Genomic DNA, 144179 nt, shown 5'->3' with positions numbered 1-144179 from the left:
AACCAAATGTGCAGCTTCTGTGACCCTCAGCCAAAGGTGAGAGGGGAGGAAACAGGAAGTGGGCAGGGAGCTGGAGAACTCCACCCATGGGTTACTGTGCTACAGCCCTCAGGTGGTTCCCATGGGTTTCCTGGGCCCAGTAGACACACTGGGAAGGAAGGCTGCAGGGCTGGACCCCATCAGCAGGCCTGTTTTCCACTGCAGCTTGCTAGCGTGCTGCCCCAGGCTGGGAAAGAGCGGGGCACCACCCCGGTGCTGAGTCACCCCGTTCAGTGACCAGGAAACTTACATAACGAGGCGGATTCTGAGTGTTTGGACATCAGGCTCAAGCTCCAGGGGCAGGAAAGAAAGAGACAAGGCGCAGGGCAGTGGAGGGCATGGGAGGTGGTAGTCCTGGGGACCCTGAGTCTATCTGTGCCAGGAAGTCGCTGGGGACCCAGGAGATCGTGAGAGGATACGTGCCACGTCAGGATTCCTAGGGATTACAGACACAGATTAAAGAGAACAAGAACAAGGACCTCTAGCTTTAAAACAGTCCACACGATTTCCTTGAAGCCAGTTCTCCAGGGCTGGGGAATGTTAAGCCAGGCCAAAAAGAACACAGGTGGCAAATGAGAAACTTCATAAAAATGTGAACTCCTGAACTGTCTAAGATACGTCTTCAGGATATTGTTAGCGCCACAGACAGCACTGCAGTGACACAGGACGATGTTTGTTGGGCAGGGAAACAGCCTGTGGGCTAGAAAAATGTGGGTGGGTGGCTGTTTGAACTTCACTGCAAATGCAAAGCTCCTTTCAGTCAGGCCCCTTTATAGATGAAAATAGAAGACTGGCTAGGGTAGGAGACATTCCTGAGAACTGGTAGAAAGGACATATTTTCCTTTGTAAGAATATTTTTTCCACCCCAGCCCTTCAATCACTTTTGCTTATGCCATTCCTATTCTCTTCTTTCTTATTTGTTAATAGTTATATTAAATTTACGGTGTCAGAGCATATAGCTATTACGTACACTATGCCCTACGCCTTTTAACTCTCATTTAATCTAATTCTACAAGTAACTATATATTTAATACTAACCAACCGTCCTTATATTAATTATTCCTAAGTCATTGTGGTTGTCTGAAGCACATTTTTTAGAAAATTCTTTAGGAAGGGCTCATGGGAACAATATTCCTTGAGCTCTTGCATGTTGATAGATTTGTCAGGGCCCTTTCTATTTTAAGGTAAATTTTGCTAGATTTAAAATCCTCAGTTCATATTTACTTTCCTTGAGTACCTTAAAAATGGTACTCCATTTGCTTCTGGCATAAAGCATTACTGTGAAAAAGTCTGATGATAAACGAATTTTCTTTCCCTTATAAGTAACATGCTCATTTCACTTTCTTCACAATCTAAAAATTTTACAAGATATGTTTGTTCTCCAGCACATTATATGTTCTTCCAATATGTAGTTTAAAATCTTTTTTCTTTCTTTTTTTTTTGCAATTTAGGCAAATTTTCTTAAGTTATAGTGTTTAGTATTTAGTTTCCTTGCTTTGGTTTTCTCCTTCAGGACTCCCATTACCTTTATTTTGTATCTTTTTGCCAATCTGAAATATTTGTCACATTCTCTCAAATCCTTATCTTCTTCATTACTTCTTTTTTTTTAATATATAAATTTATTTATTTATTTATTTTTGCCTGCATTGGGTCTTTGTTGCCGCACGCGGGCTTTCTCTAGTTGCGCTGAGTGGGGGCAACTCCTTGTTGCGGTGTGCGGGCTCATTGCAGTGCCTTTTCTTGTTGCAGAGCACAGGCTCTAGGTGCACGGGCTTCAGTTGTTGTGGCTCACGGGCTCAGCAGTTGTGGCTCGTGGGCTCTAGAGTGCAGGCTCAGTAGTTGTGGTGCACGGGTTTAGTTGCTCCAAGGCATGTGGGATCTTCCCAGACCAGGGCACGAACCCATGTCCCCTGCATTGGCAGGCAGATTCTTAACCACTGCGCCACAGGGAAGCCCCATTACTTTTTTTTTTTTTTTTTTTTTTAATAAATTTATTTATTTATTTATATTTATTTTTTGGCTGTGTTGGGTCTTCGTTTCTGTGCGAGGGCTTTCTCTAGTTGCGGCGAGCGGGGGCCACTCTTCATCGCGGTGCGCGGGCCTCTCACTATCGCGGCCTCTCTTGTTGCGGAGCACAGGCTCCAGACGCGCAGGCTCAGTAGCTGTGGCTCACGGGCTTAGTCGCTCCGCGGCATGTGGGATCTTCCCAGCCCAGGGCTCGAACCCGTGTCCCCTGCATTGGCAGGCAGATTCTTAACCACTGCGCCACCAGGGAAGCCCCCATTACTTTTTGATATTTAAAAATGTTCTGCCTTTTTACTTTCTATTTCTGTTAAGGTTTTTTTTTTTTAATTTGCTTTTGTGGTCTTTCTATTATGATTTTATTTCAATTTTTTTCCTTTTTATTTCTAATTAGTTCTTGAGTTTTGTCACATCATTTCTGAGCTTATATAATTTTGATTTCTGTTTCTCTAATTCCAATATAAGACATTTTATTAGCATCTTTTATTTCATTTTGAAATAAAATATACTACTGCTTTGATGTTTTGCTTTTTGAGCATGCCTTTCTGGCATGATTTCATGATCCATATTCTGTTTTTCTTATAACAGTTTTGTATGGACTTAAATTTGATACTTTTCTGTTGCTCATTTTTATGTGAATTGAATTTTCTAGAACTGTTAGAAGGAGCCTTGATTCAGGCAGCTTCTCTAATTTCAAAGAGCCTCCTCCTCTGTTGTTTTGGGTAATATTGAAAACCAAACAAACCAAAACAAAATGAGCCATGGTGGCTTTTTTTCTGAGATTTCCTGGTTCTGTTTTCCTCTACCACTTTGCTTCTCTTTCTGCATCTCTGTTGTCCTATTTTGTTGTATTTTGAATCCACTCCCAGCAGTTTCTCCTCAAATAAGACTGTGTCCAGGAAGGGAGCCTGGAATGGGCAGTTTCAAAAGTTCAAAGGGACTGGTGTACTCCAGCCCTGACCTTAACCCAGGTCCTGAAGTCACCCACCAGCAGAATACTCTTCTCAGACTGGCCTCCTGTGTCTTCCAGTGAATAACTGTTGGCTATTTTGTGATTCTCCTGTCCTCAGGTCCATTAAATCCCTTCCTTTCCTCTGCAGAGAAGCTGATACTATGCAGGTCTTGTGGCTTTTGGTGATTTGTTTCGTCCATTTCTTTTTTGGGGAGTTGTGAAAACACCTTGTCACCTAGTTTTTTGGGTTTTTTTAATTGGAGTATAGTTGCTTTACAATGTTGTGTTAGTTTCTGCTGTGCAACAAAGTGAATCAGCTATATGCATATATATACCCCCTCCCGCTTGGGCCTCCCTCCCACCCCACTTCCACCCCCCAATCCCACCCATCTAGATCATCAGAGAGCACCAAGCTGAGTGTCACCTAGTTTTGAGCTAAATGATGTCCAAGAGTTTTTAGTTTTCATTCTAGTTTCTCTGTCTGTTTTTATGTGGAGATTCAGAAACATCCAAAAAGTATGCCACCACTGCTGCTGCCATCTTACCAGAATGTTCCTTTTGAATCATGTCAGATCATGCCACTTCTCAAAAATCCTGAAATGACTTCCCATTTCACTTAAAGTAAAGGCCAAGGTCTTTACAATGGCTTACAAGACCCTGTAAGGTCAGTGCCTCGCCCCATACTCCTCACTTCTTTGAACCCTTCTTCTATTCTTCCCCTCTTTGCTGTCTCCCCTCCAGCTACACTGGTTTCCTTGCTGTTCATTGAACAGGCCAGACATCTTCCATCTTTGCACCTTTGCTCTAGAAGTTAACTCTACTTTGATCACTCTTCCCTCAGATAGAACCTAAGTTAACCACTTCCTTCAAGTCTTTGAAAGCTCTTTCTCAATGACATCTAATCTGACCACCCTGGCTAATAGTGCAACCTCCCCACCGGCACTCCTGATCTCCTTTGCTCTGCTCTTTCTTTTTTCCATAGCATTTAACATCTTCTAACATTAAACATTTTACTTATTTATGATACTTACTTATTATTTATTATCTATATTCCCCTTGCTAGAATAGAAAATCCATGAAAGCAAGAATGTTAAGCCTGATCTTTTCTCTTATGCCTGTCAGGTTCCCAGAACAATGTCTGACAGGTATAGTTGCTTAATAAATGCACAAATGAATAAATAAATGAAGCAGCCAAGGGTGTGGCTTGCTCTGAGCCAGCCACTAGAGAGCTGCTTTGGTGTGTGCTGGGTCACCACCTCCATCACCCTTCTGCCCTGGCCCCTCTGGATGCCATGGTCCACAAGCTTATTGTCTGAATGAGTATCAGGAACAGCCGGGCAGAGCATCATGAATTCTCAGAAGGCAAGCAGTGTCAGAAACATTCTTTCTAGGACTTATGAGTTCAGCCCAAGCCAGAAATAGCATCCCAGAACCCCATGTGCCTTCCAGCATTTCAGCACTTCTGCTCCTCATCCCACCGGAAGAGCAGAAGAGCCTGGAGGGCTGAAAACAGAGAGACAGCCCCAGGCCTTGAGAAGGAGCTCAAAGGTAGGGAAGATTTGAATTCATGACAATCTCCCAGCCCCCAGGTGCCAGCCCAGGCCTGCTGTGCTTTGTTCGAAGCCCAGTAAGCGGAGTCAGTTGTGTCCTTGTCTCTTTGGATGGAATTCGTGACCATTATTTACGTGGTGTTCTCAGCTTAGTCTCAGGGAACAGATGTCATGTGGCCCATCTTGTAGCTGTTCCAGCAAAACTAATGAAGTCAGGACCGACTAAGCAAGCATGGGACTCAACAGTCTTCCCTTCTAAGCAAACCTAGTAGGTCTCAGGCAAGCAAGGCCTCCCTCTCTCCTCCCCTCAGGACAAGGAAGCCTAAGGTGGAGGCCATTTTAACAGGAAAAGTCTCTCCTAAATTCTAATTAGTCTTGGAAAATGCTCCCTGAGCTTGGATGCCTGAGAGATCATTGTCCAATCAGGAAACTGCAAGCCTATTTGTCAGGGCCAAGAAAACAGGTAAAAGGCCAAAACTGAGGTCGTTTCCAGCCCTAAGCTTAGGATCTCAGCTCTTTCCTTCACTTCCTATTTATTCAGTTCCTATTTGTACGGAAACTGCAAACACAGCAACCAAGATGAACTCTCATACTCTCTCCACGTTGCCATGGGTGGGATCATGTCAGAGTCTCCCCGAACCCTTCTCTGCCCTATGTCCAGGGCAGTACAAAACGCACGTTTTTGAAGCTCTTTTTTCTTTTCTTTTTTTCCTTTCTTATTCCCAGCTGGTGGATGAATATTCTTTAACCAGTAAAAATGAGTGGGCCCCACTTTCATTAACTAAGGGTGAGCCAAGAATCCTCAGATCACAGGAACGTGAAACTCAGACCGTCTCTCAAGGTTTCCAGAGATCCCCTGACCTTGGACCAAATATTCAGCGGTCCCAACCATCACCCCAGAGCCACAAGGGTTCCCAACTCAGCTGAGAAAAGGACTACTATGCAGATAGTACCTATGATATCTTACTTATTCCATGTAAGCCCCCCTGAGATAAATACCATTATGCCCTTATATACATGAGGAAACTGAGTTCAGTGAAGTTGAGTGGCTTATCCAAGGTCATGTAGTTTGGAAAAGGCCCCGTCAATTTTTACTGCCTTATGACATTTCCTATCTAGCCTATACAAATGTGTTCTCTGTGTTCAAGGGTGTCAGGGACATTCACCTCTGAAAGGTTTCTGAAATGTTATGGAAATAGGACTTCAAAAATAGAGAGACCAGGGAATTCTGTGGTGGTCCAGTGGTTAGGATTCAGCACTTTCATTGCTGTGGCCTAGGTTCCATCCCTGGTCAGGGAACTAAGATCCCACATGCCACTCGGTGCAGCCAAAAAAATTTAAAAATCACAAACTAAATAGATAGACCATGCATCCTGGTTTCCCCAGGAGATTCTGATATCCCAGTGTTATTATTAATATTGTCCTCTTCTGAAAATTGTCTTAGTTTGGACAATGTTACATAGTCACCCTATCCAAGATAGACTAGGAGCAAAGGAATAGAAAAAACTACAAAAAGAATTGCTCAAGAGGTCACTGAGCAGTAGGCATGTAAAAGGCCTCATTAGGGCTTTGATGTTCTCAGGGTCTGCCCCACCCCTGCTACTCCCGCCGGCTTTGCCTCAGATGCTCTCTTCCAAAATGCTCATACGCCTCCTTGCACAATGCCAGAGCTATGACCTACAGGACAGGAGGAAATAAGGCTGGAACATGCCAGAGGATTCTTATGACACCAGATGACCCTTCCAGTGGATCCCTGCCTTACTGTGAGCAAACTAATTCTCCAGGCAGGAGACCCACGTCCTTCTAACCCTAACAGATAAAGGACTCTCTCTTGTGGAGGAGAAATCTAAGAGACCACCAAGGTTTTGAATGTCCTATTTGACCAAAGCTTTTACCCCACAGGGGAGCTCCCCCAGAGATTCTCCTCGATCACATAATGAAATGACACATGGAAAGAGCAAATATTTAGAGATCAGACATATGAGTTTGTATTCTAACTTGTCCACTTATGAGTTGGGTGACCTTGGGTACGTTTCTCAACTTTTCTGAGCTTCAGCTTTCTTTTTTTTGTTTTTTTGTTTTTTTTTTGGCTGCGTTGGGTCTTCTTTGCTGAGTGTGAGCTTTCTTTAGTTTAGTTTACATTTCATTGCGGTGAGCGGACTTCTCATTGTGGTGGCTTCTCTTGTTGTGGAACACTGGCTCTAGGCCAGTAGGCTTCAGTAGTTGCAGCACGTGAGCCTTAGAGCGCATGGGCTTCAGTAGTTGTGGCATTCGAGCTTAGTTGCTCCGCGGCATGTGGGATCTTCCCGGACCAGGGCTCGAACCCGTGTCCCTGGCATTGGCAGGCAAATTCTTAACCACTGCGCCACCAGGGAAGTCCCAGCTTCAGCTTTCTAATGCATCTGAAAAATGGGTATAAGAATGCCTACTTTGCAACGTAATTACAAAACATCAGATGAGATTATGTGCAAAATATCTGGCACACAAGAGACTCTTATTAATAGTAATGATGATGATGATGATAATGAATGTCGTCTTTCACTGATAGCAACACAGCAACGCTGATCTCTGGGCGTAGAAGGAATATCCCAAAGGCATAAACTCCAAAAGGAATAAGCAATAAATGCTCCTCAAGCAGTCAGAAGATTTGAGGGGAAAGGGTTCAATTATTTAACTAATTCAAACTAAACTGAGATTTACTTGGCAATTAGTGTGTGCCAAGTAAGATAACAGATACTGGGCATTTCAGGGATACATATAAATGAGTTCACGCCCTTAAGCTGCTCACAAACAAATGGAGGAGGTGACAGGTCAAGAGGGGACATGTGGAGAGTTCCCTGGTGGTCTAGTGGTTAAGATTAGGGGCTTTCACTGCTGTGGCCCGGGTTCAATCCCTGGTCAGGGAACTGAGATCCTGCAAGCTGCGCAGCACGGCCAAAAAATAAATAAGTAAATTAATAAAGTCACACAGTTTCATTAAAAAAAAGACGGGACATGTGTCCACACCTCACCATGATGTCAGGCAGAGTTTTAAAACACTGTCAGAGCAAAGAGGATGAGACTGGCCAGTGTGGCTTAGCAGGTGCAGGAACTCATAGAAAAGTAGGAAAGTGAACTGACCCTGGCTAGCTAGGCAGGATTTCTAGGCATCTGACAGCATGTTTATAGCCTAGGCTGAGAAAATTTGGTTACATTCTTCCCTCTGCAAAGAAGACAAGTTGTTTCTCAGAAAGGAGGATAAAGGAGACTCCATACTCCTCTTCCATTTTCTCATCTGAAGTCAGTATCCAATTCTAAAACTGGATACACATCTTGAGAGACACCTAGACCACAACACAGAACTTTTGATGCAGAAATTAATCAAGACTTATATATAAATTAACATATAAAAAATGGTTCAACTTCATAGAGTTCACTTTGAGACATTCAATGGAAAATACAGCATTAAATCACAAAATAAATACACAAAATATGACTTATCAGAGGTAAAAAGATAAACAGTACTTGAGACATGTCACTGCTAAGAAATATTAACCAAGGTCACTGGCTGGAAAGAGGAATTAGAAAATTCACTGGGGCTTCCCTGGTGGCGCAGTGGTTGAGAATCCGCCTGCCAAGGCAGGGGACACGGGTTCGATCCCTGGTCCGGGAAGATCCCACATGCCGCGGAGCAACTAAGCCCGTGAGCCACAACTACTGAGCCCACATGCCGCAACTACTGAAGCCCGCGTGCCTAGAGCCCGTGCTCCGCAACGAGAGAAGCCACCGCAATGAGAAACCCGCACACTGCAATGAAGAGTAGCCCCCGTTCACCGCAACTAGAGAAAGCCCGCGCGCAGCAACGAAGACCCAACACAGCCAAAAATAAGTAAACAAAATAAATAAATTTAAAAAAAAAAGAAAATTCATTCATTAGCCTTCTGCTTCTACTAATATTCTCAAACGTTGTTTAAACTAGTTAAGTTAGAACTTTTTGATTAAATAAACAAAGAAGTAATTAGCTCGGAATGGAAAATGAAACAGAAGCATAATTCAGCTTACTTGTTTTTGTTTGGATATCAGCTTGTAGAGCATGAAGTGTTTCTATGTCTGCTACTGGCCATCTTGTCCAATTTTCCCCCATTTGCTCTAAGTCTGAAGCAATAGCTCTCAAGGTCGGGAAATTGCTCCCCAGGGGACATTTGGCAGTGTCTGGGACACTTGATTTGGCAGTGTCTGGGACATTTGATTGTTAAAATGGAGGGGGGTGGGAAGTGCTATTGGCATGTAGTGGGTAGAGACCAGGGACGATGCTAGTCATCCTGCAATTCACAGAACAATTGGATAAGCAAAAAAGTCATCCAATATGTCAGTAGTGCTGAGGTTGAGAAACTGGACAAAGTCTGGGTAAGCTGAGAAAGGCCTTGCAAAGAAAAAAGAGAAAATAAAATTCAGGAAATCCATAGCTTTCTTAATCAGGAAATTGCAAGAAGAGTGTTAATATGATTTTAATACTTAAAATCAAAGATCCTACAGCATTTTGAGAAGAGCAGATTAGAAACTCCATAGTTGCTGTTCAGGTTCTGCAGTGATTCTATTTTATGAACTCCAAATTGAAACCATGGTTTGATAAAAATTTTCCTTTTCTGAATAATGAATTTATGTGAACATTTTAAACAGTAAAAAATATACTACATGTGTATGTATGTGTTTATCTATATCTGTATTTATATATATATATACACACACATATATACATATGTAGATATAATCCCATTCATTAAAAAGAATAATACTATGGAAACAAATATCCATCAGTGAAGGACTGCTAAAATAAATTATGGTACATATCTTTATATCAGAGTATTTGTGCATCCATTAAAAATAATAAAGATGAAAATAGAAATATGATATGCTTTAGGATCTTACAACAAAAATTTTAAAAGAAGAGTAGATTTAAAAATTGGCAAATTATTAATAATTGTTGAAGCTGGATGGAGGTTGTATGAAAGGTTATATTTTCTATATACTAAGTTTTAAATTTTCTATTAATAGAAAAAGTCAAAAGTAATCATTGGGAAGCACTCTATGTTTTTATATGGAAATATCTTCAAGATATAAAGTGAATAGAAAGAAGTGAGGAGCAGGATGGGGGGACACAGTGGGGAAACATACATCTGTAAGTACCTAAATAAGGAAATTATGGAATGCTATCCAAAAATGAATTAAAGTGGTTACGTGGGGGGCATGGAGACAGAAGTCAGGAACTAAAAGGATGGGGGATAAGGATGGCAGCAAGACTTTTCAATGTATACCTTTTTGTACTGTTGAATTTTTGAACCCTGTGAATGTATTGCATATTCAAAAACTTAAATGTATGAAATAAGAGTTCAGCAGATAGAAACGAATCTGTCCTCAAAAACTGGGGACATGTTGTTGCCATAGTTACATTCCAGCCTTGAAGAGAACTCAGACTACTTTCACAAAGATTATCTCATTTATCGTCACAAAAACCCTGAAAAATTAAAAACGGGCATGGGGGAGGGGGAAGCAGGAATCTTCAGTCTGATACAGGCTGGGCACGTCACATGAAACAGGAATTAGGTTTGTTCTCCCTGAATCTTAGGGACAGGAAAGAACCAAAGTATAATGGTGAAGAGAGAGAGGGGAATTCCCTGGCGGTCCAGGGGTTAGGACTCCACGCTTTCACTGCCAAGGACCCAGGTTCAATCCCTGGTTGGGGAACTAAGATCCCACAAAAATAAATAAATAAGAGAGAGAGAGAACATAAGACTCAACAGAATGAACTTTTAACAGAGAAAGCAGTCTAAGGCAGCCCTCAGAAGTAGCCAATTGCCTGCGTAATCTCCATATAAAATCTTGGTGGAGCCTGCAATTTAACAGACGTTTATTGAGCTTAGACTGTGCTAGACCCAAAGGTAGAATGAAGTTAAAGATGAACAAACCAAATTCTTAGATATGGCTATCTCTGCGGGGGAGGAGAGGGTTACTTGGCAATATCTGTAAAGATTTATAATACCTGGGACTTCCCTGGTGGTGCAGTGGATAAGACTCCACCCTCCCAATGAAGGGGGTCCTGGTTCCAACCCTGGTTCGATCCCACATGCATGCTGTAACTAAGAGTTTGCATACCTCAACTAACACCCAGCGCAAGCAAATAAATAAATAAATTTTTTTAAAAAAATGCCTGCATCCTAAAGCCCAGAAATTTCATTTTATGGTATCTACATGTACAAAAGAGGCATATGTATAAGGATAATCTTTGCATCATTGTTCTGCAGTATCCTAAGTTGGAAATGACCTATATGTCAATTAATAGGGGATTGACTGGCTAAAGAAACCAGAGTATTATATATTCATAGTAGGAAATACCAGGAAGCAGTTTGGAAAAAGAAAATAAAAGACAGCTTGAGAAAGCTACATGTAATAAAAGAATAGATTGCCAAAATTTATGGTTGAATTGGAAAGAAAAAAAAAAAGTTGAAGGATTATCCATACAATATGATACAAGTAAAATTGTTTTAAAACTTCGTATTTTCCATGTACACATATACATGTATGCAATATGCAGGAAAAGGTCTGAAGGAAAACCAAAAAGTGATAACAATAGTCACTTCCAGGGACTGGGAAAAGGAATGGTGAAGGGATGCCTTTAGCCTTCTCTGTAATCTTCTAAATTTTTACAAGGCCAGTGAATTTATGGATCACTCATTTAGTTAAAATAGTTGCTTTCATACTTAAAAGCAGAGAAAAGGAGAAGGTAGCATCCTTTCTCAATAATGCTGGGAGATGCAAAAGCCATCTTTAGACCATGAGAAGAGCCACCTACTAAGGACGGTGGAGCAAAAACATCTAAGGAGTTTGGTACCTTAATTACATCCTGGCATTGCTGCATAGCCTGGGCAGCTACCTATGACTTCTTGTTCTGTGAGAAAAATAAACCTTTTGGTTAAGCCCACAGTCAGGTTCCATGCTGACAAGTGTTGTCTAACAAACACACGGGACTCTGGAGAGGTTCATTTTGGGGAAAGAATAGAGGTGCCTGAACGGCATTAGCCTAGCTTGGCTTTGAAAATGTAAAAGAATTGCTGCTCCACTCCAAGGTTCCCTGGGACCACCAGGCCCAGAGCATGTGCCAGACACACTGGGCATCAGATAGAGCCACAGCCCTCAAAGCCACGGGGAAACATGGAATGGGGGAGTGGGGGCTGGTGCACGGGCTTCAGATCCCCCTAAGCAAAAACACAGGGCAGAAGGACAAGCTGCTAGAGAGCTGAGTACCTGCAATTTGACTCCAGCGTTTAGGGCCATAGATCCCACTCTACATATAGCAGCAGCAAGTGTGGGGGAAGAGCTGGCGCTTAGGCAGCTGTTTGTTTTGAACCTGCCTGGGCAGCTCCCTGAACATTTATTTCAAAAGCAGGCAAGGGAAGGGGACATTTCAGGGGTGGAGAGAAAGAGCTTAGGAGAAGGGAAAAGAATGGCACACACCCTTGAAATGGATTATATTCCCCAAGGCAATCTTGATCTTTTCAGATGGGCCAAATCTCCCCTGATGGGATTCCTGGAGGCTGACCACACCCTAGACCTGGCCTCAGCCAAGGGTCAGCCAGACTAGAGCTAGACTAGACTGGAGGCTGTTTGAATGTCCAAAGGAGACCAAAGTGTCAGTCACTGACATGAAAGGGGAGGAGCCTTTTGAGAAGGAGTCAACTGGGTGGAGCTACTCAGAGAGGCCTGGGAAGATGGTGGTGTGGCCAGTTGGCCAGGCCGTGTAGGCAGGTGGGGTTGGCCATTGTTTCCTAAAGTCTGGCAGTGAGGAAAGAAACAAATATGGTAGCAGCTTTAACAACACGGTGGAGCTGAGGAAAGAAGGGAGGTCCAGGCAAGAGAGGTAGCCAGTAGGACTGAAAGGGCACACAGAGTGAGAATTTTAGATCGTGGCAGGCCGCAGCCATGTCTGCTCTGCGACCCCATCTCCTAGGGTGCCTCCTATCCTTTTGTTTGCTCTTAGGGTCCTTTAATCTTTTTTGCTTTTACGATCTCCCAGAGAATTTGAACTTCAGCTAGACAAGCTTAAAAATGAACCTTTTTTTTTTTTAAATAAATTTATTTATTTTATTTATTTATTTTTGGCTGCATTGGGTCTTCGTTGCTGCGCGCGGGCTTTCTCTAGTTGCAGCGAGCAGGGGCTACTCTTCGTTGTCATGTGTGGGCTTCTCACTGCAGTGGCTTCTCTTGCTGCGGAGCATGGGCTCTAGGCGCGGGGGCTTCAGTAGTTGTGGCACGCGGGCTCAGTAGTTGTGGCTCGCGGGCTGTAGAGTGCAGGCTCAGTAGTTGTGGCGCACGGGCTTAGTTGTTCCACGGCATGTGGGATCTTCCTGGACCAGGGCTCGAACCCGTGTCCCCTGCAATGGCAGGCGGATTCTTAACCACTGCGCCACCAGAGAAGTCCCAAAAATGAAACATTTTTGATGTCCAAAGACATGTTATAATGGTAAATGCCAAGTGACAAGGGTAGTGTGATCATTTAAAGGATGAGACACAGAAGACAGCTCTCAATAGAAACTTGAGAATATTTCCTAATGACTAAAGAGAAGTCAGCAGCCTAAAACTTGAAAGTGAGAAAGGAATTTGGACCACCTAATCCAACCCCTTTGCTTTATAAATGAGAAAACTGAAGGTCAGAGAGAGGAAGTGAGTAGCCCAAGTCACACAGCTAGTTTGGGTATTATAAAAGCAAACACAGAGCACATATACCAGGAACTTTACACTTTCCACCCACTAATTCATTTAATTTTTACATCAGCCCTATCAAGTGGATATTCTGAGGCAAAGTAATTCGTCTGAGGTCACACAGAGACAGTAAGCTGCAGAGCTGGGATTTGAGCCCACATAATCTGGCTCCAGAGAGTCTGTGCTCTTAACCACTTTTTATTCCCTTGCTTCCTCAGTAGCTTTTTCTCCACTCTCCCAAGCTACCTCCACCACCCCCCATCCCTCTACTTCCTCACCACTACTATCCGCTCCGCCTGCCATCTCCTTTCAATGTCAATAGGATGTCCTTGCCTTTCTCCTGTGTTCGTGTTCGGATAGAGGCAGGAGAGAAGGCTGGTTTCCTGTGGTGTGAAGAAAATGGCAGAGGAAGAGTAAAGGGCAGATGGCCACCATGGGGGCCAGGCAGGGGCTGAGGCATGAGCCAACGAGGATCAGGGCCTAAGCCTCTGCTGAGCTCCCGGGGTGAACTGGCCTCGTCTCCCTCTCTTGTTTGGAACAGGAAGTTGGGATGTGGGGTTCGTAGAGACTTGGTGAGGTGGGGATGATGAGCCCCAGGAAATGGTGTGCAAAACTTTGATCATATGCATTTTTTCACATTGCACCTCCTCCAGTACATAAGCTGCTGTAGAATGAACCAGACTCTGCGTATTGCCCTCTCCCACATCTCCTGGGATCCCAGGAAAGACAGCCATGATAGAGGCAAGAGCACTGGGGCTGGAGTTAGGAAATTAGGGTTCAGATCCTGGCTCTGCCACTTAACTAACTGTGTGGCCTTAAGGAAATCACATCATTTCTTGGAACCTCAGTTTCTTTTTTTTTTTTTCTTTTTGGCTGCGTTGAGTCCAGTTGCTGAGCAGACTCTCTAGTTGCGGCGAGCGGGGGCTACTCTTCGTTGCAGTGCGCGGGCTTCTCATTGAGGTGGCTTCTCTTGTGATGGAGCATGGGCTCTAGGCTAGCAGGCTTCAGGAGTTGCAGCACGTGGGCTCAGTAGTTGTGGCTCACGGGCTTAGTTGCTCCACGGCATGTGGGACCTTCCCGGACCAGGGCTCGAACACGTGTCCCCTGCATTGGCAGGCGGGTTCTTAACCACTGTGCCACCAGGGAAGTCCTGGAACCTCAGTTTCTTCATCTGTTGAGAATAACTTACCTCTCACCTAGAGGAGTTGTGATAATCAGATGAACACTTGCTGCGAGCAAGTGCACCCAGCTCAAGCTTGGCATGTAATTGGCCTTCATAGACTGTTGGTCACATCTGAATCTTGGGAGACGGGCAGCCCCAGCTCTCAGGGAAAACCTGAGCAAGATTCCTAGCTACAGGGTCTTAGTGGCAGCATGGTTGAAAGAGAGCTCTGGGTTATTTGCTTTGAAGCTCTATTTGCTTAGCAAGCACACCCTTTTTTGTTTTGTTTTACTTAAAAATTCTATCTTGTCATAACATAAACCTCCCTATTAAGAAATTAATTTTAAACATTTTCATTATAAAGTCCTACATTCTCATTACTAAACATTTTAAAATGTAGGAAAATCAGCCATAGTTCTACCATTTAATTTTAACATTTGACATATTTTTTCCAGTTTTTTTTCAATGTGTGCTTTTTTTTTGATTTTGACTTTGGTAAGATGCTGATAAAAACTAATTAGGTTTTATTTTCTTCTAGGACAAAATTGTAAATACAAATATATATATGTATACCTATAATAAATATAATATAAATATATAATATATAAATATATAAAATATATATATGAGAGTGAGAGACAGAGAGAGAGACAGAGACAGGGAGAGAGAGGGAGGGAGAGAGAGAGGTTTATTTTCAGGAACTGGCTCACAGGATCACGGAGGCTTGGCAAATCCAAAGCGGGTGGAGATTGAGGGAAGAGTTGCAGTTTGAGTCACAGCAGAGTCCCTTCTTGCTCTGGGGAAGTTACTCTTTGTCCCACTTCAACAGATTAGAGGAGGCCCACCCACATTATTAAGGGTAAACTGCTTTACTCAAAGTCTACCAATTTAAATGTTAATCTCATCCAAAAACACCTTCACAGAAACCAGGGGCAGGCACCATGGCCCAGGCTAGTTGATATATAAAGCTAACACTTTGGTACTTCCATGGCCGTCCAGTGGTTTAAGACTCTGCGCTTCCACTGCAGGGGGTGCGGATTCGATCCCTGGTCAGGGAACTGAGATCCCACATGCCACATAATGTGACCAAAAATTAAAAAAAAAAAAAAATTAACACTTTGTAAAAGTTTTTTATAAATAAAATTTCTGAGGGTTGAATGGAGCTCTGTGTAAGCTGCTTCTCATACCATAACGGTATTTGTGGAAATCATGCCAGGTGCTGAACCCTGGGCAAGTTTACTTAATTCTAGGAAGAGTTTTCTAGTAGGTGTGGTAGTATGCGTGGAGTGCTTTACTCTCTGGAATGAGCAAGCTCACTGCTTTTGTTTAGATTGTAAGATGAGGATAGGAGTTCGCAGTAGAGCTGATGGAAACTGTGGATGGAGGTGATTAAATCACATGACTTTCCTTAGTGAGGTCACTTGGCTTGAAGGAACCAGGTGGGACAATGACATCCTGACAGCACCTCTTAAGGAGACAATGAAATGTTCTCGGGTGTTTCTCTAGATCGTGTCCTCTGGAAAGCATGCAAGTTTTGACAAAGCTCCATCACCCTCAGGAGAGGGCTTGGGGCGGCCAAGGCAATAAAGGGAATTAAAACTCTGACAAAGGTGAAAAAAGACTTCAGGCCAAAGTCCCCTTCCCAAAGAATGGGAGGTGGAGCCATGAGCCCTGCTATTTCTATCTTCCCAGAGATTACCAGGATGGCTGGCAGGCATCTCTGTCAAGAGAAATTTGCAGAGCATGAGAGCCAGTAGGTCAGAAGGATCTGAGGAAGGAATGGCCCCACCCCTGCCCCACCTCCCAACACACCCACCACCAGCAGCCTCCATCATCAGCAACTTTAGTCATCCCCTTAGCAGGAAAGGTCAGTTGATTTAAATAGCTGTGGCATCCGCAGCAACTTTCCTGGCCTAAGAAAGGAAACCCAAGCCACAAGAGATGATGTGCCCACGGCTCTACCTATGGTGGCAAGGACAGAAACGGAGGTTAACGAGCATTTGTTAGACATCGGCTGTGTTCCCTACTAGTGTGCTTTGGCGCATCCACAGAGTGACCTTACTTAATCCCGAGGGCTGTATATCATTACAAACATGTTGTAGGTGATGAAAAATCTCAGCAAGATTAAATGACTTGCCCAAAGGTAAGAGGATCAGACATCGCTCCTTCGCTGACTCGGTGCTGTAGACTTAACGGCCATGGGGCTGAAAAGTGTAGACTTTTTCTTCTGAAAAGATGATAAATGCATGATTTTTTTAAAACTCCAAACTGTAGAGAAAAGCAATCACAAACAATTCGCTCTTATCCTTGTCTCAAGGAAGTCACCATCAGTACTTGAAAATTTTACCAGGAATAATTTATGAATATAAGCATATAATTGTGCCTGGGAGTGTGTGTGTCTGCTTTTGGTGTGCGCCCACCTTTGCTTTTTCACTTAACAATATAGGTCCAATTTCCCTATCAGTACACATAGACCTCCTTCATTCTTGTTAACAGCTGCGTAATACCTATGAATGGGCCTTACTTATCTAACCACTTGGTTTCAATAGTTTGCTAATATAAACAATAGGGCAATGATCTTTCCTTACAAGTATTTATGCATATATGCAACCATATATATTTCTAGAAGGATATTTGCTGTGTCAAAAGGATATGTGCATTGGAAAGAGTAATTTTTTTTTTTAGTTTTTTTTAATATCTTTATTGAAGTATAATTACTTTACAATGTTGTGTTAGTTTCTATTGTACAACAAAGTGAATCAGCTATACATATACATATATCCCCATATCTCCTCCCTCTTGCGTCTCCCTCCCACCCTCCCTATCCCACCCCTCTAGGTGGTCACAAAGCACCGAGCTGATCTCCCTGTTCTATGCAGCTGCTTCCCACTAGCTCTCTATTTTACATTTGGTAGTGTATATATGTCCGTGCTACACTCTCACTTCGCCCCAGCTTACCTTCCCCCTCCCTGTGTCTTCATGTCCATTCTCTACGTCTGTGTCTTTGTTCCTGCTCTGCCACTAGGTTCATCAGTACTGTTTTTTTAGATTCCATATATGTGTGTTAGCATACGGTATTTGTTTTTCTCTTTCTGACTTACTTCACTCTGTATGACAGACTCTAGGTCCATCCACCTCACTACAAATAACCCAATTTCATTCCTTTTTATGGCTGAGTAATATTCCATTGTATATATGTGCCACATCTTTATCCAGTCATCTGTTGATGGACATTTAGGTTGCTTCCATGTCCTGGCTATTATAAATAGTGCTACAATGAACACTGTGGTACATGTATGGGAAATAGTAATTTAAATTGCCAGATTGCCCTCCCAAAAGGATGTCCCAACTTCCACCTCCACTAACAATGTCTGAGAGACTGCTGGCGATCCCAACCTGCCATAAGACCCAGAACCTTTCTACATTGTATCTGACAGAACCAGTGCCCAGACCCAGGACTTCTGTTTTTAATTCTAGTATTTGTTTATTTTTCCTTTTATGCAAAATTACCTTCCACATAGACATGGTCTAAAGGAGATGGGAGAAAGTCAGAATTTAAATGAAACAGAAGGGATAGTGTCTCTACCTTTGGAGCTTAGCTCCTAGGAGTAAAGAAAGCAATACAAACTTTTGAACAAATCACTAAACAACCCAAGGTCCAATGGCCAGCCCTCTTTCTGAGCCTCAGAAGTCCAGCGCTTGCATGGATCTACTTTATGGTACTACCTTGTCTCCACTGAATCTCTCCAAGGCCTTCCCTGGGCCTCACTGGGCTTGTTTGGCTCTGAAGTTTTTACTGTGTGGTTCCATAAAGCTTTGCCTTCTTTCCCTAGTGTCTGTTCTCCAAGAGTGAGGGCCCTTGTGTCCATTCTACTGGTTTGCAAGATACAGGTGCCCAGAGCATTCCCTGATTCATACCATAAAAATGGGAGGTGAACTACAGAAAAAAACTTTAAAGACTTCTTAAGTAATTCTTAAAATGATTTTTCTTGGGATGTAATTTTGTGAAAGTGAACGTCTTTAAAAATGCCACGTCCAGTGCATAGTAGCAGGAAAAACTTTGCTTAGCACTTCATGGATGTTAGCTCATTAATTGTAATGACTTTATATTGCTATGTTAATCTCATTCTACTAATGAGAAAAATAAGACAGAAAGTAAATTGCCAAGATCATATAGTAGGTAAGTAATGAGACCTAAAATTAACCTAGGCCTTCCATTGAATTCCATATCCCAAACTCTTTCTAGTATCTCATATTGAAAATAATAATTAGCATTATAAGGAATACAGATAATCAACACACAAATTAATAGATTAGCATGATAATGTTATGCTAATTATGATACTTGTGATGAAAGAAATGTTAAGATGGATGTGCTAGAATAAAGCAGAGGACAGAGTAGAGGGTTTAGAGAGTATGGTTAGGGAAGGCTTTTCTGAGAAGGTGGCAGTTGAGCTGAGACACGAAAACAGACAGCTCTGCTTGGAATTTGAGGAAGAACCTCTTCTGACTGAAGAAACAGCACAGCCAGAGGTCACCATCTTGGTGTGTTCACAGAACAGAAAGCAGAACGGAGGGACTGAGAAGAGGGAGTGAGGGTGGGCTGGTCTAAGATGAAGTTGGAGAAGCAGGAAGGGTCCAGATCAAAGCAAGACCTAAGAGACAACAGAATGGAGCTTGAATTCCATAACAACAAGGGGAAACCATTAAAAAGTGTTAGAAGAGATGAGACATAATCCAGTTTAGGTTTTTGAAAGATTTCCCTGGTTGCTGTTGGGAAATACATTCATCAGAGCTTAGAGTTGAAGGAGAAAGACCATTTGCAAGGCTTAAGTGGAAGGACAAGTGAGAGATGATGGTGACTTGGACTAGGAATGTAATGGTGGAGATAGATAAAAATGGGAGGATTCACAATACATTTGTAAATAAAACATAGAGGATTTGCTGATAGACAAGATGGGGAAAGAGCATGCTGTAAATGAAAAGGAAGAAGCAAGATCAATTGCTAGGTTTGGGGCGACAATGACTGGTACCAGAGAGAAGAGGAGGAAGAGTCCTAGAAATGGTGCTCTGAAATAAAGAGCTCTTTATTGGACATATTTGAGTTTTAGATTCTTATTGATAACCAAGTGAGGTTCTCAATTATGTAGTTGGATATAGAAGTCAAGAGCTCAAGGGAAAGATCTAGGCTGGAGGTAAAAGTTGGGACATGTAGTCTGAGGGTTACCAGGGGAGGGATATACATTAAAAAAAGAGTCTAGGATAGAGCCCTAGAAACTCTCCAAAATGTAGAGATTGGAGCCAGTCAAGGGAGGAGGAGGAACCAGTGAAAGAGATTGAAAAGGAAAGGCCAGGTGAGATGTAGAGGATGAGAAAGGGCTAAGAACTCACAGAAACATCTGGGAATCCAAGAGCTCCGGACTCATATCCAACTGGCCCTGAAGGGGAGCCTTGGTCAAGGCAATGAGATGGAAGGAATAAGTTAGGACTATATGTATAGAAAGTCTGTTGATCACAAGCCAGGCGTTCTAGCGAGCACAGTGGAGGGGTCAGATGTGGGGAAGGAAGGAATAAATTGGTCCACATTAGGTAATGTGTGGAACAGCATGGATATGAGAGACCCTGCGATAAAGGCTGAGGTTTGGAGCTCTGGCTGGAATGGGAAAAATAGGGATGGGGGCTTGATGGAATTCGTATTGGGTAATCAGTTCAAAGTACAGTCCAGAATATTCCTAATGTCTGAGTGAGGAGATTAGGCTTTGTAGCAACAAGCTCCCTTGTGCAGCTTGGGGTATTATGAGTCCTGCTTTACAAGTATAGAAAATTACACTTGATGAGTTTGAGAAAATTGATGCCAGATGGAGCGTGAAATAGGTCCTTTGAGTCCAAAATCTGGGCTTGGCCCGGCACTCCGAAGCTCAGAGGTATTTCCTAAACTTGACTGAGAAGAGTCATCTGGAATGGTTCTTAAAAATATGTACTCCCTCTCTCCCTCCTCTGGAGATTATTATGTAGTTAGGTCTACGGTGGGGTCCCTGATTCTGAAAGTTTATAATTTGCCCCATTACTGCAGTTGTGGAAAGAAGATGGTGCTGGGAACACAGAACTCTTTGGTTAGTGTGGAATTTTACAGGACCATCTTTTATATGATTGTGATGTTTGAGGAAAAGGTAAAGGGGAAGTGAAAGGTTGGCTCTAGTTTAGTCTAATGTATCCCCACCAATTAAAAAGAAACAGCATACTAATAAGTCCTTTGCCTTTTGAAAGCAAGAATTATATGGTCAAGGAATACACTAGCTGTATAGCAATTGTAGATCTATTAATCATTTCTCTGAGGGACCTCAGGGACATCACACTTAGTTTCCTTGCCCCTTTCTTTACTTGAATCTCCTGCCCCCCTGCCTTTTAGGGATGTCCTGAAGGTTGCCCATTAGCTCCTAGTATGTCCTTAGGTGTGAAGAGCTCAGGAAACTATGAGAATCATAGTGGAAAATTCAAGCTGTTTGTTTTCCTTCTTCATCCATCTGGTCATTTTAACCCTTGTTGCAGTTCTTTAAGAATAAAATAGAGGGACTTCCCTGGCGGTCCAGTGGTTAAGACTCCCCTTTCAATGCAGGGGGCGCCGGTTCAATCCCTAACCTGGGAGCTAAGATCCCGCATGCTGTGAGGCACAGCCAAAAAAGAAAAAACAAAAAACAAAAAACTATAGAGTTATTATCATAACACTTGGTCTTTTCATATCACAAAGGAAAAGTTAAATGGATTTGACATACAGGTATCCCCCACTTTTCAAAAGTTCACTTTAGGGACTTCCCTGGTGGCAGAGTGGTTAAGAATCCGCCTGCTAATGCAGGGGCCACGGGTTCGATCCCTGGTCCGGGAAGATCTCACATGCCATGGAGCAACTAAGCCCGTGTGCCACAAATACCAAGCCTGCGCTCTAGAGCCCGTGAGCCACAACTACTGAGCCCGCGTGCTGCAACTACTGAAGCCCGTGCGCCTAGAGCCCGTGCTCCGCAACAAGAGAAACCACAACAATAAGAAGCCCACGAACCGCAGCGAAGAGTAGCCCCTCTCGCCGCAACTAGAGAAAGCCCACGCACAGCAACGAAGACCCAATGCAGCCAAAAATCAATCAATCAATAAATAAAATTTCTAAAAAAAGTTCACTTTATTCCAGGTTCCTTTACACCTCTCCGATTTTAGGAAAGACCTACGGTAGTACTTGTTTTTGCTAACTGAAAGAAATCCAAAGAGGATTTTTGCTTTTACAAAAAAAGTCGAAAAGTGAAAGTAGGGTTCAGTGTTTGTTTTGCCGGAGCCTCCTTTGTAGAACAGCACACACCCCACCCAAGCAGTGAGAGTGGCCCCGCCAAGCTCCTTCCTGGGACCCACACTCAGCATCTCAGCAGCAAACCGCCATAACTTTGAACTGTGTCTGTGAGCGCCTGTGCCTGATCTCAATTTACTTTGTGCTTCCATTAGCAAGATGTGTCCTAAGGTGATTGCTTCTTTGAGTTACACCATCTCAACTTCTTAGGAAAGGTTTCAGAGGAACACACCGAGGCAACCAAGAAGTAAAACTTAACCTGAGTTAGAAATGTTCCCTTTCTGAGACACGAAGGCAATGGAGCAGGAGCCAAGAACACAGGCTCTAAAATAAAACTGTGACCACGGGCTTCTCTGGCGGCGCAGTGGTTGAGAGTCTGCCTGCCAGTTCAGGGGACACAGATACGAGCCCTGGTCTGGGAGGATCCCACATGCCGTGGAGCAACTAAGCCCGTGAGCCACAACTACTGAGCCTGCGTGTCTGGAGCCTGTGCTCCGCAACAAGAGAGGCCGCGATAGTGAGAGGCCCGCGCACCGCGATGAAGAGTGGCCCCCGCCTGCCGCAACTAGAGAAAGCCCTCGCACAGAAACGAAGACCCAACACAGCCAAAATATATTAATTAATTAATTAATTAATTAAAAAAAAAAAAAACTGTGACCACATCACGAAAAGTTAAAACAAGAGAAAGGGCTCGCTTACTCTTGTAGCTAAAATTAATGTACGCCAGTGCCACATAGTGCAATTTACAAAGCACTTTCACATTCACTATGTCCGCGCAGCAGTAGTGGTGGGCACGTGACAGCTATCACTGCCATTTTAAGGATGACAGACCAGAGTCCCAGGAAGCTGTGCAACTAGACTGTCTGGGATCAGATCCTAACTATGCCTCTTACTTGTGTGTGGCCTTTAGCAAGTGAGTTAATCTTTATGTGCCTCAACTTTCTTATCTGCAAAATAGGAATAATAATAGCAACAGCAGCTCATAGGATTGTTGTGCAGTTAATTGAGTCAACGGCACCTAGCATGCAGTGATTACCAATAGGGAAAAAATCCTTACCGATAGTCTTTTATTATAGAGATTTTTGTAAAGTTTATATTTTTTAAAATTTATTTTTATTTATTTGTTTATTTATTTATTTTTGGCTGTGTTGGGTCTTCGCTGCTGCGCACGGGCTTTCTCTAGTTGCGGTGAGTGGGGGCTACTCTTCGTTGCGGTGCGCAGGCTTCTCATTGCAGTGGCTTCTCTTGTGGCGGAGCACGGGCTCTAGGCGTGTGGGCTTCAGTAGTTGTGGCTTGCAGGCTTTAGAGCGCAGGCTCAGTATTTGCGGCGCACGGGCTTAGTTGCTCCGCGGCATGTGGGATCTTCCCAGACCAGGGCTCGAACCCGTGTCCTCTGCATTGGCAGGCAGATTCTTAACCACTGCACCACCAGGGAAGTCCTGAGTTTATACATTTTTTAAAGCACACGCTCAAAAGATAAAGGAATATAAATGAGTAGCTCAGCTCCATTAAGAATTCATCCACATGGAAATTCCCTGGCTGTCCAATGGTTAAGATTCCGAGCTTCCACTGCAGGGGGCACGGTTTGATCCCTGGTCAGGGAACTAAGATCCCAAACAAGCTGAGTGGCAGGGCCAAAAAAAACAAAAAAAACAAACAAAAAACCCTGAATATATCCATGCATTCAACACTTATTGAGTATCTACTAGGAACTTGGATAGATATCAGAAAGAATGCCAAAGATAAGGTAGAAGGTTCTGAATTTACACCCATAAAATGTTATTTTACTTCATCTGAAGCCAGTAGTAGTGATATTGAGGTGGCTTCAGCAATCTCATAATCTCCATCAGAATCTCTACTCAGCCATTCCAAATAGATTTACAAGCTAAGTAAAAAGTGTCCCTGTTTTCTAAACGCAGGGACAAGTCTCCAGGATAAGTCTTCTGGCTGCCCTGATGACCCAAGAGCTGCCCTGTGCCCCTCCTTTCAATGGAGCCCTTGCCGCACTCCGAGCCTGCATTGCTGGGTCCCTGGCCCTGCCCAGAGCTGGAAATAAATTCAGGAGAATTACCTGGTGCCCAGAACACAAGGAAAAGGTGGCAAGTGGCTGCTGCTGGCGATGTCACTGCCCATGGTCCCCTGGAAGCAGGTGGCCTCCTCGCCACTCTGGCCCAGCCTCTTCAGGTGAACCCTGCCCCCTTCCTGTCACCTTCCTGGACCCCCAAAACAATATCAATGTCCCTTGTGTCTTGGGGAGTATTTCCTTTAAGTCTTCTCAGAGGCTCCCTTTCTTGGGGAGCCCTCTGTGCCCTCCCCCAGTAAGATTTAAAGTGTTTGAGCTTTCACTTAAAGACTACTGGGGAAGTAGTCTCCCATTAGCTTCAGATTTCCACCCAGCTTCGGTTTCCACCCAGCAACCCAACCTTCCCCTGAGGCAAAGAAACAAAAATCCCAGCTAACCGATGGCCACGCTGTGGGGTCAGCTGGGGTGGGGGAGGGGAGGACTACCTGCTAAAGTGCTCTTGGGAACCACCCTCAGTAACCTTAGCACAAGGGTAGACAGGATACTATACACTGGGTGAACGCTGCCCTGATTTTTTAAAATACAAATTTTGGTAGTGAAACTGGCAAGCTTTTTATTTTATTTTTATTTTTTAAATTTTTTAATTTAAATTTATTTATTTATTTATTTATTTATTTATTTTTGGTTGTGTTGGGTCCTCGTTGCTGTGCGCGGGCTTTCTCTAGTTGTGGTGAGCGGGGGCTACTCTTCCTTGCGGTGCGCGGGCTTCTCATTGAGGTGGCTTCTCTTGTTGCAGAGCACGGGCTCTAGGCGTGCGGGCTTCAGTAGTTGTGGCATGCAGGCTCAGTAGTTGTGGCGCATGGGCTTAGTTGCTCCACGGCATGTGAGATCTTCCCGGACCAGGGCTCGAACCTGTGTCCCCTGCATTGGCAGGCAGATTATTAACCACTGCATCACCAGGGAAGTCCCTGGCAAGCTTTTTAATACCGACAAAATTTTAGAAAAATCATGAAAGCAAATTATCAAGTGGTAATCAGAAACAAAAGGCCTGATCATGACAAATAGGCTAACTAAGAAAAAGTCATGACAACCTGGCCAGATATTTTTTATTCTTTTCTTTTCTTTTTCTTTCTTTTTCTTTTTTTTTTTTTATAGTGTCACTAAAGTAATAGATAAGTACAAATCTTTTCTGACAAAATTTGTCTTGATTTCGTAAGACATTTGAAAAAAATCTCTTATGAGTAAACTAAACAAGCTGAAAAAAATGTAAACTGGATTTAAGTTAAAGTTAGATGGATTGGTATCTGGTTGAACAACGAATATTCATAGAGCATTGATTGATGAATTGATTCCAACCTGAAAGGAAGTCTTCCAGAGTTTTGCAGCAGAATATTCCACTTAGCTCTGCCTCCATTCTGTTTTTTGTCATTTACTTGATTGAAGAATTTATAGTAATCCAGTTACATAATTTACCAGTGACTCAAAGGGAGAAACAAGATAAATTCAAAAAGATCACAATGGCTTGAAAAAGTTGTACCAAAGTCAGCAAGATGATTTGTAACAAGGATAAACTTTTGGTTTCTTAATATTTGTTTTATACTGGACTATAGTTGATTTACAATGTTGTGGTAGTTTCAGGTGTACAGCAAAGTGATTCAGTTATACATATACATATATCTATTCTTTTTCAAATTCTTTTGCCATTTAGGTTATTACAGAATATTAAGCAACGTACCCTGTGCTATACAGTAGGTCCTTGTTGATTATCTATTTTAAATACAGTAGTGTGTTTGGACTTCCCTGGTGGTCCAATGGTTAAGACTCTGAGCTCCCAATGCTTATGAAGGCCTGAAATTCAAGAGCACAAGTGTATGTTGGTTTAAGAGCAATGTATTCCTTTCCCCAAGGATTTTAATAGACTGCAATGCAACCGGTATAAGACTTTCAAAAAGTCAACAAAATTTTTCTTATGTTAATTAGAAATTTGGTGTCTAGAAGAAGGAAGAAGCAGGCACCTGTTTTTTTTTCTTTAATAAATGTATTTATTTATTTATTTATTTATTTTGGCTCCGTTGGATCTTCGTTGCTGCGCGGGCTTTCTCTAGTTGCAGTGAGCGGGGGCTATTGTTCATTGCGGTGTGCGGGCTTCTCATTGCGGTGGCTTCTCTTTGTTGCAGAGTATGGGCTCTAGGCACGGGCTTCAGTACTTGTGGCACGCCGGCTCAGTAGTTGTGGCTTGTGGGCTCTAGAGCGCAGGCTCAGTAGTTGTGGCACATGGGCTTAGCTGCTCTGTGGCAGATGGGATCTTCCCGGACCAGGGATCGAACCCGTGTCCCCTGCTTTGGCAGGCAGATTCTTAACCACTGTGCCACCAGGGAGGTCCAAGACACCTGTTTTAAAATCATACCCATTAGAATTGTCCTAGAGAATCAGCCTTTTAGAACTGGATCACTGACCAGAGAATATCTAGAGGAATGAGAACAGGCTGGGGAAGGATCTAGAAGTCATTGCAGGACAAAAGTAACTGGGAATGTTCAATGTGAAAAAGAAATGACTCAATGGAGACATGAGTCCTGTCTTCAACTCTCTCAAGAATTTTCATCTGAGAAAGATTAGCCTCCTGTGTCTGTGTAATTTTAGAGGGCAGAATGAGGATAAAGATGAAAAGAAAAGAAAAAAGAAAGGAAAAAACAAACAACAACTACAGAGAAGCAACTTTTACCTCATCATAAAGAAAAGCATAAAGCATTGCATAAACGGAAAGGGCTTCCTTATGATATAGGGATCTCCCTGCCCTAGAGAGTTTGAGCCTAAAGTGCATGACAGCCTATAATGAATGCTGTAAAAACAGTTTCTGAACCTGGAAGGCTGCACAAAATCAGCCATTGAGCAGGAGTTTTTAACCTGAATCCCTGGGTAGGCTTCAGGCAGACTCTGAACACATTGAAATTATAAGTAAAGCTTATTTTATGGGGGAATCTGTATCTATCCATAACTGCTTCTATTTGTACGTTTTAACCAGAGTGTCCAAGAAAGGAATAACCCAAAATAAAGTTTAGAGTGACTGTCCTAGGCTGACTTCCACTTCTGATTCTAGGATTCAAATTCCTGCACCAACATCTTTGCATGCCAAAGGTCAGTGAAACTTCCAATGAGCATGCATTGACAAGAAAAGAGGATTCTTTGGATGCCTGGGACATAGATGTGGGCCATCCCTACCTCAGCATCACGACTTTTGGCTTCAGATTTTTTTCTTTTTTTTTTTTTTTGGTCATGCCGTACCATGGCTTGCGGGATCTTATTTCCCTAACCAGGGATCGAACCCAGGCCCCCCGCATTGGAAACTTGGAGTCCTAACCACTGAACCACCAGGGAATTCCCTTGGCTTCAGATCTAATCTGGAGTCAATGAAACAAAGTGACATTTTGTGGGTACAAATTCAAAACCCTTTAGCCTTCTTTGGCACCTGCTCCTGATGTCTACCCAAGCTCCTGGAAGCAGGTGAGAGTAGGCTCTAATCTTCTGAAATATGGCAGAAGAAAAACGCCTCAGGTCTCCAGGATCCTCTGGGGCTTTCCCACTCACCAGCCCCTGACTCACGCAGTCAGCATGGAATTGTCTTGGAGGCTGCATGAATGGAGACAGTGTCATGCCTGTTTGTCTTCCACCTAGAACACTCTGTGCTACACCATGCCAGGCAGCTGCAGCCTCCAATAGGGCACCAGTGGGCCCCGGGTGATGCCTGCAGACAGCTGGCACTCAGCGAGCTTTTCCACAGATTGTGACCTGAAGGAGACCTCCAGCCCAGCTCAAATGAGGGGCGGAGAACTTTTCAGGTAGCATATCCTGTCACTGGAGACCAAGAACATATGAACAGGCAGGAGAAATAAATAGTCTCCTTATCCCCACTCTCCCTTCCAGTTTTTCTCTCTTTTCTGCTCCTCCATTCTTGCTCTCTTTCCGTATTCTCTCTCCACTGGTTTTTTTTTTTTTTTTTTTTGGTAATCTTTTAAATTTATTTATTTATTTATTTATTCATCTATGGCTGTGTTGGGTCTTCGCTTCTGTGCGAGGGCTTTCTCCACTTGGGGCAAGCGGGGGCCACTCTTCATCGCGGTGTGCGGGACTCTCACTGTCGCGGCCTCTCTTGTTGCGGAGCACAGGCTCCAGACACGCAGGCTCAGTAGTTGTGGCTCACGGGCCCAGTTGCTCCGCGGCATGTGGGATCTTCCCAGACCAGGGCTCGAACCCGTGTGCCCTGCATTGGCAGGCGGATTCTCAACCAGTGCGCCACCAGGGAAGCCCCCTCCGCTTCTTTTATTGCTCTTCCCCTTCCCTTCTGTGTGACATCTCAGTTGGCTCAGTGTCACTATTCAAAATTTTAGTTACATAATATGGCTTATGAAAGCAAAATAACCCTGCCGCCTGCCATGCCAGGCTGGGTGAAACCCAGATGAAAAAAAAAACACCTGGTGCTCGGTGCTTCTGGGTTTTCTTGGATTCTCTGCAAGGAGGATCAGCAGAAAAGGGCTTGCATGTTCTGAGGGCACCAGACATCTGAGTCTCCCTTGAGATGAACTCAGTCAGGTCTTGGAGCTTTGCAGCCTGTTAAAAGGCAGAGGAAGAACAGGTCAGAGACAAGGGAAGGTGGGGCCGGAGTGAGCGGTGGCAAAGACAGACTCAATGATTAAATAAACGTGAGAACTAGGACAGGAACCTTCCATTCTTTCCATACTCTGTCACCACCTCTGGAATTCTAAGTTGGCATCTCTGCTGAAAACTTTGCACAATACACACTAGTTTAGTAGCCCCTAGACGTATTTCTTGGTTTCTCAATAGATGTGAAGACAAAGGGCAGGTCCATATCAATAGTTTCAAGCTCCCAGAAGTGACTTAGGTTAACCTCGTCCCCTGGGAGATGTCCCTGGCTCCCAGACCTTGATTATTCAGGCAGAAATATTAATGCAACCCCCCCCCCCAGGGGTTTCTCCTGGGAATGCTGTGGTAAGAACATAGTTTTTTGGGGTTTCTGGGTTTGTATTCGTTCTGCTGAGGACTCGCCTTTTTTTCCTAAGTATGGATCAGGAAAAGGGCTCATCCATAACGTCATTTTTTAGGATTAGAGAAAGTTTAGCCTAGGCTAAAGGGGAATCCATCACACTGTGTATATATCTTCTCCAAACATTTTAATCCAGGTGAAATGTGGATTACAATGACCATCAAGGGCATCTTTGATAGGAAGGAGATATCTCACAGAGGAGCATGCAGGTTTGGGCTTGTAGTGGAGCTAATATGAATGGAGAGGTTGCACCTGGCTTTGGAAGGCCTATAGGAGTCCAGTCTGGGAATTTACTTTATATTCTCACACACTTGGGGGCATTTTTGGTCCCTGGAAACATTGTCTCTATTTTCTTGCCTGCTCCGTGTTCCCTGTATGGCTCCCAGAGGACCTTCCTGCTGTTTGGGATGGAGAAAGGGAAAAAAGTATCCAAATTATTCCTCACTCCCAATTAAGTGCAGGCATTGAACTGGAAATCCTTAATTCCACTCTCTGACAGACAAGAGAGAATCATTAAAAACAGGAATCAAAGAAATGAAACCAGAAACTGTAAACAAAAGACTTTCTCCCAGGATAATACTTCAATCTTTACTATTGTCTCAGGGCCAAAGCTGCCCATTGTGATACGTTTAAAGATTGGCCCAAGCTCAAGAGGTGGAGCTTTTCCTTCCTCTAAGCGTGGACTGAATTTCGTGACTCAGTTCCAGCATATAGAGCATGGCAAAAGTGATGGGATATCACTTCTAAGATTGGGTTATCTCTCTCTCTCGCTTTCATTTTCTTTCTTGCTTCACTCACTCTGAAGAAAGATGTGTCATGAGTGGCACTGTGGAGAGGCCTGTGTGGCAAGGAACTGTAGTCTCCTGACCAGTCATGTGACTGAGCTTGGGAACAGATCCTGTAGTGCAGTCACATCTTCATAAACTGCAGCTCCGACAGTTTGACTCAACCTCCAAAGAAACTCTGAGGCAGAACCACCCAGCTACGTCACTCCCAGATTCCTGACTCCAGGAAACCGTATCAGATAATAAATATTTGCTGTTTTCAGCTGCTATATTTTTGGAGTAATTTGTTATGCAATGATGGGTAACACACTTCAATGCTTTCAAATTGTATCTATCCCTCAGGGATGGAGAGTACTGGGTTAATTTCCCTGGGAAAGATTGTCATCCAGCTTTAAGATTCCTGTACATGAAGCAGGAGTCTTCAAACAGAGAGAAACTGTTCTCTCTAACCTAGAAGAAATGAGTTTTAAATAGATTAAATATTCCTATTATTACTCATACTAAAATGTTGCCTCATATTTTTTCCCCCCAAAGAAACACTGTGTCAAGGTGTGACTTGTTCATTTCTTTCAGACTTCTCCAACATCCCTGACTTTCTGAATTTAGCTGTGAACCTTGATCACAAATAAATAACTGTAAGTTGAAAGCAGTCATCCCCCAAGAAAGCAAATTTAACCCTTAACTGCTTCATTTCACGGTAGAACATGGTTCACTGCACGGAACTCTAAATCCAGAAGGAATTTCAGGGATGTCCATAGCTTATCTCAGGCTGATTCTATTAGGATGGTGTCAATTTCTGTACAAATGAATCATTTAATGCCAGATAATCTAGGTATCAATGTGTTCCCAACTGTCCCCTCCTTAGGGAAGAGAGGAACCTGCAAGACTCAGCTGTTTCCAGGATAGAGCAGTTGGGGTGATCATCCTTGAAGGCCCTGCATTTGGGACCAGGGAGAGGAGACTATTTCTGGACCAGGTAATTTGGGACGAATGGCAGGAGTAAGGAAGCTCATACACAAATCATTAACATCTAAGATTCATGCTTGTGATAAACTGCCCTCCCACTCCCATCCTCCACCCTCTATTCACTTCTTTTAGCCACTGACACTGATAATGACCTTTCCAGTTAATTCGACAAACATTTATCAAAGGCTGACATGGCTACAGTGCCTTAAGTAGGTTAGGCCATAATGTATTTATGTAAAGATGTTAATAGGGTGGCAGTTTCTGGTTCCTAAGCCCACCTAGGAATGAGTCTGGAGGTAGGTTATTTGGGGAGGAGAAACCCAGTACATTCATTTCATGATCCTCTCTTGTAAAGAAAGCCCTGGGGAAGTGGATTCTCCTACTATACCGTCTCTCTTAATATATCACAAATTCCTTGCCAGAGACGGGACAAGTCACTTCTCCTGCCCTCCCCCAATCCTCTTTCCTCCCTTCTACCAGTATGATACTGTACTTCATTATATAGCATTATTTGAGTAGTTATCAAAACAGCTCAAAAAATCATTTGAGGATAAGCTAGTATACATAGCAATATTCCCAGAAGTCTCATACTGTTTCATGATGCCAATGACACTCTTTTAGCTGTCAGAGGGAGGGGCATGAAGAAGAGGAAGAATTTCTATTCACTTGACACCCTCATTCCTATGTCTGCACCAAAACACCAAAAAGTAGTGCCTATTTGGTCTGCATTATATCTATTAAATTTTGGAGGTATCTTGAATGCGTCTCCCATTTAACGTCAGTAGAGCAGAATAATAGTCACAAAGGAGGAGTTATTCTGAATCTTTACTGAAAGGCAGGTGCAGAAAGGCTGTCATGCAGAGTTTAGATTTGATGAGTGTGCACCCACTGGAGTTAAGCCTATATAGATCTGCTGACTATGCCATAAGGTGGAGGGGTAGAGGAAGCTGAGACAGTCACAACCTCGAGACAATGCAAGTAACTTCATCTGAAATCCATGAGAAAGAGGACAACTTGCTGAGGTCCAAGGCCCTGCAAAAGCAAGTCATCAAATGACAACAGGAACCGCATAGACACTTCCTCTGTAACATGGGACTAGGACACCACCCCCTTTATATCAGAGGGGCTCCAGGCAGTGAATCATAGATAAACAATTAGTTGACAGTGCCCCAAAACTTCTTGTCCATTACGCCCAGGAGAGGGTAGAATTAGAAAGGGTTGGCGGTAGAACCATGCTTTGAGAATGATTATAGCATCTATGTCCTGCCTCCCCACTCCTAGGGACAGCTTTTCAGACCAGTAAATCTGCTTGAATATGCACTGCTTCTGGAAGAGATATTCTTAAATTCCTGTCTCCTTTATAAGGTGCTATAGCTTTTGCAGAAGGTTCATGTAGGGTACCTGGATTGTGTTCTAATGTGTACATATATGCATATGTCCCAACATGGTATGTGTCTGTATTTTATATATGTGCATATATCTGCATATTATAAAATCAAGTTGACTTTTTTTTTTAATGAGTAGCTGGTGATTGAGCTAAAGCCTATAAACTGATAGGGCTCTAATCAAGTCAAACTGTTTACAGTAGCAATCTACCTGAAGCCTTTGGAATGACATGGTAACTTGCCACTACTCACAAAGCAACACGAGGCTCTTGGCAACCTGACTCCAGCCAGACCCAACCACGCCAGCAGTCATTAAAAATTCAGTAAAACAGAACTTCACCTTAGTGCCATGACCAGAGTTAAAACACAGCCAAACCACCAAGACCTCACGGGTTTAACACCACCCAATAGAGTTGTGGGCTTAAAGCTTGCAAAACTCGTACTTAAAAATAATTCATGAAACAAGTCCTGCAGGCACCATGACAGGTCGGGATACAGCCCTGAGAAAGAAAAACAGGATCCCTGCCTTCATGAAGTTTACAATCAAAAAGTCTAGTGAGTGAAGGGCTTTCTTTGCGATAGCAAGTTACTTTTCAAACTTTGTACTTTTATTGGTGTAAGGGCCAAGGAGTAGCTGGAATTACCTAAGTGCAGCCTTTGGTGAGATATTTGGAGCCCCGGCACCAAGTATTTGTTTAGGAAGTTCTTTTATCCACTAGGGTAACATTCTACCCAGCAGCGCAGATCTGGCTTCTTAAATGATCCCAGTAGTAACCATCCAAGGAACTCCTTGGAATCCTTTATCAGCTCCTTGACGTTCTCCTACTAGCTTGTGTTGTCATTTAGCTCTTATCCAATAACTGGCAGGATGGAATTAAGGGCACTCGTGTTTAAAATGGAGAAAATCCTTTTGTGAATACTGGCCTGTCTCTTTAAGGCTGAAGGTTTGGCCGTCATTCTGTTTAATCTATCACTGATAAAGTTATCACGTAGCCTAATGTCTGCTAAATGAGCTATAAAAAACACCTTAGAAATACAAGGGGATTGCACTGTGACTTGTAGGTCAAAGCTAACTCTATGTAAGAGGGTGGAGAAGGAAATATACTAGTTATTTCCACCTAAATCCTGATCACATTGAGAATTCCTTTCTACATAATCTGTCAGAGAATTGCTAACAATGAGCACACAAGCAAAGTGCTCAGGTTATTTCCTTAATGTAGTGCTTGCGCTGTGCAGAGTACCCCTCACCAAGAACTGTGTGGGTGACCCAGGGAAGGGAAGCCAACTTCGGCTGGAGAGAGGGAAATAGAGCTTCCGTTGAAATAAATAATTTATCAGCAAAACCTGGAAAACGCTGAGAGCAAGAGGGCACTCTTAATAATCATGCCAAAACATGGTGCAAACTGGGACCACTCCCAGCAAACCAATAGATAAGATAATCCTACTTTGAAAATGGGACATAGCTTAGAAAAAAAAAAAAAGCAAATATCTAGGATTACCTAAGACTAGAGCAATAAGCACTTGCCCAAAGAAAACTCATCTCTATAAATTTGCTGTAACAGGCACCAGTTACCTCCAAACTGATAGAGGACACTACTTTTTAAAAAGGTAATTACGATTGCCCACGATACCTGGTACCTTACAAGGTCGAAGGATGAATAAGTGTTTTTGCTAGAGGTACGTGCACAGCACCGCAGAGCAGGAGGGAGCTCCTACCCAGCCTGATGTGGAAATGAACTAAGGTAGGAAGAAGCCAGGACGGGGTGGAAGAATTTCCAGGTAAAGGGACAGGGAGCAAAGGCACCAAGGTGTCAACATAGTGCTTTTGGGGGTATCACAAGCAGCTCACTGGTCTAGTGCAAGGAAAGCGTATCCAAGGCATGTCTGGGGCTGGCTTGCCCTCGGCACAGCCAGCCTCGGAAGGCTTTAACCAGCGTAGCAACGTGGTCAATATTTGCTATTTAGATGAATCACTGGCAGCTGGGCACAGGATGAAATGGAGACCAGTAGGGATAGTGAGACCAGTTGAAAGCACACTAAACACTTTAGGCTGCTATAACATTAAGCCAGAGGGGTATTCACAACAATGTGATAGCATGATAGGTCAAAGCCAAGCTCTGGAGCACATGCGAGGGGACAGTTGGTGTTTGTACCCTACTGCAAAATTCTAAGGCTGGGATACGCCTTAACCCAGATATCCAAATTCCCAAAGCACGGGAAAGATCTGGTTGGCAACGAGACTCAGGAAAGATGTTTTTCTAAATTCCAAGAACAGGTAAACGTGAACTTACTTTGCCTCTTTTAAAAAACTCCCCTTTTTTGGTAGTAAAAGGGAATGAAGTGGCACATAGGGATTTAAAAGAATCACAAAGAATCAAGTCAGAAGAGATCTTATAAATGTTAGGTTGATTTATAAGAGCTGCTCTGGGCGGTTAACACAGTTTGTTTACAATGAGTAGTTATCTAACTCTGAACATACTGTATGTACATGGCAATTAGAAGTTGTCATGGGAAGAAAAAACCATAGCCCGCCTGCTGCAGCCAACACAAAAACAGCCAGAAACACTAGGGGAAACGTAGGGACAAAGGTGGGGTTTGTTTTTATTATAAAAGAAAAAAAAAAAACTCTTCAGGAATCTTAACAAAGGAAGGGAATATTTCACACTCAGAGAATAGACACCAGGACACAAAATTACAAGTGTTTTGACTCCAGACCTGTCCTCATCTCCTCCAACAGCAGACATGGGAAGGAGACAGCTGAAGCAAACAAGCAATTCTGCAAAACAAAGACTTAGAAACCCTACAAATATGATTAAAATCTAAACTTCTGTTTTGCTTTAAAAAAAAATTTTTTTTTTAATATATCAAAAGGCCTGCTTTAGTGACATGCTAGTCCCACCAGAAAATAACCCCCAAAGCCCCTTGTCAGTAACATGCTCAAGTTGACCAGCCAACTCATATTTCCAAACCCCTGTGTGTACAAGTACGTGTGTGTCTTTTGAACCGAAGCCCCAGGGCTCAGGTGACTGCTGCTGCTTCCGAGGGCTGCCACAGCCAACCTGTGTCAGCCTCCCCAGGAGGGTGAGCAGGGCAGAGAAGCCCTGAAGCGGTAGTGAGAGGATAAGAGCCCAGCAGCCAACTTGTCAAGCACCCCCCCCCCCACCCCACCACCCCCGCAAAAGGAGACCCTTATTCTTAACCAGACTACTCAACTCAAATTTGGCTCCCCGTGACCAGAATGGTTTGTACTCCCTAAGGAGAAAACACACATTTATCTGCACACCCATATATATAATTTTTTTGTTTTTACATTTAAATATAAAAATACTACTCTGCTTTGTGTTATAAATGGAGGAGCAAACAACACGGAACTTTCTTTTAAGGTAGGGCTATCCATCCATTTATGCTGAGCTTGTCAGGGCATTTAGCCCCAGGCAAGGGAAGCACCACACCAGGAGATCTAGGGCGTTTTCCTACCTGATTTCCCACCCTTCCTTCTCCCCTAATTCTCACTTTTAATAGAAAGTTGGTTATAACCTTTATAAGTCATGGAATTTCTCACCAAGAAAGGGAAATCCTAACGTTACCACAGAATCAAGCCCCCTGCCCCCGACTCAGCTACCACGCAGAGAAAGTCCTCCCCCTCCCTTCACAAATACTATGCTCTCTGTCTGGATAGCTATGCTTATTGGACAAACACACCTGATTAAATGGAAGCAGTGGTTATGTTTCCCCAACCCCGCCCTGACTAACGCACTAGAAAGCTTCAGTGATAGGAAAAAAAAATGGGGGGGGGGTAGGTGGGTGTGAAGAGATTAAGAACTTGACCCCTCTATCCTGGCCAAAGAAAGCAAGAGTGAGGAATAAAAAAAGACCATGATATCCCACCCTTTGAGTTAACAGCTATTATGACAGGTGAGAGGGGCGAGAGTGGGAGCAGGATGTAGGATTAGGAGGGGTTTTGACGGCTGCAAGTCTAGTCCACTTAGTTTTTGTACTGGAAGGGCTCGTCGCCAGTTTCGTTGAGAAGACACGTGCGGATGAGGGCTTCCGTCACCGCAAAGGGGTCACAGTTGGCAGAGGGGCGACGGTCTTCAAAGTAACCCTTCTTCTCCTGGCCGACAGTCCGGGGAATGCGGATGCTAGCGCCGCGGTTGGCCACACCGGCAGAGAAGTCGTTGATGTTGGAGGTTTCGTGGAATCCAGTTAGGCGCCGGGCGTTGTCCAGGCCCCCCTTGGGATCGTAGGCTCGGATGTGGTACTGGTGTCGCTTGCTTAGTTTCTCGATGGCCTCCTCGATGTACCTGGAGGAGACAGTTAAGATGAGGGTCCAACCTGCCACCAGGAAACCCGCCCTTCAAGGGCAGAGGAGCAGGTGTGGATCCAAGAATGGAGTGACTCATCTACCAGAGACTGTTTTCCGGGGTCTAATTCACCAAAACATGGCCCCAGGAGAACAAATTCTCCACAAGGGCAGCACTTTGCCTTGTAACCTGTGTCTCTTAGTGCTCAGAAGAGTGCTAGACATGCAGTAGATGGCATTTGTTGAATGAAAAGACCCCAATCAAGGACTTTCTTTCTCCCACCCGCAGGCATTAAATTCATTCATAAGCCTGTACTGTTAACTAATTTAGTTCTTACTAAAGACTTTCAAATGCATTCATCTGTGTCAACTTTCCCCTATCACCATCCTTGAATCCTACTCCTAGAGTATTTTTTGGGTACTTTTCAAATAGAAACAAAATGACAGGATCAGAAGACAATTTTTGAAGCCAAGGGCTAAGGTACGAACTGAGAAGGCGGCTTACTCATCCCCAATACATCCAAACCCTTGGCAAGTATTCTTGCAAAGAGAGTGAAACAGCCCCAGGAGGAGGCGGCACTCACTTCAGACCATTCTCCTCTCGCATGGCCTTGGTGCTGAAGTTGGTGTGGCAGCCGGCACCGTTCCAGTTCCCAGGAATGGGCTTAGGATCAAAGGTGGCAATCACTCCGAAGTCTTCACACACACGATGCAAGATGAAGCGGGCCACCCAGAGATGATCTCCCATGTCGATTCCTTCACAGGGCCCTATCTGGAATTCCCACTAGACAGAACGAGAAGACTGGCCTTTAGAGCAAAACCCACTGCTCACCCCAACCCAGAAGCTCTGACAGGTGCACCCTTCTCACCTCTACTCCAAGCCACCTTGAGGACTTCGGGTTAAGGAGCGGGGCCCCAGAGCAGCCCTTGCTAGCAAAAGCCCCCACTCGCCTCTAGGCGGGGAAGGTGATGGACTAGAGCCATTTACCTGGGCAGGCATGACCTCGGCATTTGTGCCCCCGATCTTGATGCCGGCATACAAGCAGGCCCGGTAGTGCGCCTCCACGATGTCCCTGCCATAGGCTTTGTCTGCTCCCACACCACAGTAGTAGGGACCTGCAGAGGCGTCAAGATGGAAGGTCAAGAGGCAGGACATCAAGAACATTCCTATCTATGTGAGATGCACGGTCCAAAGTCAGAAGTCAGAAAGCTCTCAACACTTGCTCTCTCTGGAATCACCATCCCTGCCTTCACCTGGAGGTGCAGGAGTGGAGTGCAGGGGGCCCTCCTGGCCACATTCTCAGTAGGGCCAAAGGTTTTCCCGCAAGGTTGTTGTCTCAACATCCACGTCTGGATTTGGGTATAGCACGAGGGCTCTCTCTCTTTACAGTATTATTTCAGCCAATCTCAGGAATACTCCCCTAGCGTTTTGATCCACAAGGATTCACTCCCATCTCTGGAGAAAGAGACTTTCCTTGCTAATTAAGCACTTGGGGAGGAGCAAGATTCACCCCTCACCAAGGGGACTTACCTTGGGGCCCAGGGAAGCCGTTGGAAGGCCAACCAAAGGGATGCCCATCTGTGCCCATGAGAGTATATTCTTGCTCCATTCCAAACCAGGGGCGCTGGTTGCTCACCATGTCCATTATCCGTTTACAGGTGTGCCTTAAATTGGTCTCTAGGAAAAAGAAAGAGTCAACACACTATTAGAGACATATGGACAAACGTACCGAATCCCTGCGTTGACGGGAAATAGTCCTTGGGCTCCAGGTACTTGAGATGTTGATTATAAGCTGAATTGACCCAGTGTTAACCTTTCTGTGCCCCGGTCGGTGTAAAAGGGGACGATAAGGGAAGCTATGATTATATATCTGCAGAGAGACTCTCAAAAGGCTTTATTTATAACTAAACTGGGTTACAACAAAGTCACGTGGGAGTGGATCCAGAACAGAGCAAGTTTTCACCTTATCTGCAAGCTGGCTCCTTCCCAAATACCAAATGTCAGGCACGTAAACCCTCTATTCACAAAAGAACTGTTTCTAGCTGTCAGACTTAGTCCTAGTTTCTCAAACATTTAGAGCCAAATCTACAATTTTTATTGAGAGAATCATTTGCCTATAAAGAGCCTTACATTCCAGGTGAGCAGATAAAGTGCTAAGTTCTATAGTATTGGTTAGTACAAAAAAATAAAAATAAAATAAAATGCGACAAGCTCAACTGGGAACAATAATTTCTAACCCAGAACAGAACTTTATAGACTCATGGCTGTTTCACTATGTCCCAGGAACCATTTTAAGACCTCTACGTTACATCAAAGAAAACCCCCAACTTCGTATTCCTAACAGCCCTGAGGTGGGTATTACGAGTCTCCGTTTTTACAAATGAGAAAATGAGGCTCAGAGATGGTAGGTAGCCTGCCCAGGGTACAGCACAAGCAGCAAAGTCAGGAAACCCTGCTTGTCGACTTCAGAGCTCAGGCCCTTTACCACAATTTGATAATACCTCTCAAAACAAAGACAAGTAAGGTCCAGAGTCACTAAGTGACTTGCCAAAAAGTCTCACTGGCTGAGTGTGGCAAGAGACTTCATGGAAGTGAGACTCCAGCTGAGCTTAAAAAGGTGAATGGTGGAGAACTGGGAGCAATGGGTATGCCAGACAAAAACCAAAGGTGCAGTTACAGCAAACCTCAAGGCAAACGTATGTTATCAGTGAACCAAGGTGCTCTTATTTTAGTCAGTGGACAGAGAAAGAAAACAAGCTCTCTGGAATGAAAAGGCAACTGATATTTAACATACAATTCTTCTCAATCATTTGCACATATTAACTCAATTAATCCTCTAAACAACTTTATGAGATGGATTTCATTATTTTCCCCATTTTAAAATCGGGGAAGTGAAAAGTATAGGGGAAAAATAACTTGTCGAAGTTCATACCAAGTAAGTGACAGATCTAGAACTCAAACCCAACATTCTAACTTCAGAATCCGTGTTCTTAAAATCTACAGGCAGGAGAACTGTGACATGCGGCACTCCCTCGGCAAACAGATTTAGAAGAATCCAATGTCGTTTTATGGAACCAACAATGGGAGGATGGACCATACAACCTCTCTGAACAAGGAAGTTCAGGACGGAGAGGTCCATGTCCAATCCTTCAGACTTCTAAGACAGTTCTGAGATAAGCTCATTGTTTTTCCAATACCGATTTTGGAATATCCTCTCCCGCCCGCCTTTACAATTCATGGATTGGAGTGGGGTATCCATACCTATCCTATACACACCTGCAGGCTTTCGGTTGTACTTGAAGACTTCACAGAACACCAGCTTGTTGGGGTCCTTGCGGAAAGGGTCCCGAAACATGGCAGCAGGGACGAGATACATGTCACTGTTGGAGCCTTCGGATTGAAAAGTACTAGAGCCATCAAAATTCCACTCCGGCAACTCTGGGGTAAAAAGAGAGGGGAAAATTATAGTTAAAATGCACAGGAACTTTTCAGGTCTTCACAAGATCTATACTCTCTTGTCCAGAAAGCCAGTGAGGCACGCATGACTGCCACTATTAACATGCAAACCCTGAGGTTCGCAGGTAGCCCTAGAGTCCTTCCTATCTGAGTTCCTAGTAAGACCATTGCATCACTTTCTTAAAAGAAGTAACAGTCACAAGAACAACCTAAGAATGATGTTTCCTCCGTAAATAAGTCTACTGGACACCAAGGAGACAAACTGGATATCACCAGTCAGTCAGTCAGTCCTCATTTAAAGTATTGAAATAGGAGAAATAAAGATTCTCTGACAGCCAACTGTGTTGCTTCTTTCTCTAATTCCTCCCCCCACTGTGTGACGGACTGTTCTAGTTCAAGTGGTGTCCTTATTTTAACAGATGAGGAAACAGACACTAGCCAGATGACTTATTCAACGGTGCTCCCATGTCACTTATCCACACTGTTTTAAAGGCCAGTTCCTTCATCACTCCAGTTGACTATGAGTTCTCCGAAGGCAGAGACCAGACTCTCATCTTGTATTCCCAGGGCCTATCCAATACCTGCCACATAGCAGGTGCACAGTATATGCTTTATATTACAGTCATTCATTCATTTGCTCAAATGTGAACATTATCAGAAGAGTAACCTAACCTAAAAGCAGGTAAAAGATGATGGACCACGGTCCCTTTCCAGAAGGAGAGTGGCTATGGTTTGTTCTAAACCAAAAGAATGAAGTTGTCACAACTCATATAATAGCTCCTGTAGGATAAGCAATCAGCCAGTTTAAGAATTTCCAAAAGTGGCATCAACTAAAAACTAATGAGGGCTGGTCCTAGAGACCACTTTAGGGTGTTTGTTTTGCATGTAGAACCTCAGTGACTCATGAGTCTGAAACAGCATTCAAAGAGTTTGTAAAGTAGATGGCATAGTCAGGTTAGAGTGGTGGTTTTCAAACTGGGTTCCTGGCGGTACATTAGGGCCAATTAAGTAGGACTGCCCAAGTCAACAAAGCTTCCAACCCCTCTCTCCCCCCAGACTTAGTCTCTTTTCCTGCAATATACTAGCTTCCACGCAAGATGTCATTTAAATGAAGGGGTCCATTGCTATTATGCTTGGAGGCAGTGTAGGAGCTTAATGTTGGTTGAATGAAGTCTGAAAAGTCCCGCCTTCGAAAAGCTTTACAAACAGAGGCCAAATCTAGTGGCTTGGTCTCAGGCTGCCGCCCACCCTCACGCTGCTCCCACCCAGCTCAGCCTCTCACCTTCTATACACTTGGGCTCACAGTCGAGGGTCCGGGTCTTGCAGCGCAGTCCTTCTCCAGTACCGTCAATCCAGATATACATAGCTTGGACTTTCTCACCCTGAGGCAGGGACATGTACACCTGCTTGATGCCTTTGTTCAAGTGGGAGCTCGCCGAGGTGGCCATGGTGGAAGGTGTTCTGGAGAGAGACAAAATAAAATAAAATAAAATAAGAACACCAACTCCAAACAGATCCTCTTACGCAATAAGGACAATTAAATCAAGAAGCAGCGGGAGTGGCGGCCCCTCCCTTTGTAAGTCACACACTCAAAAGTACAGTACGTTTATTTAACTTGCTTTCAGGGAGATTAAACTTTTATACTAGACAAAAGTCTCCTTATAAGCTTCCTCAAGCCAGAATCTAAACTTGTGAGCACTAAGCTCTACTTTTTGCAGTTTATCAGAGGTAGAGGAATTGTTTCATTTTTCACACTAAGATACTAGAGGGAGAAAAAAAACCCCCAAACACAATGAAGATACAAAAGTTCTGAAACAGAAAGTCTGCAGAACAGACATTGTCTCCAAGTAAAACCCAGCCACAGAAAGGCTTGGCTGCTATGATCTCTGGGTTAAGTCTTCCCTTTTCCTCACACCCCAGAGGATATCTTAGTAAAAAGGCCTTTTGAAGATTCCTCCACCCTTCCAAAAAACAAACACCTCCCCCCCACCCATTTAGTTGGTAGGATGAAACAAGTGGGCTAGCTAGAAGATTTAAGAGGCTGGTGGCTTCCTAAAAGAACAGCAGTTATTACAATTACCAAGATGTAAAAATAGCCAATCCAAGTTGGATCCTAAGATACACGCTGGCATAATTTGCATCAGTCTGAGGCAAAGTTCTCACTTCAGAGAGGAGATTTAAGTTTGACCAGATTCTTCCACCAGAGAACTTTTCAAGTAATTAAGAAATCCCCACTTCTAAATCAAAAAGCTCTGGGGTTTCAAAAGCTGAGGCATGCTAAAAACTGCGAGCCTCCACCGCAAAACCCCTGAAAGAAGAGACGCTGAAGCCACAAAACCAAACCTCAACATTAAGAGGAAACGTCCTACCCCTCCCTCCGCTGTCGACAGCCCAGGGTGGCTGGAAAGGGAACACACTGTTCTCCTCCAATGACTTGGGTAACTTTCTGAAGTACAGTGGCAGAGTTTCTATGGGCAACCGTCCATGTTTGCCCAGCTGAAAACATAACTGCTTCTCCCTCCAACAGCCTCCCCCCCCACAAAAGAGGAGAAGCTGTCTGTCAAGCAGTGTTAGCAGACAACCACTAACTTTGCCTACTTCCTCTAGAAGACTTGGTCAGTCAAATCCCACCCCCGACGCCCATCCTGCCTTTAAAAGCCAGAGGGAGCAATCCCTGACCCTTTCAGCTCCCACTAAAAGCTATAACTCGGTCTCTGGCTTTCGTCCCCAACCTGTTACACCTCCAATTTCAAACCACGCTGTCTCTCTTTAAGCCTCGGATCCTGCTCTTTTTGGTGACGAGTTGCATGCCAACAGCCCGGTCTACTATATCAACTGGTGCCGCCGAGGTGCCAAGATTACGTGGTGGGTGCTGGGAGGGATGGGATTCTGCAGTTTTTAGCTGTTTCTGCAGCTGCAGTGGGAGCCGGGGTCCTCATCCCTGCTCCTCACTCACCCCAGCCACATAAGGTCAACGGTATCGATGCCCTCCTTAGCCTTTCTCCTTTTGGAGTAGCGTTCGCGCCTCTCGTGGGTCTCCGGCTCTCGCTGGTCCAGGCACCGGAGCTTTCTGGGCGAGGGAGACGGAGAGGAAGAGGGAGAGGGAGTCGGAGAGCGGTCGGGATCGGACCGGGACGAGCAGGAATGCGAAGGCTGGTGGATCAACGTCTCGATCTTGACTCGCGGTTTCTCTCTGGCGTTCACTGAGTAGGCGACGAAGCCCAAGCAGTTGGAGAGGGACCCCGAGGACCGAGACTCTAGGTCGTCATCTTCGTTCGTGGTCTTCTTCACGGATTTGCGGCCAGGGGAGGATCCCCGCTTCCCGCCCCCGGGGTGGTTGGGATAATCCACTTTGAGAGCAGCCCTTTCCCACAGAAAGGTCCCGAAAGTCGGCGCCCCGCCCCTTGGGCCCCCGTCTGGATCTCAGGGCCTAGCCGAGGGGGGCCATCCCTCTCCAAGGCCAGGGCTAGAAGGAGCGGGGGATGGGGACATCCGCCGGAGGGACAGCGTGCCGCTGCTGCCCCTGTCCGGCCGGCCAGGCCTCTCCACCCGCCGCGCCCGCAGGCCATGCCGCATCCCGGGCTCCCCATTGTTCAGTCACAGGGGTAGGCCCCCGGGAGCCCGCGGCGGGAGCGGGCCGCACCACAGACGCTCACAGCCCCTCGCCTCCGCGCAGGCGGCTAACCGCGACGACCGCCCCACGGCCCGCCTCCGCGGAGGAAGAGAGCGAGGCTCCAGCAGGGGACCACTCCATCCACCACGCACACCACACGGCCGAGCCGGGGGCGCCGGGCCCGGGCAGTGGCTCCACAGCTCGCCCTGCCGAGCGACCTCCAGGGGCGGCGCTTAGGACCGCAAGCAGCTGAAGGAAGATCAAAACAACTCCCCGCCCTTCTCGAAGCCCTGGCGACTCGCGCGCCCCGCCATCGCCGACTCAGACCCGCCGGGAGGCACGGGCGGCGGAAGCAAGCGGGAGGGCCCGCAGGCCGGGCGCAGAGTAGAGGCAGGAGGTGGGAAGGGGCCGAGCCGAGCTCAGCCGATCGGTCAGAGCGCGGCGGCTCGGGAGGCGGCGGGGGCGGCGCGCGACACTTCCGAGCCCCCCGGGCCGGCCAGGCGCTTACCTGGGCGGTGAGCAGGCGGCAGGGTGGGCAGGCCGCGAGAGCGAGGTGCGGAGAGGAGAGGCGAGGAGGCCGGAAGAGCTCCTTATACAGCCGGCTCTTCTCCCATTCTCGGCTCTGCAAGGCCGTCTGCGGCCCCGCACGCTTTATCGGCAGCCGGGGCCGCCCCCGGAGCCCTGATTGGCTCCCAGAGGCCCAGAGCCCGGGCGGATCAGCTGATGCGCGTCCCGGCACCGCGGCCATTGGGCGAGCCGTCGAGCGGGCGCCGCCGGGGTGGGGGCGAGCCGGCCCGGGAAAGAAAGAAAGGGAAAGGGCGGTGGGGGAAGGGGGTGTGGGGGAGGGGAGCGAGGAAGGGCGGGGCGGGGCGGGGCGGGGCGGGGCGGGGCGGGGCGGCGGCGGCGGCGGGCCCAGTGCCTGCCGGGAAGGACCCCGCCGGCCCGGGCTGCCGCGCAGCGCTGCGGCGCCCCCGCCTGCCTGGCCTGGGGCCGGCCTCGCAGCCCACTGCTGCCTTCAGGTCGGATATTTTGCGGGAGAGTTCTCTCTTTTACTAGATCACACTGCACGCCCCAGAGCTCCCAGAGGAAATTCTGACCCACGGGCACCCACTTTTGCCTTTTGTTGTTAGAGAACCCCCGGCCCCCTTTCCCGGCCCTCGGGTCAAGTTTGTGAGGGAGCTCGCGGGGCGGGGGAAGCCCTGGGCTCGCCGCAGCCGTGGCCAGGCGTCGGAGGGGGCGGCGCAGAGTGGGAGCTGCCGGAGGTAGGCCTGGAAGAGCCCCCTCCCCGGCTCTCTCGGCGGGTTTGGGGATGTGAACAGAAGTCTAGGATCTCACATTGGTAGTGAAAGTGCTGTGTTTTGTCTCATTCCACAGAAGGGATCCTGGCGGGCGGAGACACAAAAGTCGGGAGACCTGATTCTGCCTCTGCCACACCTGAGGCAACTCTCGCAGCCTCTCTGGGCCCAAGTTCCCTCATCTATAAATAATGCGGGACTTCCCTTGGTGCAGTGGTTAAGAATCCGCCTGCCAATGCAGCGGACACGGGTTCAAGCCCTGGTCCGGGAAGATACCACATGCCGCGGAGCAACTAAGCCCGTGCGCCACAACTACTGAGCCTGCGCTCTAGAGCCCATGAGCCACAGCTACTGAGCCCGTGAGCCACAACTACTGAAGACCACGCGCCTAGAGCCCGTACTCTGCAATAAGAGAAGCCACCGCAATGAGAAGCCTGCTCACTGCACCTAAGAGTAGCCCCCGCTCCCTGCAACTAGAGAAAGCCCGTGCACAGCAACGAAGACCCAACACAACCAAAAATAAATAAAATAAAATAAATTAATTTAAAAAAATAAAATAAATAGAGCGGTTCAAGAAAGGACCTTAAGAGTCGCCCATCAGATTTGAAGTTCTGTTCAATAAAGCGGTTCAAGAAAGGAACTTAAGAGTCGCCCATCAGATTTGAAATTCTGTGTGCAAACTGTTTCCCGAGGGCAGCTGAAAGGAAGGTGAAGTCTTGGCGTCTCCCCTTTGAAGCTCAGGGTATGTCAAAAATTGAGAATTCCTGAAACGAATTCTGTCTGTTTTTGTTTGTCAAGTAATTTATTGCACGTTTTTGTAATATGGAAAATGAGAATCAGTACACCTTCCTCCTCTCTCCTCATAGCCTTGCTATGATAGTTGAGAAAACGTGTATGTGAACACAATCTTGAAGTGGATGCTTGTCAACAGATACACAATAATTATATATATGTATATATATATACATATATATGTATATATATATGCTGTGTATACACATCATACACAACACACACGTGAATATAATGTTTTCATTGCTACCAGTGCTATTACTTGATCATACTATTTTTATTGCCTGAATCCATCTGATGGTGTCTAGCCTTTATTTCTTCTTTCAAGAGCCCCAGTATTTGAGACTTTGAGGTTTTCTGTTTGAAGACTAAGAAGTCATGTTTCCAGGGCCTTTGGAAGAGGAAGGGAAGAAGTTTGCTCTTCTGGTTATTTTTTGTACCACAAATATGGAAAAGAAATGTTGCCTGTGACCACACACACATAACTTGGCTTCTTTGGTCAACATCCCTTCCCTGTGAGAGTGTGTCTAACACTGTAGTGATTTAAAATGAGAGATGCAAGATTCATCTCAAACAGGGGCTTTTGGTATGTTTCAGACAGGTAACATTGTGGACCAGGTAAGTCGCCTTGCAAGTGTAAGGGATTCCATCCTTTGTGTGATCCTTCGATATGATGGTTAAAAGCTGGGCTTCAGTTCAGGCAATGCAGGTTCAGATCTGGGCTTTACTTCTTACCAGCTTTGTGTTGGGGTAGATACTTAGCCCTAAAGTCTCAGATTCCTTGCCTCCAAAATAAGAATAACAGCTACCTTATATATTGTAAGGATTAATTGTGATGGCACATGCATATAGTAAATTTTTAGAAAAGAGCAATAATAATTATTATAGGCCAAGATAATCTGACGGGATTGGATTATTTCTTTCCCCACCAAAACCTGTGAAGTACAACTTTCTAACTTCATGTAATGCTCCACCATTGGTTTTATGAGAGTGGGCTTAGACCTGGTAACAAAGTGAGCTGTCTTCATTCCATTTCTTTCTGTGAGGTCTTGAGTTTAAATTGTTGAGGAGGGGGCATGAGGGAGGGGAAAGGTCATGTTCTTGTTTTTAAAAATGTTAATTTCCAGTTGCCAAACTGCCAGAAGTGAGCCAGAGCTTTTTCCTGTACTCGTCACCACCAGCACCCGAGGTGGGGATGGCACACAGAATAGAAAATGGAAAAGTAAGAAGCATGTGCAGTTCTTAAAGCTTCTAGTCTGTGAGTGCCTGCTGCCCTTGCTGATGTCTTAACCTCCCTGAGCAGCTTATTCATCTTAGTGTCCCCCAGTAGTGTCCAGGGTGAGTGGTCAATAACCAATGTTTGTTGACCACACAGAAATGACAGCGGCACCATCAAGAGAACATGTGCTTTGAGCTGCTTTTCCAAGAATGGAAATGGATTTGCTTTGATCCATTCATGTGACGGGGGCGTACTTTGTGAGGGTTAGGAAGGTAATACATGACTACTGAGTTTTTCAGGCAGAACAAGAGGCCTTGTCCCCCTTAGTCAGCCCCATACTTACTTAACCCAACCGAATTAGGGCCCAAATGAGTCCAGTGATTGTTCAGGGAACTTTAAAAGAGTATGAGGGAAGAAAAAGCAGAAGAAAGTCCTTAAACTAACTGGTTCGCCCCCAGAAACCCAGACTGTACTTTTAGAGAAGTTAGAAGTAGAATGGACTGTTTGATCCTGTTTGACTTTGCTGTGTCTGCTGCCCTTTGTTCTCTTTCTCCTTCTTCCCTAAATTGCTACCCGCCCCCATTCTCCACTCGCTCCCTAAAAAGCATTAGAGCACTTGAACGGATGAACTCTTCTGCCTCCTGGTACACCCAGTATCAAAGCACACAGGGAATTCTGTTACATGTGCTTTGAAGTCAGGTTTTTCTCTCTTAGAATAGAGCAGCTGTGTCCAAGGGGTGGGTGGAGTGGGAGAGAAATATCACAGGTGAAAATTTGGTTCCAAATCTGCAGAAATGACTGGGGACTAAAAAAAAGCATTTCTTCAGTGTTGTTCTGCTGCTTGAAATAAAGGCCTTGTCTTGTGTGGGCTTTACCTGTGAGTTCTCTCAATTTCTTTCTCTCTCTTTCAAAGGACCCATTCTCACTCTGCAGGTTGTTAAGCCCTTAATCTAGTGATCTGAGCATGCCTTCCCAGGGCCTGTACCGTTGGTTGCCTTGCACTCATTAGAGACAAGATTTGGGGTAAGGCTCAAACGTACTCAAACCTTCAACCAGAACATGTAGTTTGGGAAATGGAATTTTTCCAACATTTGAATGATTTCAGTAGGCATTGAACAAAACCCTTAACTTAGGCTAAAGAGACGTAGCTGAGACTCAGGCTCGAGGAACACCCTGGAAACCCAACCCAGAATTATAATTTTTTTTTTTTAATAAACCAACGCCAATTCTTTCCAAAAGAATAGACCATTGTATATCTTAAAGCAAAACAAAAGAAAAAGAAACAGCCTTGGAAGCTGATGTCATTACTCTTAAAGCACATTTTGGGGAAAAGCTGCAATTGACCAAGCTTTCAAATTTCACAGTACACAATTAAAGAAGGAAAGACCAGGTTTTACATCAATTTGGTATCTAACACTGAACCCAGAGGAATTGTTCTTTATATCTTTTCTGATTGTTTGATATTCTTAAGCTCAGGTTAGGAAATTAGAAATTCAAGTCTCAGCAATTTTTTTTTTTTTTTTTTTTTTGTCTGATTTGAGTTTTGTTGAAGGCCCCTGGAAACCATTCAAATATAGAGAACACTTCGTTTCCCAGCCTACACCTTATGATTGAAGGTTTGGGTCTGAGCCCTACCCCAAATCTTGTCTCTAATAGGAAACTGCTTGGAGAGTTGGGAGGAATTAAGTTCATCTTAGCTAACGACATGGTAAAATAAGTGCTACTGAGAAAATTACAGCTGTACAATTCTAGAATTAACCTTCAAATCATTCTAGCTGACCAGTGAGGAAGCTGAGGACTTGCTCACTTGCAGTAGCTAGCTGGACTCAACCTTAGTGCAGTATTTCCCAGGCTAATATGCTTCCAAGGTGCAATTCCCTTGAGAGCCTTTTTCTGTTTCCCTTCCTTCAGCCTTCTCAGGCTGTGGATGATGCATTCCTGGGCCACCACCTCTAAACTCTGAAATCCCTACTGTACCCACTAAGGAAAGTACCCAGTCCAGAAACCAACTTGTTTACCTCTGAATCCTGCATTGTGGCTTACCCAGTGCCTTACATACAGTGGCCATTCAATATATTCTTTGTGAATAACTAGATTACCAGGGGAAAAATTGCTGTATGACAGGTTCTTTTTAAAGGAATCTTTGGAGATCATTTTGTGTATTTAATAATCTGTTTCGTTGTTTTGTGAATCTGGGATCTTCATAGATAAATTTTCTTCCTATTCTCAAGGTATGTATGGATTTATCTTTGTTCTCTAGATTGATTGGAACATTATTGAAGCTTATTTAGAAGTTTAGGAAATTTAGTATTGTGGTCAAAAACTGACTCGGACCAGAGTGTGTCCTTTAGTTGGTACTTTTCCCAAAGATATCCTCAGCTGGATCCACAGCCCATCCTCCCTCACTCCTATCCCATTAGTTGATTTGAATCATTGTTTATTTCACATTTCCACGCCAAATTTTAGCGGGAAGCAAATAGCGCTTGGGTACATTTTCTGGATACTTGGACAACACGTAAACTTGGCTCTATATTTTTCCTGACCTCCTTTCCCCTCCCCCCATTTCTTTTGAACCGGTTCTTAGGAGACTTTTTACTGGGTTGGAGAGTGAGAGGCTTGGCTGGGGTGATGTGAATGTAGTGCCCTCTGGTGGAATTTTGTGAGAATTGCAAATTTCTCCCCCCAACCTTAAGAGTGTTTGGGAAGTCTTTTCTTGGCTGGCCTTCAAGGGGAGGGCTTCTCTGTTACATCTCAAATACTATAGTAAATTAATAGCATGCAAGTTTATTACCTATACTGGATATTTTAGAGATATTGTGTTGGGGATATCAATTGATTACTTGAGGTTTGTTTATCATTATAAGATTAGGCCTCAAATGACTAGAAATGGGCAGCTGGCAGCACCTGTGCTTTTTCATCATCTGCCACCAATGTGTATGAGGGGTAGAGAAAAAAGGAGTTCCCCCAACAAAGGTAATTGGAAAGAGTCTAGGAACCAAGAATTCAGGGAAAATAGCAAGGATCAGAAAACTTGGTCACAAACAGTTGTTATCCTCAGCCCTCACTAGGATCTGAGCCCAGACATTTAAGACCCAGCTAGAAGTTGAGAGTCTGCCAGACTCTGCCTGCTCCACTTCCTGCAGCAATTTGTAGAGGGGTCCCGCGGTGCTCGTGTAACATGGAGCTTCTCTGGACCCCGTCAGCTTCCAGCTGGGACGGTAACAACAATGCCAAAAGTAAGAGACGCCGTAGATTCCCAACAGGCACAAAGCATTGATCATCACATGCCAGCAGAAGAAGGTGGTGACAAACATGATGTCATTGATGACATCGTCCTGCCACGGGTAGCCAGTGACTGGTTTGTACAGAATGAAGCCAGCCTGTACCAGCCAGGAGCCCATGATCTGAAACAGAAGGGTCTCGATCACTGAGAGTTGAAATGTGTCAGGAGCCCACAGCTGTACGGTCAACACCAGCATCAGCAGCAACACCACCAAGATGAGCAGAGAGTGAACCTGCAGCTCCACCCCTGCTGAGTCCTGAACATGTGACACCAACAACAGCAGGAGCACATAGAAAGTCAGCACCAGGGTCCCTTTTTCTAGGGGCACACAGCGCTGAGGCAGCAAGTTTTTGCCCACGACCTCTACACAGCCATTGAGGGTGAGAAGGATGAACATGGTGACGTGCTGCCACTCTTTTGCCGTACATAAATCTTGGTGGCAGCTCCTTGTTCATCAGTATCACCCCGCATTAACGCAGCTGATCTCCTATGCTGTCAAGCCAGAGCCAGCCAGTGTCTTCAGCAAACCTCCGTAGGATATTTTCCACAGCCTGGCCCATCTCCCCTTATTCCTGGGAGGGGATGAAGGATACAGGAAAGAGTCACTGAATAGCACAGCTTTGGAGACCACTACTGCTTGATACAGTCCATATGAGAGTAGAAACAGCCCTGGGTACACGTGACCAATAAAGAATCCCATTGAACTACAAATCATCTAATGAAGGTGAGAAGAGTAAAACCAAGGCACGTCCACACCTTCTGGGGCCACTTGAAGATCTGGACTTTGGAAAGAATTGCATTCCACCAACTTTTATCATTTCGCCCCACCCACTGCTCCCCCACAGAGAGGAAGTGCTTCTTGAAACAAGCCTACGACTTTGGTGGTGTAAAGCCTCATTGTTCCATTCCATTCTGAGACATTGGGAACTAACTGGCTTCTGCCAAAGAAGAAAGCTGGTGAATGTGCCTTTAAGGGCACCCCTCTAGGGCCCTTGGGGTGCTGTGGTCATACTTGTCCCTTTCTCCTATGGCTTCCTTCCCCTGGTACTGCCCATCACTCAGAGAAGGCTACAGAAGCATGGGATGGGGTTAGGGCTTGCCATGGTCTCCAGAGGAAGCCTGAGCACTCACAAATCCTCGCGTTTCCTTTGGTATCTCTCAGACATAACTTTGGCCTGATTGCAAAGTTTTCTTTCTGGACACATATATTTAAAAACATTTGGATATATGAGCATGTTTCGTACCTATCTGGCTTTTCTTCTTTCATAGACACGTTCTGAGGATCACCAAGAAAGCTCCCTTCCTCTCCTCCCCTTATCTTTTCACCTCCCCACCTTGGTCTCCCCACTTCAGCATTTCTACTGGCCACTAAATGGATCTGAAAAGCTAACTTTTGATACTGATTTTAGGAACAGTGGGTATTTTGTACTGTGTCAGCCTAACTAAGCTTGAGCCATGTTTCCTAGAGTTACCTTCCCTATATGATTCCAGATTGAGTTGGCTGCAAGAGAAGTTTACAAGAGAATCTAAAGGTGGAAATGAAGCAACCTAAGACACTCTGAAGGTGTAGGGTACCAGGCGCCACTGCAGTTCACGCATTCAGTTACAGATCTGCTGGCTCAACTCCTTGGCATGGACAGCCAGGCCTACAGCTCCCTCAGCTTCTCTTTCTGCAAAGGGCACCAGCTGCTTCTGCAGGCCACCTGCCACTGAAGTATGAGGTGATGAGAGGAAGACAGAGGCTTCAGCCTATCTTCATAAGCTGCAGTTTTTCCTTGCTCTTCCCCAACTTCGTGTAATATACTTCTTCCTGACTGCTGCCAATTTGAGCTGAAATGGCCTCCACCCCATCACACAGAGAGGCAAGAGCCTTCCACAGACTTCCTCACTACAAATGTGTAAGGTCTAATATCCATAAGAAATCCATATTCCCATGATCTATCCCTAACTGATACAAGGGATTAAGGTGTAATCCCTAAAATGTAGATACCATTGAGAGGAGTGACTCCAGTGAGCTAGTGTTGGCCATTTGGATTTTAATGTAAATTAGCCCATCAGCTTCATTTATCTATGACTCCACTAGTGTCTAATGCACCTCAGAAGACAGAGTCCTAGGTATTGGGTAACAGCCAGCTGAGTATAAAGCAGAGAGGATGATGAAGAACAAAGTACAGATAATGTGAAGCTCACAAACGTCCTGGGTTTACTGTGGGAGGTACATGGAATAGGAATTTCTCTGGGGGTGATAATAATGCTGAGGGGAGAAGTTCACTGCTCACCGTGAATGGTACTGACATCACAGTCTTCTGTGTAATCATCTGTCCTTACAGTACAAGTAATGCTGTGGAGCAGAGAGGCAGCACCTGTAGGCTGACAGTGCCCCTAGTGAAGAGGAGGAGAACTTACACACAGGTCACAGCACTGCCTCTGAGACCTCACTCCTACCCAACTACCTACACTTCCATAAGTCTGCTTAATTCCAGAAAAAGTTAAATCTCTTTCTGCCCTTGAGGATGACAGTAATTCAGATTTCTTCTTGCTATTTAGAGGTTTGGTGGGGCTAGGGATTTGAGTGTGAAGGGAAATTAGGAAAGCAAAGCTTAATTCAGCTTTCTGGGGGAATTTTTTAACTTTAAATTTTAAAGTTAGGTATTTTTATTCAATTAATATACAGTCATTATAGAAAAGTCATATAAAATGCATCAGCAAAAAGAAGAACATCACAAATCATCTAATTTCATAATCTAGAGGTGACCATTGTTACCACTGAGGTGTAGAAACACAGTTCTAAGAAAGCAGCATGAAAAAGTGGAAAATGCATCGACTGGAAGTCAGAAATCTGCCTTCTCACTCCAGTTCCCCTTGATTTGCTGCATGTCATACCCCTCATCTAAAAAAAACTGAGTGTTGAACTTAACTTTCTATTAAAGTGAAAATAAAAGGGCATGAATATGGTTGTACAGAAGTGAACATGTTTATCTTCTGTCTCCTTCTCCCTTTTGGTGAATTATCAAAACACTGGGAGAGCTCTGTAGTGCTCAATGCTCAGAGGTAGGAGATTCAAAGGGAAAATCTGAGTGACGCTTCTGAAGTAAGTCAGGAGGAGAGACTCCGAGGGATTCTCTTAGGTTCTTGGATTTGCTCTGGGAGAGGCACAGGGTCCATCGCTCCTCTATGTATCAGCAGGGCCGGGACAGGAAGCATGTGGTTACAGGCCTCAAGAGGAGCCACATTTGGTTGCTTTTAATGTTGCTTCTAGTACTTCGAGGCTGTGGTCCTAGTAAGGTGGGGGCAGCAGAGCTTTCTCCAGCTCCTATCCTCCTCTCCCCAGTTGTTCCTGCAGCTGTGAGTCAGTGGTCAGAAGAGGAGAGAGAACAGCAGCACTGACCCAATAGCAATGTGAGGTTGAAAGTGGAACATATGAGGACAAGGAGCCCCACTTAAGGTCCCGTCTGGGTTGCTCAGGCCCCCACCTTGGCCAGGCACCAGGGCTGCATGTTGTTCATTAAAACGTGAACATCCTGACCAAGACTTTGAAGATAGGAATCGCCCATCCCAAACCAGACACTCACTGCCCACAAGTAGCCAAGAAGGAAGCGAAGGGTGGTGAATGATTAGCAGAGCTGGCAGACAGCTCCAGAGTCTGTGGACACCAAGTACCTGGAAAGAGTTTCATGAGGCAAACTCAGCTTGACCACAGGAGCCCACGGAGGTCCTTCATGGCCTGGCTGCTCCACGGCGAGACTCCCCCTCAGACCTGTCTTCCACCCCCCGCCCCCCATGTTCTTGAGGGGCCCCAGGCACAGCCACTGCCACTTGTCTGGCATGAAATGCCAGGATGAGCCAGAATGCCTTCAGGAATTCGGTAAATATGAATTTACTAACTGCTGTGGATTCTGCTGAGTACAGCAGGCATATAAAAAAGTATATGATGTACTTCTTATCCACAAAGGGCTTACAATTTGAAGGCATACATCTCTACACACACTCAAACACACATACACAAACACACAACATATAGAGAACTATTTAGACTACCTTGGTTCCATAGAAATCAAATGTCATGTATGTAATTTTAAATTTTCTAAAGCATTTGATAAAATTCAACATCCATTCATGATAAAAGCTCTTACCAAAGTGGGTATAGAGGGAACATATCTCAACGTAATAAAATATGTTTATGACAAACCCATGGCCAGCATAATACTCAATGGTGAAAAGCTGAAAGCCTTCCCACTAAAATCTGGAAGGAGATAAAGATGCCCACTCTCACCACTTCTATTCAACATAGTATTGGTAGTCCTAGTCACAGTAATCAGACAAGAAAAAGAAATAAAACGTATCCAAATTGGAAGAGAAAAGGTAAAATTGTCACTATATGCAGATGACATGATAGTATATATAGAAAACCCTAAAGACTCCACACAAAAACTACTGGAACTAATAAATGAATTCAGCAAGATAACAGGATACAAGATTAACATGCAGAAATCTGTTGCATTTCTTTACACTAATAATGAAATATCAGAAAGAGAAAGTAAAAAAAAAAAAAAATCCCTTTTAAAATCACATCAAAAAAAAAAACTTAGAAATAAACCTGACCAAGGAGGTGAAAGACCTATGTGCCGAGAACTATAAAACAATGATAAAGGAAACTGAAGATGACATAAATAAATGGAAGGATATCCTATGCTCTTGGACTGGAAGATTTTATATTGTTAAAATGGCCATACTACCCAAAGCAATCTACAGGTTTAATGTGATCCTTATCAAATTACCCATGACATTTTTCACAGAATTAGAACGAGTAATCCTAAAATTTTTATGGAAGCATAAAAGACCCAGAATTGCCAAGGAAATCCTGAGGAAAAAGAACAAAGCTGAAAAAGAACAAAACTACAGAGCTACAGCAATCAAAACACTGTGGTATTGGCACAGAAAACAGACATATGGATCAATGGATGAGACAGAGAGCCCAACACACCTATGATCAATTAATCTTCAACAAACAAGGCAAGAATATGCAATGGAGAAAAGACAGTTTCTTCAGCAAGTTGGGAAAAGCTGGACAACCACATGTAAATCAATGAAGTTAGAACACTCCCTCTCAACATACAAAAAAATAAACTAAAATGGCTTAAAGACTTAGATATAAGACATGATACTGTAAAACTCCTAGAAGAGAACATAGGCAAAACATTCTCTGACATAAATCATACTAAAGTTTTCTTAGGTCAGTCTCCCGTGGCAATAGAAGTGAAAGCAAAAATAAACAAATGGGACCTAATCGAACTTATAAACCTTTGCACAGCAAAGGAAACCATAAACAAAACAGAAAGGCAACCTATGGACTGGGAGAAAATATTTGCAAATGTATCGACCAACAAGGGCTTAATTTCCAAAATATAAAAACAGTTCATATAATTCAATAACAAAAGAACAAACAACCCAATCAAAAAATGGACATTTCACCAAAAGAAGACATACAGATGGCCAATAGGTATATGAAAAGATGCTCAACATTGCTAATTATTAGAGAAATACAAATTGAAACTACAGTGAGATATCACCTCACACCCATCAGAATGGCCATCATTAAAAAGTCTACAAATAACAAATGCTGGAGAGGGTGTAGAGAAAAGGGAACCCTCCTACGCTGTTGGTGAGAATGTAAGTTGGTGCACCTACTATGAAAAACAGTATGGAGGTTCCTTAAAAAGCTAAAAGTAGAGCTGCCATATGATCCAGCAACCCCACTCCTGGGCATATAGAAAACTATAATTTCAAAAGATACATGCACCCCAACATTCATAGCAGCACTATTTACAATAGCCAAGACATTGAAGCAACTTAAATGTCCATTGACAGATGAATGGATAAAGAAGATGTGGTGTGTGTGTGTGTGTGTGTGTGTGTATGTGTGTATATATACACACATACACACACACACAATGGAATATTACTCAGCCACAAAAAAGAATGAAATAATGCCATTTGCAGCAACATGGATGAACCTAGAGGTTATCATGTTAAATGAAGTTAAGTCAGAAAGAGAAAGACAAATACCATACAATATCACTTATATGTGGAATCTAAAATGTGATAAAAAATGAACTTATTTACAAAGCAGAAACAGACTCAGAGACATGGAAAACAACGTTATGTTTACCAAAGGGGAAAGGAGGTGGAGGAGGGATAAATTAGGAGTTTGGGTTTAGCAGATACAAACTATATAAAATAGATAAACAACAAACTGCTACTGTATAGCTCAGGGAACTATATTCAATATCCTTTAATAAACTGTAATGGAAAAGAATATGAAAAAGAACATATATATAATGTGTTAGTTTCTGGTGTACAGCAGATCAATTCAGTTATATATATATATTATATGTATGTTAGTTTCTGTTGTACACCAGAAACTAACACAACATTATAAATCAACTATACTTCGATAAAGAATTAAAAAGCAAAAAAAAATTTTCTAACAGCAACATTAAAAACATAAAAAGATGAAATTAATTTTAATGAGATATTTAACTCAATATGCCCACATATCATTTCAACATGTAATTAATATAAAAGTTATAAATGAAGTATTCTTTTTATAAATGAAGTATTTTAGATTCCATATTTCATACTACGTCTACAAACTACAAAGTTTTTTTTTTTTTTGGCCGTGCCTCAGGACTTGTGGGGTCTTAGTTCCCCGACCAGAGATTGAACCCGGGCCCACCGCAGTGAAAGCACCGAGTCTTAACCACTGTACCTCCAGGGAAGTCCCACCAGCATTATGTTTAACATGTACAGTGCATCTCATTTAAGAAGAGCCATATTACATGCTCAATAGTTACATGTGGTTAGTGGCTGCTATATTGACATACACAGATTTAGACAGTATAGAATGACATGTTGAGTGAATTTTAGTTTTAGTGAAAGGAACAGTTCATGGTGGAGGTAGAGGTTTCTTCAGAAATGGCATCTAGACAGCTATACTATAAACTTAATGGTTGTAGGATTTTAGTATGGTGCTTTCCAAAAGCATCTTTTAATTTACTTCCTTTCTGTTTGGGAGGGGCACCATTATCATCATCATCATCATCAAAAAATGATTACAACTCACCTTGCTGCTAGGCAGAAATACACCACAGGAAGAGAGAAAGCCAGAGGTAGGGGCTTGAGCAGAACTACACAGGGAGTGGGTCCATGGAATCACAACAAGGTCAGAGCCCATTTGTTTATGTGCCAAACTTTCATCTTATTTCAAGTAGGGGTTACTAAGTCTTGGGGTTTGTCACTAACTTACCAAAACAAAGCTCACAAGAGATGGAAAACAACATTCTCATTTCTTAGTTTGAAAGGACACATTTGCTTTATTTCTCCTGGCACACCAGCTCATAATTTTCCTCTTTGAAATTTCCCATAATGGGAGTTTTATACCTCATTGCATAACCATGACTTAGGGTTTACAGTTCGTATAATAGATTTCAGTTACTTTTGGTGATCACATTTCAACAGCTGCAAATTTCTTTTTCTTCTGGAAACTTTTGGCAAGGTGGAAGCACATACTCACCTTACCTCTGTTATACCTATTTCTTCCCTTATGACTATGGTATTAACTCACACCCGTGGCTGAGGACAGAACTCAAAGACCCAGAGTCTGTTTCTCCATAGATCAATCCTATTCCAAACCAGAATCTGCATCCCCAAATCAGGAGTTAACCTTTGTGCCCTCTTGTGCAGGATTCTTAACTCTGCAATTTGGGAACCCCACTGTAAATTTCAAAATTCCCTGTGGGAGATACATCTATCTCACCACTGAATATTCTTGCTCCCCTCCTACAATGTAGGGTGTTGTTGGGAAGTTGCCACTTAGCCAGGGACCATGTTACCTGCGTGTTCAGTGACTGAGTCTGGGCCAGTGGAATGTGTGTGGAAGTGATGTACACCACTTCAAGACACGGCTCATAGAAACCTCTCTCCTATTCTTCACCCTTTCTTTCTCCATATCTGCTGGCTGAATACAAAAGATTATGAGGCACTAGAGAAGGACAAAGTCACAAGATGGGAAGAGTCTGGCTTCTGAAAGACCAGGTGAAAGGCTGCCTACTAACTAGAAATGCTGGCATTTAATTTTATGAATGTGGGAGAAATAATCTGTTGTATTAAGCCAATCTGACTTAAGGTTTTATCTGTTTTAAATCAGTTAATTAATCCACATTGTCTACCAGGCCTCTAACAGGCCCATTGAGAGCTCATGTAAATGCAACTCTTGGCCATCACCTTTGATGTGCAAACTACCTGAAGGGTTAAGTTGATTACTCCCACCCAACTCCCTCCTCTGCCTTCAGTATCCCAAAGTCTAGAATTCTCACGTACCTTGGCCAAGCCACTGCTTCTGGGGCCCAGGAAAGTGAATTCACGAAGGTGCCTTATGATTTTGGGTACGGAGCACAATATCTTGGTGGTCCTGAAGCTTCTCATTCTCATTAGGACCTCTGCTTCATTTTGGATACAATCTTCCAATAACAGGGCCACACATCTTAATGAGATACAGTGTTTCTCATCACTGACCAGTGCTTCACCCCAAACTAATACCACCTGTAATTGTTTTCCTATTGCTATGCCACAAATTAACATAAAATTCGGAGCTTAAACAACACAAATTTATTATCTCACGGGTTCCATGGGTCAGGAATCCAATATGGGTTAGTTGAGTCCTCTGCTCAAACTCTCACCAAGCTGATATCAAGGTGTTGTCTGGCTCAGGATCCTCTTGCAAGCTCACTGGCTGTTGGCAAAATTCAGCTCCTTGCTGTTCTAGGACTGAAGCTCCCATTTCTTGCTGGCTGTTAGCAACTAGTGGTTGCCCACAGTTCCTTGCCATGTGGCCCTCAGTGGAAGTTCATAGCATGGCTGTTTGCTTTCTTCCAGGCCAGCTGGAGTGCATCTCCTTGATGATTCACCTGACTAGGTCAGACCCATTCAGGACAATCTTCTTTTTCACTAATTCATAACTCAGCTGATTAGTAACTAATCATGGGAGTGATATTCCATTATATTCTCTGGTCCCACTCACACTCAAGGGGAGGGTACGGAGCATGTATACCAGGGGCAGGAATCTTGGGGGCCATCTAGAATTCTGCTTACCAGACCATCCAATCCTCCGTTTTGTTCATTACTCTAAGTTGCAATAAATTGTGCACGTCTTTGTATTTTCTCATTATTATATTGCTAATACCTTCACAGTACCTGGAAAATAGTAGCTATTTTAGGATTTTTTTAATGAATTAATTAATCCTTTGGTCATCTTGATTGAATTTGGAAGACTTCCTTAATGTGTTACCTGCAAATTTACAAATTAGTCTCCTTCGTTGTATGTGCACTTTTGTGAAATTCAGTTGTAAATTTTTTTCTCTTGTCATTGTTCCAAATATCTGGGAGTAAATTCTGTTTAAGGCTTATGGCCTCCTGTGCAAGTACTCCACTGGTGTTTCAGATAGGGTCCCAACAGAAAATTGATGGCAACCCAAATTGGGATAGTTCAAGGAAGGTTTGTTAAAGGTACTTCTTACATAGACCTGGGTAGGGTGTAGGGACACCACGAGGAATAGTTGAGTAACCGTTGGAGCTATTACTACCTCTAGGCCCCAAGGGACATGGGATGAGCAAAGTTCCTGGGTATGTGCAAGTACAGTGTTGTGGGTTGCATGATGGCCCCTAAGAATATACTTCCAAGTCCTAATCCCAGAACCTGTGAACGTGACCTTATTTGGCAAAGGGGTCTTTGCAGATATAATTAAGGATCTTGAGGTGAGATCATCCTGGATTTAGGGTGGGCTCTAAACCAATGACAGATGAGCCTATAAGAGAAAGGCAGAGGGATTTTTGAGACACAGAGGCACACAGAGGAGCAATGTGAAGGTGGAGGCAGAGATTGGAGTGATGCATCTACAAGCCAAGGAACACTGAGGATTTCCAGCAGCCATCAGAAACTAGGAGAGAAGCATGGCACAGAGCCCCCTAGAGCCTCCGGAAGGAACCAGTACTGCCTACACCTTGATGTTGGACTTCGACATCCATAACTGTGAGAGCATAAATTCCTGTTGTTTTAAGCCACCACGTTTGTGGTCATTTGTTGTGGCAGCCTGGGAAACTAATACTGATGGTGTTGTGGTGGCAGGGTACAGCCAGCCTGAGGTGACCCCAGAGATAGCAGCTAAGAGAATAATACCCTAATCTCACTATTCTTTCCATCCTCTGCTGGGGCTAGTCATTGGCCAAGTGCTGCCCGAAGCCAGAGGATAAGGGAGCTCAATGATGTGTTACAGACCAGGGCAGTCTTCTGGGAGAGGGAGAAGGGTGGAGGTGAAAGATGGATTTGGAGGGGCAAGTTGAAAATATATGGCACATCTGTTTTTAGGTTATGGTAGGGTAACCATAGATCCTGATTTGCCTGGAGTAGTTTGGTGTTTACCTGTTGTTTCAATGGAAGAATTAATTTTGCATATTTTCTCTCTCAAGTGTCCAAGTTTAAATAATAAATTATATAGTCACATTAAGTATAGGTTAAAATCCGATTGGATCATTATTCAAATGGAGATAAAATCTGCTGTAGGGTATGTTAAGTAAAGCAAGTCACACCCATCAAGATGTCCTCTCTCTTGATTGCCGTATGGTTGTAGCCATTCTTGACAGGTGTAAGAAGAAAATTTAAGACTTTCTGAAGTTAACAAGAACGCACCTGTCTCCAAAACCTGGATCATATGCCCCATATTTTCTGCTTTTAACTTTTTTCACTTCATCTTGGAGATCTTTTCACGTCAGGACACAGATATCCCCTATTCCTTTTCACTTCTTCATAGTACCCCATAATTTATTTACCCATTCCCCCATTGGTGAACATTTATTACTTAAGGTTACCTATAGGGACTTCCCTGGTGGCACAGTGGTTAAGAATCCGCCTGCCAATGCAGGGGACACAGGTTCTATCCCTGGTCCGGGAAGATCCCACATGCCACGGAGCAACTAAGCCTGTGCACCACAACTACTGAGCCTGCGCTCTAGAGCCCACGAGCCACAACTACTGAGCCTGCGTGCCACAACTACAGAATCCCGCACGCCTAGAGGCCGTGCTCAGCAACAAGAGAAGCCACCGCAATGAGAAGCCCATGCACCGCAACAAAGAGTAGCCCCTGCTTGCTGCAACTAGAGAAAGCCAGCGCAGCAATGCAGACCCAACGCAGCCAAAAATAAATAAATAAAAACAAATAAATTTATAAAAAATAAAAAATAAATAAAGTTACCTATGGACACAGTGATTCAGTGACTCTTCTTGTACATGTTTTTTGTGTAGATATGTGAGTATTTCTAGAATAGACACTGTGAAAGAGTTCTTAGCTACAGACAAGAATCCATTCTGGCTAGTTTAAGGGAAAGAAATTTATTAAAATAGATGTTAGTTCACAGAATCATTAGGAAGGCTGGAGAAAGGCTCCAGCTTAAGTTTGAAGGACCAATGCCCAGGACTTCACTGTCAGATGGGCTTAGGTTTTTGCTTCTGGCACTGACCTCAGAACTACAGGGCAAACCAGCTTGGTGATGAACAGAGGCTGCCATCTTTGCCACTACTCTTGTTGCAGAATAGAGACCCCATGCAGATTCAGTTTTCTTACATTGCTCAATTCTCAGTTGAAATCTTAAGTGGGTGTGTCTAACTGGTCACATGCCTGTACCCTAGCTGGCTACAAGGGAGGTCAGCGTTAAAAACAGAAATCTATCAGGAAGGCAGGCCTGACAATGTGGAAACTGATCAAAGTGTTGGGAGGCTATTTCAAAGATGTTGTTAGGCTCACATGACAAATGTCCACTGCAGGTAGCAGGAAGTGGAATTGTTTGCTTGAAGGATATATGCACTTTAAATTCTGACACACCAAAAGTCTGCCAAGCTGACTTCAAGGAAATGTAGACCAATTCATATTTCCACCTACAGTGTACGATAATTCCTTTTTCCCTAATCTTCTCCGACAGTGGATAATATTGTTTCTTCAAAACTTGTGACAATTTTTGACAACCTGATGGTGAAAATAAATCCTACTTTATTTGAATCTGTTTTTCTCAAAATTGTTTACATTAACATTTTTAAAAATAATTTTTTGATGACTAATAAGAACCTGCTGTATAAAAAATTAAATAAAATAAAATTCAATAAAAGTAATTTTTATGTGTTTTGAACAGCTCTATTTCAGTCTATTTATTTATTTATTTATTTATTTATTTATTTATTTATTTATTTATTTCTGGCTGTGTTGGTTCTTTGTTGCTACGCGCGGGCTTTCTCTAGCTGCAGCGAGCGGGGGCTACTCTTCATTGCAGTGCACAGTCTTCTCATTGTGGTGGCTTCTCTTGTTGCAGAGCATGGCCTCTAGGCACGCGGGCTTCAGTAGTGGTGTCACTAGGGCTCAGTAGTTGTGGCTTGTGGACTCTAGAGCGCAGGCTCAGTAGTTGTGGTGCACGGGCTTAGTTGCTCCACGGCATGTGGGATCTTCCCAGACCAAGGATCAAACCCATGTCCCTTGCATTGGCAGGTGGATTCTTAACCAATGCGCCACCAGGGAAGTCCCTAGGTTAACAATTTTTCTCTTTATTAATCATTTGTTCTTCTTCTGAGTCATAGTTACTTATATCTCCTACTATTTTTTTGTATTAAGTTGTCTTTTTGTTTGCCTATTAATGTTTTCTCTATATATTCTGGGTATTGATTTTGAGTGTACATTACATATATTGAGCTATACAGTAGGAGTTTGTTGTTTATCTATTTTATATATAGTATTGAATAGTTTGTATGTGCTAAACCCAAACTCCTAATTTATCCCTCCTCCACCTCCTTTCCCCTTTGGTAAACATAACGTTGTTTTCCATGTCTCTGAGTCTGTTTCTGCTTTGTAAATAAGTTCATTTTTTATCACATTTTAGATTCCACATATAAGTGATATTGTATGGTATTTGTCTTTCTCTTTCTGACTTAACTTCATTTAACATGATAACCTCTAGGTTCATCCATGTTGCTGCAAATGGCATTATTTCATTCTTTTTTGTGGCTGAGTAATATTCCATCGTATATATATACCACATCTTCTATACCCATTCATCTGTCAGTGGATGTTTAAGTTTCTTCCATGTCTTAACTGTTGTAAATAGTGCTACTATGAACGTTGGGGTGCATGTATCTTTTCAAATTATAGTTTTCTCCAGATATATGCCCAGGGGTGGAGTTGCTGGGTCATATGGCAACTGTATTTTTAGCTTTTTAAGGAACCTACACACCGTTTTCCCTAGTGGCTGCACCAACTTACATTCCCACCAACAGTGTAGGAGGGTTCCCTTTTCTCTACACCCTGTCCAGCATTTGTTATTTGTAAACATTTTAATGATGGCCATTCTGACCAGCGTGTGGTGATATCTCATTGTACCTTTGATTTGCATTTCTCTAATAATTAGTAATGTTGAGCATCTTTTCATATACCTATTGGCCATCTGTATGTCTACTTTTGGAGACATGCCCATTTTTTGATTGGGTTGTTTGTTCTTTTGTTATTGAATTGTATGAGCTGTTTGTATATTTTGGAAATTAATTCCGTGTTGGTCGCATCATTTGCAAATATTTTCTCCCAGTCCCTAGGTTGTCTTTTCATTTTGTTTATGGTTTCCTTTGCTGTGCAAAAGCTTATAAGTTTGAGAGTCAAAAGAGGATCTTCTCCAGACTCCCACTGTCCACGGCTCCTCCTCCTGTTCCTGTGGGTGTGATTCCTGGGACTCAGGCTAGAGGTGAATCTGCAGCCAGTGGCCAATGATTTAATCAATCATGAAAAAGGACCTGGTTCAAAGAGCTTCCAGGTTGGGGAACCAGAATGCTTCCGCATGCCATTATCCATTATGCAGGTCCCCAAACTCTATGAGGACAGGAGCTCCTTTGTTCAGGACCCCAGTTTATGTGTCTCTTCATCTGGCTATTGATCCGGCTGAGTGTTGAGCTTCACAGAGAAGAGCACCCACTTTTCCTGCCAAAGACCCACTGTATCAAGATTGGAGGCAAGGAGAACTAGCACAACCTGTCTATCTTTGTGGGTTCCTGCCCAACCTCGTGGACTGCTGCTCACCTTTGAAAACTGCTGTCAGGCAGGGAGTCTCCTCCATTCTGCCTTATTGTAATTGACCAAAAATCTGTTTCATGCAAGCCATCTAAAGACCAGAATCAAATGGTTCCTGGACCAGTATTTGTATCCAGAGTTCAATTCGAATGGCACTGCTTTAGTTCTTAATTTCCATCACAGCTCTGCATAATAGGCTTTCTCAGATTTCATGATTCCTGGGAGAGCTGTGAAAAAAAGAGAACCTGCTCCTCTTGGCTGTGATGATTTCTCATACTTTCCTCATTTTTGATGACATTGACAATGCTGAGGAGTACTGCCCTCTTCTAAAGCCCCAGAGCCTTCTGCTTCAGTTGGCAGAAAGGGAAAGAGACAGTGGATGAGCCACTTCAGATTCATAAAAACCCCAGCTTAGAGGAGCTGTCATCCTTTTTTATTTCTGGTATGGAGTGATGGAGATCTCCTCTACCATGCAGTGCTAAGGCAACATTTCCAATTTGAATATTCCATTGATCAGGCTGCTGCAGGTGGCCTGGCTTTAGGAAGACCAGCTGGGTGGCTGACAGAGTCTTGGTGCTCCAGCCGGGTGTCAGGCCTGAAACTCTGAGGTGGGAGCGCTGAGTTCAGGACATTGGTCCACCAGAGACCTCCAGGCCTCATGTTATATCAAATGGCAAAAGCTCTCTCAGAGATCTCCATCTCAATGCTAAGACCCAGCTCCACTCAACAACCAGCAAGCTACAGTGCTGGAAACCCTATGCCAAACAACTAGCAAGACAAGAACACAAACCCACTGATTAGCAGAGAGGCTGCCTAAAATCATAATAAGTTCACAGAGACCCCAAACCACATCACCAGATGCAGTCCTGCCCACCAGAAAGACAAGATCCAGTCTCATCCACCAGAACACAGGCACCAGTCCCCTCCACCAGGAAGCCTACACAACCTACTGAACCAACCTTACCCACTGGGGGCAGACACCAAAAACAATGGGAACTATGAACCAGCAGCCTGCAGAAAGGAGACCCCAAACACAGTAAGTTAAGCAAAATGAGAAGACAGAGAAATACACAGCAGATGAAGGAGCAAGGTAAAAACCCACCAGACCAAACAAATGAAGAGGAAATAGGCAGTCTACCTGAAAAAGAATTCAGAGTAATGATAGTAAAGATGATCCAAAATCTGGGAAATAGAATGGGGAAAATACAAGAAATATTTCACAAGGACCTAGAAGAACTAAAGAGTAAACAAACAATGATGAACAACATAATAAATGAAATTAAAAATACTCTAGAAGGAATCAATAGCAGAATAACTGAGACAGAAGAACGGATAAGTGACCTGGAAGATAAAATAGTGGAAATAACTACTGCCAAGCAGAATAAAGAAAAAAGATGAAAAGAATTGAGGACAGTCTCAGAGACTTCTGGGTTAAATTTAAATTCACCAACATTTGAATTACAGGGGTCCCAGAAGAAGAAGTGAAAAAGAAAGGGACTGAGAAAATATTTGAAGAGATTATAGTTGAAAACTTCCCTAATATGGGAAAAGAGATAGTCAATCAAGCCCAGGAAGCACAGAGAGTCCCATACAGGATAAATCCAAGGAGAAACACGCCAAGCCACATATTAAACAAACTATCAAAAATGAAAAACAATGAAAAAATATTAAAAGCAACAAGAGAAAAGCAACAAATAACATAAAGGGAATCCCCATAAGGTTAACAGCTGATGTTTCAGCAGAAACTGCAACCCAGAAGGGAGTGGCAGGACATATGTAAAGTGATAAAAGAGAAAAACCTACAACCAAGATTACTCTACCCAGCGAGGATCCCATTCAGATTCGACGGAGAAATCAAAACCTTTACAGACAATCAAAAGCTAAGAGAATTCAGCACCACCAAACCAGCTTTACAACAAAACCTAAAGGAACTTCTCTAGGTAGGAGACAAGAAAAGGAAAAGACCTACAATAACAAACCCAAAACAATTAAGAAAATGGTAATAAGAACACACATATCGATAACTACCTTAAATATAAATGGATTAAATGCTCCAACCAAAAGACATAGACTGGCTGAATGGATACAAAAACAAGACTTGTATATATGCTGTCTACAAGAGACCCACTACAGACCTAGGGACACATAAAGGCTGAAAGTGAGGGGATGGAAAAAGTTATTCCATGCAAATGGAAATCAAAAGAAAGCTGGTGTAGCAATTCTCATATCAGACAAGATAGACTTTAAAATAAAGACTATTAAAAGAGATGAAGGAAGACACTACATAATGATCAAGGGATCAATCCAAGAAGAAGATATAACATTTTAAATATTTATGTACCCTACATAGGAGCACCTCAATACTTAAGGCAAATGCTAACAGCCATAAAAAGGGAAATCGATAGTAACACAGTCATGGTAAGGGACTTTTAACACCCCACTTTCACCAATGGGCCAATCATCCAAAATGAAAATAAATAAGGAAACACAAGCTTTAAATGATACATTAAACAAGATGGACTTAATTGATATTTATAGGACATTCCATCCAAAAACAACAGAATACACTTTCTTCCCAAGTGCTCATGGAACATTCTCCAGGATAGATCGTATCTTGGGTCACAAATCAAGCCTTGGTAAATTTAAGAAAATTGAAATTGTATCAAGTATCTTTTCAGACCACAATGCTATGAGAATAGATATCAATTACAGGAAAAAATCTGTAAAAAATACAAACACATGGAGACTAAACCATACACTACTAAATAACCAAGAGATCACTGAAGAAATCAAAGAGGAAATCACAAAATACCTAGAAAAAAATGACAATGAAAGCACAACGACCCAAAACCTATGGGATGCAGCAAAAGCAGTTCTAAGAGGGAAGTTTAGAGCAATACAATCCTACCTCAAGAAAAAATAAACATCTAAAATAAACCACCTAAACTTACACCTAAAGCAATTAGGAAGAAGAACAAAAAACCCCCAAAGTTAGCAGAAAGAAAGAAAGAAATAAAGATCAGATCAACAATAAATGAAAAAGAAATGAAGGAAACCATAGTTAAGATCAATAAAACTAAAAGCTGGTTCTTTAAGAAGATAAACAACATTGATAAACCTTTAGCCAGACTCATCAAAAAAAAAGGGAGAAGCCTGAAATGAATAGAATTAGAAATGAAAAAGGAGAAGTAACAACAGACAATGCAGAAATTCTAGGGATCATAAGCGATTACTACAAGCAACTATATACCAAAAAAATGGACAACCTGGAAGAAATGGACAAATTCTTAGAAAAGCGCAACCTCCTGAGACTGAACCAGGATGAAATAGAAAATATAAACAGACCAATCACAAGCACTGAAATTGAAACTGTGATTAAAAGTCTTCCAACAAACAAAAACCCAGGACCAGATGGCTTCACAGGTGAATTCTATCACACATATAGAGAAGAGCTAACACCTATCCTTCTCAAACTCTTCCAAAATATAGCAGAGGGAGGAACACTACCAAACTCATTCTATGAGGCCACCATCACCCTGATACCAAAACAAGACAAACATGTCACAAATAAAGAAAACTACAGACCAATGTTACTGATCGACATAGATGCAAAAATCCTCAACAAAGTACTAGCAAACAGAATCCAACAGTACATTAAAAGGGTCATACACCATGATCAAGTGGGTTTTATCCCAGGAATGCAAGGATTCTTCAATATATGCAAATCAATCAATGTGATACACCATATTAACAAACTGAAGGAGAAAAACCATATGATCATCTCAATAGATGCAGAAAAAGCTTTCAACAAAATTCAACACCCATTTATGATAAAAACTCTCCAGAAAGTAGGCATAGAAAGAACTTACCTCAACATAATAAAGGCCGTATATGACAAACCCACAGCCAACATCGTTCTCAATGGTGAAAAACTGAAAACATTTCCACTCAGATCATGAACAAGACAAGGTTGCACACTCTCACCACTATTATTAACATGGTTTTGGAAGTTTTAGCCACAGCAATCAGAGAAGAAAAAGAAATAAAAGGAATCCAAATTGGAAAAGAAGCAGTAAAACTGTCCATGTCTGCAGATGACATGACACTATACACAGTGAATCCCAAAGATGCTACCAGAAAAGTACTAGAGCTAATCATTGAATTTGGTAAAGTAGCAGGATATAAAATTAATGCAAAGAAATCTCTTGCATTCCTATACACCATTGATGAAAAATCTGAAACAGAAATTAAGGAAACACTCCCATTTACCAGTGCAGCAAAAAGAATAAAATACCTAGGAATAAACCTACCTAAGGAGACAAAAGACCTGTATACAGAAAACTGTAAGACACTGATGAAAGAAATTAAAGATGATACAAACAGATGGAGAGATATACCATGTTCTTGGATTGGAAGAATCAACATTGTGAAAATGACTGTACTACCCAAAGCAATCTACAGATTCAATGCAATCCCTATCAAACTACCAATGGCATTTTTCACAGAACTAGAACAAAAAATTTCACAATTTGTATGGAAACACAAAAGACCCCGAATAACCAAAGTAATCTTGAGAAAGAAAAACAGAGCTGGAGGAATCAGGTTCCCTGACTTCAGACTATACTACAAAGCTACAGTAATCAAGACAGTATGGTACTGGCACAGAAACAGAAATATAGATCAATGGAAGAGGATAGAAAGCCCAGAGATAAACCCGCAAACATATGGTCACCTTATCTTTGATAAAGGAAGCAAGAATATACAGTGGAGAAAAGAAAGCCTCTTCAATAAATGGTGATGGGAAAACTGGACAGCTACATGTAAAAGAATGAAATTAGAACACTTCCTAACACCATACAAAAAAATAAACTCAAAATGGATTAAAGACCTAAATGTAAGGCCAGACACTGTAAAACTCTTAAGAGGAAAACATAGGCAGAACACTCTATGACATACATCACAGCAAGATCCTTTTGACTCACCTCCTAGAGAAATGGAAATAAAACCAAAAATAAACAAATGGGACCGAATGAAACTTAAAAGCTTTTGCACAGCAAAGGAAATCATAAACAAGACGAAAAGACAACCCTCAGAATGGGAGAAAATATTTACAAATGAAGCAACTGACAAAGGATTAATCTCCAAAATATACAGGCAGCTCATGCAGCTCAATATCAAAAAGCAAACAACCCAATCCAAAAATGGGTAGAAGATCTAAATAGACAGGACTCCAAAGAAGATATACAGATTGACAACAAACACATGAAAGGATTCTCAACATCACTAATCATTAGAGAAGTGCAAATCAAAACTACAATGAGGTATCCCCTCACATGAGTCAGAATGGCCATCATCAAAAAATCTACAGGGCTTCCCTGGTGGTGCAGTGGTTGAGAATCTGCCTGCCAATGCAGGGGACACGAGTTCGAGCCCTGGTCTGGGAAGATCCCACATGCCGCAGAGCTACTAGGCCCATGAGCCACAACTACTGAGCCTGCACGTCTGGAGCCTGTGCTCCACAACAAGAGAGGCCGCGATAGTGAGAGGCCCGCGCACCATGATGAAGAGTGGCCCCCGATTGCCGCAACTAGAGAAAGCCCTCACACAGAAACGAAGACCCAACACAGCCAAAAAAATAAAAATAAATAAATAAATTTTTTAAAAAATAGTTGCTAAAAAACCAAAAAACTATGAAAACTAAATGCTGGAGAGGGTGTGGAGAAAAGGGAACCCTCTTGCACTGTTGCTGGGAATGTAAATTGATACAGCCACTATGGAGAACAGTATGTAGGTTCCTTAAAAAACTAAAAATAGAACTACCATACGACCCAGTAATCCCACTACTGGGTATATACCCTGAGAAAACCATAATTCAAAAAGAGTCATGTACCACAACGTTCATTGCAGCTCTATTTACAATAGCCAGGACATGGAAGTAACCTAGGTGTCCATCGAAAGAGGAATGGATAAAGATGTGGCACATATATACAATGGAATATTACTCAGCCATAAAAAGAAAGAAATTGAGTTATTTGTACTGAGGTGGATGGACCTAGAGAGTGTTATACAGAGTGAAGTAAGTCAGAAAGAGAAAAACAAATACCATATGCTAACACATATATATGGAATCTAAAAAAAGAGAAAAAAATGGTTCTAGAGTACCTAGGGGCAGTACAGGAATAAAGATGCAGACATAGAGAATGGACTTGAGGACATGGAGGGGGGAAGGGTAAGCTGGGATAAAGTGAGAGAGTGGCATGGACATATATACACTACCAAATGTAAAATAGATAGGTAGTGGGAAGCAGCCACATAGCACAGGGAGATCAGCTCAGTGCTTTGTGACCACCTAGAGGGGTCGGATAGGGTGGGTGGGAGGAGACACAATAGGGAGGAGATATGGGGATATATGTATATGTATAGCTGATTCACTTTGTTATACAGCAGAAACTAACACACCATTGTAAAGCAATTATACTCCAATAAAGATGTTAAAAAAAAAGCTTATAAGTTTGATTAGGTCCCATTTGTTTATTTTTGCTTTTATTTCTATTGCTGTGGGAGACTGACTTAAGAAAACATTACTACAGTTTATGTCAGAGAATATTTTCCTATGTTTTCTTCTAGGAGTTTTATGATGTCATGTCTTATATTTAAGTCTTTTAGTCATTTTGACTTTATTTTGTGTATATTTTGAGGGAGTGTTCAAACATCATTGATTTATATGCAGCTGTCCAGCTTTTCCCAGCTTGCTGAAGAGACTCTTCTCCATTGTACATTCTTGCCTCCTTTGTTGAAGTTTAATTAATCATAGGTGTGTTGGGCTCTCTCTCTGGTCCATTGATCCATATGTCTGTTTTTTGTGCTAATTCCATGGAGTTTTGATTTCTGTAGCTTTGTAGTATTGTCTGAAGTCTAGAAGGGTTATGCCTCCAGGTTTGTTCTTTTCCTCAGGATTTCTTTGGCAATTCTGGGTCTTTTATGCTTCCATATATATAGGATTACTTGTTCTAATTCTGTGGAAAATGTCATGGGTAATTTGATAGGGATCGCATTAAATCTGTAGATTGCTTTGGGTAGCATGGCCATTTTAACAATATGAATTCTTCCAGTCCAAGAGCATGTGATATCTTTCCATTTCTTTGTGTCATTTTCAGTTTCCTTTATCAATGTTTTATAATTCTCAGAAAATAGGTCTTTCACTTCCTTGGTCAGGTTTATTCCTAAATTTTTTTTTTGATGCAATTTTAAAAGGGATTTCTTTTTTTACTTTCCCTTTCTGATATCTCATTGTTAGTGTAAAGAAATACAACGAGTTTCTGCATGTTAATCTTGTATCCTGTTATCTTGCTGAATTCGTTTATTAGTTCTAGTTGTTTCTGTGTGGAGTCTAGGATTTTCTATATATAGTGTCATGTCATCCACATATAGTGACAATTTTACCTTCTCTCTTCCAATTTGGACACATTTTATTTCTTTTTCTTGTCTGATTACTGTGATTAGGACTACCAATACTATGTTGAATAGAAATGGTGAGAGTGGGCATCTTTATCTTGTTCCAGATTTTAGCAGGAAGGCTTTCAGCTTTTCACCATTGAGTATTATGTTGGCTGTGGGTTTGTCATAAATAAGCTTTTATTAGGTTGAGATATGTTCTCTCTATACCCACTTTGGTAAGAGTTTTTATCATGAATGGATGCTGAATTTTATCAAATGCTTTAGAAAATTTAAAATTACATATGTGATATTTGATTGTTATGGAACCAAGGTAGTCTAAATAATTCTCTAATATTGTGTATGTTTGTGTGTGTGTGTGTGTGTGTGTGTGTGTGTGTGTGTGTGTGTGGAGAGAGATTTGTGCCTTCAAATTGTAAGCCCTTTGAGGATAAGAACTACATCATATAAAGAAGTTTTTATATGCCTGCTGTACTCAGTAGAATCCACAGCAGTTAGTAAATTCATATTTACCGAATTACTGAAGGGATTCTGGCTCATCCTGGCATTTCATGCCAGACAAGTGGCAGTGGCTGTGCCTGGGGCCCCTCAAGAACATGGGGGGGGGGAGGAACAGGTCTGAGGGGGAGTCTCGCCGTGGAGCAGCCAGGCCATGAAGGACCTCCGTGGGCTCCTGTGGTCAAGCTGAGTTTGCCTCATGAAACTCTTTCCAGGTACTTGGTGTCCACAGACTCTGGAGCTGTCTGCCAGCTCTGCTAATCATTCACCACCTTTCGCTTCCTTCTTGGCTACTTGTGGGCAGTGAGTGTCTGGTTTGGGATGGGCGATTCCTAACTTCAAAGTCTTGGTCAGGATGTTCACGTTTCAATGAACAACATGCAGCCCTGGTGCCTGGCCAAGGTGGGGCCTGAGCAACCCAGACGGGACCTTAAGTTGGGCTCCTTGTCCTCATACATGCCACTTTCAACCTCACATTGCTATTGGGTCAGTGCTGCTGTTCTCTCTCCTCTTCTGACCACTGACTCACAGCTGCCAGGAACAACTGGGCAGAGGAGGGTTGGAGCTAGAGGAAGCTCTGTTGCCCCCACCTCACCAGGACCACAGCCTCAAAGTACTAGAAGGAACATTAAGAGTACCAAATGCAGCTCCTCTTGAGGCTTGTAGACCACATGCTTCCTGTCCCTGCCCTGCTGATATGTAGAGGAACGATGGACCCTGTGCTTCTCCTGCAGCAAAACCAAGAATCCAAGAGAATCCCTCGCGTTGTCTCCTCCTGACTTACTTCAGAAGTGTCACTCGGATTCTCCCTTTGAATCTCCTCCCTCTGAGCATTGAGCCCTACAAAGCTCTCCCAGTATTTTGATAATTCACCAAAAGGGAGAAGGAGACAGAAGATAAACATGCTTATTTCTGTGCAACCATATCATGCCCTTTTACTTTCACTTTAATAGGAAATTAAGTTCAACACACTGTTTTTTCAGATGGGGTGTATGACATGCAGCAAATCAAGAGAGAGCAGGAGTAAGAACCCAGATTTCTGACTTCTAGTTGATGCATTTTTCACTTCTTCATGCTGTCTTCTTAGAACTGTGTTTCTATATCTCAGTGGTAACTGTGGTCACCTCCAGATTATGGAATTACAGATGATTTGTAATGTTCTTCTTTTTGCTAGTGTATTTTATCTGATTTTTCCACAGTGACTATACATTAATTGAATAAAAAATACCTAACGTAAACATTTTAAATTAGAAAATTCCCTCAGAAAGCTGAATTAAGCTTTGTTTTTCTAATTTCCCTTCACACTCAAATCCCTTGCCCCACCAAACCTCTCAACAGCAAGAAGAAATCTGAATTACTGTCATCCTCAAGGGCAGAAAGAGATTTAACTTTCTCTGGAATTAAGCAGACTTGCGGAAGTGTAGGTAGTTGGGTAGGAGTGAGGTCTCAGAGGCAGTGCTGTGACCTGTGTGTAAGTTCTCCTCCTCTTCACTAGGGGCACTGTCAGCCTACAGGTGCTGCCTCTCTGCTCCACAGCATTACTTGTACTGTAAGGACAGATGATTACACAGAAGACTGTGATGTCAGTACCATTCACGGTGAGCAGTGAACTTCTCCCCTCAGCATTATTATCACCCCCAGAGAAATTCCTATTCCATGTACCTCCCACAGTAAACCCAGGACGTTTGTGAGCTTCACATTATCTGTACTTTGTTCTTCATCATCCTCTCTGCCTTATACTCAGCTGGCTATTACCCAATACGTAGGACTCTGTCTTCTGAGGTGCATTAGACACTAGTGGAGTCATAGATAAATGAAGCTGATGGGCTAATTCATGTTAAAATCCAAATGGCCAACACTAGCTCACTGGAGTCACTCCTCTCAACAGTATGTACATTTTAGGGATTACACCTTAATCCCTTGTATCAGGGATAGATCAGGGGAATATGGATTTCTCAAGGATATTAGACCTTATACATTTGTAGTGAAGAAGTCTTTGGAGGACTCTTGCCTCTCTGTATGATAGGGTGGAGGTCATTTCAGCTCAATGTGGCAGCAGTCAGGAAGAAGTATATTACACGAAGTTGGGGAAGAGCAAGGACAAACTGCAGCTTATGAAGATAGGCTGAAGCCTCTGTCTTCCTCTCATCACCTCATACTTCAGTGGCAGGTGGCCTGCAGAAGCAGCTGGTGCCCTTTGCACAAAGAGAAGCCGAGGAAGCTTGTAGGCCTGGCTGCCCATGCCAAGTAGGTGAGCCAGCAGATCAGTAACTGAATGCGTGAACTGCAGTGGTGCCCGGTACCCTACGTCTTCAGAGTGTCTTACGTTGATGCTTCACTTCTATCTTCAGATTCTCATGTAAACTTCTCTTACAGCCAACTCAATCTGGAACCATATAGCGAAGGTAACTCTAGGAAACATGGCTCAAGCTTAGTTAGGTTGACACAGTATAAAACACCCACTGTCCCTAAAATCAGTTTCAAAAAGTAGCTTTTCCGATCCATTTACTGGCCAGTAGGGATGTTGAAGTAGGGAGCCAAAGGTGGGGAGGTAAAGCGATAAGGGGAGGGGAGGAAGGGAGCTTTCTTGGTGATCCTCAAAACGTGTCTATAAAAGAAGAGTAGAAAAGCCAGACGTGTGAAACATGCTCATATATACAAATGTTTTTAAATATTTGTGTCCAGGAGGAAAGCATTGCAATTGGTTCAAAGTTATATCTGAGAGATACCAAAGGAAACGCGAGGATTTGTGAGTGCCCAGGCTTCCTCTGGAGACCATGGCAACACCTAACCCCATCCCATGCTTCTGTATCCTTCTCTGAGTGATGGGCAGTACCAGGGGAAGGAAGCCATAGGAGAAAGGGACAAATATGACCAGAAGTGCCCCAAGGGCCCTAGACGGGAGCCGCTAAAGGCACATTCACCAGCTTTCTTCTTTGGCAGAAGCCAGTTAGTTCCCAATGTCCCAGAATGGAATGGAACAATGAGGCTTTACACCACCAAGGTCGTAGGCTTGTTTCAAGAAGCACTTCCTCTCTGTGGGGGAGCAGTGGGTGGGGCGAAATGATAAAAGTTGGTGGAATGCAATTCTTTCCAAAGTCCAGATCTTCAAGTGGCCCCAGAAGGTGTGGACGTGCTTTGGTTTTACTCTTCTCACCTTCCTTAGAGGGATTTCTAGTTCAATGGGAACCTTTATCGGTCACGTGTACCCAGGGCTGTTTCTACTCTCATATGGACTGTATCAAGCGGTAGTGGTCTCCAAAGCTGTGATATTCAGTGACTCTTTCCTGTATCCTTCATCCCCTCCCAGGAATAAGGGGAGATGGGCCAGGCTGTGGAAAATGTCCTACGGTGGTTTGCTGAAGACGCTGGCTGGCTCTGGCTTGATAGTGTACGAGATCAGCTGCGTGAAGAGAGGGCTGATACTGATGAACAGGGAGCTGCCACCGAGATTTATGTACGGCAAAGAGTGGCAGCACCTCACCATGTTCATCCTTCTCACCCTCAATGGCTGTGTAGAGGTCATGAGCAAGAACTTGCTGCCTCAGCGCTGTGTGTCCCTAGAAAAAGGGACCCTGGTGCTGACTTTCTATGTGCTCCTGCTGTTGTTGGTGTCACATGTTCAGGACTCAGCAGGAGTGGAGCTACAGGTTCACTCTCTGCTCATCTTGGTGGTGTTGCTGCTGATGCTGGTGTTGACCGTACAGCTGTGGGCTCCTGACACATTTCAACTCTCGGTGATTGAGACCTTTCTGTTTCAGATCATGGGCTCCTGGCTGGTACAGGCTGGCTTCATTCTGTACAAACCAGTCACTGGCTACCCGTGGCAGGACGATGACATCAATGACATCATGTTTGTCACCACCTTCTTCTGCTGGCATGTGATGATCAATGCTTTGTGCCTGTTGGGAATCTACGGCGTCTCTTACTTTTGGCATTGTTGTTACCGTCCCAGCTGGAAGCTGACGGGGTCCAGAGAAGCTCCATGTTACACGAGCACCGCGGGACCCCTCTACAAATTGCTGCAGGAAGTGGAGCAGGCAGAGAAAGATGACCAGGCTCTCCTTTCAAAGAGCTCACCCTGAGACAGGGCGTGGAATGCCTGGTTCCCTGTCCACCCCATCTGTGTCCTTGTGGGTTCTCTCAGACATGTGCATTGTGCCCTCCTTGGTCCCCAGTAAAGTTAACGGCTGTGAAGGCGAGCAGCTGGTCTCCCTCTGCTGGCACATCTCCTGTCCCCGAACCTCTGACCGCTGAGGAGACAAGAAGGGGATGCTAATGGGATTGCTGGGGTCGGGGGAGGGGGTTAAGAGGATCAGGGGGATAGGCAAGTGTGCAAGGAGCGCTATGGTGGGGGAGAGAATGCAATAGAAGGGGGGCCTCTGAAGGGGAGAGTGGAGAGTCCAGCAGGCATTTCGTCACCAGATGCTTCTCCAGGAACAAGTGATTGCCTTTTATCTGACAGAATACTGATTTCTCACAACTCCAAACTGGAATCATTCAAGTCTCATCCTGACAAAGAATAGTGGGTATTTCTGTTTGCTCAGCAAAGTGGCACCACCATGTGGAAGTAGCATCAACAGAACTTATAATTAATTTAAACTGGTTGAAATTACACTCTTTTGCCAACCCTCCTCCCCACCTGCTCCTCCCCAACAGTTTTTAAGGATTGGCTTCATTTCAGATTCAGATTAATAAAGTGAAACTTTATTAATGCTTTACTATTGTAACATTTCAAGTTTTCAGATTTTAAATTTTTATAGAATTTAAATTCTCTATATCTCTCCAACTTCCTATTTTATTGCTCCTATTCCTGTCAGAGCTTACCTATTTCACCACCACTACCACTGCACATATAATTTATTAGATCCTCTCCTTGGGTCTTTGCAAATTTTACTGCCTTGCATCTCACAGAAAGCCATCCCACAATCACATTTTTGCCATGTTTTTGGGTACCCAGCATAAAACCCACCTTCATCCTGACCCCATTGAGCACCTCCAAGGAGGCCTTCTTCAAGAACTCTTACTGACTCCCTTGTTCTGGAACTCCTAGGCACTTATACTATACCTGCCGTGTTAATCTGCTCATATAGCTCAACCCTATGTGATAGGCACGTAGACATATTTTGCTTTGTTCTATTTCTGAAATCATTTTCTCTGGGGAGGTTTTTCCTTACCACCTCAAGTGTAGTCTTCTAAGGGGTAAGGACTTTGTCATATTCAAGTTACATAATTTCCTGTGTATGCACCAAATATGTAGCATAGGTGATGCTGAATAAAGGCTTATTTTTTTAATTTAATTTTTAAAAGAAGGATATTTATTTATTTATTTATTTTTGGCTGCATTGGGTTTTCGTTGCTGTGAGCAGCCTTTCTCTAGTTGCGGCGAGCGAGGGTTACTCTTTGTTGCAGTGAGTGGGCTTCTCAAAGCGGTGGCTTCTCTTGTTGTGGAGCATGGGCTCTAGGTGCGCAGGCTTCAGTAGTTGTGGCTCATGGGCTTTAGAGCGCAGGCTCAGTAGTTGTGGTGCATGGGCTTATTAGCTGCTCTGCGGCATGTGGGATCCTCCCGGACCAGGGCTTGAAACCGTGTCCCCTGCATTGGCAGGCTGATTCTCAACCACTGCGCCACAAAGGAAGTCCCCAATAAAGACTTATTTGTTTCCAGAATCTTCGCTTACCTGTTCTTTCGAAATGTGTTGCTGGATAGGCCCCAGGTTCTGGGAACCTCTGGAAGACACCAACAGTCCTAAAGCATGAGTCACCTCCTTAGCAATGGGCCCACTCTCTTCCTCATTCTTAAAGGAACAAGGTATGATGTTATAAGAAAAGGAATGAACCTATTTAAAAATAGGTTATAATTAAAGGAATGGAAAGAGTATTTATGCTAACACTAACAAAAACAGAGCTGGAGTGACTATTTCAATATCAGACAAAGTACATTTCAGATAAAAGAATACTACGCAAGGACAAAGAAGATCCTTTCATGATGATAAATGGGTCAATTAATTGAAGGACATGACAATCCTGGGAAAAGCTAAATTATAGTAATAGAAAGAAGACCACTGGTCAAGTAGACCTCCCATTGAGCTGCAGTAGTACCTTTGTTGTTGGCTCTCATGCAATGCTGGGGATGTGGGAAGTCAAAGGAGGGTAAAATTGGACTTCCCACCATTCTGGAGCATAAAGGTTTGAACTGATTTTATTTAAAAGAAGAAACAAAAGAACTCTTATTAAATCCTAAATGTTTGGTTGTGAAGCAATTCATAAAAATTACATACAAAAAATTTTGTTTGTTAAAGTGAGAGTTGGAACAACTCAAAAGTCATCAAGGGAGAGGAGATTTGTTACTATCAATCCCTCCAGGCTTATCTCAGGCATTTTCCCCATCTTATTAACCTCTAGTCCAACTTGCCTGATTGCAGTTCCTAAACTGCACCATCCTCTTTCTTATTTTAGGATTCTATACAGACCTAGAAGTTGTTCCCCTCCTATTTTGCCTAACTAACTTTCTCATTTCTGAAAACTCAACTTGATGTCATTTTCTGGAAGAAGTCTTTCCTTATCCTATTCCTTAACTAATTAGGGTTTCTCTGCAGTTATCACTGGGATCACTCATCACAATTCTATAAAAATAGCAAGAATACTGGCTAACCCTTTTATAACACTTATTATTGCCAAGAACAGTTCTAAGATGCTTTACTTGTATTAACACACTTAATTCTCACAATAACCCTATGTGATAGGCACAATTATTATTTCCATTCTACAGATGAGGCACAAAGTCACTTATGCAGGATCCTCCAGTTAGAAACTGACAGATTCACATCCAGGCAATTTGGTTCTAACATCTGTGACTCCATTTTCTGTCTTGCCCTCAAAAATGTAGGTGCCATGAGGGCAGATCATATGCTGCATATTCATTACTGTATCTCCAGCACCTGGCAAAGTGCCTGGCACACAGTGGATTCTCAAAAAGTACGTTGAATGAACAAATGAATGAATTAATTAAGTAGTTGAATAAATCTATACTATGGACAAACAACATAAGGAAGTAGTTTTGTAAAATGTGAGATCTCAAAGTGCTTGAGACTAGTCATTACCTACCTTTTCTGGCTCCTTGAACAGAATGCACTGTGCTCACATCCTCTCTAGGTGGGACTGGGCGTGGCTTTGCTCCCAGGACCTGGAGTTCTTGTTAGCCTAGACCCCAGGCTAACACAAACATTGAAACCAAACAGAACCCTGCGAGGCCTTCCTAGGGACAGAAGCTTTAGGCTCCTAGGCCTTCCCTGAGTTCCAAAGAAAAAATTTAATCAGAGAAGTGAGAAAATGCAGAAACAAAGGAAAAGAGTCAAGCAAGAAAAAATAATAGTAGTTTATCCATACAACAAAGTCAAGGACCTTCAGTTCCTCTTCAAGGGCTATAGATAATACTCTGAGCCATATCCTTGAGTTGTTTTACAGATGCTAAAACCCCCACCAGGTGAAAGAAGTTAACTGCATGCTGCCCACCAGCACGTAGACCCCAGACCAATTGGAACCAGAAGGTTGATGATGTTGACTCCAATTACCTCATCACCAACCAATCAGAATATCCCCTAGCTGATCAGGTAGCCTGCGACCCTCTCCCTCACCTTGTCTTTAAAAATCCTTCCCTGAAAGCCAATGGGAGTTCAGGTCTTTTGAGCATGAGCTGCCCATTCTCCTTGCTTGCTCTGTGTTGGATGCCTTGCAATAAAGGCTGTACTTTCCTTCACCACAACCCAGTGTCAGTAGACTGGCTGTACTGCAGGTAGGTGAGAGGGCCCAGGTTTGGTTCCTTAACAGCATGACACAAAGCAGTAAGCTCTGCAGCTTCTTACCTGGGTTAACCCCTGTAGCTAAAATATCAACAGGGAAGAGGAGTAAATAGAGAAGTGACTTACTTTCCTTGTTATTGTGTGCTTCATGGTAAAGATAGTCTTCAAATTCTCGGCACTTATGGGGATTAGACATAAATCTGCGATACTTACAAAAGCTCTTGATAAAGCTGATCATCTTTAGCCAGGCTCTCTTTTGGGGAAAGAGAAAGGAGTATCACATATTCATTAACATAGCTTGCTGTTCACTGAGAGTCTATTATGTGCCAGAAACTTGACATTCATTACATTTAATCCTCACCACATCTCCTTTAAAAGAATGTTTTAGCTCCAATTTAAAGGTGAGGAAACTCAGGTCAAAGAACTTGTATAATCTTCCCCAGAATAAGGGGCTGGTAAGTGGAAGATTCTGGCTTCACCCAGGCATGGCTCAGGCCATTAGCAATGCTCTTTCTGCCATCGTCTTTCTACAGTGAAGTTTTGAGATGCCATGATTGGGAGAGGGAGTGTGAGAGCTAAAAACAGAAAGAAACAGAGGGCAGAGATAAGCATGACTCACAGGAAGGGAATAATGGCTCAGGCAGATTTTGAAATGTTGAAGAAATAAGGATATGAGTAAACCATTTCTAAGCATTATAAAAGAAAAATATAATTACATGCACACACTCATACACCCCCCCCCGCCACACACACAGGGACACACAAATATGCATGTTATGTTTCTTCATCTGTTTCTTAATAGATACCCAATGATCATTCCCCAGTTTATTTACCCCTTGATAAACTGAAACTTAGAACCAGAAAGATCTAGTTGATCAACTAGTTCAATTGTCTCATTCTATAGAGAGGGAACATCAGTGTAAGCATGGCTTTAGACAGCCAGTGGTAAAGCACAAAAACACTGGATTTAGTATCAGAAGCTTTGAGTCTGGAGCCTAGCTTCACCTTAACTGGGTAATTTGGATCAACTTCCTTAACCTATGTCTCAATGTCTCTATGAGGAAATAGAAACAACAGCTTTCAGGATTGTGGTGAAGGTTAGTGACAATATATGTAAATCACTATGTGCACAAAGTGCACAAGTACCTGCTGAATCCTTTTTATACTTTCTTAACTAAGAGCAACTGGAAGACCTGAAATTAAAACAAAGCATCCTTGTGCTGGTGCAATATTCTTTTTACTGTCCCACATGATCATTCATGGTACCCTGACATAGAGCTGATCCATATACGGAGGAAATAAAAAGGAGAAATGAGGGAACAGCACGTTTTCATAGCTGGGGTATTGCTTCAATGGGCATAGGCATTATTTTTTTCACTATTCTAATATAATTGTTTTTATTTCACCCAGTGTGTATATAATTTTAGATAGTTGTGATTATAATACATATACAATTTGGGGATCTGTTGGGTTTAAAATTTTTTTTCTCACTCTTTTTTTAATTGAATGAAAGATTCTTTAAACTCTACAATGCTTTACAATTTTCAAATGTCTCACACACATGATTTCATATAATCGTATAACCCTTTTCCCCCCACCCTTATATTGCCCCTCCCTGATTCCCTCTTCTCACTGGTAACCATTAGTTTGTTCTCTGTATCTGTGAGTGGCATAGGCATTATTTTAGAGATACTTTAGCATTATCTTTAGAGTCAGATAGAGCTGGGCTCAAATCTTTCTGATGACCAATTCTACAACACATTGAGCAAGTGATTATTTAAGAGGAGCATGTATTTTTTTTCTCAAATCATATGAAGAGGCTTCCCTGAATAACATTCCTGTCTCCCCTTTCTTTCCTTTTTCTCTCCTCCCATGGGAGAAAGAATGAGTTAGATAATTGATGAGCTTGGAAGAAGGAAATGGGCATGCTTTTCTTTTTAGCCTTTTGCATTCTCTCTGGGAGCTGCTTGACTGCAGACACCTATGTTCAAGTCTGCCCTTTGTCATATAGTAAGGGGTTCACCCAGGTAGGTGGAGGCCTAATTGTTCCTCTATGTCAGTGACTGGACATGTAAGTAAGTAAGGGTGCAAAGAGGATTATCAAACCTACCTGGCTTCACAGCCAATCCATGTCCTCCAAACTAGTTTTCAGCAGTAAAAAAACCCTGACATTTTGATCTCCATGTGACCAGCCCCTGTGCCTATCACTCAATTAGTTCTAATCACAGATAGTGAAGACAGGGATTTCCTTAAATTCTCACTGTAACAATTTCTCTGAGCCTCAGATTCCTCCTTTGTAAATGGGGATTTGAAAACCTATCCCAAAGAGTAGTTGTTTTAGTGAATAAATAAGCTAACGGTGAAACTCTTGTGTAGTCGACAATGCCTAGGCAGTGGTTTCCTTTTCTCCAAAGTCTTGTCTTCACCAACTTTCTCACTGACCTGCAGGTAAGTTGCTGTCTTTGAGGGCTTCCTGGGTAAAGCTAGTGGTATTTCAGTTTCCTTCTCTGGAGGATGAGGTGGAAAGAGATCTTGGTAATCTTTAAACCTGCCAGCAGAAGAGCAAGACTATCAAAGAAGGCAAAAACCTGGCACATAAAAGGTAACAGTCCAGGCAAACGTATCGCAGCTTTTAGAGGAAGGGGGATTTGGGGAATAGTGCAATACTCAAGAATACACTTCTTACCATTCCAAACCTTTGCTCATGTCAACCTGTTCTTCCTGATCAATACTGTAGTGTTCCTTGCTCAGGCAGGTGAACAGAAATACGTGTGTTTGTGTGTGTGTGTGTGTGTGTGTGTGTGTGTGTGTGTGTATGTGCAGGTAGGCAGGTAGGTAAGAGGGTTCAGGATAAGTTTGGCTTTTCTTTTGCGGGGAAGCTCTGGCAATGAACCGTGAGTGTGGATTAGAGACCAACGTGGCTTTCAGAAGCCAATGAGCAGCTCCAGGGAAAAACTGCCTTCACCCAGCAACACTCACCACTTTTCTTCCAGAGATTTCATGACACAGCCCTGGAGTATTAACAATGTTGTTGTGCTGACATCATGCATGCGAGAGACTTCTTTGATAATAGGAGCATCACACTGCAGCATTCCTTCTAAAAAATGCAAGAGAGAGAAGAAAAGCCATCATTTTCTTCTGTACCATTTCTGAGGTAGCTGGGGGTGTTTTTCATCTTAGGGCCTTACAGTTCCTTATTCTCAATCTGCCTAGACTCAGCTCTCCAAAATTTGTTTGAAAATCTCAAAAACACATTTGGAATGTTATGTGCAAGCATACTTGTAGAGCAAATACTTTCCTGGTTTAGTTCCATTCGAATTTCAAAGATAAGTGCTTAAAGGGAGAGAAATGTTTAAAGGACTTCATTTCTGCAGCTAGTTTGAAGTTTTCAGTTTAGGAAGAGAGCAGAAGAATAAAGGATTCAAGTTAAATGGCCGAGGCAGATGGGAAATCCAAGATTACCAATAGGTCTTCTGAGGGCAATATGATCCTTCAGGTGTTCAAAGACTACAGTGTTCATTAATGAGACTTAAAAACTTACCGAGGACAGGATCTGCATACTCTTCTTTCACTTCTAGCTCATTCAAAATAATGCACAGAACTTGATATCCTGAGACTCAACAAATAAATATTACTTACAAGTAAAGACTTGTTAATTTTACCTCTTTTTCTACTTTCATAAAATTTATAACCTTATCTTGGTTTACTACAAGCAAAACAAACACACACACAACCTATCTGTTCATCTGTGCCAAAATAGGGGGCTTTATCTTCATTGCTTTGCAATAAGATTTGTTTACCTCCAGGTTGGGATCATGCTCGCCCTCTTTTGTTTTCCTCTAGAATTACAGATCAGTATTTTACTTGCAACTTCTGCTTCTGGACAAGATGAATTTACATGAGTCAGATTTACCCTCCTGCCTTAGGCAAGAAAGTAAGACAAAACCTATGAAACAAAGATTTTCAGGGAGACAGTTCTCCTTTTTGGTACTTTTCAGTACTCTTTACAACCCATGGATGGTGGATACTCCAGGTTTGCATGCTGCTAACTCTTGCTTTTGTATTTAACTACAGTCTACTTGATTTGAGCATCAAACGACTTGAGTTTGAATTCAGGTTCCACCAACCGGACAAGTTAGTTAACTTCTCTGTTTTACCTTCCTCATTAGTAAAATGGAGTTTTTTATCCCTATCTTTTAAGGATTAAATAAAATCCTATGTTCAGGGTTGAATAAAGTTAAATGAGAGGATATAATTCACATATTAAGTACAAGTGTCTTTTTTTTTAACTTCTTTATTGGAGTATAATTGTTTTACAATGGTGTGTTAGTTTCTGCTCTATAACAAAGTGAATCAGCTATACATATACATATATCCGCATATCACCTCCCTCTTGCGTCTCCCTCCCACCCTCCCTATCCCACACCTGTAGGTGGTCACAAAGCACTGCGCTGATCTCTCTGTGCCATGCAGCTGCTTCCCACTAGCTATCTATTTTAAATTTGATAGTATATATATGTCAATGCTACTCTCTCACATCGTCCCTGCTTACCCTTCCCCCTCCCCATGTCCTGAAGTCCATTCTGTACGCCTGTGTCTTTATCCCTGTCCTGACCCTAGGTTCATCAGAACCTCTTTTTTTGAGATTCCATATATATTTGTTAGCATACGGTATTTGTTTTTCTCTTTCCTACTTCACTCTGTATGACCGTCTCTAGGCCCATCTACCTCACTACAAATAACTCAATTTCGTTTCTTTTTATGGTTGAGTAATATTCCATCGTATATATGTGCCACATCTTCTTTATCCATTCATCTTTCGATGGACACTTAGGTTGCTTCCATGTCCTGGCTATTGTAAATAGTGCTGCAATGAACATTGTGGTACATGACTCTTTTTGAATTATGGTTTTCTCAGAGTGTATCAGCCCAGTAGTCGGATTGTTGGGTCATGTGGTAGTTCTATTTTTAGTTTTCTAAGGAAGCTCCATACTGTTCTCCATAGTGGCTGTATCAATTTACATTCCCACCAACAGTGCAAGAGTATACTCTTTTCTCCACACCCTTTCCAGCGTTTATTGTTTATAGATTTTTTGATGATGTCCATTCTGACCGGTGTGAGGTGATACCTCATTGTAGTTTTGATTTGCATTTTTCTAATGATTAGTGATATTGAGCATCCTTTCACGTATTTGTTGGCAATTTGTATATCTTCTTTGGAGAATTGTCTATTTAAATTTTTGGCCCATTTTTGGATTGGGTTGTTTGCTTTTTTAATATTGAGCTGCTTGTATATTTTGGAGGTTAATCTTTTGTCAGTTGCTTCGTTTGCAAATATTTTCTCCCATTCTGAGTGTTGCCATTTTGCCTTGTTTATGGTTTCCTTTGCTGTGCAAAAGCTTTTAAGCTGAATTAGGTCCCATTTGTTTATTTTTGGTTTTGATTCCATTTCTCTAGGAGGTCGGTAAAAAGGGATCTTGCTGTGAGTTATGTGAAAGAGTGTTCTTCCCATGTTTTCCTCTAAGAGTTTTATAGTGTCTGGCCTTACATTTAGGTCTTTAATTCATTTTGAGTTTATTTTTGTGTATGGTGTTAGGGAGTGTTCTAATTTCATTCTTTTTCATATAGCGGTCCAGTTTTCCCAGCACCAATTATTGAAGGGGCTGTCTTTTCTCCATGGTATATTCTTGCCTCCTTTATCAAAGATAAGGTAACCATATGAGCATGGATTTATCTCTGGGCTTTCTATCCTGTTCTGTTGATCTATATTTCTGTTTTTGTGCCAGTACCATACAGTATTGATTACTGCAGCTTTGTAGTACAGTCTGAATTAAGGGAGCCTGATTCCTCCAGCTCTGTTTTTTTCATATAAGAAGAAATAGATACTCTGAATATATATGTATTTGAAGTATGAAGATCTTGTATTGTATTGTAAAGCCCATCAATAAACAACCACTATCAAGGAGGCACCAAACAGCCAAGAAGACAGAGTGACTTAGCCAGTTGATATCATCAAGTCTCTGTCATAATCCACCCTAGCACTGGCACAATGAGCTCATGAACAGAGCATGTAGGTTGCAGGGTTGGAGGCTGCGTATGGACCCAGTAGCACGAGCCCCACATTCACCAAGGCTGACTTAGCTACCAATGCAGCCAAATGTTCAACTTGCCAGCAACAAAGACAAATGCTGAACTCACATATTTCAACATCCCTTGTAGAAATCCAACTACCCACTTGGTAACAAGTTGATGACACTGGACATTTTTATGCCAGAGGGGGCAACTCTTCATCTGGACTGGAACTGACATGTATTTCTAACTTCAAGGCTTCAGTCAGCATTGATGTTTGGGGGCTTACAAGTGTTTGATCTCCTGAATAGGATCCCACATAACATTGCCTTTGATCAAGGGATACACTTACAGTAAAGGGAGTTGGCAATGGGCATATGGTAATGGGGTCCACTAGTTTTGTCACCTGTGAGAGCTGCTAGCCTGGTAGAGTAACAACCTTTTTTTTGAAGGTCTTGCTGTGAAACCAGCTTGGAGATGATACCTTGGGACACGTCCTCCAGGATAAAATAAAGAACATTATATGGTGCTGTGGCCCCAGTAAGTTGAATATTGAATATGAGAATCAAGGGATGAAAGTAGAAGAGATCCATTTACCATCAGAATCAGTGATTTACTGAGGGAAAATTTTAATCCTTACAACTTTAGGTTCTGTGGGTCTAGACCAGCACTGTCCAATAGAAATATAATGTGCACCATGTATACAAGTTAAAAATTTCTAGTAGTCAAATTAAAAAGTTAAAAGGAAAAGAGTGAAATTAATTTTAGTCATATATTTTATTTAACTTATTGGTACCAGCTACACACGAAGAGCTCAATGGCCACATGGGGCTAGTGGCTCCTATGTAGGACAGAACCAGCCTAGAGGTCCTGGTTCCCAGAGTGGGAATGCTTCTACTAGGGACACAGTAGGAGCTCAATCACTTCAAGTTTCTTATGCCAAGAGGCTAGCAGACAAGCAAAGGAGTCACCACACTGACAGGGCAATTGACTATAATCATTAGGGTCATCAGTTATGCAGCAGTGGCAGGGGAACTTTCATTTGGCACTCTTAGTATTCCCTTGTCCAATTTTAATGATAAATTAACAAGTGAGCAGTCACAGCCTGAGAAGTCATGATAACCAGGGGCTCATGTTCTCAGGGATGAAAGTCTATGTTATCTTGCCAAGTTAGCCCCTCAAGACCAGCAGAGCCACTAGCTGAGCATAAAAGGAATCTATCATGGGTAGCAAAGCAGGGAGAAGTATTTGTTGTGATCTCCAGACAAGCTGTAGTAAAGTTTGTCAGCCTTTCTTGTATAAGTTGCCTAGGAAAAGAAACCAATCAGACTCCTGGAAGAACTGTTCCAAGATGGGTAAAATTTCCTTACAAACCAAGTGGACAGTACTGAGTTCTGCAGGCATGGCTTAGCTCCTTTCTTTAGGAGCAAAGCACTCATTCCCCCAGCTGCCTGGAGTCATTGGCTGCTGACACTCACAGCTCAGGTCCCCTCTGGAAGTGGTCTTGGCCAAAGGGCACTGCCCAGCCTGAGGTTATGTCCTCCCAAAGGCAGCCACATTTGAGTCAATGAGAAGATACAAAAGTTTCTTGCCTCAGTGAGGGACAACTCTGAAGGCCCATCCCAGCTTTACAGCTTCCTATAGGATCTGCTGACATTTATCATAACTACCTCACAGTTCAGCATCTACAACTGCCCAGTTCTGCTTTCCTCACTCCCTATGGCTGTTATTTCTAAGACACGCCCCAACAAACCTCCTTCCACAAATCTCTGACTCCAGGAATCTTGGCAGAAGACAAATCTGCATTATTTAAAACCCCAGAGTGATGAGTAGGTAAGAAGGTAGGAATTAACGATTTCATCCTCATCCTCCTTCATTTATAATTGCATCTGATTTTCATGATGCCCTTCTTTGGCTTTGTAGGAGAAAATATAAACAAGATCATTCTCTGCTGACCATTCTTCTTTTGGCTTATGCCTCTTGAGTTTGGAGATTCTCTCTTACCTGGTTGTCTCAAATCTATCCCTGAGTTTAAACACTTACCTATTTGAGGTGATTTTTCACAATATATTTTGTAGTCATCACTGATCTTCTCTATGGCCACCTTTGGATACTTACAGCAGAGTTCCTCAAAGGACATTTTCTCTATGTCTATCAAGTAGGGAAAAACAGGAATGGAATCTAGTTGCCCACTCTGGTTTCAAAGATTCATGTACTTTTTTTGAAGGTATTGCCTTTAAAATGTTATTTTAGTAGGACAATAGTGTTTTAATGAAATGTTTACACAGGGACACAAGTTTCCTAGGCCAAATTAGAAGCAAGATTACACAGCCTCCCCTGTCCTCCAGAATGGGGGCTTCTGCCCTTCTTGGGGACACCTGACCCATGGAGATTTTCTGCCTAAGGTATACTCGGGTAACTGATATGACTTGAAAGAGGCACTTATTGTTAACACATACACAAGAAGTAATTCATCCAAATGAATACTGACCCCTTCAAACCCCGTCTATTATAGGGAGGAGCTGCGAATGCATTTCACATATTCTGCTACTGTGTCAAAGAATTTGATGCACATATGGATAGTAGATGGCAAATAACATGCTAGGACCTTTTTCTCTTTCTTGGCTCTGTCTTTGGGAATTACTTTCAAAATTAGACAATTCATATATCTGAATATCATAAATAGTTGTGAATCATTGTCCCTTGAGAGTGAATTACTTTTTCTAGGGGTAGCTATACATCGTTTCTAGGCATGCCTGGTGAATTGAGAGGGAAAGCCTTTTTGTATCCAAAATGAGATGGGACAGTAAGACTGAGGCAGCAAGAGAAGTTTTAATGACGTATTAGGCAATGGCAGAATAGCAGCGCCTTGCCTACCAAGGTCAAAACACTCATTTGTGTTGTGAGTTCTGGGGTTTAGAGTAAGTCTAATCACACACAGCTCCCCTGGAACTCTCCAGGGCAGTCCAGTACTTTTTGAGGTTATACTGATGGAGTCTAGAAGGAATACGGGGTGTGGCCCTGTGAATGTCATTTGTCCCTATGCCAGCATTGTCATTGCCATCATTACCATCTCTCACCAGGGGAATCTGTAGTGGTAAGAGCAGTGGATTATTGCTGTAAAGAATCCAGGTTTCTAGTCCTGCCTCAATCCCTCCCTTGTGGAGAAACCTTGAGCAAGTCTTCTTACCACTCTGAGGCTCAGTTTCTCCACAGGAAAGATGAGAGTATTCTAGCTCTGATGCTCAGTGAGTTTATGGGATTGTCTGAGTGGAGGCATCAGCCTACCTGGGAGTCAGGGCCCCAGCTTGGACAAATGCACAGGAGGCCTTTTATCGGGTTAGACTTGCATTTCAAAAAAGCACTGGTGGAGAAAGTAATGGGGTGTGCTGAGGGGAGGGAGGGGGCATCTCCATGGAGGTGATTCCCACTCTTCCTGACCACCCCTGGCATTCCATGGCTACCAAGGGAATGTCCCTTGCCCAGTATGTATGTGGTCAAATTTACCCGCCATCCATTCTTTCACTGTACTCTTGATCCCTAGGAGAGGATTTGGAATGTTTGGGATTTAGAGAAAAGGTGAAATCCTGAGGTAAAACAGAGGGCCTGTTCATGCTAGATTTAAATAACTCATGCCCAAACGTGCTCTGAGGAACAAGCATCCGAAGCATCCTGTTTTGTATACAGAGTGCACATCAAAGTTTTAAGAGTTGAGGGTTACATTTTTTAGTGTAATCTAACAAATACTACTTATTGAGGACCTGCTTGCTGTGCAAATGGATTACCTTCAATGCTTTCAATGGTGCCATCATCCCCATTCTATAGATGAGGAAAGGAGGCTCAGGGAGATAAAGTGACTTGCCAAGTAAGCTCACAGAGCAAGGAAGTGGTGGAAATGAATATTCAAAGCTTTTGCTTACTAATATGTATCCATATTTTTCAAAGTGAAGGTCATGACTCAATTGTATGCCAAAAAATAGAGTCATCACCAGCTTTTACAAAATAAAATGGAATAAAATAGAGAGTATGAGAGTGTATCATCTTATGTAATAAGGGCAGGTATTGCTTTGTGAAATTTTTTTTTTATATATACGCTCACATCTATACACAGGTATATGTTCTCTGGATCATGAAGTCAAATGTATTTATTGTGCATTGAAGTTTGAGAAATATTGCAGTACTCTGACTGCCTCAGCATTGATAATTAAAGCTGTTTGTTCAATCTGAATAATAATGGCTACTCTTACTGTTGCCAAATGTTGTGCTAATGACTTTCATAGATGATCTTAGGTCATCTTCACAACAAGCCTATTATTCCCATCTTACAGATGAGAGAACTGGGGCTTCAAGAGAGGTTAGATACATTGCTCAGGTTCACACAGCTGCTAGTAGAGCTAGGATGTAACCCAGATCTCTGGGACAGGAGAGCCTGTGCTCCTAACCACTTCTTTCCACTGCCTGGGTGACTGGTGTGTTATGTTGGGAGGAAGTTGAAATATATAAAGGAAAAATATATTCGTTAAAATATATTAAAAATATATTCAAGGAAATGTTTTGGACCTGATTCTGGGGGAGATGTGCTGAGGTGGAACGTGCTTTTCAGATGCATGAAATGAAGTAGTCAGTGTAACTGTGGTTTTGCTTGGTGGGCAGGAGTCTGGCCAAACTTGAGAGCTCTGGCTCCCTTCAGATCCAGTGGGGGCCTCGGCAGTCAGTCAGACCGGATTCAGATCCTGGCTCTGCCACTTCCTGTGTGACCTTGGGAATGTGCTTTATCCTCTCTGTGCCTCAGTTACTCTGTACTTACCTCATACATTATTTTGAAGATCAAATGAGGTCATCTTTGCATTGCACAGTGCCGACACATAGTAAATACTCACTAAATGTTAACTACTAATATTTCCCAGTGGCTTATGTGTAAGATAAAAAATTATGATGACTGACCTTACTTGCCAGAGACACTGGAGACTTCCTTTCTAGCCAGAGAGACCTGCCTTTCTTCAAATCCTCAGTAGCTATCTTTTGCCACTGCATAGATTCCATTTCTTCCATGTTAGCCAAACCCTGGCTTAACTCCAGAGATTCCTCAAATCTCTTATAAGGAAGAATGGTCGCTTCTTTGCTTATAGATTCTCTTTGATGCCACCTGGTTCTGGTGAGCCTGCTCTGAGTCTAAGAGAAGGGGATGGAGGCAGACAGCATTTGCTACAGGAACTAGACCAGAGGCAAGATTTTTACACCAGTCCTTCTGTGCCTCCCTCTCACATGGAGTCTGATTATTTTCAATTTGTTAAGAACTATTGTTCCTTTACACACACACACACACACACACACGCATACACATGCACACATGCACACACACACACCCATCCCTCTTCAAATCAAACTCATTTTCTATGAGGGAGAAATTCTATATGAATGTGGCTTCTTCAAATTCAGCTTATGCGCTTGAATCTTTTTCCTTGAGAGGATTACCTTTAGAATATCAGGGACCATGTCAACCCCCAGTTGTCAAAAGGAAAAAACAAAATTTATTTTACTTTAACTTACAGCACTCCTAAAAGAGCAGTTACTCCCTTTTCTTTCCTCAACCTCATGATTCCTCCCCAACTCAAAGTCCCTCCTACTGTAAAAATGAGAAACCAGTAGTCCTCTTCATCCAGTAATTCAGCATACCAGCGGCTAAGCATCTGAAATCTAAACACAACATAAGCGTTTTGAGGAGATGCTTGCTGTATCTCTCCTGCTAGTATTCATGTGGGAGAAGAGTAGGCTGCAGATTCTGGATTCTCTAATTTGGAGACATAATGGAACAACCAACATTAGCCATGACCAACCAGGAGGTTCCCTTGCCTCTGTGAGTATGACAACTCCCACCTCAGCCTCTCTCTGAATCTCAGAGAACAGTAATCAATATTTACTTAAGAAGAGAGATCACAAATCACTTACTGAAGGACAATTATTTGACATCTGCATACTTCTCTGTTCCTTTGCAAAGTACTATCTCATTTGATTTTTAAAATAATCCTGGAAACCATGCATCTCCTTTTGGTATGTCTACTCTTAATATCTCCCACTTGAAGAACTTACCCATATGAATATTTCATTTGTTTAAAACAAACAAGCAAACAACCAAAAAAATTCTCCTACAAGTCAGTGCTTAGCCAAGTTTATCTGTACTCACTTTTATTCTTCTTCTTCTTTTTTTTTTTTTAATCTTCCTGGACCAGGGCTCAAACCTGTGTCCCATGCCTTGGCAGGCGGATTCTTTTTTGTTTCTAATTTATTTATTCTTTATTTATTTTATTTTTGGCTGCATTGGGTCTTCGTTGCTGCGCGTGGGCTTTTCTCTAGTTGCAGCGAGCGGGGGTTATTCTTTGTTGCGGTGCATGGGCTTCTCATTGCAGTGGCTTCTCTTGTTGCGGAGCACAGGTTCTAGGCATGCGGGCTTCAGTAGTTGTGGCGCACGGGCTTAGTTTCTCCGCGGCATGTGGGATCTTCCCCGACCTGTGCTCGGACCCATGTCTCCTGCATTGGCAGGGAGATTCTTAACCACTGCACCACGAGGGAAGCCCTATTCATTTATTTATCTGACAAATATTTCCTGAGTGCCTCCCATGTGCCTGGCACTGTGCACATGACTGGAAATATACAGATCAATATGCTACAAGACTGGTTCTCAAGGAGCTCACCTTCTAGCAGGATGAACAGCGGTATGACTTATGCTATGATAGAGGTGAGAACAAAGTTCTTTGGGAACATAGTGGAGGAAAAATTATCTATGTTTTGAGTTCAGGAAATCCAGGAAAAATTCATAAAGGCAAGGAGATTTAAACCAGAATTTATGCTTTGCAGGATAAGTAGGCGCTCACCATGTGGACGTGGAGTAAAGGGCATTCCAGGCAGTGGGAAGAATTTAAGAAAAGACACAGAGAAGGGATGTATGTATGAGTATGATGAGTACTCCAGCATGGCTGAGGCGTAGCATTCCTGCAAAGAGCTCAGGGATGGGGCAGTGGCAAGGGATGAGGCAGGGGAGGTTGGTTGGGACCATATATAAGGGACTTGAATGCTTCGGTAAATAGTCTGGACATTATTTTGCAGGCAATAAGCTGCCAATAATTTTTTTTTTTTAATTTATGGCTGTGTTGGGTCTTCGTTTCTCTGCGAGGGCTTTCTCTAGTTGTGGCAAGCGGGGCCCTCTCTTCATCGCGGTGCGCGGGCCTCTCACTATCGTGGCCTCTCTTGTTGTGGAGTACAGGCTCCAGACGCGCAGGCTCAGTAATTGTGGCTCACGGGCCCAGTTGCTCCGCGGCATGTGGGATTTTCCCAGACCAGGGCTCGAACCCGTGTCCCCTGCATTGGCAGGCAGATTCTCAACCACTGCGCCACCAGGGAAGCACTGCCAATAATAATTTTAAAGGTATGTCAAATTGTCTCCACAAACTGCCCAAGTCATGCTGCCAGAAGTGAGTTTAAGAGTATGAATCCGTAACTTTCTCAGATCTCCTAGACTCCTAGGGGAACCAGAGTGAAGTATATTCCTGAAAGAATTCAACTCAGTGATTGAATAATAGCAATACATAATGTAATATAGTGTTATTGACTAATGGATAAGCTCTAAATATCTATATTAAATATGAAAAATAGACTTGTGAAATGACTATTCTATTAATGTCTATTCTGTTTTCAAAGATTTATGAATGGTGATGACAACATCATGGCATCATGAGATGCTCTCTTTGCCTCTCTCCTTCAATTTACAACCAGTAAAACATCCATAATTAAATAAATATTCCTCTGCCCAACACATCAGGATGCTGAGGGGTTCCACACATCTATCTGTACATCTAAAGATCAGTGGACTGGCAGAGGCACCTTCACCCCCAGCTCTTACCCCATTTTCTCCCCTCCTTCCCAGTCGCTAAGCCCATGATCCAGGTTCTTCCAGACACAGTGGAGGCGCCCAACATCCCAGTGCCTCAGGTGGTGATGCCCGTGACAGCAATGGCACTGGCAGCAGCAAGGCATCAGCAACCTCAGAGTCACAAGCAGCAACCGTGAGGGCACCAGTGACAACTCTAGCAGAGGTGGTGGAGGATGAAAAGTGCCAATTCTCAAATACAGCCAGAGGCTGCTCAGGTAAAAGAAGACAAAAACTTGTGCTATAGCACCACCTACTAAAAAACAAAAGAGGGCTTCCCTGGTGGCGCAGTGGCTGGGAGTCCGTCTGCCAGTGCAGGGGACACGGGTTCGAGCCCTGGTCTGGGAAGATCCCACATGCCACGGAGCAACTAAGCCCGTGTGCCGCAACTACCCAGCCCACACGCCTAGAGCCTGTGCTCCGCAATGAGAAGCCACCGCAATGAATAGCCCCCGCTCAGCAATGAACACCCAACGCAGCCAAAAATAAATAAATAAATTTATAAAAAAAAAAACAAAAAAAACAAATCAAACAAAAAAAACAAAAGAAAAGCCTCTAATTACTAACTTTTTGAATGGTTAGAATCAAGTTAAAAAGCTTTACCTAAAGAAGAAAGATGCTTGGTACTTCAAATGCACTGGCAGAGGAACAACTCATCAAGCACGATGAAAAACACAATGACGCGGTATCACAAAAAGAAAACGACAATTCTCCAGAAACCAAACTTAAAGTCATGAAATATTGCCATTTAACTGATAGAGAATTCAAAATAGCTGTCATGGAGAAACTCAGTGAGCTACAACAAGACTTAGAAGAGCAGTTCAGTGAGTTCGGGAATAAAATTAATAAAGAGAAGGAATACTTTACCAAAGAGGTTGAAACTTTAAAAAAGAACCAATCAAAAATTCAGGACCTGAAGAACTCAATAAATGAGGTGAAGAATACATTAGGAGGCACTGGAAATAGAGCCAACCATATGGAAAAGAGAATTAACAAGGTCGAAGACAGAAATCTAGAAATGATACAGGGAGAAAGGGAGAACTAAGATCTAGAAGAAGAAAAAGAAGGGGAAGAAGCAGAAGAAGAAGAAGGAGAAGAAAAAGAAGAAGGGGAAGAAAAAGAAGAGGAGGAAGGAGAAGGAGAAGAGGAAGAAGAAAGTCTACAAGAATTATCTGATACATTAGAAAGGGCAGCATAAGGATAATGGGTATCCCAGAAGGAGAAAAGAGGGAGAAGGGAGCAGAGAGTTTATTTAAAGAAATAATACAAACCTGGGAAAAGAGCTGGATATACAAGTCCATGAAGTTAAGAGAACACCTAATTACCTCAACACAAAAAGACTTTCTCCAAGACACACTAGAGGGAAGAAATATGTGGATATATGTATATGCATAGCTGATTTACTGTGTAATAAAGCAGAAACTAACACACCATTGTAAAGCAATTATACTCCAATAAAAATGTTTAAAAAACCCCCCAAAACAGAAAACAACCTCAATGACAAAGAATTTTAAAGGCAGCCAGGGGAAAAATGGATGGTAACCTACAGAGGAACCCCCATCATGTGACCAGCAGATTTCTCAGTAGAAACTCTACAGGCCAGGAGAAAGTGTAATGACATATTCAAAATATTGAAAGCTTAGAAGCTGCCAGCCAAAAATACTCTTTACAGCAGAGTTATCCTTCAGATATAAAGGAAAATAAGGGATTTCCCAGACAAACAAACACTGATTTCATCACCACGAGAGCTGCCTTACAAGAAATGTTGAAAGGAGCTCTTCTACCTGAAATGAAAAGGTAAAAGTACAAAAAACTTTGAGTGAGGTGATAAATAGACAGAATCAGAAAATTACAACTCTGTATCATAATATGTTGTTAAACACAATTATAGCATAAAGGTCAAAGGGAAAGATCAGTAAAAATAACTATAGCTACTTCAGTTTGGTAATAAACTCAACATAAAAAGGGATTATTTGAGACAACAAAAACGTAAAAAGGGAAGAGGAAAAGGACAGAACCCTTATAAGCAAGTAAAGATAGGATGCTATCAGCAGAAAAAAGACTATATCATCTATGAGACGTTTTATACAAACCTCATGTTAACCACAAAATATTAGTTTAGAGCAGAGACATGAAACAAAAAAAAAAGAGAGAGAAAACTGAGAAAAACATCATAGAAAACCACCAAACTAAAAGGGCAGACAGAAAAACACAGATAAAGAAACAATGGAGATACAGAGCAACAAGCAAAAAAAAGATAAAAGACAGTACTAAGTCTTTATTTATCAATAATCACCCTAAATGTAAATGGATTGAATTCATTAGTCAAAAGACCCAGTGGCTGAACAGATTAAAAAACAAGACCCAACTATATGCTGCTTCCAGGAGACTCATCTCAGCCCTAAAGACAAACACAGGCTCAAAGTGAAGGGATGGAAGATGATACTCCAAGCAAATGGCAGCCAAAAGAAAGCAGATGTAGTTGTACTCATATCAGACAAAATAGACTTCAAGCCAAAAGGGGTAACAAGAGACAAACATGGACACTGTATAATGATAAAGGGGACAATTCATCAAGAGGACATAACAATGATTATATATGCACCTAAAATAGAAGCATTAAGATATATAAAGCGATCATTAATAGACCCAAAGGGAGAAATTGACAGCAAGACAGTAATAGTAGGGGACTTTAATACCCCACTTACATCAGTACATAGATCACCCAGACAGAAACTCAACTAGGAAATAATGGCCTTAAATGAAACATTGAACCAGATGGATTTGATAGATTTGTACAGAATATTCCATTCAAATGAGTAGAGTACACATTCTTCTCAAGGGCACATGGAACATTCTCAATCATAGACCATATGTTGAAACACAAAACAAGTCTCCATGAATTTAAGAAGATTGAAATTATATCAAGTATCTTTTCCAACACAACAGTATAAAACTAGAAATCAACTACAAGAAGAAAGTTGGAAAAATCACAAATGTGTGGAGGCTAAACAACAGGCTACTGAACAACTATTGAGTCAATGAAGAAATCAAAGGAGAAATTTTAAAAACCTGAAGACAAGTGAAAATGAAAATATGACATACCAAAATCTATAGGTTGTAGCGAAAGTGGTACAAAGAGGGTAGTTTATAGCAATATAGGCCCACCTCAAGAAACAACTCAAATAAACAATATAATTTTGTACATAAAGAAACTAGAAAAAGAAGAACAAACAGAACCCGAAGTCAGTTGAAGGAAGGAAATAAAAGATTTATGATTCTATCTAATAACTAGTGAATAAACGATCAAATTGATTTCTTAAGAAACAATGCTTAATAGAGCATTTTCCATTAGAAGAAATAATCAGACATGAAGCAAAATGATAGGAATAAATAATAAATAAAACAGTATCTAAAATCCCATGATTGCTTTTTAAAATTTGACCTATTTTTCTTTTTTCTCTTTTTCTTAATAAATTTATTTATTTATTTATTTATTTATTTATGGCTGCATTGGGTCTTCATTGCTGGGTGTGGGCTTTCCCTAGTTGTGGCGAGCGGGGGCTACTCTTCGTTGTGGTGCACAGGCTTCTCATTGCAGTGGCTTCTCTTGTTGTGGAGCATGGGCTCTAAGGCACGCAGGCTTCAGTAGTTGTGGCACACAGTCTCAGTAGTCGTCGCCCGTGGGCTCTAGACCTCAGGCTCAGTAGTTGTGGCACACAGGCTTAGTTGGTCCATGGTAGGTGAGATCTTCCTGGACCAGGGATCAAACCCATGTCCCCTGCATTGGCAGGCAGATTCTTAACCACTGTGCCACCAGGGAAGTCCCTATATTTTATTTTTCTCCAATTCTTTTTTGTTAGAATGTATTAGAGTTTCCTTCAGAATTGTGTTTGTCCATCACTTGGTAAACCTTCTTGGCCTCTCCTCAGAACAGTGTGTAAAGAGCTAGATAGTAAATATTTTAGTCTGTGTGGGCCACAGACCAAACGGTCTCTGTTGCAATGATTCAACTGTGTAGTTAGAGCACATGATGACATGTAAACAAACAGGCATAGCTGTGTTGCAATAAAACTTTATTTATGGACACTGAAATTTGAATTTCATATAATACCCATGTGGCATGATGCATTCTTCTTTTGATATTTTTCTACCATTTAAAAAATGTAAAACCACTCTTAGCTCACTGGTTATTCAAATACAGGAGGTAAGCTGGATTTGGCTCCCAGACTGAAGTTTGCTGACTCTGCAGTAGACTGGGGGAATCTGGACACTGGCTCCACACTTGTCAGGAAACAGCAGTGGGACCTTAGACCCTGCTCTATCATCTGTACAATGAGAGAGGAGGCTGAGGTAACCTCGAGGGCTTCGTCCTATTCTAAGGTTCTATGGTTCTGATTAAGGGTCATAAGAGGTGAACATTTGTGTACTACCACTTGCCAGACACCATACACACAGTGTCTTTCTTTGAGGGAGCCATTATGATCTCCATTGTACTGATGAGGAGACAAGGATCAAAGGGGCCTGGCAGCCTTCTGCCTAAGATCAAAGGATTTGAAAGTGGAGAAGCTAGAATTCAAATTCACTGTTGTCTGCTCTCCTCACTAAAACTCAATATCCTTTGTATCTTTTACTTTCTTTCAAAAGGAAACTTTTTATTGTTGTAAAATATATATAGCATGAATTTGCCATTTTAACCATTTTTAAGTGTACAATTCAATGGTGTTAATTACATGCGTCATTATGCAACAATCACCACCGTCTATTTCCAAAACTTTTTATCACCCCAAATGGAAACTCTGTACTAATTAAGAAACAACTCCCCATTTTCCTTTCCCCCAGCCTCTGGTAACTATGAATCTATTTTCCATTAGATTTTATTTAATTAAGGACATTTTAGTTTACTTTCTTCTCATCCTACTTGGTCTCCTGCTAGTGTCTATGAAACTGCATACCCCAGACATCTTCAGCACCATCTCTCAATCTTCCCCTCTTTGGTTAGAAGCAAGAGCAGACTTTAAGGCTGATGCTCTGTCTTCCAGGTTCAAACCCTTTTCTCTCTACTTATTTACCTTTTACAGTATAGTATCCTCAACATAAGTATAAACTTATTGAATTCACAAATATAATAACAAAATATGATTTTGTCCCAATTCTCTAAAATTAGGACAAATTCTAGAGGAATTTCCTCTATTCCATGTGGACTCTGTTTCCACATCAGTGAGTCAGAAGTCAGGATGTAGACATATTAGCTGGCATGCTATCAGCATTCAACAAAAGCTGATTGTATAATTGGAGGATGGTTGAACAGGTGGATGAAAATCAGAGTTCTCACCGAAACAGGTGTCTCAGACCAGAAAAGATTGTGGCAAAGCCCAAAGAAGGGTCATCTCCAACTAGGACTAATTGATTCAACAAATGTCTGTTGACATTTGACTGTCTATCAGCCCTATTGAGAACTAAACACTACACTGCCAGTAGTTTTCTAGATGCTGTGGAGACAGTAGTGACGAATCAGACAAAAACTTCTGCCCTCATAAGGAGAAGGAAAATAAGCAAATTAAGTTAAATATATATGTATTTATATATACATATATATAACACAATATATATAACATACATAACATATATATAGTGTATTTATTTGAAATATAGTACAAGTATATTATATGTGTATGTGATAGATGTACATTGTATACACAAATGCACACATGTGCATTGTAAGGATTATACATGTATTATACATGCATGCACACAAAGTGTGTGTATCTATGTATGTACGTATGGAAGGATGGATGCATTGATCCAGATCGTGATAAGTGCTCAGGAGAAAAGTAAAATGGAGATAGGGTTGAAGTTTTATATAAAGTGGGCAGGGAAGGCCTCACTGAGATGACTTGAGTAAAGACCTGAGGGAGTGGGGGACTCAGCCGTGCAGGCATCTGCACGTTACATACAGCAGGAGCAGCACAACCGAGCTAGGGGTGTGTCTGGCTTAGCCAATGTGATGAGCACAGAGGCAGAGGAAGATGAAGCCAGAGAGGAGAGGCAGAGGACAGATAGTGTAGACCTTGTTAGTTTTAGCAAAGGCTTTGGCTTTTACTGGAGACAGCCATCTCTTTTCAAGGTCCTCACTGACTTTCTTTTACTTACTTTCAGTTAAATTACACAGTTTATGTTCTGGCAGAATCACTGTGGCCACACTGGAAATGAACCTGCTGAGGGCCAAAAGCAGACCCAGAGGCATCAGGTAGGAGGCCACTGTAGTGATCCAGGCGAGTTTGGACAGGGCTTGGATGAGAGTGGTTGTAACAGGTGAGGGGAAGAATACCAGACTCTGGATATATTTTTAAGGTTGAACCAACTGGATTCACTGGTAGACTAGCCGTGAGTGTGAGACAAAGAGGAGAGTCATAGACGATATCAAGATTTTTAATCTTAGAAACTGTGATAGTCCAGCATTATCGATAACACAAATACCTTCAATATCTTTGCTGAAGACCAAAGGCCTAGAGAGAGAGCTTTGCTGTGTGGATTTGCTGATCCAGAAAGCACAGTCTATCTAAGCCTTTAGCCCCAAATGCCTCTACAAAGGGTGGGGAGGGGAGGAGAGGGGAGGGAGGACTGCTCTGGAGCTTCTACTACTCAAGAACTGTGCAAACAGCTTTGGCTGTGGACACACTGGACTAATCTCATCCCTACACTGCCCAGATGTGCAACCCTGGATAATTAAGGTGCATTAGAAATTGCGCTGGATTTAGAGCCAAGGACTCCTGGATTCTAACCCTGATTCCTCCTCTAGCCTGCTGCATGCCTTTGGGCTAATCCACACACCCTCTCTAAGTCTCATTTTCCTCATTTGTACAGTAGTGTCAATAATACTACCCTGTCTGCTGCTTGGAGGTGCTAAGAAGCCCAAAGGAGGTAATGAGTGTGCTTATCAGGTAAATATGTTATAATGCACCAAATAGCTTTTTGTTTATAGCCATTGCCCTCCAGATCCACTCTCTACCCTTCTTCACCCTGCTTGTGCCTGGGGAAATTAACCTGTATGGACACATCAACACACTCCCTTGATCTCTCATTGGATATATCCGGAGCTGGTAGGAAAAGGGAAACAAAATGTCGAGAGTGAGCTTGGAATACCTATTCCCCCTGATCCTTCCAGACGTCCCTCTACTGACAATCACAGCTCCTGCCAAGTGCTCCACTCTACAAAGCTCTTTATCTCCTGGTTCTGGTAACTGCTCCCTCTCTTCCACTCTTCAGGCCTAAGAGTGATGAAGGTGGCCCACCCTTACTGGCCCTGGGGTATTGCACGGGGTATCCACTGTGGTTTCCCTACCCTCCTTTGTAAGTAGTGCCTTTTTATTAAGCTCTCATCTGTTACCCAATTTGGCTCCACCATTTGTTTTCTGCCAAGATCTTGACTTACAATCATCAAACTATTACTTCCTGTGAGTCTCCAGGATAGTCCCGTGCTTTTATCTAATGTTTGGGGATAAGAATAAACCCTCCCACTTGGCCATTTCCATGATGGCTAGTCTAGGAAAGGGAGACCCTGTATTTCAGTACATGAGGTTTAGAAAAGAGTTCTTAAAATTTCCCTCAATAGAACAGTCCGAGGTTCACAGTTTTGGGAGACTCAGTATAAGGGGGAATTGAAGACCACTCCTCCGCCTCCATCCTACTTTGGAGTTTTGGCTGCTTCTTGGGAATTTATATAACTTGTTCCTAAGTGATCAACCAACTCTTCAATATGGAAAGGGTTGTGTGGGTACTTATATCATTAAGTTAGTCAGGATAGATAACCAGATAGGATTTTTGGTGAGTCTTGACCTAATCTTCCAGATACCAACCCATTTCTGTGAGGCATGGCCTACATTGCAGATCTCCTTCTGGGATCTGGGAATCCAGAGGTTCACATCCCCAGATGGCAGCAGCTCCTTCAGGCCTTTGATGGTTTGGGATTTTAGTGGTAGGCGTAGACCAATCTGCTCATTCAGGTAGAGCTTACAGATCCAGTTTCCCAGAATGTGACGAAAATGGCTTTCCCAGTCTTCCTGTTACTCATCAGGACACTGAGGAAATGGTGCAGGTCCTGCCAGAGGTCCAGGAGTTGGACCTCCACTTTCAAATTTTGCTTCTTCAGGTGGTCCCAGAAGGGAGTCCCTGCACAGGCATCAGCACACAAGGCCCAGTGGGTGTACCCCAAGGAGAGGTTTTGCTTCACGGACTTCTTGATTATCATGTGGGGGGAGTAATTGATGATGGGGGTGACAGTCCTCAGGTGGGTAGAGAATGATGTCTCAATAAGGCCCTCCATGTGGAGGTGGCTCTTGGCTTTGTTCTGCACGTTGGACTTCTTGGCACAAAGAATATCCTTTTCCTGGGAACCAATGATTCTCTCCTTTGAAGAGGTCTCTTTAAGGGAAGGCATTTGTATAACCAACTTGCCTTGAGGAAACAGCTCCTGGGGGAGCAAAGTGTTGGTATCTGGATTGGTATTCATTTCCAGAGACCAAGAGCCATGGTCTATCAAGTGCCACATCTTCCTCTTGGCCCTCCTGCTCGAGTACCGCTTCTGGGGGTGGTGGCCCTTCTTGATGCTCATACTCAGAGGGAGCCCTCCTACGTGGGTATAGCAGATACTGTACAGGCGAGTCTCGTATTCCTGCATCAGAGCCTGGCACGATTCCTGCTTGGTCATGATCGTCTTAGCGTGGGTGTAAAAGTTAGGGAGCCAATAGCTCTGGAGTTTGAACAGAGCCACTTTTTGCATGTGGCTCAGGATTTCCCTCCTGGTGGTTGACTGGTTGGGATGCCAGATAGAAAGGTTCAGAAGGGCCTCTGGAAAGAAAGATACAGGATGAAAATGATGTGGGATGGTGAGGTTTTTGAATTTTTCCAAATGTTTTTGTGTATAGCCTTTCATTCATTCCTCACGCAATCCTGGGGTGTAGAAAGGTCAGATATATAGTGAACATGTTTTTAGGGTTTGTTCAGCACACAGTGACCCCTTACTCTGATTACCTTCCTTCTTCCCCAGAGAAATAACCATTTTGTGGGATTCCTCAAGTTACTTTTTAGACTACTGAAAGTTATTGTAAAGAAAAGCAAGAGGTACACGAAAACATGTTCGAGAACAGGAAACATGTACCTCTGAATGGGATTTCTCAAAATTAGATCTGACTGAAGGAAAGAGTTTGGACTGGACAAATTGAAAAAATCCCAACTAGCCCTGATTTTAGTGTCATCAATTCTCAGTTATCTATATGAATAAAGAGGAGTGTGACTAAGCCCAAACAGTGAATCTTCTGGAACACATTTGTATTTGGGTTAGGAACGCCTTCTCAGTTAATAAATAAATACATTGGAATGAATCTGATGTTCTAGAGAAGGGGTTGGCAAACTTTTTTCTGTAAAGAGCCAGTAGTAAGTATTTTATGCTTTGTAAGCCATATATAGTCTCTGTTGCACAGTCTTCTTCTTCTTTAAGCCTTTAAAAATACAAAAACACTCTTAGCTCATAGGCCACATGTACTGCATTTGGCCTGTGGACTGTAGTTTGTTCTCAAGAATCCCAATTGAAAAATAAAACAGGGGCTTCCCTGGTGGCGCAGTGGTTGAGAATCTGCCTGCTAATGCAGGCGACACGGGTTCGAGCCCTGGTCTGGGAAGATCCCACATGCCGCGGAGCAACTAGGCCCGTGAGCCACAATTGCTGAGCCTGCGCGTCTGGAGCCTGTGCTCCGCAACAAGAGAGGCCGCGATAGTGAGAGGCCCGCGCACCGCGATGAAGAGTGGCCCCCACTTGCCACAGCTGGAGAAAGCCCTCGCACAGAAACGAAGACCCAACACAGCCATAAATAAATAAATTAATTTAAAAAAAAAAAAAAAGAGCTAAAGCAAGCAGTTTAAAAAAAAAAAAAAAAAAAAAAAAAAAGAAAAATAAAACAAAACAACAACAAAAAACAAAACAAAACATGCCATGCAGGCTTAGAATTGCAGGAGCTATTCTATTACCCTGTCCCAGTTCCCCTTCATTCTTGCCAGCCATTCTTCACTGACAAGTACTATCTCAGGAACAGGCACATACCAGCTTCAGACAGCTGGTCTCTCTCAAGCCCTTCCCTGTTTAGGGTTGGGGTTCCCACTGATATCACTGATGGAGAGGGAAGCAGTCTGCAAGGCAAGAGACTGAGGACTATCAGACACTGGATTCATTTTTTCTTATATCTCCCAGGGATTTCACTTCAGATATGCTTTATAATTCTTACCGATGTTCATATAGCAGAGAGTCACCACCCATGAGCTTTCCTGCAGATGGGTGGCCTTCAGCATGAAGAGGAGGGACAGGTAGTGGTCTCTCATTTCCAGGTCCATCTCATTTATGCTCAGAATCTTCTCAGCAAGAATCCAGAAATCCACCAGCTCTTCACCTACAGGTCGGACAGGATAGGATAGGCACCGAGCTGCACCCCAGTCTTGCCCCTCAGAGGCTGCATCTGCATGTGACTTCTGATCCCCCGACCCCCACCCACCAGCTTGCTCTAGTGCCTCCAACATCACCTTCAGCCACTCCTTTGGCTTAAGGCATCATCTCCAGAAACGTCCTAATGCAGGAGCTGATGGGAGGCACGGAAAAAAGGGACTTAACGGATAGGAGTCTTTCATGAGTTTTTTTTGGTTGTTAGAAAAACTGTCAGTTTAGGGAAAACCACGAGACTCTGGGAATAAATCATTAGACATTTAGGTTTTGTCCAAAAAATAAAGATCAGGGGTAAAAGAACATTTCCTAGATCATGGCCCAGAGCAGCCTGCAGGAGGACACTGGAGCCAAAAGGTGCCAAAGACTACATTTCCTGCTTCACAACTTTGCCAGGCTGAAGTCTGAGTGACAAACTGTAAGACAGTCGGTCTAGTTCTTCCCTGCCTGATCCCTGGAGATCCAGAATTTCACCTTTAAACTAGGATTTGTTCCTCCATGAAATTTAATGATGCTGAACTGGAATGTCAGCCAGTGCTCACTGCCAGCCTCCTAGACTCACCAACTACTGGACCCAATAGAACAGAAAGCAGGACACCCCAACCTTTTGCTACAGGGATTTACTTATGGACTTGTTCCTTGTCTGTCTCCCCACTGTCATGGCAGCTTTGGGAAGCAGGGACTTTATGGCTCTTGTTCACCTTTCTATCCCCACCCGCAAGCACAGTGGCTGCCGTACAGTGGTGCTCAGTAAACATTGTTAAATGAATGAATGAATGGAAGGGACTCTGATTGCTTTTGCCATAACCTGCACGATGGACCCCAGATTTAAGACTTTTACCCAAACTGCATTATAATATATTTTTTATATTCACCACAGACATACAGAACTGTTAGCAGTGCTCCGGAGGATCCTGGAAGCTGTTAAAAACTTGCAAAGGCCCAAGGAACAACCCCAAGAACCCACCTGCACTGCCCTTGAGGTAGGTACAGAAGCGCCACATCCCTCTGACCCCGCCAAGGCATTTCTGGAGTAGCCACTGGTCTGCCTTTTTCCATCTCATCATCTTGGCTATCAGGAAAAGTCCATGGTGAGAAACTGAGAATGAGCTCTTCCCCCGGTCCCTCTCTCAGCCTTGCACATGGCCAGACCCCCATTAGCTCAGTGTGAGTGAGGAAAAATGGTGACCGGTGAGATGAGTTGGGCCCTGATTATGCGGTGCTTTTGAAGGTAGGCACCAGACCCTGTAGTGACATTCATCACGTGACATGGGATGGACATAGAAGTATGTGTACAATCCACAGATCAATGTTACCCTCCAACGAAGGCCCCTTGCCTTCTATGGTCCCCCCCTGACAGCAATGTTCCCAATACATATCAATATATTGAAGGAGGTAGGTGAGTGTAATGGGCGATCTGTTACAACATTTTACTCAGTGGGATCTCCCGAATCTTAACGTTCCCTGGGTTCCTTTTTCATTTGGCTACTTGAGCTGAGAATCAAGTTGTCAAATCAACCCTAGATGGAAATCTTATTCATTCATTCTTTCTACAAATATTTATTATATGCCTACTAAGTGCCAAGTACCATTCTAGGTGTTCAGGATACATCCATAAAGAGAACAAAAATCCCCGCCCTCAAGGAGCTTATACTCTAGCAGAAGAGACAGACAATAAACAATAAGCATAATAAATACATTCTCTAGTGAGAATGAAAGTTATAAGTATTACAGGAAAAAATGAAACAGGAAAGGAGGATGTAGAGAGAGCTAGGGCAGGGGTTGGATGAGTGGGCAGTGGGCTGTCAGGGTAGCCTTCAATGAGGAGGTGAGAGCTGCCCAGAGACTTGAGGTGAAGGGAGGTGCATGTGAATACATGGAGGAGGAGCGTTCCAGGCAGAGTGAACAGCCAGTGCAGAGCCTCGAAATGGGAATATGTACCTATGTCTGAGGAACTGCAGGGAGGCCAATCTGGCTGGAATGGAGTGAGCAAGAGAGAAGCAGAAGATGAGGTCGGAAAGGCAATGGAGCCAGGTCTCCAGGACCTGGGAAGGCATTTTAGGGGCTGGATTCCACACTGAGATGGGAGCCATTGGTGGTGGTGGTGGGGAGGGTCAGCGAGCAGAGGAGTGACATGAACTAACGGAAGTTTTAAAAAGCTCACCCTGGCTGCTGGGAGCAGGCGAACAAGAGCAGCAGTGAGGAGACTGATTCAGAGATGATTTCAATAGCCAGGTGAGAAATGATGGTGGCTTAGGCCAGGTGACAACAATGAAGGTGGTGCTACCTTTGATTCTGAACATATTGTAGGCAATTTGGCCATCATTAACTCTCTCATTTCTGGCTGCAGTGAGACAAACAGCCCAGCCCATCAGACTCCTGCTTGTTGCTCTTGGTTCTGATTTTTCAGCCTATGATTTCGCCACAACACAGCCTGAGCCAACCGTACGTCTAAGGCTGTGAAGGCAGCCCGTATTTGTACCTTACTGTAGGGCTGACAGGCACAGGATGTGTGCAACCTAGCTGCCCAGGTTTCTCCCCACACACACCCGCGTGCTTACCTCCTTCTGGGGACTTAACGAAAGTGAGGAACTCCTGACAGAGAATGTAATGGAAACACAAGTCGGTTTTACAGAAGAAAGGTAACCGGTATTTTTCCAACCAGGTCACTAATCCATTGTACTTTGCAATCTAGAGTCCAAACAAATAAGGAACAGAAAAGAGAAATGGAACTGAATTGCTAAGAAATGCAGCTTAGCAAGGGGCAATAAATAACCTCATGCTTGTAGTATTTGGCCCAGAGGAGAGGTGTGTTGATGAAAAATAGTATCTAAGGGAAGCAGAGACTGGGGTTGAGGTTCTCAAAGGACTGATTGGTAGGAAAGGAAAGGCTTGTTTTTTCATCAGAAAAATCTTTCTTATTCCTGGGTGAGGTTGTTTAAGAAAAGGTCAAAGTAAAAAAAAAAAATCTAAGTTTTGCTTGAGAGAAGAGAAGCAGGAGAGATGTTAGTCTGTTGTGTCAAGTCATAACTCTACTCAACTTGCTTCTTTGTAAGCACACTTACAATTTCTCACAAGCTCCCAACCCATATCACCAGCACAACGTGTACAAAAACACACAAACACTCACACATAACATCATTTAGAATACGGGATGGATTCCTGAAGGATCTACCTACCAGAGAAAGGAAAAGAAAATAAAAATTTTAAGTCTCGGGGTTCTCCTAAGAAAGCCAAATATAAGAATCGAGTGGAGTGTCTTTCTCAGCTCTCCAGATCCCAGAGCAAAATAAAACCTTGTTGTGAGCATGGCTGAGTGATCTTTCTAATGCCACATGTCACAGGTAGGGCACGAGGAAGCCATTGATGAGTCCAAGGTCTACAGAGTGGAAAAGGAGAACAGGAAGGGGGGAAAAGGAGAAGAGAAAGACAGTGGACAAGGACAAGGAAAAAACATATAAAGAGAAAAAAAGATTGGGAGAAAGATATGCCTCATGGTCAAGTAGTAACTAGGAACTGTCGAGTGTCATCTTGATTTGAGCTACACCTTACTATGCAAATAATTGCTATGTGGCCCATGGGATGCACTGCCTATCCCACACCCATGGCAAGCATCGCCAATCAAGTCTCAGACTCCTTCTGGCTTCGGTGTGGCCTCAGAGTTCTCTCAACACAGTGCTCCAAGCATCTACTACCAAAGGACCACAGTGGACACGAGAGGTTAATCCCTTTTGCTAACCATGGACTAAAATATAGAGGAAAGAACTCACCAGCAGTTGCTTGCCCAAGTGGTAAAAATGCAAAAAAGGAGAAATGTCTACCTGGCTTGATGCTGTTTGTCCTACTTACCTTCTTTATAGTTTCTTCCATAGTCACCCTCAGGAGCTCCTATCCCTCTCCCTCTCCCAATCCACACATCAAATTCAGCTGCCTCTTCCCCCATCCCAAACTATACACCATTCAAGAATCATACTCACCAAGTCATGGGGTATTTCTGGCCACAAGCTCCACTATGAATTTTCGAGAGTATAAAATGGTGTCTGACCAAAGACCTGCAAAAGAAAGGTAAGAAACAGCCAAAGGGGTCTAGAGTTTCTCTTCATGAAAATGTCACAGTTCATCTGCAGCCACAGGCGAAGAGAGGTTCCATTGCTTTTCTATTTCAAGGGACATTAATTCTTAACTTTATTCCACTGAATCAACTTGCTTTGTGCAAAACAACCAAGAAAGATTAAATTGCAAGATTCATTTATCTTTGGCTCCATCCTGACCCGGCCTGGGCGTTATCTTGCCTGTGTGCAAAGGCCAAAGCTCATGACATTAAAAGGTATTTATTTAGTGTATTGCATTATTCATTTCTACAGGACTTAGAAAGTTAGAGCAAAGGCTTAAAGCCTTTTCATGAAGAGAAATACCTTTGGATTTGCCTAAATTCTTTAACTGGAGAAAGTAGAGAGAACAGAGGACGTGAGGATTAAAGGTACAAATTACTTAGGGGGGCATTAAGAGTGTCCAAAATTGATAGAAAATTCTAGGCTACTGTCCTCTTTTGTCAGGGAGAAGGGTCTGTGACCTAGGCAGCTTTGAGATTAATGTGAAAGGGCTTCTATGTTTACAGGTAGCTATGCTTAGAAGTCTGACCGTAGGCATCAAAATGTCTCAAAGTGTCCCCAAAGTATTTGTGATAAACCAGAGGGGCTAAAGTGAACTCTCAGCACATCACGTCATTCTGACCATCTCCCCGAGACTGGAAGCCCCAAACTTTTGTCATTCTGCGGCCCCCTCCTTCCCTTCCCTTTGTTCTTGGCTGTATCGATGGAGGGTGATTGTGTTGCCTGCACTTCACAAATATCGGTCTATGAAGGAGACTCAATCCTTCGTGACCCCTCCCTGCTCTGCACTCAGTGTTGGACAAGACACGCCCTGCCTGGCATGTGAAGTTACCTTTATGGGATGTGCGGAGGGACTGTGAAATCACGAGATTTTGTGGGAGTAGTGTGTGGGAGCATTTTCACCATGTGACATTTGTGCCATTCAGGGCAGGAGGCTGATGTGGAAAACACGCCGGGCCTGGAGCCACAGGACCTGGTCAACTCTAGGACTGCCCCAGATTTGCCAAGTGATCTTAGACAAGTCATTTAACTTCTGAGACCCATGTGTAAGGAGGGAGTGATGTTGACCTTACAGGATGATTATGGAAATTAAATGGTAGAAATTTGTAAATTGACAGCAGCATTCAACATGAAATACCACTGTCTTCCTAAATAGACCACAGCTACTTAAATGGCCAGGACTTTCTCAGGATTCTACTTCCCACATTACATTCGCCATTTCTATAACATTATTGTGGGGTGCATAATTAAGTTGACAAGCTGATTAGCTAAAATGCCTTAAGGTTACTTCTGAAACCTTTCGTTAAGACAGTGGCAGATGCTGGAGTATGAGTGAGGATCACCCCCAAACACCTGCTCTTCGAGGCCTTTTCCTCCTTCCCTTTTTTACCATGTCACTTTCACCGCCATCCACCCAGGCACCGAAGCCTGCTACCCTGATCCCTCTCTTCTTGTTACCACCTCTGTCTGACATTCAAAGTGATAGGTCCTGCATTTCACTTTGTGAAAAATCTCTCCTACTTATCCATCCTCTTCATCATTTTGCCTTTAGACTCTCATCACCTCTCACCTAGACTCTTGAAATAACCTCCTGACTAGTTTCCCTGCCTCTACTGTGGCCCACTGACAGCCCTATCCATGGCCAGACTTCTGCAGAAATAATTTTCCTGGATGAAAGTCTGATCATGTCACTCCTTTACCTAAACCTCTGATGATTTTCTATTGCCCGCAGAATGATGTCCAAACTCCTAAGCTCGGCCTCCCTGCTCTCGGAGGCCTGGCTCTGCAGCCTCATCTCCTGCTATGTCTGCCGGTCACAACTTTTTCCTCAGCCTTACTGAGTTACTTAGAGTTTCCCCCAAGGTGCCATAGGACTGTATTCCATGGTGCCTTTACTTACTCTGTTCTGTCCCTAAAGGCTCTGCTTCTCTTGATACTCAACCCCCCAGTCTTTTCCTCTTGCTTCTTTATCCACCCTTCCCTCCCCATCTTCGTCCCCAGCCAATTGTCAAATAACTAGTCTTCTTTCCAGGCTTGGTTTGTGTGACCTCTTCACTGGCTCTTCCAGGTAGGAGTGGCCTCTTCCTCCAATGTACTCCACTACCTCCTAGAGACTTCAATCATGTCATCCACAACCCTTTGTGCACTCACCTTAAATATTGGTCTCTCACATTAGACTGGAATTCCTTGAAGACACAGATGGTATCATTAATATCTGTGTCCCCAGGACTAAGCCCAGTGTCTAGCACAAAGTGGCCACCCAATAGGTGTTTGTGGAATAATAGTGTTTTTTCCTAGTTTTGTGAAATTTCACGTTTTAACAGGTAGCATCCATGGAAAAGGGTGCACTGAGATGAGCAACTATTTATAAGGCACCAGCATTCAGATGTAACCAAATACTTAAACCAAAAAAGAAGCAGGATTAGTGTAGGTTTGGGTTTAAGAATATTTTGATGTTTGAGGTTTGTTTTAGTTGCATAGATTGAGAACATATATAGATTTGGTTCCAGTTAACAACTCAGCAATTGCTATCTGCCAAACACCGGGTGAAGGGAGTAGAGCAGAGTGAATAATCCATGGTCCTTTTCCTGGAGGAATTCACAACTTCACAGTCCAGTGGGGGAGATACACACATATAACACAAGAGAGTTGCAAAGTGCCAAGGGGCACAGAGGCAGGGAGAAATAAGTTCCTATTGGGAGGACCTAGAAACTCCTTAAGCAGAGCAGGATTTAACTAGAGATCTGAAAAATGGTTAAGAGTTTGGTGGGTGAAACTATGGAAGTTAAGAACACAGTCAAGGAGAAGCGTAGAGGTGGGAGAATGCCAGGTGTGCTTTGCAAGTGTAGAGCGGCCATCACTGCAGCTCTGGGTACCAGCAAAGTGTGTGATGAAAGATAACTCTGGACAGGCAAAGGAGATCAAGGAGGCTGGGGATTTAGGATATCATTATATCAATAATTGGAACTCCTGGAGATTTTAGAGGATTTTCTACTTCATATTTATTTGCTCAAATTGAAATAGTTTTGATTTGGTAAGAAGTTAATTTTTAAAAAAATGCTGGAGAGGGTGTGGAGAAAAGGGAACCCTCTTGCACTGTTGGTGGGAATGTAAACTGTTACAGCCATTATAAGGAACAGTATGGAGGTTCCTTAAAAAACTAAAAAATAGAATTACCCTATAACCCAGCAATCCCACTACTGGGCATATACCCAGAGGAAACCATAATTCAAAAAGACACATGCACACCAGTGTTCATTGTAGCACTATTTACAATAGCCAGGTCATGGAAGCAACCTAAATGCCCATCGACAGATGAATGGATAAAGAAGATATGATACATATATACAATGGAATATTACTCAGTCATAAAAAGGAACAAAATTTTGGGTCATTTGTAGAGACGTGGATGAATCTAGAGACTGTCATACAGAGTGAAGTAAGTCAGAAAAAGAAAAACAAATATCATATATTAATGCATATATATGGAACCTAGAAAAATGGTACAGATGAACCTGTTTGCAGGGCAGAAACAGAGGCACAGATGTAGAGAACAAGCATATAGACACCAAGGGGGGAAAGTGGCGGGGGGTGGTGGTGGTGGTGGGATGAATTGGGAGATTGGGATTGACATATATAGACTAATATGTATAAAATGGATAACTAATAAGAACCTGCTGTATAAAAAATAAATAATATAAAATTTTTTTAAAAAGGCACTCAGCTCAGTAAGATTCATTATTCAGCTGTTGATGAAACATTTGGATTTAAGTCTGAGAATGCTTACTAGGAGAGAAAGAAATGTGTTGAAAAAATCAGCAAAGATTTCATCCTCTAGAAGAATTACAAGATTTGTAGAACCAATTATCTCTATATGGGGAGAAAAAAATCTCTCATAAGCAGGATTGCTTTGAGGATGGGAAAATGAAGCAATTGAATGGATCATTCCACAGGGGTAAATCTCAGCCTGATGATGGCTTTTAGGGTCATCTAACTCAACTTCTCCCCTCTCCAGGACCCTCGTCTGCAACATCACTCTGCTTAAACACTCCCAGCTGTGGGGAGCTCCCCACCTCACAGGACTGCCCATTCCATTTATGAAGAGAGAAAATAGTTTCATAAGGTCTTTCCTACCGTGAACTGCCTTCCTTTACCTTCTTTCCATTTGTTGAAACTCTGCCCTCTGAAGCTTGACTGAATTCTTCTAAGTCCTCTTTTAATGGACAAAGAGCCCATATTTACAAAGTCATTACAACCTTCTGCCTACCTCCACCCCTTCTGGCTAGTCACTAAGCATTTCTTCAATAATTCATCACATGGCCTCCTTTCTGTCTGGTTCCCTTCTCATTGGCTGAAGGGGCACCCACAACTCAAGCATTCCACATCCTTCCCAGAGAGGAGCATAAGACAACTATTACCCATGTTCTATGTTATATTAGCATGGCCAGAAATGGGGTTAGCTTTCACCATCTTTAATTTGTGCAGTCACTTTTCAGAAATCAAGTCAAATTTCAACTTGTCGGTTTGGGCCCAACAGTAAAACCCCAAAAAGAGGTTTTTTGAATATATTGGTAATGCAACATGTTTATTATTTCTCTCAAGCTTGATCATTGTGCTTCCCAAGTTAATCTAAGGAAATAAGTGTTGACTGTCTCAAAGCCAAGCATAGAGACCACAGGTGGACTAGGTGGCCTCTCTAAGTTTATTCTAATTCACTGTCTCTGCTTTTTAGTGTATAATGTCAACTGGTAAATAGTAAGTTAATTGTTCTATCAATGGCCCAGCATTTTTCCATCATGCCTAAAGTGTATAATGAAAGACTTATAGGGCTTCCCTGGTGGCACAGTGGTTAAGAATCCACCTGCCAATGCAGGGGACACTGGTTCGAGCCCTGATCCAGGAAGATGCCACATGCTGCGGAGTAACTAAGCCCGTGAGCCACAACCACTGAGCCTGTGCTCTAGAGCCCACGAGCCACAATTACTGAACCCGTGCACCGCAACTACTGAAGGCTGCGCGCCTAGAGCCCGTGCTCCACAACAAGACAAGCCACTGTATTGAGAAGCCCACATACTGCAACAAAGAGTAGCCCCTGCTCGCCGCAACTAGACAAAGCCCGCACACAGCAACGAAGACCCAACACAGCCAAAAATAAATAAATAAATTTATATATTAAAAAAAAAAAACACTCATAAAATGAGAAACTTAAATATTATACGCTAGTCCTATCTCTCAGCCAGCTAAATGTCTGGTGAGAAAAGTACATGCCACTCCACTAGGGTGAAGTTGTAATAACATAAGAAAACTAAACACTCTCTTTCATTACTTTTCCTAATGACACTTTGGTGGTTATTGTCTTCTAATAATAGAAATAGAAATAGAAACCCAGACAATCAAACACGATTGTAACACAACTGATGCCCGTTCTTGCCCTCTGCTCCATAGATGTCTTTTTCTTTTGCTACCTAGTGTTGTAAAGATTGATGTGTTTTTTTCTATCTGCCTCCTCCTCAGCCCTCTGCTCATCTTTTAATGAGAATTCCCTGATTTAATTAATCTATTCCACATGGATATTTTCAAAATCTATGTTCTCAGTCCAGACTTCTTTCTTTGGCTCTAGTTTTAAATATTCAATGAGCTATGGGACATCTCCACATGGACACCCGTCAAGCACTTTCATCTCAACGTTTTCAAAGCTGATCTGATCATTTTCCTTCCCAACCTTCTCCTTTTCCTGTTTTCCCAGTCTCAGTTACTGGAACCACCATCCAATTGTCTACACCAGAAACTTGAAAATCATCTTTGATTCTTGTTGCTCTCTTTCTCTCTCTCTTTCTCTCAATACTCCCCTATGCAGTGGAGGAGTATTCCTCAACTGTCTTCCTCAACAGACTGAGCTCCATGAGAGGAGGGACTTTTGTCTTTTCATCTTTCTTCCTCTAGACACTAAGAGTGTTTGCACAGTGTCTAACTTCTGTCAATGTTGAATGAATTGTTCTTTCAGAAAACATCTTCAATCGTTTGGACTTTTGTTCATTTGTTGTTATTCATAAATCCTGGCATGGATTTGCTGAATAACATTATTGAGACGATCTGAGTGCAGGAAAGCAAGGTTTTGGATAAATTTCTCAATCGACTGTTTTCTATAGTCACACATACTCTTGGTGACAAGGGGCTTGACTGTGACAGTGCTTGGTATTAACACTAGTCTTCACGAGATATAGCAACAAGGCTCTCCATATCCTCCACTTCCCTGTCCTATTTCTCCATTCTTGTTTTTCCATTCTCACCTGTTTTGCCTTCAAACTTCATTATAATCTGAGCAGGGTTTCAACATTCGTTCCACACAGGAGTGATACTGATGTGGTAAAAAGGAATTGTTGGATAACCCCAAACCTCATGCTAGCCTTCTCCCTGGAGGCGGTATGACACACAATGGCCCAATATGCATTTTAATTCTTCCCTCTTAGTTATCCCTCCTAGTTGCCTTAGTTGTCTTATGAATGGGACTCTATCTGATCCTAAAAGATGTGGTGGCATAAGGTTGGTTAAGGGGAGAAAAGAGAAGAAAAACAACTGGTATGAATAACATAAAATCTACATGTGGTGTCCCTGAATGACTCATTCCTGTTAACGACCACGAAGATGAGTAAAGGTTTGCCTTATTTGGGGGGCTCAAAGCCGCAGAGACATCCCTCTCAGAGACTCACCAGCATTGCTCATGTTGCCTTGCTCTTCCTGCCACTGCGATTGATTAGGAGCAGAATTAGACCCCAGTCAACAGAACCCTGCTCCTTATGAATGCACAATGACACCTTCTCTTAGGGGTTCCAGATTCTATACTTCTTGTAGAGACCTCAATCTGAAAATAAGTCTTTATGTTACCTGATCTTCTGGATTCTCTTAACCATACAGACTCTTCCCATACTTAGGGCTTTAGTCCATACTATTTGGTGTGGTTTGACAGTTTCTTTATAATTGTTGTCTAGATCCTGAGTTTAAGTTCTGTCTTTTTAACTTGATTTTATGCTTCCAGGGAGTAGGAATCTGTTCATTCATTTCTCATGTGTCTTTTGGATCCAATATCCTGCTAGAAATTTAACAGGTACACAGTGAATGTTTAATGACTTGACTTGTCTCTCAGAGAAGCTGGAAAATTCAACCTAATATCCATGCTGTTTTCCACCCCTTCTCTTCCTTCCCAAAGAGTTTCCTCTGGTTGGCTGTGGGTTACTATCCACTGGCTTTGAAAAAAGATTGAATAAACATTAGCTGAATGCCTTCCATGAGGAAGAATTAGACTAGGTGTTTATAGTTGATTCTCATTCAATTCTCAGCCATGCAAAATAGGGATTATCATCACCTCCTTTTCAATGAAAGCTAATAAGTGCAACACTGAGATTGGACTCTGCGTATTTGATTCAAGAACCCATGTTATTTCAAATGTGCCAGTAAATGAAACCTCCCTTTCACATGAAAAACATATTTTAATGGGCTTAGAAATAACTCTCTTGGACTTTCTCACAATGGTGTATTTTTCTGTATAATGTCTCCTGCCACTTCTTGTGTGTATCCTTATACGTTTAATTAGACTTTCCCACAGATGTTATAAAGGAAGACATAAACAATATCTATATGGAAAGGAGCTACTTAGTAAAAGGTACCCCACATATCTAGGAATTTTACCATAAGACTGAGACAAAGTCATTTAATATTTTCATCAAATCATAGCACACAAAAGAACTGCAGATTTTCTGTGACCAATTTTGACCAGAAATGTTCTAATCCTGATCAATCCCTCATTCATCTAAACCAATCACTCCAGAAAAATAGAGGCAAGCAAGAGGCAATACGGGAAAGAAGTTATAATTCTTTCATTTTAATTTTTCTCAGAATGGTATAATGGTTTTCTATTGTAAACTAGGCCAGGCCTACTTCTGGGGTCATGAGCAGCTCAAAGAAAAGAGCAGAACATTTTTTATCCACATAGAAAGAGTCTTATTAGAGATGAAGAACAATAATAACCGATGAGAAAGGAGGCAGAAGTAATTTCTAGCAAGGTCTAAAACATTTTTTGCAAGTTGGAAATTTGGAACTCAGCTTGAGTTTACTCACAGAGAACAGCTTGCTGTAAGACAAGTGTTCAGAAGATTTTAACGTGGAAATTAACTTTTGTTACTCATTTTTTATTGCCTTCAAATGGGTTTGAAGACTAAGTTCTTGTTCACTTGAAGGAGAGGCAAATGATTTTGGGTAGTCCCGGGTCTGGGTCTGATTGGCCACATTTAGATCCCTCCTTACACTGTCCTAGGATACCTGTAAATCAGCCCAAAGAGGATCCTGAACACCGAGTGGGTCAGGGGCAAGTGCATTTATTAACGTTTTGTGTAACTTTGTTTTGGTCACTCAGTCTCTGACCGTCCTTCTTATTTGGGGTGAAAAATTGTGTGAGTCTTGGAGGGACTGTCTCCTGCCAGAGGGGCCAGACGGTCCCTCTCCTGTCCTGGCCACAAGGACACGGGCACCTGTCCTAGACTCAGCAGTCAGATCCTCCATCCAGAACTCTTCATCTTCAAGGGGTGACTCAAAGCAGTTATACTCCAATAAACAATAATAATTATAATAATTTTAAAAAGCAAAAGAAAAAAGCTCAGGGGCAATGGGAGATTATGCATGGTGGTGCTTATTACAGCAAAGGCTCATTGGTGATGGTGCCAGCAGTAGTGGCCCAGTGGAGATGTCCACAAAGGCTGAAAGAAGATGCTGTAGTTGAAAATTACCTTTGATTGCAATGGGAGGTGGTGCTAACCACCAAAGTATATGTGGATATAATAGCAGCGATGGTGTATGGATATCAGAATGATCCAACACACAGATTCTTTGTGGTGGCTATTGATCATAGGGTCCCTTGGAAACAATGTGTGGCCGACTCACTAAGATTCTACTTGAGAACATAAGCTACATGGTGGCAGGAATTTTGTACTCTTTTTTTAAATGATGCATCCCAAACATCTAGAGCAGTTTCTGTCACGTGGAAGTGCTCAATAAATATTTGAGTGAATGAATTAATATGAATATGAACCAAAAATGAGCCGTCATGTAGCATTCCAGGCCCCTCATCAAATTTTCAGTCCTGAGTCAGACCTAGAAGCTCTTAAATGAAAAGAAAACATTTTGCCCCTTAGGAAGAACCTTGCGATATTTTTGCAAGTATTTCCTGGGAGTCTCTTCCTAACTTTTGCTCAAGAGATCTGCTGCCATTTCCAGGGTAAGTGTGCACTGGAGTAACGGAGATGCCCAGAGCTTTGGGAAATCATTGCACACTAGATCTGCTCCAACACACAACTGGTAAGTGGTAAAGCTGAGATGTGAAGTTAGGTATAATTTTTTAAAATAACAATATATTTTAAATAACAATATATATTATTATATATAAATATATTTATATATATAATAATAATCATCTGGGGCACTTGTAAAATATACAATACGCTTGAGCCTCCCCCAGGCTCTTCTAAGCTAGAGTTGTCAGAGCAGGGACCTGGTAAGGTATGTGTTAACCAAGCACCCCAGGTGATTCTTATCATCACACAATTTCGGGAGACATCTGGGACCCTTTCACTTTGGGAACTAGAAGGTCTTGAAAGGTCAGGGATCTAACCATCATGTAATTCAAACCTCTAGCTAGCGTTTTTGGCTTTTAGTCCTTGCTATTATTGGGGTGACAACACTCCATTTGGTTGCTAATAGCTCCAGTAGTCAGCCTCTTTGAGCTTCGGGGAAGATAGTGGGGCAGTGATTAGGAGGAGAAGCTGGTTTCACATATCTTCATTGAAGACCACTCTAAAAGAATAGTGTCTTAAGGAATGTGGGTATATACCAGTGCTGTATAGGCCACTCGTCTAGGAAGAGAACTAAAAGAATTTCCTTTGCCCAGGTTATGATCTCTCTTTTCCAAAGGAAGTGATAATCTAAGGAATAAAATGTGATTATTAAATTATTCAGAGCTTCACCCTGAATTGTCTTAAGATGTGTGCATGTGTGTGTTACACTGATTAATGAATGAGGTAATTGATGATTGAAGAAACATTGTAGGCTACAAACTCATCTTGGAACACATGAAACATCAAGACACACATGCAAATATATTGTACTTTAAAAAAATGTGTGCTATTTTGTGTATGTTGTTTCTTATACAATAAAATGCTTAAATTTTGTTTTGCATTTTAAAATCTGACATTAAATTTACAAGAGCCTTTTTAAGTTCTTAGGAGAAACTTGTTTGTTAGGTTTGTAAATCTGCCTTGTTAGGTATGTGAAGCATTTTTTAAAATCATATTTTCAGCTCATAATATGAAATGCCTAAGGAATTTTAGTTAACAAAATATGGAAGTGGTATCTGTTTAGGAAAATTTGATTTATCAAATGTATGATTTTACTGAAAAATGAGGAAAAAGTGAAAGCAATTTAAAATAAAATTACATTTAAAAGTAATTCTATATGCCAAGTTTAAAAGCTTAAAAATTAGTTTATAAATGTGTACCATAATATATTGAATATTGATTATAACACAAGCAGTTGCAAGCATTTTGTTGTTGGCACCGTGCTCCATTGGAAGAGCCCGTTAATAATCTTCTACCTTTCACCTGAAATGCAAATTAACAAGCTTTCCATAAAACAATTTGTGTGGCTCTTCCTTAGCCACCCTTCCTAGGGGGCAGGAACTCAAGAGTTTTCTCTGGTACCATCGGGCCATGAAATCCCATCACTGGAACTGCACTGCTGGGCTTATGAGTACAGGAACGTATGACCTCAGAGTGCCTGCCCTGAACTCCTCTAACAAACTCCTGCGTATCCCTCAAAACCCAGATCAGAATTAAATCGACATTTCATCCATGTTACACCTGTACTAGATGTTTTATTTACTCATTCACCAACTATTTACTGTATGCCTATGTGATGAGCTAAATGAGCATTTTGATGACTTTTATAGAGTTGCTAAAAAACAGCCATTTTAGCTCAAGCGTTTTGACACTGCTGTGTTTTTGAGACACACAAACATATATATCTATATATTTATGTATATACAGCTATCTGTATCTCTATATCTATCTATATATCTATATATCCATCTATGTATCTATGTATATAGATCTATACATATATACTCTATACCTATTAGCTGCATTTTACGCTTATTCATGTCCACACATCTAAGTTTAATAGGAAACAAACAGACCTTCATTATGCTTACTAGATGCTTAGAAAACACTTGCTTATGTATTTTTCTACCTTCCTCTTCATCCTTCACTCATTTCTTTTAAAATTGATACCTCAGCACAAATGGAGAGCAAGGGCCCTTTCCTAGCTCATGCAAAGATGGTGCCCTCTGGTGGATGGTGGTAAAGATTACACCTTTGTCTCCAGAATTCTGTTTGGGCTTTTTAGTTTTCTTTTTTTCCCAGATTTCTCTTCAGTTGATTTTACATTCCAGCGTCATTAGGATTACTGTCAGAGTGCTCATACCTACTGTGATATGAGGAATGCAGAAAGTTCCTTATCACCTAAACAGCAGCCCTGCCCATTCCACCATATCAGGCCTCAGTAATAATCCTTTGTGGCTTTGAAGGTCCCTGCTACTATTTATTATTTTACCTCAAAGATACACATTGTGAGACATAATAATATTTTGAGGCATTAATTTACTACAAGAGATGAGCTCATCAGTATCTGATCTCAAAAGTACTCAAGCAAGACAGATCTGTCAAAAAGTGGCTTAGGTATCTCTTCAACTTTTATTTTGTAGAGAGAAAATACCTTAAAATAGTAATATTTTGTCCTTTCTTTTCTGCCCTTGTATATAACTTTTCTCCCTATTAGTGAAAGACATTGCCTCAAGATGAGGTCAGATTGTAATACCAAAAAAAAAAAAAAAAAAATTCAATTTTGAGGTTAAAAAAAAATCGAAAATATGCTTTTAATATGAAGAAAAGGAGGCCTGAATAAAGTAGAAAACAGAGTTTTGTCAAATCACTAGGAACGAATATAGAGGAAAACCAGACTCCCTGCCATCCCAAACTCAAGGCACTAGAGGAGTTGAACGAGGCCACAGGAAGGAGGAGCTGCAAGGCTGGGCAAGGCCTGAAAAGATACCCAAGGTTGTGGGTAAGAAACAAGGGGATGGGACCCAGAGGTGACAACCAGGAACAGAGTAGAACCTCCAGTGGAAAGTGCAGAGCTCCACGGTCACCAGGAGCAAGGAGAAGCACAGAAGCTGAACTAATGTCTGGGGAATATTTTATTTCCACCCCGGGGACCATGGCTCCTGTCCTGTGGACAGCATCATTACCTGATTATCCCACTGGTGCAAGGTGTAAGCCTCCCATGGAGAGCTGCCCGCTGCTCACACACTGGACGTTGAGCACATGCATGCCAGCCTGCATCCTGAGACACGGCTGAGCCCCCTGTAAATAACACTGGGAAGTACCTCTCTCCTTTGCAATCGTCAGAATGCTCACAGGTCCCCAAAACCAGAGAGTAGAGGCTCTTAACAGCCAGACAACAATTTACGCCTGCTACACCTTAACTTTTGAACAAGAAAATAAACAAGGAAGAATAGCGCCAGAACCAAAGGAAAAGGGTTACATCTTGTTTTCCTAGGAACTAGAAATAAGGGGGAAACTAGAAGGATAATGGCTCTCTAGAATCCTTGTCCCAGCCTCACTCTGTTCTAAGCATAAATATTTTAGCCGTGACAGCAAGTAGGGAAGCTTAGATTCTCCACATCCTGGGGACAGCAGGGAGAAAAGCAGAACGGGTGGCATAAAGACATTCTTTTGCAAGTCCCCAATACTTTAACTCTACCCGCACAGAATTCCATTCCCTTTGACTCGCAGCTATAGCATTATGTGACATGGCTAAATGTCTACCTCCATTAAGCCACTTTGTTAAGACTTTTGAGTTTTAGGTTATCATCTATAAGTCTACCTCATAGAATAGTAGTGAGGATTAAAAAGAAAAATATGCAGAATAAACAAGCCATTGGATTTTTTATTGGAGTATAATTGCTTTACAATATTGTGTTAGTTTCTGCTGTACAATGAGGAATATCAGATATATATATATATATATATCGCTTCCCTTTTGGACCTCCCTCCCCTCCCATCCCACCCATCTAGGTCATCACAGAGCACTGAGCTGATCTCCCTGTGCTATACAGCATGTTCCCACTAGCTATCTATTTTACACATGGCTTTGGGGGCGGGGTCTAGGTGGGGGTGGGGTTTAGGCGGGGGCGGGGTCTAGACTGAGGACATGCGCAGCTGGAAACGGCAGCATGGTGGGAGGGGGCCTCGGAGCGCCGAGTCTGGAGGTAAAGACCTGGGTGGGGGTGTGGGTGTGGAGCTTAGGCTCAGCGTGGCTAGAGGGAGCCTTGGAGGGTAGAGGATTAGGCCTGAGACCTCAGCAGACTCCCTGCAGCCCAGTTGGGCAGGGGAAACACTGGCCGCATTCCCTTCTGATCTTCCGATCTCCTGAGGGTCTCTCCCCATCCTCATTGATCCTCTCACTGTGGGTGGGCCCCTCCTGAGCGTGGGAACCCCTCCCCTCGCCCAGCAGCCCCTCAGGGGCACTGCTCGCATCCAGCATCTACTTTCCCTCCCCGCCTCCCACCCTCCCACACCCTCAGGAGCCATGCAGCCAGAAGGGGCCTCGGAGGGCAGAGGATCAGGCCTGGGACCTCAGCAGGCTCCCTGGGGCCCAAGTGGACAGGGGGAAAAGCTGGCCGCATTCACTTCCAACCCTCCGATCTCCTGAAGATCTCTCCCCATCCCTCATGACAACCTCACCATGAGTGGGCCCCTCTGGGTGTGGGAAACCCACCCCTCCCACAGTCACCCCTCAGGGGCACTGGTCCCATCCCACCTCCACTTCTCCTCCCCACTCCCTCCCCTAGACATCCTACCGGGTGGCTTGGGGTTTCCTCCTGTCCCCTTAAGTGTCAGTGGTCCCCCACCAGTGCCTGGTAGATGCCCTAGTTGTGAGGAGGGGCAAACTCCGTGTCCTCCTAGTCTGCCATCTTGACTTAGCTCTAAGCCATTGGATTTTATTTTATATGAGAACCAGAAAAGATTGGGTGCAGGTGAGTCTTATTTGGAAATTCGTTGAGGTGTGTACACAGCAATGGGTTGATCTACCCAGGTAGAAGAATCTGACAGAAACTACACTTGGCAAGAAGGGGCTGGAGAAATTCTGGAAGCAGACAAACACTTTTGAGCCCTCACTATGTGCAGGTTGCTGCTCTGTTCTTCTAGACCCTGAAGAGGAAATTGCCTTTATGGATTGTGGTGATGGTATCACAATATATTTATGCCCAAACTCATCAAAATGTATAACTTATGTCCAATTTTTTTATATATTAAGTACACCTCAACAAAGCTGAATAAAAAAAGTATCTGACTTTCTGTTTGATAAACCATAAAGTAATCAAAAGAAAGACCTCAATAACAGTTCTCTGAGTTCTAGATGGTCAAATTAACAGTTCAGATTTAGTATGAGTATTGAAGTGATCCAGAAAGAAAAAGGATGAGGAGGTGGTTATTATGATGGGTAAAATATTATGCTGCACCAAAGACTGTAAATCATTATAATTACTAAATGTCAGTGACTCGTGGTAGGTACTCTATGTGGTGGGTGAGGGACATTTATAAAAACCCAAAGGCACATTATAGTGCATTTATTTTCACTTTCTACTGGGTTGGGGTGGTGGGTGAGGAATGCAGAGAGGAGCAGGGCAAGCAGATTGCTTTGGCTGGAGCTGAGGCGAGTCGAGGGGAGATGGGGGAAATACTTGGGGAGTTGAAAGTGAAGGTCCTAGTAACATGCCTCCTGGGTTCGTTTGCCTTTTCTCTGCTCACTGCTTAGCAAACAAGACTGAAAGAAGCCAAAAGAGGAGAGAGCTGTATGCCCCTCCCAGCGGAGTGAGCTGCCTCGGTGGCACCTCTGAAGGAAAGACACTTGGTCTCCCTCTCTGACAGTTCCTCGCCCCACAACTTCTCCTCCAGTTGTTCCAGAATGTGCAGGTGAGAGGAACCCTTCCGGGCTCACCTGGTTCAGACATCAGCAAATGTAACAATACCACAAAAAGGAGACACCATAGATCCAGATCATCAAAATGACAAGGGAAGCCACATGCCAGCAGAAGAAGATGGTGACAAATAAAATATCATTTTTGTCATCATCCATCCATTTATGGCCAGAGATTGGTTTGTACAGCATAAAGCCTATCTGGATGAGCCAAGAGCCTATAATCATATATAAAAAGACCTTCATCACCCAGAGCTGCCGCATGTTGGGAGCCCACAGCTCTGCGATCACCACGAGCAGCAGCAGGAACAAGGCCTGGATGAGCAGGACATGACACCGCAGCTCCACTCCTTCTGAGTCCTGCAAGTGAGACACCATCAGGGGCAGAATCAGAAACATGCCCAGGGCTTGGGCGCCTTGTTCCAGGGCAGGAGACCTCTGGGGCAGCAGGTTCTGGCTCACCACATCTACACACCCACTCAGGAAGAAGGTCGTGTAGAGAGTGAGATGTTGCCACTGTTTGTGGTACAAAAAGTTTCTCTGGTGATATATCTTGCTGATCAGTACAAACTGCCCTTGAATGTTATGCAGTTCTTGGGCTACTAAAATGAAGGAGCTCAATATCTTCGCCAGTCCCACATAGTATATTTGCTGCAGCCTCGCCCATCTTCCTTTGCTCCAGCGACGGCGTGGCAGATACTGGACGGGGTAGTTGCATATCAAGGCCCTGGAGACGAGTCGTGCGTGATAAAGTCCATAGAAGAAGAGAGACAGTCCTGGGTACAGATGACCCTCAAAGCCTCCCATGAGACTGAAGGTAGGTCTGAGCACTGGCAGAGGCAAGAGGCTCTGGAGTGGCCACGTCAGGCTCTAGAGTGTGGAGGGGGGTTCTTGACGTCTACTTATATTCTCTATTCAGCTCATTGCATCCACATACAGAAGGAAAAGGGTTTTGGAGAAAACCCAAGCTTACGGTGGAGTGGGTGTCATGGTTTCCGTTCTGGTCTTCTGCTCTGGTTCATTGATAGCTAACCAACCATTGCCAGATGAAGAAATAAGCATATTCACCAGCACAATCCTTGAGCGTCTCTCTTTCTCAGAGACAATGCCATAGGCCCTCCATTGCCTCTCCTCCCCCTTCTCCCCATTTCTACCTTCCTTACTTCCCTCCCAAATTCACAGAACACAAACAAGTACTCAGAGACAGCAAGGAGAACACACAATATAGGGTAAATCCCTTAAGATTCCTCACATATAACCTCATAGAAATACTAGGTACAAATATGCTCTTCCGGGTATTAAGAGCCACAAATAAACATACACAGCCCAATTACTCTGATGTTATTTGATGATGGCCAGAAAAATATTCACTCCTGACAATCTCTTCCCCTCATCTCCAGATAGAACTGAAATGCCTCCATCTGAGGTTCCTTCCTTTGAGTTTCAGTGTTTTTCCAACTTATGCAGGCAAATAGGTTCCACTCAGAGATACCGATTTGAAATCTCTTGGGGTAGTGTCTTGCAATAAGCACTTCAGTAAACATTCCCAGGGAATTTTCTTATGCACACTAAATTTTGAGAATCACTGAGTAAAATGTAGGTACTGGTATCAAAGAAGATCCTATTCAGCTAGTAACCTTCATGTGAATTAAACATCAAATATTTTCTCTCATGCAAAAAGCATTTATTTACAGTGTGATGGTCATGTTACGCTTCATGACTGTCAAGTACAGGAAATGTCTCTAATTAATTATGTTTTATATTGATCCTACAGATTTCCATATTGGTTTATTTGTCTTTTGTTGCTACTATGAATGGATCTTACATTTTATTATATTATTTTTACTGATATGAGACTATAATTTTATATTGCTCTTTATATTAATCATCTTGTTGCATTTATATACTGTTCTTACTAATTTTCAAATGATTTTAATTATGTCCTTTTAGATATATTTTTGTCTTTTCTAATTGCCTTTTCTCAATGAAATGTCCTGATAGAAATCTATTGTCATTTTGATTATGAAAGCTTCCCTTGGAAATTCCCTGGCGGCCCAGTGGTTAGTACTCTGCGCTTTCACTGACAAGGGTGCTGATTCAATCCCTGGTAGGGGAACTAAGATCCCGCAAGCCGCTCGCACCGTGTGGCGTGGCCGAAAAGAAAAAAAAAAGAAAGAAAAAGAAAGCTTCCCTCTTCTGGGAAGTGTCCCCTCAAACCATCTGGGTCAAGTGGGAGCTGTCATCTTTTATTCAATTCTGCTTTCCTAGTCATAGATCAGCCAAGGGATGGACACCTGACCCAGCTAAGCCAATCTCAGCCCTTCACCAGATTTTTTTTTATATTTTCATATCTTTTATTCCTAATGGTTGATTATGTGTATTTTCTTTTTTTAATATTTATTTATTTATTTATTTATTTTTGGCTGCTTTGGGTCTTCATTTCTGTGCGAGGGCTTTCTCTAGTTGTGGCAAGCGGGGGCCACTCTTCATCGCGGTGCGCGGGCCTCTCACTATCGCGGCCTCTCTTGTTGCGGAGCACAGGCTCCAGGCATGCAGGCTCAGTAGTTGTGGCTCACGGGCCTAGTTGCTCCGCGGCATGTGGGATCTTCCCAGACCAGGGCTTGAACCCGTGTCCCCTGCATTGGCAGGCAGATTCTCAACCACTGCGCCACCAGGGAAGCCCCACCAGATTTTTTTAAACCAAAGGAAACAGCTGTCAGCTCTTCTGTTCACTATAGAACCAAGTGGTGTATTAGGGTTGTATTTCCTTCTCCATGGATGCGTCTTGTACTGGGTATTTGTCATTGTGTAACTAATTAACATAAACTGGTGGCTTAAAACAACATACATTTATTCTCAGCTTCTGTGGGTCAGGATGCAGGCATAGCTTTACTGGGTCCTCTGCTCAGAGTGTCACAAAGTGCAGTCAAGGTGTCTGCCAGGATGTGTTTCATTCTGTAGCTCAGGGTTCTCTTGGAAGCTGATATGGTTGTGGCAGAATTTGGTTCCTTGTAGTTGTAGGACTGAGGTCCCCATTTGCTTGCTAGCTGTCATTTTACACCTAACAGACTGACAAAAATTAGCCTGACAATAGTCTGACGATGTGAAAGAAATAGAATAATTAATACATTCTGAGGGGGGATGTAAGTTAATACAACCACTTTGGAAAAGAATTTGGCATTATATGACTTTATATAGTAAAGTTGAAGATATACATCCTTACTTGTATATACTGTACAACAACTCTCAGGAATGTCCACAATAGCACTGTTTAAAACTGACAGAGAGAGAGAGACAAATACTCAAAATGTCCTTCACTATTTAAATGCATAGATACATTTATCAAATACTCATAAAATAAAATATCATAGGGGAGTGAAAATGATAATTACAGCTACATTCAACAACAACATTGTGACAGTTTCATGTGTCAACTTGACTGGGCATATGGTGCCCAGATTAAACATTATTTCTGGATGTGTCTGTGAGATTAGCCTTTGAATGGGTGGATTTAGTAAAGTAGATGGCCCACCCCGATGTAGGTGGACCTTATCTAATCCGCTGTGGGTCTGAATAGAACAAAAGACAGAGGAAGGAGGAATTTGCCCCTTTTTTTCCCTGCCTGTCTACTGAGCTGGGACATGGGTCTTCTGCTCTTGCACTGGGATCTACATCAATCGCTCCCCTGGTTCTCAGGTCTTTAGACCCAGATTGGAATTATATCACCGGCTTTCCTGGCTCTCCAGATTGGAGAGAGCATATGATGGGACTTCTCTTCCTCCATAATTGTATGAGCCATTTCCTCAAAATAAATCTCTATCTATCTATCTATCTATCTATCTATCTATCTATGTATCTATGTATCTATCTATCTATCTATCTATCTATCTATCTATCTATCATCTCCTATTGGTTTTTTTTCTCTGGAGAACCCTGACTAAGACAAACATGGAATCTCAAAAATGTAATTTTGGATGAGAAAACAATGTCACAAAATATACATAATTTTGTGGATGATTCTACATACATAAAGTTCAAAAACATTCACAACTGAAAAATGTGAACACATATGTGGAACTATAAACAAAATTCAGGAAAAATGGTTACCTCTGAGAGGGAAAGGATAGGATAGATTTGAGAGGGATACACAGGACATTGAAAATAATGGCAGTGTTTTTTCTGTTCTTACAGTGGGTAATGAGCACGGGAGTGTTGTATCCCAATGTTTACCTGCATTCTATAAATGTTATTTCGTATCTACTCAATATTAATTTTCTTTTAAGAAATAAGAAGACTAAGTAGAAGTGTTGTGTAGGTGAGTGAGACTTGATGCCTAGCAAGTCTACTTTTGGGTGAGAAGGTGGGAAGACAGCTGTTTGCAAAGGGGCTATCCCATATGCCAAAATGAGTTTTTCTCTAGGCCATCAACACTTCTATGCGTCATCCTACAATACAACTGACTTTTTTTCACTCAGTCATGTATCATGATGGAGACAGAACCATTTTGTCATATAGAGGTGCTGCTTACTCCTTTTAATGTCATATTCTTTATCCAGTTCCTTATTGATGAAAATGTTGGTCTATCTGTTTTTTAAAAACAAATAATTCTGAGAAAATATTCTTCTTTAGGGTAGATAACCATAAATGACATTTCTGAGTTATAGACTAGTATTCCCTTTTTCAGTTTTAATAGATAGTGATAAATGTCCCATCAAAGTGGTGGTACCAATTTTCACTCAACCTCACAGCCCATTAATCAACAAGTTCTCTAGATTCTCCTTCCTAAGTAACTTTTCTGGTCAGTTCCTTCCACTCCATCCCCACTCACCACCGTTGTTCAGGCATCACCAACCCTGCATTGTTGCAATAGCTCTTAACCAGGTTCCAATCCACTGGCTAATCTGAATTCTCTAGTGGCATCCCCTTGACTTGTGGTTAAAATCCATGTCCTTAGAATGAGCTTCAAGGCCCCTCGTGTTTTGCCCTGGCCTCATTTCCAGTCCCTTCCCACATGTACCATTCTCTCCAGGCATATCAGGAGCTTCCAGCTCGGTCTGAAATGGGCTTCCTATTACACATTTTTTCTCTATCGGAGAAGCTCTGCCTTTTCTTCAAGGCTTAGCTCAAGCACTGCCTCCTCTCAACTGGGAAGGATACCTCTCCATGCAACTTCTAGTCATCTCTATCGGTACACTTGTCACCCTGTTTCACCACTCGTTATTTACTGGGAAGTCTTTGAAGTAGGAAACCATGTCCTGTCTTGTCTCTTTAGAATCCAGCCCTATGCCTGGAGGTGCTCAATGGATGTTTGATGGATGAATGAATACATAAACGCATGAGCTCCACCATAAAATGCTTATGATATAGTTATAAAGACAGAACAGATACATACAAACGATGCAAGGTCACTAATGCTAAGAGTGAAATACCAAATGAGTGGAACAAATGACCAGAGCTATGCAATTAGAAGGGAGAATTCACCCCAGCTGTTGAAGTCAGGGCAAATTGGATCATTCCCAAAGAACAGCTGGAGAGACCAACATATGTGTGTTCCAAGTTTATCTTGACTCCTTTCTCCTTAATTAAACATAGAAGAGGTCGAATGAAAGGGTGTGGATGACTTGGCATAATTATAACTTCCCAGAGACATAGACCCCTTTTGCGTAAACCAGTGTTTTTCAACCTTTTTTTCATTTTTGTCCTCCCTAAGGAAACTTTTCAACATATGTTCCCTTATGACATTCCCCCCCACCACCGCATGAAAATTTAATAACGAAATATACTGTCTATCTGTTTTATGTCCTATGGCCCTTTGGAAAGCCACACACCATTGTAATATCTAAAATCACAAATTTTTACTTCCTTGGGGGTCATAATGCCCCCTTTGAGAGCACATGGGTTAAACCAAAGGCAGAGTGTGATCCCAGCAAAGAGCTTGGTGATACAGCACAGAGCTCATCTTCAAAAACACTGGTCTTCAAAAAATGTTTTTTAGCAATAGGCAGTGAGGGTTCTTTAGTGAGAGGTAGACTAGGTGGCCTCAGAGACACTTCCAACTTCTACATATGGAGCTGTCAGAACCCAGAGATCTCAGGGGGAATGTCCTGGTATTTAATTAGAAAACTAATTTCATTTGGAAACTAATTAAAGTAATTAGGAAATTCATGTTCTATTAGAGGGACTTGAATGAAAATTGCTTTCCTCTTACTCTTCTCCAGTCAATAACTGGGGTGACAACTATAGGAGAGAGGGAAGTGTTATCTAAAAGGATGAAAGGGATAAGCATATCTCTGGTTTAGGGACTTGTAGCCAAAGATAGATGAAATGCAAATCAGGAGACTCAGCTTGCCCAAATGTGGTGGAAGCAAGGAGCTCCCTTCTATTCAGCCAGACATATCACCGATGGGGTATCCAACTAGGACGGGGAAGGAGCAGCTGCCAAACTCACTAACTGATGTTCTGTGACCTGCAAGCAAGGCCTCCACCTGAGGCAACACTCCTGGTACTATGGTAGACACTTGCCCACTCACTGGCTTACCCTCAGGGACAGGGTCTGATGGGCAAAGGTCTCAACAGGAAAGTATGCATCTTGCTACACATCAGAATCATCTCAGGAGAGCTTTTCTAAAATACAGAGTACTAAGTTTTGTATGACCCTACTAAATAAAGTCTCTGAGTTGGGGCCCAGGAATCTGCATTTTGAATCATACCCCCCTCTCCCACCACTGGTGATCCCAATGCAAGGCCATCTTTCACCTGATGTTTGGAGACCATTACATTAGACTGGAAAACACCACCCTGGTCATCAGGTCACACCTGGAAGCTATCTTCCTGCCCTCACTGACCCACAGACTCACACAGGAGTGTGGGGCAACACCTTTATAAAAGCAGAACCCAAAAGGATTTACCAAGAAAGACTGGCATGCAGGAGGAAAGGGAGGGCGGGGGAGGGAGGTGGCTAAGAGGGGGATGGAGAGGGAAGGGAGAAGGAAGGGAGGGTGGAGGAGAGAAAGAGAGATGGAGAAGGCTGAGGGAGAACATGGAGAGCTCCGCAGAAAGAAGACAAAGAGGGTGAATGCAGCCCAGACCCTGGTAAGGAGAGGTGAGGAAAGGAGGAAACAAGGGAGCCAGAAGCCTGTGCTTTCTCTCTCACGGTGGGAGAGAAGTAAAAAGTCCTCCTTGTCCAGGCCCAGGAGATATTACCAGTTGGTGATTAAGAAAATGTGTTCCTGGCCAATTGCTAGGTGGGTGTTCTAAGACAAGGTATTTACCTTCTCTAACATTCATTCTCCTCACAGGTAAATGTGGAATTGTAATCGTAAGGATTCCATGAATAGTGCATTTTAAAGCAGGTTATAAATATAAAGCACTTTAAGTTGTTTATCTTAGGGCTGGATGAGACCATTGGATCTATTTCCTCCAAATCCCTCTTTTCACAGAAAAACCGAAGCCCAGAGACAAGTGACCCACAGGGTGTCACATGGTGAGCGGTGAGTTAGTAACAAAGTATATGCTGAGATACTCAGTCACCAGCTGTCAAGAAGTACGAGAGAACTCCAGCCCAGCATCAGGCAAAAGGGGAGGTAAGTGGGCGAAGGCTGTGAGCCCTCTTTCCCAGTCAGCCCCCTCGGCTGGCGGCCCCAGGCCACAGGAGGGCACAGCACTCTGGCCAGCCCACGAGCTGGATCTTGGTCTGTCCCCCCCTGCCCACCCCCTCAGCGGTCTTGTCAAGAGGAGAGGCCAAAGGAGGCATCCCCAGAATTGTGGGACGAGGAGAGTCAGCCTCAAACACGCAGAATTGTCCCTGCAGAAGCACCCCACCCTAAGAGGTACTGGGCGCCACACTCATGTCCACCATTAAAATGCTCCCTTGAGTGTACCCTCAAGACTGGAATGCAGCTGGAAAAAGCTAGAATAAAATCAGTTATTTTGAGGCTGGGCTTCGTGGTAGAAGGATGTGTTGGCTGAAGGGGAGTGGCTGGTCAATATGGAGCCAGAAACACATATAGTTAGAAGCAAGAATTTATCTGTCTTCATCCAGTGCTAACCAAGGAGAAAGACTGTACTGGGGAGGAAATAAGTATTACAGAAATGAAATCCCTTTGGAGAAGGGACAACTTGTCAAGGTTTTCCTTTACCTGCTTTATTTTCCCCACAAGTACATTTAGTTATCTATGTTCTGAGTCAATGTTCTGAGCTAAGCTATCCCTTGCTACTTTGATCTCAGGCGAGGGGCAGGGAGGGGGGCAGAGCGTGGATGGGTGGGGGGGGCGGGGAGCATCTCATAAGCAGGCACAAGTAATTCAGTCACTGGAGAGACATATCCTTTAATGTTAATGAATACACGGCCCTTCTGGTTTATAAGCATCGGTCAGTCCTTCAGAACCTAAACAGACTGATAAACGTGAGTTTCTGGATCTGTAAAGATGAGGTCTTGGTCCTACTCAGGATTTATCCTGCCTTGCTGCGAGCCCCAAGCCCTGCCCCACCCTACTTGCCACCATCTCAGCTACAACAATACTCTAATACTACCCAGATCACACACTTACATTTAAGGGAAACACCCCAGAAACACCAGTGCCTTAACCCATTTCACTTCAACAAATGTGTATTAACCAGCTATAATCAGCCAGACACTATACTACAAGCTGCTGTTACAAAGATGAATAAGACATGGCACCTGCCTTCCAGGAACTCAGAGGCAGTACCTTGCCACTGCAAGTGTGGTCCATAGGCCACCAGTGTCAGCTTCACCGCGGAGCTTGTTAGAAATGTGGATTCCCAGGCCCTATGCCAGACCTACTGATTCTGAATCTGTATTTCGCTAAGATCTCCAGGTGATTTGTGTGCATATAAAGTTTGAGAAGCGCTGATCTAGTAGAAAAGATTCAACTAAAGCCATCTTGAATTAAACGTTATGACGATGAAGTAAACTCAGTATGGTGGGAACATCGAGAAGGGTTTGGTTAATTCTGAGGGAGAAGTAGCCATTTGCACTGAAACTGAACTGGCCAACAAGTTGGGGCTGGGGGCAACTGAGAGTAGGTAGGAGCATTCACCTGTGGAAAAGGGCATGAACAAAGTTGTGAACGTGCATGGTGTATGGGTGATGGGGGTTGGTGAGGGTGAGGGTAGGCCATGTGCAGAGCCAGACTGGGACAGACTGGAAGAAAGGTCTTTCAAGGGCTCCTAAATCTCACCCCAGGATGGATGGCTGCCCAGCCTATAGGTGCTGTGTTCTCTGCACTGCCCTTGTTACCGGCCCTCCATGCTAGGATCTGACCAGTGCGTGGACAGGGAGAGGCCTCTTCCCAACTTCTGGGCCTCAGTGACCCCTTGGGATGAGGGGCTGATGTTTGCAGACAGCACAGGGTGCCGAGTCTCAGATCTCATGCCAGGACACCTGGTCCCTGGCAGCAACTCTGCAGAACGACCTTGGTAGGAAGTGGACGCACAGATTCCCGTGGATCCCGTGGATTACCGGCAGCCCAAACAGCCTCCGAGGAGAGGGCCTCCCGCTTATTCAGCTTGTCAGCGAAGCTGACTCTGGAGAAAGTTGAGAAAGTAATGACATGTTACGGAAGGGGATTGAGTCAGAGTCTGGAGGCTGGGTTCCAGTCGCGACCTGGCCTCTAGCTGTATGACCATCAGGAGGTCTCTGGGTCTCAGCTGTAAAATGAAGAAGATGGACAAGGTGATTCCCAGGTCCTTTCCAGCCCTGATAGTCTGTGATTCTGGAACCTTCCAGTTTTAGAAAGGTCTGCCATGTTCCCCTTTTTCAGACTCCTTGGATTCTTGTGGAATTTACTGCTGAGTGGCAAAATAAAACATCCTGAGGACAGGATCTCCATCCAACTAACAAGGGCATCTGCGTTATATTGTCCATCGAGGTTACATTTAGAGGGCTAGATAGATAGATAGATAGATAGATAACACATAGACAGATTGGTAGTTAGATAAATTATGAAACTGACATTAAACCTCTGCCATGGGTTGTGTTTGGCAACTGAGTTGAGCACCAAAAATGCAGAACCTTTCAATCTGGCCAAAATGTGGTCGTATGTATTTGGAGAAATATGACACATGTTAGCAAAGAAGAAAGCACTATGTAATTCCATAATAAAGTGTTCTGTTAATGATAATTGTTAACATTTTACAGTGCCAAACACTTTATAGGAATTTCCTCATTTTTCTCCCTCAAATCTATAAGGTAATAAATCATGTCATATGTTTTTGCCTGTAAATAATAGAAAACCCTGATGATGCTGGCTTAAGCATTAAGAAATTTATTCTCTCACTTAACAAGGACTCCAGAGGTAGTGTAGCTCCAGAGCTGGATAACACAGTGACTGAATGAAATCATCAAGGGTCCAGTTCATTTCTGGTTTTTCTCTCTGCCATTCTCATTGGCCTTCTCCTCAGATTAGCGACCAACACCGTTTCAAGATGCTTCCACACTTACAGATGCCGTATCCTCACAGAATGTCCAGAGGCAGAAAAGACAGCTCTATCATATACATAAAATATTCCTTTATGACGGGGGAGCACGTTACCAGAAGAACCAGAGCAGGCTTCCCCTCACATCTCCCTGCCTGGGCTTGCATTTCATGCCCACCCCTAAACCCACCACCAGCAAGGGAATCACCGCGGGGCTCAGCCTGCTTTACTATTGTTTTACTGCTTGCCTGCGGTGGGCACGAAGGCCCACCTTCCTCTGAGAGGGAGGGGAGCTGGTGAAAAGAAAAGGAGGGGGTGTTCTATAGGAAGAAAGAAAGGGAAGTGGTTTTAAGGCAAAAAAAGAAAAAATCTCATTTTACAGTAGAAGAAATAGAAGTTTCAAAAATTAAGTAACTTGTTCAAAGGCAGGCAACCTGCAAGCAGCAGAGTTGGGATTCAAAACAGAGCCCATACCCTGACACATTCCAAATCAGGTCAAAGTCACCTGCCCCCTGCAGCCTCCGCTGCATTCCTGACCTCAGCCTCCAGGCAGTTACTCACTCTGGGGTCAGAGGCTTCTTGCCCCATCAAGGTCACAATACACAGATGTTATTTGCTCACCCAGCCTTCTCCAGGGCAAGGACTAGATCTCATCCATCTATTTATTTCTCTTTTATCCCCACCCTCTAACATCATGCTTAGTTTCCTTTTTTTTTTTTAATTAATTAATTTATTTATTTTTGGCTGCACTGGGTCTTCGTTACTGCGTGTGGATTTTCTCCAATCATGGCGAGCAGGGGCTACTCTTCATTGCGATGCGCGGGCTTCTCATTGCGGTAGCTTCTCTTGTTGTGGAGCACGGGCTCTAGGCACACGGGCTCAGTAGTTGTGGAACGGGGGCTCAGTAGCTATGACTCGCGGGCTATAGAGTGGGGGCTCAGTAGTTGTGGCGCACGGGCTTAGTAGCTCCGTGGCATGTGGGATCTTCCCGGCCCAGAGCACGAACCCATGTCCCCTGCATTGGCAGGTGGATTCTTAACCACTGCGCTACCAGGGAAGTCCCTTAGTTGCTTTTAAAATAAACCTCCATCTACTCTCCTATGAGACTGAATTTTCCTCCTCAGTATAAAACATATCTCTTTTCTTTTGCCTCTTCCTCAGCCTTACCACTGCCCAGAACTCAGTAATAATACAAGCAAACATTTAGAATAAGTAAAGGCTCAGACTTTGGACCCTGACAAGCCAAAGTTTCAATTCTGGCTCTGCCACTTACTAGCCATGTGACTTAAGGCTCATGACTGAACCTCTCTAAGCCTCAGTCTCCTTACCCATAAAATGAGGATGTTTACCACACGAGGTTATAGTAAGAATTGAATGAGACAGAGTTTAGCACAGCCCTCAGTAAACGGGAGTTATCGTTCTGAATTAGTATAATAAAAATGAAAACTCACGTTATCACAGTTTGTGGCGCTTTCTTTACATTATCTGGCCTTACCCTGATAACAGCCGTCTTAGCGGAAGGATGCTGCCTCCCTGAGATGTTGAGGAGACCATGCCTGAGAGAGGTGAAGAGCCTTGTCTCTTTCAGATTCTTCTATTACATTCTATGGTACACTCTTGGGGTGCTACTCCCCCATTATGTGCGTCAGCTCACCCTCCTTGTTGTGGATTACCTCTTATGGGTTAGATTGTGTCCATCTCTCACCCCCAAATTCATATGTTGAAGTCCTAACCTCCAGCACCTCAGAATGTGATGTTATTTGGATATAGGAGTATTGTAGATGTAATTGAATGAGTTAAGATGAGGTCACACTGAAGTAAAAATTTAAGTCCTTGGACTAGCTATTCAAGAAAAGCTCATTTTCTAATTCATTTATACACATGAATTACTTTTTAGTGACGATAAAACCTGTTTATTTGCCATCAAGTTGTCTAGGAAACGAATCAAATTCGGCATTTATTTTCAGTTTTTAAAATAATTTTAGACATGAATATTGCTAAAATATGTTGAAACTTCTCTGCTACCTTTAATTAGGGATGGTGAAAACAATTTAAGTTTTTATCTTTTATGGCTCAGTTAGTTATCTTGTGCCATCATATAGGAAGGAACACCATGAGGTAGGGGGTGGGTTACAGAGGGAGCGCTGTGATTATCTGCACTTAACCCCAAACTGGTAAAATCGTTTAAGTTTTGTTTTGCTTGTCAGAGTTTTTTCTCTTAGGCTACCAGCTAGTTCTTCTCTGCGGTCAGTATGTCAATTTTCTCTTCAATTAATATACCATTTCTAATTTATGACCTAGTAAATGAATCAGGAAGATACACTTATTAACATTGCACATAAAAGCAGAGCGAACTGGCGCTGAGTGAGGTTTCCAGGTGCCTCTCTGCGTGATTGCCACTGCTTGAACTTTAGCACGTTGATTCCAGCTAAAGTGTTTAAGGGTGCTCTTTTCTCTTGGACCTTCTCTGTATTCTGGATACTTGAGGTTTCCTATCTATAATCTTCCAGAAGTGAGTGGAGTATAACTATGGATATTATTCTCAGAGATTCCACTCTTTAACACCTAACTCCATGCGTAAAAGTGTGGATTTGAGCACTCTTTCATTTTTCCTTTCTGTGTTCCCTCCCTCTCCCAGCTACTATTGCCCTGTCCCCTTCTCTCTAAGCATTCATGCCAGTGGCATATTGTCATGAAATAAAATTGGCCTCTGAATTTGGACCACTCCGTCGAATTCCTGATTTTTCTTAGGACGTAAACTTGGAAAGTCATATGGCTGCTCTGAACCTCAATCATCTAATTAAAAAGAGTGATAATTCTTCTTAGATGTGAAAACTGAAGGTGGTAATGCTGTGAAAGCATTTTCTAAAAGTATTGTCATTCACCAGAGTAACCTCTCACATATCCTTGCTAACAATTATTGACAATTATTCTGCGACAGACACTGAATTAGGCTTCATAGATTTTTCTCATTTAATCTTCACCAAAAAATCCTAATTTATGCTACAATAATGCTAATTTTATCCTCATTTTGAGAAAGAGGAAACTGATGCTTCGAAAGGTTAATTAACTGAAGTTCATGCAGGTAGTAAATGTTAGAGTTAAGGTTTAAGCTCAGGCAGGAGGATTCCAGACCCCAAATCTGAGTCTCCATACAATGGCAGAATTCAGATATCTTGGCTGGTGGGGATCAGGGAAAGAGGAGGGGTGAATTAGTGGAGCAGATTAGCAAAGGCCCCTCAGACCACAGCCCCACCGGTGGCTGTCTCTCCATCATTCTCCATTCAGGCCCAGGGCAGCCCTGGCCCCGCATTCCCACGCCAGCTTTCAGAGTCCCACTTCAAGAATAATTCAAACTCCCTTCCAGGTAGAGGTCGGACCACCTCCCTCACAGGCCATGCTGAATCTCTATCGATTCCTGTATGTAGCTGGCGTTGCAACTTTTCCGTGGTGAAGTGGGGCAAGCAAGGCCCTAACACCCGTGGAAACACATCTGTGTCTCCATCATGCCAGCCAGCACTTGATGATCTAAGAGAAAGCTATAGTTCTATAGAGTTCTATATAGCTCCAAGCTGCTGATGGAGCCCAAAGTCACTGGTTTACAAGCACTTTCTTTGCCTGCTCTTTCCCTCTGGCTATGCACCTGCCTAATCTCTCTATGTGAAAAGCCCCAGGATCAAAAAGGATATTGAGTCATTACCTAATAATCTAACAATCTAAAGAATTCAGCAATGACTGCAATCTCCTGTAAGAGCTTTCCTTATAACTTGGACCATGTGAACAAAATAAGATTACCAAAGAGGGGACTATAATCTGGGGCTAAGTGAGGTTTAACTAGGTGGAACTGTCACGTTCTGGCCAAAAAGTACTGGCGCTTCTCTCCTGTGGTTCTCCATTTACCCCATCATTTATTGACTCCTCACAACTGGATGGCATTTAAACATAAACTAATGGCATAACCCTTCTTATGCAACACACTCTGTGGGTAGCAGATCCTTATGATAAGCATCACCCTATTTGACAGATAAAGTAATTGAGGTTTAAGGACTTGTCAGAGGTCACATAGGCAGGAGGTGAAAGACTGGGATTCAAAGCCAGGTCCAGCTGGGACCAAAGCCTGGTGCTTGCCCCTGGACCACACTGCCTCTTGGACTGACCCTCACCACTCATTCATTCCCTGGGTAACTGGACTGTGCCAAACATGCCTGGTCAGAATGTCAATACCATACGTGACAAGATGAATAATCCTACCTCTAAAATACCCAGCCGGCTTGCAGTTTGCTCGCCCTGATTCATGGAAATGAAGAGGCATTGTTAAAGCATGTATTAGGCCCCTGCCTGAGAAACCAGAGCCCGCTGCTAACAGGCAGCTGACAGTAGTGCCTGGCTTTCTGCAGAAACAGGCTGTTTTAAAGCCAGCATCAAATGCACTCCTTCAGGAGGACCCCTTCTTCCCACCCCTCCTTAGATCCCTGGTGAATTTCTATTCCCCATTAATCTTTATCCCAAGAATTGTATTCCCAGGATGGCCCTAACTCAGGGAGGAAACTGAAGGTTGGATTAGCATAAAAATATGTGCTTTTCATTAGATTGTAGGCAGGCAGCATGCGTTGTAACCTACCCAACTTCAACACTTGGAATAGACTCATAGCTCACAGTCTGAGAAATACAATCAGTGCTAGATTCCCACTATGCCCCTGACTGCTCAGGATCTCTGGCTCCCTACTGGTTCATCAGACCCAAAATAAATGCCACAGTCTGGCATTCAAGGTCTTCAGTCTGCTGTCTCCAGGTCTCCCTAGTCAACCTGGGCTGCTCCGCCCAAAGCTCCCTGGCTTGGCAGGCAGCTCCCCCACAGCTCCTCCCCATCTTGGCGCCTTGGCTTACGCCTGAAACACCCTCTCATCTCCATCCTCCCCCTCTAACCCCATCATTTCTTTTAAGACTGACAAGGCTCCAGGAAGCTCTTCCTGACCAGCCCCTATGTCTACATTTGTTTCCATTAGCCCTTACTCAGTAGACCTCCCATGGGTCATCAAGCCCTTCTTTGGCCAACATTTTTTGAGCCCTTTCTGTGTGCTAGGCCCTGAGATAAGTGCTTTGCATATCATCCTCTTGCTCTGCTCCCCTTTACAGGAAACCTCCTCAAAGAAGTTGTTTATACTCGCGTCTCAACTCCTGTCCCCTCGTGCTCTTTTGAACCAACTTCAAACAGACCCTTGTCCCCATCTCTCTGCTGAAATTGTTCTTTTCAAGGTCACTGATGATTTCTATGCTGCTAAATCCAATGATTACTTTCCAATCCTCTTCCTCGTTGATCTTTCAACAGGATTTGTAGCAAGCATCGGACTCTATCATACCCTCTTATGTTGAGTAAGTTTTACTTAAGAGAAGTTAGATAATACCCCCCCCAAAATTGTCTATTTCTTCCTATTTGACCTTACGAAATAAAGGCTGAATATAAATACACACACACACACCCCTACAATTACTATAATTGTTTCAGCTGCAACTGTAATCTGATATGTGGTGTGACTACTCAAATAATGGATCTTGATGCTAACAATGTATTTGTTTCCCCAAATGATAACTTTGGATTAAATTCTGAACAAAGCAAAGTACAATGTGCCTTTGATTTAAATGATTAAATATTAAGCGTATATTGCCATACTAAAAAGAATATTTTGTAAAGTGGAAAGAGAGTCGAGGTTCAAATAATTATAATTTTTTTCACTTAAGTGAATGCCTGACAAGGTATTCAAAGTTGTGTGGGACATGAGATCGTTCTCTTTGTGTGATACTTGTCCCGCACATTGCAGGATATCGAATAGCCCTGACTCCTGCCTGTGAAATGCCAGTAGCACCCACAGTCATTGTAAAAGCCAACAGTGCCCCTTAAGGTTTCCACAGTGATCCTTCAGAGGTGACACCATGTGGGGAGACAATTCTCCTGCCTTTCTGAACAGCTCATGAGCAGAGATGCCGACTGGCTTTATTCCGGACTGTCTTTTCAAGGATCTTTGTGTAGCAAACAGCTTTGGAACATACAGATAGTGTCCATCTCAGAGCAAAGGATAGGCATGCCTATTGCCTGTTACAAAAGCTTCAGGCTCCCTCAGCCTGGGGTTCCTTTCCTGTCATGCAACCCACTGTGTGTATGCAGGCACTTCTGGCCCTCTCCACATTGCCTTAGGGAACTGAGACTCAGGGAACAGGGCAGGGAAAGGCGGCTACTCTGGCTACTGCTATTGCTGAGAGTAATAATGTCTTTTGTCTGTGACCCCAGGAACTCATGTTTTCTGCCAGCATCCATGAGGCTGGGGTAAGCTGACCTCAAATAAGGTCAAACTCAGATCCTTCACAGTTTCTGACAATCACTCCACTGAAAATCAGTAGAACTCTATGCTAACTCCTATTTCTGTATACTAGTCCTGACCTCTTCCTGAACTCCAGACACTTATAACCAATTGCCATCAACACTTGAACGTCCAACAGGCATCTCAAACTTAAAGTGCCCCCCAATACACTCCTTATCTTTCCCCCAAATCCTTTTCTTCCTGAAGCCTTTGTCATCTCAACAGAGTGCAAATTCACCTTTTCTTGCCTCAGGCTGAAAATCTTGGTGTTGGGGTTTGGGGAGGTGCTTTCCTTTCTCTTATACCACACATCTCATCAGTCTCTTAGTCCTCCTGACGCTACCTTCAAAAACCATACAAACTCTGACCACTTCTCACCGTCTTCACCTCTCTCACCCTGGTCCACACCACCATCAGCTGCCGTCTGGATAACTGCCATCTTCTTAACTGGTCCCTTCCCCAGACAATGAATGACTCACTAGCTCATGTCACTTCTTTTAAGTCTCTGCTCAAATGTCACCATTATCACACAAGTTTTCATGTATGACCCTATTTAAAATAGCAACCCCTTGCAGGCCTGGTGAATCCTATTCCCTTTCTCTGCTTTATTTTTCTCTCTAGACTTTATTAGCATCTAATATATACATACATTACTTGCATATCTTTTATGATCTATCTCCTCCTGTTAAAATGTAATTGTCTGTTGAATGGGTGAATCAATCGATATAATCTTCACAGCACACCCCTGGAATTCCAAAAGTAAAATTTGCAATAGTTGCTAGAACTGAACTGCTCATAACCTGTGTGGAAGGAGAGGATTAAATGCCATGAAACAACTGACAAACAAAACCTGAAACCACGAAGCCTAGGGTCAGATCCTAGTTATATCGTTGGCTAGCTCTGTACTACTGGGTAAGATAATAACATTGACCTACAGTTATTTCTTTTGTCAAACAAGCACATTCCCTGCTGATCCCTTGGGTTGCGGTGATTGTCAAACTTAGTAAGATATCCCCCAAAGCTCTGTAAACTGTAAAGGACCGTGAGGATTTGTTTTATGCTGTTTATCTTTAAAACATACCACACTTTTCATGCCCATTGTCACAGTTACAGCCTGTATGATCTTGATCGGCAAGCATTCCTGTGCTTTGTTGTATACCTGGATTGTCTCAAGCAGTTCTGTCTGTACTAAATGCCTTTGCCCCACCCTTGCCATTTGCCCTGGCCCAGATCCCCTGCTACAAAGACTCCAGGTCCTAAGATGGAATGTCTTTCCCATCCCCTATACTACTTTGGAATGGTACTGTCAGGCTTTTCAGGGTGTGACTGTTATTAAAGGTGTTACAGCTCCTTAGCAGCTCCTAGGTTGCAGGTATTGGGCCTATTCACCTTTGTGACTCCCCGACTCCTAACACAGTGTGGTTATAGCACAGCGTCTACTTGGCTGAATGAGCTCAACATGTCAGGGAGCAAGCTGGAAGCAATTTATGATTTCTCACTGACATTCTCTGTAAAGAAATCGCCACTTTCCAATCTCTTGTCAACCTCAGCTTCTTACATGGGCTGCGTGAAGGACAAAAGCCAGCAGCGTGACTCCAAGTCTTCCCTTTGAAAGTCTTGCGTAGAGGCTCCAGCACCTGCCCTTGGAATGACAACAGGATTTCCCATCAACGGTTCTATTACTAACTATTGAGGCCTCTGCCGAAACTTAGAGACAAAAGAGTGAGTTACAGGGAAGATCTTATATCAAGCATTTGTTGAATCGCATACCAAAAATGGAAAATGACAAGACATAGCTCCAAATGAGGTGTATTACACTTGAGACGAGTCCAGAAGACCTACTCTGCTAGGAACGGAGCAGCTGATGAATTCTTAAGCTCCTTTCTGGAAATGTCTTCAAACAGAAGACTGGGAAAGCAGTGAAGGAAATGTCTTGGAAAGAAGAGCTCTTTGGTGATGTGGATGTGACAAGACACTTGGAAAAGATGCTCATGCCATCGTGCAGTTTGTAACAAGATGGGAACAGTTCAATCCTGGACACGAGGGCCCTTTGATGACAGGGAGGAACTACCTCTGCTGGGGACTGCCTGTGGCAATCCTAAACCTCCTCAGTTAAACATCAATATTGACCTGCCGATCCCTCCCTTTTTTGCCCCCAAATTCCATATCCCAGTAGAAATTCCTGGGAATCTGCTTCTCACCAGCTTAGGGACTGGAATGGAGGGGAGAAACAGAAACAGGCATGAGCGACACTAACTACCATTATTGAAGCACAAACAATGATCTACACACTTGCCTATTATAAGCCATTTAATCTTTACAATTATTCTGAGGAGTATACAGAACTAGCCCCATGGTTGAAACCGAGGCTCAGGTTGCTGAAGACATTTTCCCATGAAAACACAGCTAGAAGAAACAGGGGAGGTACAATTTGCTATTCCCAGAACCTTCCCTGGATGGCCCTGCTGGCGCTCACCCTGTGTGCTCCACCTGAAAGACCACTGCTCATCTCTACTGGTCCAGATCCCACTCTTCTTAAAGGGGCAGCTCCCATCTAACTACCTGCGTACGGCAGTCTTGGTTCCTTCCAAGGTGGAAGCAACGGCTCCTTCTTCCATCAGATGGAACATTGTACCTTCTATCCGACATGTCACAGTGCCCCCCCACCACCGCCCCCAACGTGGCCATTTGTGTACATCATATTTCCTCTACTAGAAGGAAAAATCCTTGTGGGCTGTGACAGTGTCTTATACACCTTGGTATTACCCAAAGCATATAATAAAAGCATTAGAGCAAGTTTCTTGCTCATAGTAGGTATTCAACACACGTTTGTTGAATGAGGAACACAGAGGCATTGTAATACGTGAAATCTCAGGTATTCTGGTACCAGAGCCCCTTGATTTCAGCTCAGATGAACAAGATCTGAGGGTTCGCTGTCATCAAAAGCAAACGCTGGCCCAATTCCAGAGGGCATCTACCCCTTCCTGGCTTCTGCTTCAAAGTTTCCCCTAAGTCCCAGTCGCAGCCCTCTTGATCTTTCCCTGTTTGCTCATTAAAGTTAATTTGGGACATGAAAAGATCCAGGACTGAATATTTCATTCAGGCCAGGTCTTCTTCATACAGCAACTGCAGACAAAACGTACAAAGAGGGCAGAGGTTATCAGTACGAGGCCAGTGCATGTAGCACCTGTTTAAGACCTGGACCCTCTGTTCGTGGATATAGATGTTCAGTCAGCTTTGGGATGCTGAGAATAGCAGGAGAAGTAGATTATGTCTCTTCATAGAGATGTCATGAGTCTTCAAGAAGTTCCACAGCTCTCCTTGTGGGAGGGATTAAGAAAATGCCCATTTGTGTGAAAATGGTCTTATTTTGGGTCCGGGGTATGGACGAAGATCATTGTTAAGGATATCAGTTATTGGGACTTCCCTGGCTGTCCAGTGGTTACGACTCTACACTTCCTTTGCAAGGGGGCACAGGTTTGATCTCTGGTTGGGGAACTAAGATCCCCCATACCGCACGGGGCAGCCAAAGAAACAAGAAGAAAAGGAATATCAGTTATCACCTTCTGAGCTCTTACACTGTGCCGAGGATCGTGCTGAGTGTTTCCACGTGGATTACCTCTTCCAATCCTCCCAGTCATCCTCCGAGTGGTATTATAATTGACCTTGTATTTCTTATGAGGAAAGCATGGCCTAGAGAAGTTAAGTTACTGGACTGAGATCTTACAGCTATCGGACGACAGGGAAGGTGACAAAGCTGAGATTCCAGCCATGGCAGAATAGGCCCAGGGTCTGGACTACCAACCACCACATCCTATTGTTTCTTAGGATGTCT

The 144179-nt window shown here is 43.0% G+C and overlaps 3 protein-coding genes and 2 pseudogenes across 8 annotated transcripts; 1 reads left to right on the top strand and 4 right to left on the bottom strand.

Moving 5' to 3' along the window:
* Window positions 1-34396: 34396 nt before the first annotated feature.
* Window positions 34397-44041, bottom strand: GLUL (glutamate-ammonia ligase). Of its 4 annotated transcripts, none has more exons than XM_082394495.1 (8): window positions 43891-44017; window positions 42726-42839; window positions 41052-41230; window positions 39575-39751; window positions 37844-37990; window positions 37301-37428; window positions 36897-37096; window positions 34397-36313 (listed from the first exon to the last, which is right to left on the bottom strand). In XM_082394495.1, exons 2-8 carry the CDS (start codon window positions 42734-42736, stop codon window positions 35995-35997), a joined length of 1161 nt encoding a protein of 386 aa, XP_082250621.1. In that variant the 5' UTR covers window positions 42737-42839; window positions 43891-44017; the 3' UTR covers window positions 34397-35994. The 4 variants fall into 4 exon arrangements, with proteins under 4 accessions (XP_082250621.1, XP_082250618.1, XP_082250619.1 ...); XM_082394492.1 differs by having other exon boundaries at window positions 39590-39751; window positions 43891-44014; XM_082394493.1 differs by lacking the exon at window positions 42726-42839 and having other exon boundaries at window positions 43891-44041.
* Window positions 44042-49558: 5517 nt separating this feature from the next.
* On the bottom strand, window positions 49559-51455 carry LOC309631110 (transmembrane epididymal protein 1A pseudogene; annotated as a pseudogene). Its single transcript has one exon. The product of its transcript is annotated as a transmembrane epididymal protein 1A pseudogene (transcript).
* A 21021-nt stretch (window positions 51456-72476) lies between these two features.
* On the top strand, window positions 72477-77741 carry LOC309631285 (transmembrane epididymal protein 1A-like). The gene has a single exon (XM_082397506.1). The coding sequence runs from the start codon at window positions 75257-75259 to the stop codon at window positions 76157-76159; it is 903 nt and encodes a 300-aa protein (XP_082253632.1). The 5' UTR covers window positions 72477-75256; the 3' UTR covers window positions 76160-77741.
* A 12734-nt stretch (window positions 77742-90475) lies between these two features.
* On the bottom strand, window positions 90476-113423 carry LOC309606345 (regulator of G-protein signaling protein-like). The gene is given in 10 exon segments (XM_082343327.1): window positions 90476-91114; window positions 91498-91632; window positions 101750-101913; window positions 101916-102716; window positions 104147-104308; window positions 105323-105427; window positions 106917-107046; window positions 108333-108365; window positions 108369-108407; window positions 112255-113423. Coding segments are annotated over 10 exon segments (2163 nt in total). The 5' UTR covers window positions 112588-113423; the 3' UTR covers window positions 90476-90853.
* A 9075-nt stretch (window positions 113424-122498) lies between these two features.
* On the bottom strand, window positions 122499-124838 carry LOC309632681 (transmembrane epididymal protein 1 pseudogene; annotated as a pseudogene). Its single transcript has one exon. The product of its transcript is annotated as a transmembrane epididymal protein 1 pseudogene (transcript).
* Window positions 124839-144179: the final 19341 nt, after the last annotated feature.

This window comes from Balaenoptera borealis (assembly GCF_965194805.1).
Source record: "Balaenoptera borealis genome assembly, chromosome: 1".
Classification (NCBI taxonomy): Eukaryota; Metazoa; Chordata; class Mammalia; order Artiodactyla; family Balaenopteridae; genus Balaenoptera; species Balaenoptera borealis.
This window is presented reverse-complemented; position numbering and strand designations above follow the sequence as displayed.

Coding starts and splice junctions, on each gene's coding strand:
- GLUL (XM_082394495.1), bottom strand. Junction 39,752..41,051: donor TGAGCCCAAGTGTATAGAAG/GTGAGAGGCTGA, acceptor TTTTTACCCCAG/AGTTGCCGGAGTGGAATTTT. Junction 36,314..36,896: donor CGAGAGGAGAATGGTCTGAA/GTGAGTGCCGCC, acceptor TGTCTCCTCCAG/GTACATCGAGGAGGCCATCG.
- LOC309631285 (XM_082397506.1), top strand. CDS start 75,257: ATGGGAACCTTTATCGGTCACGTGTACCCAGGGCTGTTTCTACTCTCA.